Genomic DNA, 144,179 nt, shown 5'->3' with positions numbered 1-144,179 from the left:
CAGTGATTGTCCGGGAGGTGATTTTACCATCTCCACCTCGTGTTGAGATTCAAAGTTCAAACCATTTTAAACGTGTAGCTGCCGCTTTACGGTTTTTCTGATTCAACCCATCATTTATACCTTTCGCACGAATGTAGTGGTTCCGGCAGGCTGGCACGCTCCATGACCTCACTCCGGGGCGATGATTACTCACTGTGCAAAGTTATGGGGAAAAAATGATCTCTTATAACTTCTCAAATCACATCCCTCTCTTAACAAAAAGACTCATAATTTTCTATATTACATGCACAACCCATAATATGGAAATTTCATCCATGAAGTGGGTATACTTTCCAAGTTACAGTATATCCTTTATAACATTTTGAATGACATCCCAAAATAACAAACAAAATGACAGTGTTCTATAAATCGCCTCTGACCATTCCCCACGTTCTACGTTAGAAATATTGTTCCAGTATTCGCTTTTGAATGTGTTAGAGTTTCAGCGGTAAAAAGGTCTGTTGAGACAATTTGGAGAGCACAGGCCTGGATTTTCTCCCTTGATTTACTACAGGAAGTGAGTGTCAATTCCCACTAGTTCTTTACTCCCTCCTCTATGGGTGAAAGAGGGTCTGATTGAAGTTATTCATTGCAAACCTGATCTGACCTATTTGGATTCTCATGAACAGTCATGACAACCTCATGTTCCGGTATGATAATGCAAGGCCCCATGTCGCAAGGATCTGTACACAATTCCTGGAAGCTGAAAATGTCCCTGTTCTTTCATGGCCTGCATCCTCATCAGACATATGTCACCCATTGAGCATGTTTGGGATGCTCTGGATCAACGTGTACGACAGCGTGTTCCAGTTCCCACCAATATCCAGCAACTTCCCACAGCCATTGAAGAGAAGTGGGACAACATTGCACAGGCCACAATCAACAGCCTGATCAACTCTATGCGAAGGAGATGTATCGCACTGCATGTTTTTTCCCACCTTTCTTTAACCAAATTCTAGATTTCATTTTGGATTGGAGATGCTTAATATGAGTCTGGGAGGAGAGTTTACAGTCTAGACAGACACCTAGGTATTTGTAGTTGTCCACATATTCTAAGTCAGAACTATCCAGAGTAGTGATGCTAGGCGGGCGGGTGGGTGCGGGCAGCGATCGGTTGAAGAGCATTCATTTAGTTTTACTAGCATTTAAGAGCAGTTGGAGGCCACGTAAGGAGTGTTGTATGGCATTGAAGCTTGTTTGGAAGTTTGTTAACACAGTGTCCAAAGAAGGGCCAGATGGATACAGAATGAATGGTGTCGTCTGCGTAGAGGTGGATCAAAGAATCACCAGCAGCAAGAGCGACATCATTGATATATACAGAGAAAAGAGTTGGCCCGAGAATTGAACCCTGTGGCACCCCCATAGAGACTGCCAGAGGTCCGTACAACAGGCCCTCCGATTTGACACACTGAACTCTATCTGAGAAGTAGTTAGTGAACCAGACGAGGCAGTCATTAGAGAAACCAAGGCTGTTGAGTCTGCCGATAAGAATACGGTGATTGACAGAGTCGAAAGCCTTGGCCAGGTCGATGGAGACGGCTGCACAGTACTGTTTTCTATCGATGGGGGTTATGATATTGTTTAGGACCTTGAGCGTGGCTGAGGTGCACCCATAACCAGCTCAGAAACCGGATTGCATAGCGGAGAAGATTCGAGATGGTCGGTGATCTGTTTGTTCACTTGGCTTTCGAAGACTAGAAAGGCAGGGCAGAATGGATATAGGTCTGTCACAGTTTGGGTCTAGAGTGTCTCCCCCTTTGAAGAGGGGGATGACCAAGGCTGCTTTCCAATCTTTAGGAATTTCAGACGATACGAAAGAGAGGTTGAACAGACTAGTAATAGGGGTTGCGACAATGGTGGCAGATAATTTTAGGAATAGAGAGTCCAGATTGTCTAGCCCAGCTGATTTGTAGTGATCCAGATTCTGCAGCTCTTTCAGGACGTCAGCTGTCTGGATTTGGGTGAAGGAGAAGCGGGGGGGGGGGGGGGGCTTGGGCCAGTTGCTGCGGGGGGTGCAGAGCTGTTGGCCGGGGTTGGGGTAAGGCCAAGGGAGCTAACCGAGGCATGTATAGCGGGATTAGGGGCACCGCAGTAAAACAAAACAATGACAGCTACCCTAAATAACAGTATACAAGGCATATTGACATTAGAAGGAGGCATAAAGCAATCACAGGTGTTGATTGGGAGGAATAAAACAACAATGGGTAAATGGCGATGAATGGGCAGAGAGGGTCAGTTAGCTACACACAAGGCCTGAGTTCGAGGCTGGGGCCGACAGATAAACAAAATGAAGTACCGTGTTAATGAACAGTCCAGTAGGCATCAGCTGTGTAGCCGAGTGGTCATAGGATCCAATAAGCAGCAATGGATGAAACAGGCTGGGCAAGCGGGAGACACGGTGCTTAGATAGTTAACGGGCCGGGGCTAGTAGCTGGGTCCTCACCGACATCAACGATGCAGAGGCCGGTTGAGAGCACATCGGCCGAAATACGTCAGCAGACCAGTCGTGATGGATCGGCGGGGCTCCGAGTCGACAAAGGGTCCAGGCCAATTGGCAAGAGAGGTATTGTAGTTGGTGTACTTTGTTTGCTAGCTGGGGGAATGGGCCTAGCTTGAGGCTAACTGGTGCTTGCTTCTGGACAATGGCATTAGCCATGATAGCCACTCAGTAGCAGCTAGCTAGCTGTGATGATCCTGTGTAATGGTCCAGAGTTTGCGGCAGGAATCCAGTGATGTAGTGGGGGGAAAAAAGCAGTCTAATATGCTCAGGGCTGATATCGCGCTGTGCAGACTGCCAGATATTTTCAAGGCTATCCGGGCTAAAGTGGCTGGTGTCTGTGCTAAAGGTAAAGACTACTAGCAGTGGCTAACAATGACTAAATAACTAGAAGCTAATTAGCTGGCTAGCTGCTGAAGGCTAGCTTCTGATGGAGGTTCCAGTTATAAGGTAAAAAAAAATTGCAGATCTGTACCACGTTGGGTAAGGTGGGTTGCAGGAAGGTATATTTAAATCGAAAATGGAAAAAGAGGTTGAAATGTATACAGAAATGAAAAAAGCTGAATATTTACACGGGACAAAAACAAACACGTCTTGCTGCTACACCATCTTGGAAATATGCATGAGGCAAATGGTGATCACACCAGATATTGACAGATTTTCTGATCCATGCCCCTACTTTTTTTTATGGCATCTGTGACCAACATATGCATATTTGTATTCCCAGTCATGTGAAAACCATAGATTAGCGCCTAGTGCATTTATTTCAATTGACTGATTTCCTTACATGAACTGTAACTCGGTAAAATCTTTGAAATTGTTCCATGTTGCTTTTATATTTTTGTTCAGTATAGCTATGTTTCAATTAGCTTGTCCAGTGATTCTTTTGACCACACTTACAAAATGTGCCTAGAAAAGAGATGTGACAATTGCCTGCTAGGGTACGTTTCCATTTAACTATCTTCTATCGATGACGTCACACCAATATATTTTTTTTCTCACAAAAAACTACAGTGTTGAATAAAAATATAGCTGGTGAAGTGTTTCCATTACCCATTTAGGCAAATTGCGCATTAATAAATTGGCAACAGCCTGTATACCCTCCCACCTATCTGTTTCATGTCTCAGGTAGTCCCCGAAAGCCAGCATGGGTAGAATGCAATAACTGACATATATTTGCCATATCCTAATAATTCTCATCAGTATTGGTACGTGGGTAAAATCACTGCAGAAGCCAAGCCAGAAAAAATGTCATATTACAAACTACAGTATGTGTTAATTGCATTGTTTGCTCTATAACCTGTTAGTTCATATACCTTGCCACCATGATATAGAGACACACTGGCAGAATAAAGTAAACCACACCTTGTTTCATCACAAAACCACAGAGCAACCTCTGTCCGGTGAAGTCCACAAAGCATATTGCCTGTAGCAAACAGTTACTTGGCCTACAGCATGGTCAAGCAAGTTAATGTTTCTGACATTTTTGGACTACTAAACAACTATTAATTTAGAACGACAGAGAGTTACTGCGAGTCGCAAAGAAAACAGGAACTGCCTCCATTATTCCAGCACCATTTCAACATAATCAAATCACCTATGCTTAGACTGTCATACAGTACATGCTTTTAGTTGTTGTTGTCCTAGGCTACCTGGCTAAAATGCTTGCTCGCTAGCCTAACTTACTTTCTTGGGCAACAATGTGCCAGGCCAGGTAATTAACATTAGCCTACTACAGCTAGCTACATATTGAACTTCCATCCTCTTATGGTTGGATCATAATTGCCTATATAATCATTGGATAGTACAGAGAATTAAGTAAATCCACAAATCCAAATCCCTATCTCCAACAAATGCTAATTTAGGAAAGGGACAATTTTAACTAGCTAGCTAGCCACCGGAGGACAACAACACAACAAGATGCAACAATTCAAGATTTTTCTGTGAATTGCGTTTTGCTCTCGATATGATTGGTGTGAAGCCAAATCCAAACTGGCTTCCCTTGACACTTTTTTTTGGTGCACCAGGACCATTCACAGTTGAGCTCACTCAGTTTAGCTCAATGCTGAATGGCTATTATTGTATACTATTTTATCAAGGGAGGCCAAATTGGCATCCCTTGCATTCAATGCCACGGGTGGCAACAATGTATTTTTGACCAGACAGCATCAGATAGATGGGCTACACATGCAGAGACAGAGGGGCGCTTTTTCACTCGCTTGGTTGCTTTCTCTAAATAGATACATTCAGCCTCTTGCGAATTGAAGGAAAATGATGAAACACAGAGAGACAAAAGCTACATTATTTTATGTTTTTTTCTTGGTACATTTTTTGAATACATGCCACTGATTCTCATGTGCCAACGTATCACCACGGTCCATGCCATGGGAAAACATGCACTCCTGTAGATAATTGGATGGGGAAACTTGCCAGCCAACCATAAAAGCAAGGCGAAGCAATTCAGGAATTCTTGAAAGTCAGAGCCATCATTGTCCTGCAAAGAAACATAATTTTTATTTTTAAAAAGGATTTTGCAACCAGTAGGCAATTAGAATTACATTTGGAGTGGATCTTATAGTTACGCGATGACATCTGTAACCTTCAAAAAATATTTGGCAATCATCATTCATTTGAAAAACACCGTTTCCATCATCACTTGTTGCAATAAAGAAAGTTTGACAAAAGAAAAATCCACCCCTGTGGAACTGATAAAATGTTTTTGATCTTTAGAAAATGTGTCCTTTATCTGCCATTTCCTTTACACATGTCGCAATGATTTTCTTTGTTTTGCGACATTGCTTTTGGTGAATAAACCTGGGTCAATGGAAACCTGCCTACTGATGGCCCGGAGTAGGCTAGTTTGATTCAATAGCAGGGAATTGTCGCATCTATTTTCTATGCAAAAATTACTGGACAAGTTAATGGAAACATACCTAATGTTGCAAGTTCGCTAGCGACAGCTACGGCTGTGCCCAGTTGATTGATTTGATACAATGTTGTACTTCACTAGCTATAGTTCAAGTCAAGACAGACTGAAAGAGAGGCAGACAGGCAGAGTAGAGCGATGAATTAGATTGAAAGAGCCTGAATGTTCTACTGTTTTTATTTGTCGGCTTTATGTATTTTTACTTAGTTGGCAAGGTAAAGTGGCCTACTGCTGCATTGGCCTATAGGCTATCTCTGAGTTCCATGCACGCATTCATTTATTTAATTTCTTTAACTGCTAATGGATCACAGTGTATCAATGTGTCCATATGGCAGAGGCTGGTGGTCTCACATTAGTTTAATTTTAACTTTTAGATTTTTATCATAATAATTTTGATTTTTATGATTAACAAAGTTGTGCAACATGTAAAGGTAATTGGGGCTGTCCCCGACAAAAACAAATCTTGTTCGACCGGTTCTTTCAACCAATCTATTAGTCAAAATGTTTAAACTTCTATTTTTCTATTTATAGACACACCCTATGTGTCTTAATAAAATCAACTAAACTCAGCAAAAAAAGAAACATCCTCTCACTGTCAACTGCGTTTATTTTTAGCAAACTTAACATTTGTAAATATTTGTATACAACATAACAAGATTTAACAACTGAGACATAAACTGAACAAGTTCCACAGATATGTGACTAACATAAATGGAATAATGTGTCCCTGAAGACAGGGGGGGTCAAAATCAAAAGTAACAGTCAGTATCTGGTGTGACCACCAGCTGCATTATGTACTGCAGCGCATCTCCTCCTCATGGACTGCACCAGATTTGCCAGTTCTTTCTGTGAGATGATTCCCTACTCTTCCACCAAGGCATCTGCAAGTTCACAGACATTTCTGGAGGGAATGGCCAAAGCCCTCACCCACCGATCCAACAGGTCTCAGATGTGCTCAATTGGATTGAGATCCGGGCTCTTCGCTGGTCATGGCAGAACACTGACATTCCTGTCTTGCAGGAAATCATGCACAGAACGAGCAGTATGGCTGGTGGCATTGTCATGCTGGAGGGTCATGTCAGGACGAGCCTGCAGGAAGGGTACAACATGAGGGAAGAGGATGTCTTCCCTGTAACGCACAGCGTTGAGATTGCCTGCAATGACAACAAGCTCAGTCCGATGATTCTGTGACACACCACCCCAGAACATGACGGACCCTCCACCTCTAAATCGATCCCACTCCAGAGAACAAGCCTCAGTGTAACGCTCATTCCTTGGACGATAAACTCGAAACCGACCATCACCCATGGTGACACAAAACCACGACTCGTCAGTGAAGAGCACTTTTTGCCAGTCATGTCTGGTCCAGTGACGGTGGGTTTGTGCCCATAGGCGGCGTTGTTGCCGGTGATATCTGGTGAGGACCTGCCTTAGAACAGGCCTACAAGCCCTCAGTCTAGCCTCTCTCAGCCTATTGCGGACAGTCTGAGCACTGATGGAGGGATTGTGCATTCCTGGTGTAACTCGTGCTGTTGTTGTTTCCATCCTGTACCTGTCCCGCAGGTGTGGTGTTCGGATGTACCGATCCTGTGCAGGTGTTGTTACATGTGGTCTGCCACTGCTAGGACAATCAGCTGTCCATCCTGTCTCCCTGTAGCACTGTCTTAGGCGTCTCACAGTACGTACATTACAATTTCTTGCCCTGGCCACATCTGCAGTCCTCATGCCTCCTTGCAGCATGCCTAAGGCACATCCACACGGATGAGCAGGGACCCTGGGCATCTTTCTTTTGGTGTTTTTCAGAGTCGGTAGAAAGGCCTCTTTAGTGTCCTAAGTTTTCATAACTGTGACCTTAATTGCCTACCGTGTGTAAGCTGTTAGTGTCTTAACGACCGTTCCACAGGTGCATGTTCATTAATTGTTTATGGTTAATTGAACAAGCATGGGAAACAGTGTTTAAATCCTTTACAATGAAGATCTGTGAAGTTATTTGGATTTTTACGAATTATCTTTGAAAGACAGGGTCCTGAAAAAGGGCCGTTTCTTTTTTTGTTGAGTTTATATGCATTAAGCTTGTCTTACTGTTTGATGAAATAAGACACAAGAGGGAGCCAGAGATCTAGATAACTAGAAGAAAAAAACTTAACCTGACCCAACCATTCTCCTCCCTCTCCTGCTGGCTTTCACAGATTCTGCCAATACTCTCCTGAAGTTTCCGATAATAGGCTACATGTGGAATGCAAATGTTACTTACCATTTATACTGATCTGCGTGCAGTTATGGTTTTCATATGCACATTTTCATGGAGCAGTTTCATGTAATTTATAATAACGTCTTCATATCTCAAAATCATTGTCATGTGGTTAATCAAAATTTTAGCCAAATCTAAATGAAAATGATACAAACCTAAAACGTAACTTCTATTGCCATTGCCAACTATGTAAAAATAGCCTACATGAAGCCAACAAATAAAACTACAGCCTGGAGGTCGAAAATGTCCTGATAAAAAATAAATATCCTATAAATCACATTGGCTACGTGTGGCCTGTCTGCAAACAACTTCAAACATTGTATCAACTATTAATCTGGGTCTCGCCAGAATCTTGCACTAGAGAACTTGCAAAATTGTATAAAATATTCTGGGCCCTCAGTTTCCCGTGCCAGTGAGCTCAGGACAGACACAGCTGTAGGCTATTTGCCCAAGGGATAAGAAGTAATGCTTGAGTACCGACATCTCACATTTTCTACTGCTTGAGCTCCTGTTGCTCTTATAGAATATTATCTAATATCACTAAAATGGCGGCAAAGAGAAGGGCTGACATTTTACATGCCCGTAATCAATTGTGCTATTTTGTTAGTTTTTTTGCGTTGTTTGTAACTTATTTTTTTACTTATTTGGTATATAATGTTGCTGTTACTGTCTCTTATGACCGAAAATAACTTCTGGACATCAGAACTGGGATTACTCACCACGGACTGGAAGAAGCTTTTTCCTTTAACGAGTCCGACGAGAAAGATATACTGCTCTCCCGGGAACAGGCCCAGATCCACTTCGTGAAGAAAAGATGGAGGAAAAGGGGATGCTGATCAGGCTGCCTTTTTAGAATCCGTAGGCGAGCGTGTAAACTCCCATTGCCATCAATTCTACTTGCTGACATTCAATCATTGGAAAATAAAATGGATGACCTACGATTACGATTATCCTACCAATGGGACATTAAGAACTGTAATATCCGATGTTTCACCGAGTCGTGGCTAAATGACGACATGGACAATATAGAGCTGGAGGGATTTTCAATGCACCGGCAGAACAGAGAAGCTATGTCTGGTAAGACGAGGGGTGGGGGTGAGTGTCTTTTTGTCAATAACAGCTGGTGCGCTGTGTCTAATATTAAAGAAGTCTCGAGGTATTGCTCGACGGAGGTAGAGTACCTTATGATAAGCTGTAGACCACACTATCTACCAAGAGAGATCTCATCTATATCATTCGTAGCCGTCTATTTACCACCACAGACCGATGCTGGCACTAAGAGCGCACTCAACCAACTCTATAAAGCCATAAGCAAAGAAGAAAATGCTTACCCAGAAGCGACGCTCCTTGTGGCCGGGGACTTTAATGCAGGCAAACTTAAATCAGTTTTACCAAATTTTTACCAGCATGTCACGTGTAACCAGAGGGAAAAACAGCTCTAGACCACCTTTACTCCACACACAGAGATGCATACAAAGCTCTCCTCGCCCTCCATTTGGCAAATCTGACGATAATTATATCCTGATTCCTACTTACAAGCAAAAACTAAAGCAGGAAGTACCAGTGACTTGCTCAATACGGAAGTGGTCAGATGACATGGATTACAGGCAACATCCGCATCGAGCTAAAGGCTAGAGCTGCCACTTTCAAGGAGCGGGACAATAATCCGGACGCTTATAAGAATCCCGCTATGCCCTCAGAAGAACCATCAAACAAGCAAAGCGTCAATACAGGATTAAGATTGAATACTACTACACCGGCTCTGACACTCGTCGGGTGTGGCAGGGCTGGAAAACCATTACAGACTACAAAGGGAATCCCAGACACGAGCTGCCCAGTAACGCGAGCCTACCAGGCAACCTAAATGCCTTTTATGCTCGCTTCGAGGCAAGCAGCACTGAAGCATGCACGAGAGCACCAGCTGTTCTAGATGTCTGTGTGGTAATGCTGTTGGTAGCCAATGTGAGCAAGACCTTTAAACAGGTCAACATTCACAAAGCCACAGGGCCAGATGGATTACCAGGATGTGTACTCAAAGCAGGCACGGACCAACTGGCAAGTTTCTTCACTGACATTTTCAACCTCTTCCTGACCGAGTCTGTAATACCTACATGTTTCAAGCAGACCACCATAGTCCTTGTGCCCAAGGAAGCGAAGGTAACCAGCCAAAATGAATACCGCCCCGTAGCACTCACGTCAGTAGCTATGAAGTGCTTTGAAAGGCTGGGAATGGCACACATCAACAGCATCCTCCCGGATAACCTAGACCCACTCCAATTCGCATACCGCCCCAAAAGATCCACAGATGACACAATCTCAATCGCACTCCACACTGCCCTTTCCCACCTGGACAAAAGGAACACCTATGTGAGAATGCTGTTCATTGACTACAGCTGAGCGTTCAACACCACAGTGCCCAACTGTTGTGCTTTTGGATATTTTCACTTAGGGGTGTACTCACTTTTGTTGCCAGCGGTTTAGACATTAATGGCTGTGTGTTGTGTTATTTTGAGGGGACAGCAAATTTACACTGTTATACACTCACTACTTTACATTGTAGCAAAGTGTCATTTCTTCAGTGTCACATGAAAAGATATACTCAAATATTTACAAAAATGTGAGGGGTGTACTCACTTTTGTGAGATACTGTATATATTTTTTAATTGTTTCCAATAAAAGTCAGTCTCACCATATTTATCTGTCTGTTCGGGAACACCATAACCACCCACCTGGCTCCCTCCTTCAGATCTTAGGCAGGTCCCTGGCTTCTTCAGTGGAGAGCGGGTTTCCCTCAAACCACTAAGTGTGGCACCGTGCACGGTTAAACCCAGGTCCTCAGGAGCCGTCAGCAGATGGAGTTTGGTGTCCCATCTGGGTCACCAAATATTGTGGTGGAATATTCTAATCAAGTGAGAGAGACTTTGTCATTTCTTCAAACAATCATCTTTATTCAATATTGATTAATTATTGCAATAATGAGACCAGTCAGCCCAACAGTAGCTTTCCCTTTTTCTTATATAGCTGATACCAAGAATGCTTAGTCATGGCTGGTTCAACCCTCCCATATAGATTGGGGGCACCATAAGCCACTTTGGGTTCATCCTCTGATCATCTGCCTCTGGTGTTGTCTCCCAGATGCCAGGATAATTAGGAATACTGAGGCATTTGTTCTGTTCCTCCAGGCTATCTCTATCTACACACCACATCTATGGAATGCCAGCTGTAGGTTTTTAGGCTCCTCTCAGTTCACACATTTAACAGAAGAGAAATGTCTTACTGTTTAGTTAAGTATATAATTGTCAAACATCCAACAAATCAGATAAATATGTACTTTTTTTTATAAAACATGCTGTTTAATCAGCTTTTTGATATGCCACATCTGTCAGGTGGATGGATTATCTTGGCAAATGAGATTTGTGCATAACTTTTGAGAGAAATAAGCTTTTTGTGCGTATTCACCTCATGAAACATGGGACCAACACCTTACATGTTGTGTCTATATTATTGTTTCGTATACACAAGGATGTTGGATCTTAATTTGATCACTCTTTCGTCGCAGAGAATCTTCCTGATGCATCAGGAAATTCAAATGAGCCTTGTGAGTTGCTAAAAAATAGCAGTTTTCTTTCTCTCCATGCGGGTGAAGTCGAGTCATTGGGATCAGGGCTTGCTATCTAAAATAATGTTATTTCACGATCGCTCAAATGCTGTAGGCCTAGGTCCTATTACTGCAACATTCAAATGTACAAAAATGTATCTGAAATGCAGCTATACACATCAACAACCGTTTTATATAGCTTAATAACACAAGATAGATATTGGTCTCCACTAGGCTACAGCATACACGTGTGTAGTGTATCCTAAGTTTATGAATGAACTTTCATATAAAGGCTGAGACCCAACTCTTGTTTGATGGGCTCTTGACTGTTGCACCTGTTGTGTGATAGTTAAACTGCTCCATTTTTGCAAATCTTATAATGAAGATTGATTGTTTGAAGAAATTACAAAGTCTCTCACAGTTGGTTAGAATTTGCACGACAGGTGAAGAAAACATTACTTTGAGAACCTCCACAGTTCTTTAGTGGTGGTGAATTAAGCCAAATCAGAAATACTGTCAGATCCCCAAATGGGCACATTTACAGTGGGGGGGAAAAGTATTTGATCCCCTGCTGATTTTGTACGTTTGCCCACTGATAAAGAAAGGATCAGTCTATAATTTAATGGAAGGTTTATTTGAACAGTGAGAGACAGAATAACAACAAAAATATTGAGAAAAACGCATGTCAAAAATGTTATAAATTGATTTGCATTTTAATGAGGGAAATGAGTATTTGACCCCCTCTCAATCAGAAAGATTTCTGGCTCCCAGGTGTCTTTTATACATGTAACGAGCTGAGATTAGGAGCACACTCTTAAAGGGAGTGCTCCTAACCGCAGCTTGTTACCTGTAAAAAAGACACCTGTCCACAGAAGCAATCAATCAGATTCCATTCTCTCCACCATGGCCAAGACCAAAGAGCTCTCCAAGGATGTCAGGGACAAGACTGTAGACCTACACAAGGCTGGAATGGGCTACAAGACCATCGCCAAGCAGCTTGGTGAGAAGGTGACAACAGTTGGTGTGATTATTTGCAAATGGAAGAAACACGAACTGTCAATATCCCTTGGCCTGGGGCTCCATGCAAGATCTCACCTCGTGGGGTTACAATGATCATGAGAACGGTGAGGAATCAGCCCAGAACTACACGGGAGGATCTTGTCAATGATCTCAAGGCAGCTGGGACCATAGTCACCAAGAAAACAATTGGTAACACACTACGCCGTGAAGGACTGAAATCCTGCAGCGCCCGCAAGGTCCCCCTGCTCAAGAAAGCACATATACATGCCCGTCTGAAGTTTGCCAATGAACATCTGAATGATGTGAACTGGTGAAAGTGTTGTGGTCAGATGAGACCAAAATGGAGCTCTTTGGCATCAACTCAACTCGCCGTGTTTGGAGGAGGAGGAATGCTGCCTATGACCCCAAGAATACCATCTCCACCGTCAAACATGGAGGTGGAAACATTATGCTTTGGGGGTGTTTTTCTGCTAAGGGGACAGGACAACTTCACCGCATCATTTGATGGAGCCATGTACTGTCAAATCTTGGGTGAGAACCTCCTTCCCTCAGCCAGGGCATTGAAAATGGGTCGTGGATGGGTATTCCAGCATGACAATGACCCAAAACACACGGCCAAGGCAACAAAGGAGTGGCTCAAGAAGAAGCACATTAAGGTCCTGGAGTGGCCTAGCCAGTCTCCAGACCTTAATCCCATAGAAAATCTGTTGAGGGAGCTCAAGGTTCGAGTTGCCAAACGTCAGCCTCGAAACCTTTATGACTTGGAGAAGATCTGCAAAGAGGAGTGGGACAAAATCCCTCCTGAGATGTGTGCAAACCTGGTGGCCAACTACAAGAAACGTCTGACCTCTGTGATTGCCAACAAGGGTTTTGCCACCAAGTACTAAGTCATGTTTTGCAGAGGGGTCAAATACTTATTTCCCTCATCAAAATGCAAATCATTTTATAACATTTTTGACATGCGTTTTTCTGGATTTTGTTGTTGTTATTCTGTCTCTCACTGTTCAAATAAACCTACCATTAAAATTATAGACTGATCATTTCTTTGTAAGTGGGCAAACGTACAAAATCAGCAGGGGATCAAATACTTTTTTCCCCTACTGTATATGCCTACATTTGCGCGAATGCCAGGTAGCCTACAGGTCTACCTCTAAGCGTAATCAGGTGCTCTCCAAACAAAAGACAATGGGTGGGTTGCACCAATATGGTTTAAATTAATCTAGAATTAGAGCTAATCTAGGTTTTGTAAATCTAGGTTTATAACTATTCAGAGATGTGTTGCACCACTTAATTTTAAATCTGGATCAGTAAATCTATGATTAATGGTTTTAAACTACGACTAGTGACATGTTACACCAATACATGAGGTATTTCGTGAGTTGAAACGAAGTAGCTAGCCTACTTGACAAATGAGGCCACAAAGTTGCTCTTCCTTAATAACTAATAACAATATTAGGTTAGAACTACTGCAACTCCACCGTGAAAGGTTCTCATGTGTTGGCTGATTTGAAATTAAAATCCGTTATTTGCCAGTACTAATTTGTTAGCTAACGTTAGCTACTGTAGCTAGCTAGTTTATAAACCAAGCTAGCTAGCATACAATGTTATTTATTATTGTCATTACTTAATGTTATTTAGCCATTTTATTATTTGTCCGCTAGCCACCTGATCATGCCACGTCAAATAAGTTAAAATGTCTCCGCTTTTGAAAAAAAAACTATTGTCGGAGCTGATGGAGGAATTTAGTAACATACTGGAGGATAAAAAGACAGACAACACAACTGCTTGGGCCATTTTATGCGACAAATGTAATCGATCGACACAGATTAAAGAGAAGAGGGACCCAAATCGGAGGGGGGCCTCCGTCCAAGGGAATTGATCCTATCACCCAAAAGATATGCAAGATGATTCCCCAATAGTTTGCCCCTCTCCATAACCCCTATGATGACGACGGACAACTTGACCCACAAATATTTAGTAAGCATAAATAACTGGTAAATATCAATGCCTATAATGCACGTTAAAATGTACATAACATCATAATTCGTACCAAGGTTGGGCATATCATAAGCCCCAATTCAATTGTTGTACAAAATGGGCACGTAAATAGCCCACTAATAATAAGTTAGTTATCATAAAACTCAACAGGATTCAACCTGTCTCTAATTATTCTCTGAGGATGTCACAGATCCCTCCAGAACTTTCATTACGCATACCTGGCCCCTATTCCCAGTTATTAGTAATTGTATAAGTGGGTCCTTGGTTTACCAGTATCCGGTCGGTTATTGTTACAACGTCCGTTGGTGCGTGTGAGTACCTGTGCTGTGTGTTTTGGCTTTCGTGCCATTGTGGATTGCGCAGATGATTACGGGTCTCGTCCCGTGTGTTAATTATTGTGCGCTTGTGTTATTTATTCGAGGTACTCCTCGCTCTTTTGTTTGGGTTTCTACCCTGTGTTTTGTATAGTGTTTGTTTAGTCTTCGTCCCCTTGCCTTTACACAGCATTCTGTAATTTAGGTCTAATTAAAAAAACTATTACGCATTCCTGCGCCTGTCTCCCGATCCTTTATACCGACGTGACAGAGGAACTCGTTTTGGTCTCTCCACAGTAGATATCCTGCCATTTTACCAGTTAAACCATCTCAAGTGGCAGTTTAGAATTAACCTCCAAGCTTAGTTTATATATATTTTTTAATTCATTGAGCAACAGGCTTAAAATTAATCTAAGTTTAAAGTGAAAACTAAAATTCGATTAGAGGAAGGATTTAATTTAACTAGGATTAATTTTAAACTAGGTTTAACATTTGGTGCAACAAGATTAATAGATAAACCTTGATTTAGCCCAGTTTAAGAGTTAATCCATGTTGGTGCAACCCACCCTTAGTGTCCATTATCTGCTACCTCTACTTTAAAGGTCTACTATTGGCACAAAAAAACTGTCCAACACCTCTTTCTACATTTTCTAACAGAAATGGGGTGTGCCTTTGGTGGTTCATCGACGTGTCATTCTGGTCATGCACTCCGCAACAAACATAACTAGTTTGTTAGTTAAGCTAGCCACTTGTTAGCTTAGCCAGTAACTCCAGTATGTGTTGAAGTAATTTAACAAGATTTGTTTTTGGACCAAAGCTGTAGATATCGGTAAGAAATGGCACATCTGTAGCCAAAAATCTTATTCATCCTTTTTTTGTTTTTAAGCATTAAATTACCTGGTATGATGGTGCATTGATCAATTATACCGTCCATTAAAGAAAAAACCTAAAGACAGGAAAAAAAGGCTAAGTTCCTGGGGGTGACATTCCAGCAAGATATGAAATGGATAATGCACATTCAAAACCTCGAAACAGAAAGAAAAATAAGAATAAACCATCTAAAAGCCCTGTGTGGGAGGAGTCCCGGAGCAGCTCCAACTACATTACTGAAAGTGTACCGGAGCTACATCAGGCCTGTTTTCGAGTACTCCTCCCCAGCCTGGATAATGTCATCAGCCATACTCAAAAACAAACTACAAGTCATGCAGAACACCGCAATAAGAGCAGTCTACCTCCTCCCAAGCAACTTAACTGTTACCTACCTCCATGATATCTCTGGCATGAAAACCATCACTGAATGCCTGGACCTGTTAGGAAAACAATAGATTTCCAAAGTAAAATATAACCTATCACTAAAGAAAACAATGGAAGAAGCATTCATTACAAGGACACTCCTCTCTCCACCCTACTGAACACCTGTCCTAAAAGAAAACTACACAACTTACCCCTTAGTTACCCTAAATTGAGTCCGTACCCAACCCCCCGTACCCCTTACCCAAAACAAGGTTCCTATCCAAGCCCCCACCTGAACCTTTCCCGGACCCAGACTCAGATCTAAACGTTCAGCCTTAAACTCAACACATGGAAAGCCAAATGATACCCATCAAGAAGAAAAGAAGCAAAACAATTCACAAAACAAGAAGCAAGACAAATAACACCCAAAGGGGTAATAGCCCAAAACCTTTAAATACATGAAGAAAATAAAGAACAAGTAAAAAACATCTTATATTTCTATCTTTCATCTTATTCTATACTCATCTATCTACAATAATGTTGTATGTCTTTTAGTTACTTATTTCCCACACCTATTTCCCTTGCCAACCACGCTCCTCCTCCCCGAAGCCGACCAATCAAAGACAGAAGCAATGGATAGAAAAGAGCCGATGTGCTGAGCTATCCCACCCTGACCAAGCTACATACTCCTGTTTGGGAGACAGAGACAGGGTAAGGTCGGCATGCTGCCGGTTTAACTGAATCACATGGGCAGCCTATTTCTGATCTTTTTTCTACAGATGTTTTACTAATTGGTCTACTACTTTTTTATTCACAGAATAATCACAGAAAAATGTTATATTATTACGTTATCAAGAAAAAGGTATTATGTATCTGTTCAACAATTACGTTATCTGCCGATTTATAACATAATCCAGAACAGGTAGTACATTATTAAGATATTACATGACATGGTGTTATTTCAATTATCTGTTGTTACAAGCATGGCTTCTAAAGTGGGTGTAAAGTAGTACAATATTAAAAGTTATTACATGACCTGGTGTTATTACAATTATGTTGTTACAAACATGACTTCTAAAGTGGGTGTAAAATAGAGATGATGTCATTTCTAGATATACGTTTGAAAAGTAAAGCAAAATGCACATCAAGACATCATTTTTTAACTATTAACTTTGCGAACAACCTTGATAAATCAAATCAACAGTCATCTTTTTAATTTTGTCTTTATTTCAAAAATACTCTCTTAAGATTGGCAGGGCTGAGGGTATAAAGGGCATTCAGTATACTATACCTATAAACTCATACGTTTTAAAGAGGGATGCTTATGCTTATCTTCAGATTCTGACGCAAACGTTGCGGTTCTCAAACACCTATCAGGTACATTACATACTGCAAACATGTACTGTATTTAAGGCAAACAAGTCAATAGTGCTGACACAGAGGAAGAGTTCATCATGCCATGATTGAGGAGGCTATGCAAAACCAAACCCCTTATGATCTTCTGCAGGCATTCAGGTCTTGGAGGCTATGCAATCCAATAGGGGCTCTCACACAAGCAGGCACGCACCCACAGCCGCTTTCTCTTGGCCCCTCTCGCTCATGTCTCTCTATTCACTCTCTAGTCACCAGTTGATCACATCTCTCACATGACCCCACAGTTTAGTGATCCAAAGGTTGACCCCCAGCTCTGTCAGGTACTGCAGCTCTGGGGTGAGCATCTTAAGGCATAGCTTGCGGTGGGCCTTGTCCACATTATTTTTCAGGTTGTAGCCCATGATTGACTTCTCCCCGATGGGCTGCCAGGGCTGCATGGCTGTCTCCTGGATGCTCCCTGCGTCCACAGCATGGCCTCCCTCGATGCAGATGTCCGCCATCACTGCGTTCCTCCTCTGGAGCTCCGCCACATCGTCGGCCATTCGCTGGCGTCCATATGCCTCCACCTTCCTCCAGAAGGTGACATTAAAGTGTTGGTAAAGCCTCCAGTCCACGGCGTTCCACTCCAGGGCCTTGGCCCTCAGTTCCGGGGTCAGTTTAGACACGGTGGAGCCCTTCCGGGCGTTGAGCTTGAAGAAGAGCAGGTCGTCCATCTCCCAGCAGAGGGCGTCCTTGAGCAGCATGAGGGACTCATCAAAGTGCTCCACCAGCATGACCAGCTGGAAGCGGCCTGCGATGGCCCGGATGCCCTCCTCTACCTGCGGGTCGCCCAGCTCCAGAGTGTTGTCCTGCCCAAAGTCGAAGAACAGCAGATTCTTGAGGTAGAAAGAGTTGAAGCCATTGGGGTCAAAGTAGTGGCGGGGGTCACGCAGGAACTCCCCCACCTTGTCCTCGCCTGGTATTTTCCAGGTCACGGGCACCAGGCGGCCAAAGTAGTGGAAGGAGGATTCAAAGAGCTCAGCCGGGTCTCTGAGGATGGTGATATAGGAGGTGTCTGTAGGGAGCACCTTGGCCACCTCAGGTGCGTTGAAGCGCATGTGGTTGCAGATGATATTGAAGCACATGCCAGGCCTGTAGTCCTTGACCTGGGAGCGCTGGAATGGGTAGGGGTAGAAGAAGTCGTTACGGCTATTTGGGAAGGCAAACTTGAGCCGGTGCTTCTCTCCGAATCGGAAGAGGATGTTGAGGAGTGTGCTGCTGGCTGTCTTGTGGGTTTTCATGAACATGATGTCCACTTTGGGAGTGCAGATGCCTGTCTGCCCCGGTGCATGGTGGGAGCTGTTTTTGATAAGTCTGGTGTGGGCTTGAGCAGGCCGATGGGAACAGGAGTAAGGCACTGGACCCCTATGGAGAGCACGCGTACAAATACAACACATTATCAAATTACCAACGTTATAGACTGATTTACCATCATGCAATGTTGTAGAAGACTGCAACACTCATTTTGCCTCTCATAGTACAGTAGCGTACTACCATCATTCCTATGGCAAATAAAAGTTTCTGTATCATCTGTGGGCTATATCATATACATGTATATTGCTACTGAATGTTGTTGATGCAATATATACTTCAAAGGATGCCCAACCATTGCACCAACACCCCCCAGTAAGAAGAGTATGGATGAGGCTTACTCAGGCAGGTTGAAGTGGGACTGTGGAGCAGAAAGGAAGTAGAGCAGGACCATACAGCTGGTAAGTAGGGTACCCAGGACAAGGCCTTTGCACATCGACCTCCATTGCCTCCCCTGCTTGCCAACCATGGTCCCAAATAGACGTTATCTGAAGCAAAAATGTAAGTTCAGTTTAAGTTATCCAGTGTACCAAAACAATGGACTGGCGGTCCTGAAATCTTCTAAGGTTATGGTTCATCGATGACCTCAACTTTTTCATTGACATGGATTCTGCAAGTCCCTTGGATCCACTGTCTCCTGTGGCCAATTATTTGAGTACACACACAGCAGCTCAGTCAGATGGCTGTTTCCAATTAGGACATTGTGTGCCTCTGGTAATGGAACAACTCTTAGAAATCCACTTTGTTCAATCTGTTGAGGTTATCTCTAGGCATAATTGAAATTTCGGTAACACTTTACTTGACACCCAGTGTCCTAACACATTATGACACAGTCATAACCATGTCATAAAGTCACAACAGTTAACATAACTTGTCATAATCTGTCATAATATGGTCATAACACTGTCATGACCCATATATTTACACCTATTGTGCTTTTTTTATGGCTGGTTATGACACCTACATAAGAGTGTCAAACCCACATTTATTCAAATGGGGTTTTTCTCTGCAAATAAGTTTCCTTTCATTTGAAAGTTTGTTTCTTAACTCCTTTGTTGTTGTTGTAATGAATTCATCACAGTCATGTTTTTTTCATCAAAAACATGTAGAAAATACACTTTAAGACACTGTCAAGAAGAATTAGGACCATCCTGTGTCACTTTACTTGGACTAAGAAAATACACTTTATGACACTGTCAAGAAGCATTATGACCATTTGTCATGTTGGCTGTATACTAATGTCTCTGTCATGAGATTTGTGTCTTCCCTGTGGCTCAGTTGGTAGAGCATGGTGTTTGCACCACCAGGGTTGTGGGTTTGATTCCCACGGGGGGCCAGTATGGGGGGGAAGAAAATGATGTATGAAATGTATGCATTCACTACTGTAAGTCGCTCTGGTTAAGAGCGTCTGCTAAATGACTGAAATGTAAATGTAATAATCATATAAGCCAGATAGGCCTCTAACGTACATGCCCTTATGTCAGTCATCAGTCAAAAAGAGGGTGTCTAGTCCTGCTCCTGAAATCTGCTCCTGTGTTCATCCCAGTCATCAGCAACAGAGCACTGAGGTAGGTGCATGTATGACATCAATATGCTCGTAATTACATTTACAATTTAATATGGTCAATTATGGAAAATGTTGTATAACAAACATACTGTTGACAAGAAGGCTATGGTGTAATGGAATGTTCTCCTTGTGTGGTAGGTTTCATGGGTTTTGACACTCTTATGTAGGGGTCATTACCGGCCATAAAATACTGCTACATATGTCACAACAGGTCTAAATATATGTGTAATGACAGTGTTATGACCATATTATGTCAGGTTTTGACAAATGTTACAGAAATGTCTCATGTTATGTGCTATTGTTAGATCACTGTTTTTCAATGACATATACATTTTTTATGCAATATTGTTGTTTTTCCAAGGCATTCACTTAAAGCATAACTTCACATCAACTACTAGGTTAATGTTGAGCAAATGTAAAAAAGAAAAGAAAAAGTGCATTCCTTGATCGTTTCAACCCACATACTGTTCACTGGATGTGCTACCTTGTCCCGGACCTGCTGTTTTGGACTCACCCTTTACCGCACCTGCTGTCTCTAACTCTGAATGATCGGCTATAAAAAGCCAACTGACATTTACTCCTGAGGTGCTGACCTGTTGCACCCTCTACAACCACTGTGATTATTATTATCTGACCCTGCTGGTCATCTATGAACGTTTGAACATCTTGTCCATGTTCTGTTATAATCTCCACCCGGCACAGCCAGAAGAGGACTGGGCACCTCTCATAGCCTGGTTCCTCTCTAGGTTTCTTCCTAGGTTCTGGCCTTTCTAGGGAGTTTTTCCTAGCCACCGTGCTTCTACATCTGCATTGCTTGCTGTTTGGCTTTTTAGGCTGGGATTCTGTACAGCACTTTGTGACATCGGCTGATGTAAGAAGGGCTTTATAAATAAATTTGATTGATTGATACTGCATCCTTTATACAATTCCTAGAAAACTGCCCAATGGCAAATTGTCCAAAGAAGCTGTATGTCCCAGCACCTAATCATGAAAGTTACATACTCAAGATTTTATGATCATTTAAGTTGAAATGTTATATATAGAGACTTAATTGTAAGACCATATAAAGGCTTAAACATACTTATAACAAGTTATAAGCATTACATCTGCATGCTTTAAGTAAAGTGTTACCGCTGTGCCTTTAATCTGAACAGTGAAGCTACACTACAGCAAGGCCGGATATACCCTGTGTTTCTGTGTCATCTATCCTTTAGATGAATAATGCATTGGTCTGGAAAGTGATCCAGTCTGAGTCTGCAGCTATTCACCCTGCAGCCTGTAATCCGATCGGACTGCACACAGGCTGTGTTTACACAGGCAGCCCAATTCTGATCTTTTTTTTCCCCACTAATTGGTATTTTGACCAATCACAACAGATCTTTTCACATCAGATCTTATTGGTCAAAAGACAAAATAGTGAAAAAATAAAAAAATTGGGCTACCTGTGTAAACGCAGCCACAGTGACCCAGAGACTACGTCAGCATTCAGTAGGTAACATGGGTCACCCAGTTTCCACCTGTAGCAGTGTGGAGAAACTATACTAAAGACAAACCAAATCTAGAAAGCTCTATCACAATACTCTTGACTTCACAGAAAGCTCCCAAATCTTTGTTTAAGTTTGAGGTTTCTCCTCAAAACGGCTCCTTGAAAAGAACAAAAACAAGTTTCCACAATTTTGAAATCTCATGGAAACATCTGGGTCTAATATCAGCTAGAATCACCGTTCCAATTTTGCAGACATTTGTGTGATAAATATTTTGTCTGATGGAAAAGAAAATGTTTTGTTACTGATAATAGCTGTGATGAAGTAGATTAAGTAGAAAGTGTCTTTTGGGATATATGGGAGACATTTGAGCGCTAGTCCTCCTGAATAGGGAACTTTGCATGGAGCTGTTTAACCTGAAAATGGACCTTGGTATAGATAGATGTGTGCTTCGTTAGGCTGAGCACTTCCTCTGCCTCTGGGAGGGATGCACCTGGAATTAAACCTGAGTAGCCACCAGGGGCCTGCGTTTAACACCTGCTGGCAATTTCTGAACTGGAATGGTGTCATCACTTCAGATAATGATGGCTGTGATATAGAAATTATTGACAACCTTGACAAAGATGAGCAAAAATTACTGTGTAAAATAAATTATTCAAATATGGGAGACATTTGAGCGCTAGTCCTCCTGAATAGGGAACTTTGCATGGAGCTGTTTAACCTGAAAATGGACCTTGGTATAGATAGATGTGTGCTTCGTTAGGCTGAGCACTTCCTCTGCCTCTGGGAGGGATGCACCTGGAATTAAACCTGAGTAGCCACCAGGGGCCTGCGTTTAACACCTGCTGGCAATTTCTGAACTGGAATGGTGTCATCACTTCAGATAATGATGGCTGTGATATAGAAATTATTGACAACCTTGACAAAGATGAGCAAAAATTACTGTGTAAAATAAATTATTCATCCTATTTTGTATCCCCAAAATTGTTTAGAAATGATATTATATTATACTGAACAAAAATATAAACGCAACATGTAAAGTGTTGGTCCCATGTTTCATGAGCTGAAATAAAAGATCCCAGGAATTTTCCAAAAGCACAAAAATATTATTTCTTACAAATGTTGTGCACAAATTTGTTTACATCCCTTTTAGCGAGCATTTCTACATTGCCAAGACAATCCACCTACCTGACAGGTGTATCCCTCATTTACTCAAGCGTTTCCATTATTTTGGAAGTTACCTGTAGCCCAGTATTTGAATTGTTTATTTTAGAGTCATTTTTGCTCTTTATCAAGTCTCAATAATTTCAGACCCCACTTCATACTGTGATGGCATTGTATTGTTTGTTGGGCAGGTGTCTGTTAATGTGTACTGTTTTATTGTATCTACTGTCTGAGTATGGTCTGATATAAGTAGGTGCTAAGAAGTTCAAATCGAATCGTAAGGTGAAGGTCAAAGGTAAAAGTCACGCTCTCCACAAATTGCATAAGCAGCAACGTATCCATTATCTAATGATGTCATAACCTTCAGTCACATAAGCACATAATGACATATGATGCATGACGGCATACGGGACAATGAACCCCAAAGAGACATTCAGGTAAGCATTCAATGAGGGCAAAGTTACTATGCACTCCATCACATTGGCAATGCCCAAAGAACTCGTCTGAATGAAACTAAATTGGCTGCTTTATTGCATGGCAGAAACATAATTTTCTTCAGCTCACAATTCAGAGCTGATAAACTTGAGATAAAAATGTATTATAGTTGCACAGTCTGATCATTCTATTAAACCTTTTGTCAAAGAATAAGAACAAAAAACAATATACATTTAATTTTCAAATGATCCTCATATCATTCTCTTTGTGAAACATAACACTTACCCTGTTGTGCATAAATCCCGCAACTGCAGTTAGATGAAAAACGCAACTGAAGTTAAAACCTAAGACAGTTGTTTCTCCTCAGAGTGCATAGCAGTGCGTCTCAGAGGAGCTGTCCGGTCCACTGGTGGCTTGTGCCTGCTCTTGTTGGGTCACACACGGTGTCACAATCCCGCCACATGGTCAAGTGCTTTCCTTGTCATTACATATGTTATGCCCAACGCTCCGAAAGCCAATTCATCTGGCAGGTGCTCCCTCTGTATATTATGCACACCTGATTCTTCAGCTCCACTTTCGACTCTGAACGAGATCCAGTTGAATACAGCCAACTGACTTCAGGCTCCCTGTCAGGACTTGCACTTGTTTGAGTTTAAAAGAGAACGAGAGAGGAGAGGGAGAGACACAAAGGGAAAAAGAAAGAGGGAACGAGATGTAGAGGAAGAGATGGAGAAAGAGATAAAGAGAAAGAGAGGGGGCCAGGGCATGGGCTCTATTCTCTGGCTGCATACAGAAGGCTATTGAGAGCAGACACTAGTCTGAGCTGAAAGCTGATAGGAGGGGTAGCAAATAGTATAAAAAGAACAATTGCAGAGAGCCAAGGCACAAAGAGTTTGATTGTGCCATCTTCTCCAAGCTTGCTGTCTCACTACAGTATTGCTCAAAAGTGGTTTTAGCAAGCTTTGCATATACTGTAGATACTTTTTACAAAAATTGGATGAATAGACAGATTATTTTCCAAATAAACTGAAAAGAAATGGGTATTGCATTTCATGTAGTCTTTGTTTTGTGGCGAACCCAGTTACAGTACAGAATACATTCTAGCCACAATCCTAAATTAAATTAACTCGGAGGGACAACAGAGAACTGTTACCGTTCTCAAATTAAAGGACCAACAGCCTATTTATATTTTGAAGCTATACATCGATTATGCTTCTAAAAGCTTTTTTTAATTCATTCTGCATTTTGTTTCAAATTGATTCCCGATTACCTGACTCAGACTCAACGTACTCCTGGACTAAAAAAACACTTTGAATGGAGATTTCCCTAGCTAGTCCTTTGGACTCGTGAGAATATGGAACACTGTATTTTGTACCACCACCGTCCATTCAACAGCAGTTAGATGTCAATAGAGAACGACGAGCCAGGGATTGAGGAGTCCATTTGGCTCTGGGAGACTGGATGTGACAATATGTGGTCATACGGCACTGACCATTACAGTAAGGGAGGTGGGCACTGTCCTACCCTTTCTGCACACTATAGCCCTTCAAACCAGAGGGACCATACTGATAGTCCCACCCTGCCTTTGCTCCCCCCCAGTCTGAACACTCAACCTTTTGTTGAACGTGGGGCACCCTGGCGGGCACACGCTCCAAGTGCCAGGCTGAGACTCGGACTGGCATGTGTGGAATGTAGTTGAAGCATGCTGGAGAGTGGGGAGGTCAGTCAGTGAATAAGGAGATTGAGTAGCCGGGAGGGACTGGCCCCTAGCCCACTGAGATCACAGCATCATCAGAAGGCAGTCCCTTGTTAACACCACCCACAGGCCAGGATAGTGGACCACACTCAGCCCCCACCACATGCCTGATTTACCCAAAGCAGGCCAACCCAAATGTACTGTTTTCGCATCATGGTTTCAGGAATTTTTTATTTAACCTTAATTTAAGAACAAATCATTTTTTACAATGACGGCCTACCCCGGCCAAACCAGGATGACGCTGGGCCAATTGTGAGCCACCCTATGGACAGTGGCCTACAGCAATGAAGGGGATGCATAATCAGGCCAGCTCAGCACTGTGGAAAAGGCTACTTTCATAACATGGCATCCTCAGCCTCTGTCCACACCACAGTCCTCATGATGTGGCATCAGATTCCACCTCTATGGTATCAGAGTTGGTCTGACGGTGCCACCACCAGCATATATGGAACCCAGAAGGCTGCCATCTGCCATGCACAGACCGACACAACCGGCACCAATAAATGATTTGGCTCCCAGTGAGTGGTACAGTGAATAGAAGGAAGAGTCAGTAATGCATTACAATGACATCTTAATACAAAGGATCAGCACAACTTAAACCTTCATAATGGAAAGTCTTGAGTAAAGGTTGTTATGTGACAAAAAAGAGGAAGACATTAAGTTGACATGGGTACAGTAGAAGTCGGAAGTTTACAAACACTTAGGTTGGCGTCATTAAAACTTGTTTTTCAACCACTCAACAAATGTCTTCTTAACAAACTATAGTTGAGTCAATTAGAGGTGTACTTGTGGATGTATTTCAAGGCCTACCTTCAAACTCAGTGCCTCTTTGCTTGACATGGGAAAATCAAAAGAAATCAGCCCAAAAGAATTGTAGACCTCCACAAGTCTGGTTCATCCTTGGGAGCAATTTCCAAACGCCTGAAAGTACCACGTTCATCTGCACAAACAATAGTACGCAAGTATAAACACCATGGGACGACGCAGCCGTCATACCGCTCAGGAAGGAGACGCGTTCTGTCCCCTAGAGATGAACGTACTTTGGTGCAAAAAGTGCAAATCAATCCCAGAACAGCAGCAAAGGACCATGTGAAGATGCTGGAGGAAACAAGTAAAAAAGTATCTATATCCACAGTAATACAAGTCCTATATCGACATAACCTGAAAGGCCGCTCAGCAAGAAGCCACTGCTCCAAAACCGGCATGAAAAAGCCAGACTACGGTTTGCAACTGCACATGGGGACAAAGACCATACTTTTTGGAGAAATGTCCTCTGGTCTAATGAAACAAAAATAGAACCTTTTGGCCGTAATGACCATTATGTTGGAGGAAAAAGGGGGAGGCTTGCAAGCTGAAGAACACCATCCCAACCATGAAGCACAGGGGTGGCAGCATCATTTTGTGGGGGTACTTTGCTGCAGGAAAGACTGGTGCACTTCACAAAATAGATGGCATCATGAGAGGAAAATGATTGTGGAAGGCTACCTGAAATGTTTGACCCAAGTTAAACAATTTAAAAGGCAATGCTACCAAATACCAATTGAGTGTATGTAAACTTCTGACCCACTGGGAATGTGATGAAAGAAATAAAAGCTGAAATCACTCTATTCTGACATTTCACATTCTTAAAATGAAGTGGTGATCCTAACTGACCTAAGACAGGGAATTTTTACTAGGATTAAACGTCAGGAATTGTGAAAAACTGAGTTTAAATGTATTTGGCTAAGGTGTATGTAAACTTCTGAGCGTTACCCTATGCATCGCTCCCTGCCCTCAAGTTCAAAGAAGTGGGCCACTTTAAACAAAAACTATTTATTGTAATTACACATCAAGCAAAAAAAAGTGGCCTACTTTTTAAAAAGTATACAAAAAGTGTTGTTTTTTTTGTTAGGGGAGGTTTCATACAAAGTTAATTTCTCTGATGACAGCAGGGCTTGTTGTTTATGTTATTAGAGTCATTAACAGTAAATGGAGTAGACAGAACCCCATGTAATAGATTAAAATAGGGTGAATCAGTGGAAAAATGTTTATTTTACAGAGTACTGACCAGAATAATCAGAGTTCACACAAATAACAACAAAGCAGACATTCACCTCAACGGTTGACGAGGCAGGGTGGATAATATTTTGCAACAATGTGCCTCCTCCAGTATTTCTGCCTGCCAACATGCTTGACAAATGATACTAACATTGACCTCAATCTCCACGGGACCAACTCATACTTTTTCCCCCATAAAAAACCCATGAGTTTCATGAGATTTCAACCTTGTATGATTGACAACCATACAAATCAAAACCAGTCCTTGATGAATATCCACTGTTAGGTGGCTACTGTTTCTTGGCCTTTTTCTGCTTCTTCTCTGCCTTGCTGGTGTCTTCGTGAGCCTTTCTCTTGGCAGCCAGTTTGTTTGCCTGTGAGGGGAAATCAGATTGAGTTAATGAACAGTGGAGTGACTTAAGAATTCATGGGTGTTCACATGCTCTTTAAGGGATTTGATAGATTGTAAATTACTGTTTTATATTACTTTTAGAGTTTTATAGCATTATATATTTTTAGTATGAATAGATTGTTTCTATATTTTAAGAGATTAAAAGTACTGTTGGGAAATGTTCCATCAATTATTTTTGGGGCACTAAGCAAATTTCAGGTCTGCTGAGCGCAAACTTGAACATTGTGAAATCTTCCGGCGCACGTTTACTCTGAACAGAGGCAGTGTCCGCTTTAAGTTACAGTTAAGCGGTCAAGTAGGCTACTGTGGCTATTTGATCATAAAGTTGAAACAATGGACAAAATAGCTGTTCTATCATGCAGCCTACAGTGGCAGCCAATGTGTGGTGTTCAATGTAGGCCTACATTCCATGAGACTTTTGGAAAAAAACATGCAGGGCTTGACATTAACCTGTTAATCCAGTTGTTCTTCAGACAAGGTGACTGAAAATGCTGTTGTGTTGTTTGATGCAACAAACCACTTTACAAAATAAAACCCATAATTATTCCCATACCATTATTACTGAGAATCAGACAAATTAAGCCAACCTCTGCCTAAGAGTATTCAAGCCGGTCTCAAAATACAACACTGCCCCCCTGTGAGAAAAAAAAAGCAATTCATTTGACTTACCTTTCAAAGACGGCTAGAAATGCACACGTTTTGTGCTCTTCTCTCTCTCTGAACAATCGTGCACACGTGGCTACATGCAGCTCTTGCTTTGATCTCAAAACAAGTGCATCTACTCACGACAGCTCATGCTATAAACACAGTCCAGTTTAAAGTAAATGGCACAGATCCATATATGACAATGACTATTTGCATATGGTCCTACTGCAGTTCTGATTGATTATGGCGCACCGGTTTGTGTAGAGTTTCGGGTCGGAGTCATGCCTGTCAATGCAATAGAATCCTACTCCAATACGCTCTGCCTACAAGAAAATCTCTAGCAGTTAGTTTTGCATACTAAGTCTTGCATAGTTCATTTTGTTTCGGTAGGTTACATTGAAAGTGGCTAATATTGCATTGATTCTAGCACAATTCCCACAGTAGAGCGAAACTTTGATAGTGTTAGCTATCCTTTCTAGAAAATTCTAGAAAGTTGAGTTAAGTTCAATCTTGTGCTTCTCTGCACGGGCTGATATTTCTTCTGCATGGCCGTCTGAGAGGTTAAACTGTGTGTATGAGAAGACTTATGGACTGTAGGGACATGTACTCCCAATAACACAAGGCCTCTCCTTGCTGATAAGGCCTGTGATATGAACAGAGGAGCGCAGAGAAATCCTGGGTGATAGAAAAGTACATCTTTGTGGAATGGTGAGAGCTAAGGGTATAAGTGGACACTGCACTGTATTGAATGTGTGTATTCAGCTGTTACATCTTCGTTGAGTAAACATCTCAATCGTCACTTGGAGTTTGGGCTCTTTTGCTTGATAAATATGCAACTCGATCGGTTAGCTGTGCAGGCTACACAGAAGCAGCACAGCTGGTAGGAGAAACCGCTTGAGTTGCACAAATGGAATATAATGTTGCGGATAAAGTTTGTAATTACACAATTTCCTGTGTCCAATATCAAAAGACCTGCATCACTGTACTGAGAGTGTTGCCATTTCTAAAAAGGACAGTTTTTTCCCCTGTAGCCCCCAAACTGCAGAACAAGCAACTAGGAAGTCTATTGTGGGTGGGGTAAGTTTCTCAAAACAAGGTGAAATCGCTAAACTAGCATGACTACCACAGCATTCTGCAGCGATACGCCATACCATCTGGTTTGGGCTTAGTGGGACTATCATTTGTTTTTCAACAGGACAATGACCCAACACACCTCCAGGCTGTATAAGGGCAATTTGACCAAGATGGAGAGTGATGGAGTGCTGGATCAGATGACCTGGCCTCCACAATTACCCGACCTTAACCAAATCGAGATGATTTGGGATGAGTTGGACTGCAGAGTGAAGGAAAAGCAGCTAACAAGTGCTCAGCACATGTCGGAACTCCTTCAAGACCATTGGAAAAGCATTCCAGGTGAAGCTGGTTGAAAGAATGCCAAGAGTGTGCAAAGCTGTCATCAAGGCAAAGGGTAGCCACTTTGAAGAATTTCAAATAAAATATATTTTGATTTGTGTAACATTGTCTACTACATGATTCCAAGTGTTATTTCATAGTTTTGATGTATTCACTATTATTCTACAATGTAGGAAATAGTCCAAATAAAGAAAAATCCTTGAATGAGTAGGTGTCCAAACTTTTGACTGGTACTCTACATAAAAGAAAAGAAAAAGAAGGATTTGGTAATTTTTTTTTTTTTTTTTTGATAAATTCTATTAGAAGGAGCTATCGTAGTGTGCAAGCTTTCCAGGGCACGGCTATTCAAACCCTGTTATACATTCCTACAGCTCAATGGGTAAATACTAGAGGTCGGCCGATTATGCTTTTTCAATGCCGATTATTGGAGGACCAAAAAAAGCTGATATATTTTCTATATAAATAAAATGACAATTACAACAATACTGAATGAACAATGAAGACTTATTTTAACTTAATATAATACATAAATAAAATCTATTTAGTCTCAAATAATGAAACATGCTCAATTTCGTTTAAATAATGCAAAAACACAGTGTTGGAGAAGTAAAAGCACAATATGTGCCATGTAAAAAAGCTAACGTTTAAGTTCCCTGCTCAGAACATGAGAACATATGAAAGCTGGTGGTTCAATATTCCCAGTTAAGAAGTTTTAGGTTGTAGTTATTATAGGAATTATGACGCGTCGACTATTTCTCTCTATACCATTTGTATTTCATATACCTTTGACTATTGGATGTTCTAATAGGCACTTTAGTATTGCCAGCCTAATCTCAGGACTTGATAGGCTTGAAGTCATAAACAGCATTGTGAAGCAAGCATTGCCAAGAGCTGCTGGCAAACGCAGTAAAGTTTGAATGAACGCTTACCAGCCTGCTGCCGCCTACCACCGTTCAGTTAGACTGCACTATCAAATCATAGACTTATTTATAATAAGCACAGAAATATGAATTACCAACAGTTCGTATGGTCAAATATGGAAACTATCATTTCAAAAACAAAACGTTTATTCTTTCAGTGAAATACGGAACCTTTCCGTATTTTATCTAAACGGGTGGCATCCCTAAGTCTAAATATTGCTGTTACATTCCACAACCTTCAATGTTATGTCATAATTATGTACAATTCTGGAAAATTTGTTTGCAACGAGCCAGGCAGCCCAAACTGTTGCATGTACCCTGATTCTGCATGCAATGAACACAAGAGAAGTGACACAATTTCCCTAGTTAATATTGCCTGCTAACATTAATTTATTTGAACTAAATATGCATGTTTAAAAAAAATATACTTCTGTGTATTGATTTTAAGAAAGGCATTGATGTTTATGGTTAGGTATACTCGTGCAACGATTGTGCTTTTTTCACAAATGCGCTTTTGTTAAATCATCCCACGTTTGGCGAAGTAGGCTGTGATTCGATGATAAATTAATAGGCACCGCATTGATTATATGCAACACAGGACAAGCTAGTTAACCTAGTAATATCATCAACCATGTGTAGTTAACTAGTGATTATGTGAAGATTGATTGTTTTTTATAAGATAAGTTTAATGCTAGCTAGCAATTTATCTTGGCTCCTTGCTGCACTCATGTAACAGGTGGTCAGCCTGCCATGCAGTTTCCTCGTGGAATGCAATGTAATAGGCATCCAAAAATGCACAGTACCGATTGTTATGAAAACTTGAAAATCGGCCGTGCCGATTAATCAGTTGACCTCTAGTGGGTACTAGGCACAGAGAGCAGCCTGCTGGAAAGTACACTGCCAGTTTTCCCAAAATGCCCAATGGGGTCTGATTCTCTACCTCCCAGTTGAGGCTGGCTCATAATGGTTGGAATGTAGTCCATGGAATGGCATCAACCATATGGAAACCACGTTTGATGTGTTCGATACCGTTCCATTGACTCCATTCCAGACATTATTATGAACCGTCCTCCCCTCAGCAGCCTCCACTGATACCTCCATGTATATTAACATGGCTGTGAGACTGGCTGTTCCCAAGGCGACAGTACTGATGGGTCCGACACAGTTACATGTCGTGTCTATCTATTCATCTACACCCACGTACAGACTGGAGATGGAACGCAGCGAGTGAGGCTTGTGAGTTGCAATGTCAGTTAGGCAGGTGTGGAGTGGAGGGGACTCACCTCTCGGGTCGTTCTCTTCTTGCCAAACATGATTTTGTCGTACAAGTACTTCTCCTTTTTCTTCATCATCATGATTGCCAGACGCTTCTCCTCTGCCTTCTCTTCCTGCTCCAGTCGAACCTTGTTCCCCACGGAACCAGTTTCCCAGGGTTTCACTTTGCCGGGGGTCACCTTCACCGCCAAAGTCTGCTGGGACAGGAAAGGAGAGATACATCTTAAAGTGTCCCCAAAATGGCACCCTATTCCCTATAGTGCACTATGCCTAATGATAACGATGTTCTTTTATGTTGGATGAAACAGGCCATTCAGATGGTCAATCGTGTAGATACTGCTAGGATTCTCTCACCTTGCCCTGGGATCGCTGATCCTCCAGCTTTTTCAGATTCTTCTCCTCAGTCAAATCTTCATCGTCCACCTCATCGTTGTCCTCTTCATCATCTTCTTCTTCTTCTTCATCTTCCTCCTCCTCTTGTACTGAGTAACAAAAAAATAGATGGTTGAATATTTGAGTTATACACAACATTCATCATGCAGGCCCAACAGAAACATGTGAACATTCATCATGCAGGCCCAACAGAAACGTGAACATTCATCATGCAGGCCCAACAGAAACATGTGAACATTCATCATGCAGGCCCAACAGAAACATGTGAAGCCATGGAGAAGCTCAGCTCTTACCGTGCTTCTCGCCACGCTGCAGGGCCATGAGCTTCAGCTTCTCCGGGGGCACATAGTCACCGTCCTTCTCCTCCACAAAGGGTGACAAGTGGGGCGGCAGCATCACCCCCAGGAAGTAGTCCTCCACGGGCAGGCGCATCTTGGCATTGACCGAGTCAAACACCCACTGGGGCTGGATGTAGTACCTGGAACAGAACACGACCACCAGACACTGTTAGATACACACCAGCCGGTCTCCTTTACGGACAAGGTTTCTACAGAGACACATATCAAACTTGGTTCAAATAATAGTCGTCTTCTTTCAGATACTTTTCTGGAGTACCAAATGGGTGGGGTTTGCACCTTTGGGACTATACCAGGTTGCATCCATTAGGATATTTATGCCCAGTCAGTCGAGTCAACCCACTTTTGAATGTAACATTTCAAAGTTCCATAAAGATTTGAGACCATTTACACATTAGCAAGTTGTGGATGTGTTGTATGTACATCACTACAGTCGAATGTAATCACAATAGCCAAATGAATGAATGTGGGCAGGAATTAGCAGGTCCATAATAGAGGCATTATGTACCCTGTGTACAGCTAAGCTCTATGAAGCGACATAAAGGAAGAGGACATGGTCTGTCACGCGTGACTCTGACCCCCCCCCTCCGCCCACACCCTCGATAACAGGGGTCTTTGAGTGACCAGAGCAGGAAGAGCCCTCTCAAAAGGGGGCATTGTGGGGATGAGCTGAACCCATCTCTGTGGGGGGGCTGAAGGAGAATGAGAATGCAAACAGAAAGCCTCTGGTCCCTTGAGTCTGTAAGTAGCCTTGGAAAATAGCTTGGCTGAAAATACATTTGGTGATTTGAAAGAGAGGGGTTGGGTTGTATTAGAGCTGGCGTTATGTGCAGGCCTTAGGGGGCCGTCCTACCGCACCTCCTTGCCCGTCCAAATAAAATATTGGCCGAGATACGAGCCGACAAAGACGCATCAATCTCAGTTAAAGCATCCGAGCGAGCGAAATCAAGATATTCTACCGTTTAAATTTGTCGGCTTTAGGCCTATGTATTTTACCTAGTTGACGATGGAAGATAGGCCTACTGCTGCATCCGAGTTCTACACTCTCATTTCTGGATCACAGTGTATCAATGTCCATACGGCAGAGTTTAGTGCTCTCGCCATAGTTGAATCTTAACTTTTAGATGTTTATCATTTTACTTCAGATTTTTATGATTAACCACGTGGCAGATTATTTTCAGAAATGAAACTGTTCCACGAAATACGCATAAGAAAATGTATCAACTGGTACGCAGATCGGTAGAAATAGTAGCATAAATTGTAAACTCCCCCAAACTTGAAACTCACAAGCTGCCTATGGTCTTCACTATTACATCCATGAAAGAAAAAAAAAAATAAACGCACAAGCGCGTGCACACATAACAAAATGCCCGTCCAACTGATTAGTTCTGGTGCTGGATCTGGGTTGTATCCAGTTTTATTTCTCCTAAAGATCATTCCAAGATTTTTTAGGAATTGCAAGACATTTGCAACGGCTGTAACGACTGCAAATAGTGGTAGATCCATCAGGCCTGTTCACCTGTTGATGTACTGCTTGTCTATGTCGGGCCTGTCCACAATCTGATGGGTAATGGTCTCATCAGTCACGTCGTAAGTACCACCGATGCAGAGGGACTTGTCCCATGACACCTCGGCACCGAAACACCTGTCAGACAGAGAGAGATGGAGATCAATAAAAGTAAACAATGGATCACTTCACTCTGCATTAAAGCTCTTCTTTGAGGTGCGGTGTAGCATGGAACCAGTTCCTAAAACCTTCAGCTTGCGTTTGGCCTGCTTTTACTTGACAAGGTGCCATAACATTATTGAGCAGCCCAGACTGGCTGAGGTGTGTGCAATGATTTATAGATACACACTAGATGACTGATAGGGCGCACTGTGTTGAAGCCACTGTGCGTTCATCTTGGCACTCCCCCATCATTGTAAAAAAAAATTTTTTCCCCCCATCATTGTAAACTATTTATTTTAAGCTATAGAAATGCATTTATTAATGTCTACATTCGTTTTTGCAACATTTATTCTATTAGACATCTTAATGCATACTTATACATTATAGTGTGTGAGCTAAACATTAAAATATATAACTTTTTCCTTAAAGTATACTTTTTTGATATTAACAATGTTACTGTCCCTCTACAACAACAACAAAAAATAATGTAAGTACTGTAGAATTCCACTCATTTCTTTGGAGGACTGCTCCTACTGGGGTGTGCCAATATGGCCTACCGGTGGCTTCAAAGCCTCTCGATGGTCAATACATAGCACACCAATCCAGGATTTATAGACATCATTGGGTGTGTGTGGTGGTGGGCTAGTTCTCACCTCAGGATAAAAGCCAGTGACTCTCTGGGAACTTCCCTGTTCAGGAAGAACTTGAGCCCCTCGAAAAGCCTATTCTGGGCCTCCTGCTCTTTCTCCTCCTTCTCTCTGGCCTGCATGTTCTCTAGGTCCTCCTGAAGAGACAATTGGGGGGTGAAAGGAGATGGGGAAAGCTTTTAGAGGGCACACAGGCAGTTGGTGGGATGGGATTGGTTTCTTCATGTTGCTTACAAAAACCTCATCCCTTGAAAACATAGGTGTGCTCCCCAGTCTTAAGCCTTCTGTGTGCTTCAGTTTGCCTCGAGGAAAACTGTGTGCACAAACACCCGAAAAAACCCTTGTGGAAGAATATATACAAACTGCTCCGAACTGTTTTGGATGGTGACCGAAATCAGCTTGAGGGCACCCGGCCCGCCAAAAGGAGTCGTTAGAGCTTAAAAATGGGACAAGAAAATGTCAGCCGGCCAAACCCTCCCTTAACCTGGACGACGCTTGGCCAATTGTGCTCCACCTCATGGATCTCCCGGTCACGGCCCGCTGTGACACAGCCTGGGATCGAACCTGGGGCTGTAGTGACACCTCAAGCACTGTGATGCAGTGCCTTAGACCGCTGTGCCACTCAGGAGGCCCAGGCAGCTCTTTTCATTGTGTGGTCTACAACATATTTTATTTTGATTTGAAATCAGCTAAAGGCAAAGCAGGTTGATGATCCAAATGGTGCAAGCACCATATCATACAAAATATACACGAACAATAGCCCAAAATAAATAGCCTCTATCAGGTTTAACCTGTCCTATCTGAACGGACACCGATAGCAGGCAAGGCTGTACACTAGGGCTGGGCGAAATGGCAAATATTGTGATAATTATCACTATCGAATTAAAAAATAATTATCACAATTTTAATCAAATAATGTTTAACAGGTGCATATCTGCTTTAGACTCAAATGCCTGAACAAGCCAAAGGCTTTAATGTTTTTTATTTATTGTCAGAAGAACTCAAATAACATTTTAACTCTTTTTTTGAAAGCTGTAAACCCTTACAAGTCCTGAACAAGCAGTAAAAATAAATAAATAGTGTAAGTCAATATGCATTAGAACTGTTAGCCTAATGGCACATCACAGTTTATGTTGGGCCCTATGGCAGGTCACTATGATGCCACCTGTGCTAAAAAGGTAGCGCAGGTAGCGCTTGCCAGATGGCTGACTGTCGGGAAGGTTTTTGGGGGTTGGATCTTCCGCCAGTCCAGTGGATTGGTTTCACTGTCAGCATCAGGAGACTGAAGGTAGCAACTGAGTTCCTTTTCGATGAGATGGATTTCATTAAGACCTGGTGATAGAGCATGGCTTTTTGAAAAAAAACTGCCCAGTAACTTTCTCTTTTCAGCTGTGGTGAAGCAGTAGCAATGTCTCCCTGTGCTGGGCTTGGGTTTCATGTACCTCATTGACCATCTCTGAGACAGCTCTTGCTTTTATGTGGCCCACCTTCTCTTTGATGTAATGTGTTTTAAACGGAGGGTCGACCAACGAGGTTATGTCCAGGAAGTCATCTGTGGCTAGGTCATCATATTTCTCATTCAGATAGTCCATGACTATCTTTTTGATGGTTTGGGTGAGCTGTTTCACCATCATTAGGTTTCATGACCTCTATTGAACAGGTGTAGTACTGACTTCAGGTAAGACACGCTGACATAAGACTCACCAGAGCATCTGAATTCTAGGAGTTGGGTCAATGCCTGGTTGATGGACTCAAGAACATTTATATAGGTGGGAGCTAAGTGCCGGGTCTTCTTGTCTCTGGACAAGACCTGTGAAATGTCTTTCTCCTGCTCCAGTAGTCTGTGCACCATGTTTTGACGTGATCCCACCTGGTAGGCGACTCTGTCACCAACTTGTGCTGGGGTAGGTTGTGTTCTTTTTGAGCAACTGCCAGGTTTCTCCTTTTTCCGCAAATAGGAAAAGGCACCTACCACTTTCTTGCACACTCAAATTGCTCAATCCACCTGTTTGTCTCTACCCACTCTCTAAGAGAAATCAAGAGATTTTAATAAAATGTTAAAATCACAATAATCCCTTTAGTTATGCACAAATGTAATATTTAACTGAATCAGTTGATGAATTTTTTTTTTTTAAATAAAATAAAAATCACATTTAGTTTCCTCTAACCAATCACTTCAATATACACAACTGACAAGGTTACTTACTATTGGCCAAGTGCAGACGATGTCCAAAACATTGCAGTCGGGTCCATTTGTTGATTTGAGTGGCCTTCACCACGTTCGCACCACTATCCATTGCAATGCAAACTTGTCGGTCTTGACTGAGTCCCCAGGAGGTGAGAGCGTCAATGAGCCCCTTTGCTATAGCTTCACCCGTGTGATTGTCGGGAAAGTATTATGTTTGAAGGCATTTATTTACAAGATTCCACTCTATCAATATAGTGAATAGTGAGGCTAATATAAAGCTCTGACGTGCGACTAGACCACAGATCGGTAGTAGTAGCAAAATACGTCAAATCTGTCTTGAGCGGTTCCTCAACTTTTTCCCTACACTCAGCGTAATGTTAAGGCAGTGCGGTGTGAGAGAAATGTTTGCGGCCAGGGAGCACGTACCTGGGGTTAATAGTTGATAAGCCTCTTGAAACCTTCCTTTTCGACTGTACTAATTGGTAGCATGTCCTTAGCAATGCATAATAGCATTTGTGATTGTCTTTGTGTCTTTTCGATGTTTGCTCGTAGGGCATAAACGCTGTCAGTGTTAACTGCTTCGGGCGAACATGCCTAGATCGGCGTTTAGCAATACTGTGGCGCAAACTCAAACTTCCTGCATGTTCCAAAGAGTGATTTCGCTTCAGATGGAGAAAACGTTGTTGTATTACCAGATTTGATAGCCACCTGTCTACGGCACAATTTGCACCGAACATTGCTCTGCTCTTTGTCCGACTTCAAAAAGCCAAACCAATTATTTCATTTATTTTGTAGTGAACACTTTTTATCAATAATTTCTTAGTTGGAAGCGGCTCCTTCTCCATGGCTATCACTGCCACTGTTTCGGCCTACATCACTCATTTTGAGGTTAATAGTGGCTCCTCCATCACTCAAGGTGCCAAGTGTTTTTTAGTGGGCTTATACCTCTCCACGTGCATATTGTCACTTCTCCGCATGTCCTGCTGCGTCAGAGGTGAAATGGACTGCTGTACCTAATTATTCTACATCGACATTATCGGAAATGAATCTAAATATTTTTACATCGTTATTGAGGGAAGTAATTACCTCGATAATTATTGATATATCGCCAGCCCTACTGTACACCCTCATCTTGAGAAACCAAATCTGTCTAACAGGAGCTCAAACAGGTAGACCTACATAATACAAGCACTTGGCCCCCAGGACCATACAATTATCCAATTGGCAATTACAAAACTGGTTCTACAATGCAATTTCCACATTGGAGAATGTAGGTGATGAGCAGCGGTTATGGTGGGTCTTCGCCACAGTAATAATTAATTTTAACAACAAATTCCAAATGCAAGCTTCATTAGTAAGTTATCAATGTCAAGCAATTGTTACATACCAAAAGACCAGTAGGCCTATGCTAGTAATTGTTGCCCCAATGCTTGTGAGCTAGCAAAGTAACAGTTAAGGTTGGTGATCAACATTATTTGGAGCCCCACACACACACACACCATGGTAAGCCTCTCTCCCTACAATTTGACGTTTGCGGTGCACCCGATCCTATAGCTATACAGCAAATCAATCTGTTCGCTAGCACACCCGACCTGTGTTGATTGACAGTTTGCTGGTCCAGAGTACCAAGTGTGTGTTTCACTAGCCAATCTGTTATTTTGCAAAGGCGATGCTGCAGCTGTCTCTTGCTGAGGGTAGCGTAATCCATGAAGACCCACAAAACGAGTGACAAAAGATTAAACCCTGGCCAGATCATTTCAAGTCATCAGACATATCAAGTCGATTCTCAAGTCAAAGTTGTGACTCAAATCAGACTTGAGTCCAAGTCATGTGACTCGAGTCCACAACTCGATCTTCATCTTGTTGGCTAAGGAAAATTAAATGTGGACAGTTATTTTAACGTTTTCACAGTGCACATCAGAAGTTGGTAAGAAGGACCACACACACACACACATCGTTACATCCTCAACTTGTATGCTCTGTTAATATGAATTACCATAATGTAAATGAGACTGTCATTCTGAGCACCGTGGGTGGACACCCTAATCAGGTTACTCACCCAATGCACATGGGTCTGGCAGACTTCTCAAATGTCCGGTAAATTAAAAATGTTGCCGGTCAAATGTCTGGCGACACATTTCGAACGGAAACCCTGGTTCACAGGTAGCCATTGTTATGTAAATGAAACTGAAAAGCACCCAGGGCCTTGTTTGGCTCCAAAGAAATTGCTTCAAAGAAAATGCACCATAATAAGGTGAATCCTTGGTGGAGATATTCCTTTCTTTTTCATTTAGCTCTTCAGCAATCATTTAAATGCCTAGTACACAATATATTGGGAGGAATGAGCCCTTCTCTGTAGACCGAACATTAATTTATAAGGACATCAACATCAAATAGAGGATGACTTTTGTATCATAACTATCCATTTAAGATGAGTGGAGGCTACAAATAGTTCCTCCACCCACATCCTGAAGATTTGGGAAAGAAAGTGATTTCTAAATGGAAACAATGAAATGTGACTGTGGGAGACATTGGTTCCAACACACCCCTGGACCACCTGGTAGCCAGTTTACTCAGTGTGTCACCTTACCCCGTCAGCAGGGAACTGGTCCAGCTGGTTCTCCTCCTCCTCCGCGGTGGCAACCACCCGCGCCAGGCTGGCACTCAGGGCAGACAGTTTCTGTAGAGAGCATGAAACCCACCGGTTCAGTTTTCTACACACACACCACTTCAAAACTACACATCTCTACTGACAGAGTACCATCAAGGTAGGGCAGGTAGCCCACAACAATGAAGAGAGGGCTGGCTGTCCCTCATCAAGCAAATATAACTTCTACCCATTTATTTGTATCAATACACAAGTGATGAAAGGCCCACCTCCAAGTAGCTCTCAGAGTCCATGGCGTAGTCCTCCTCGTGTTCTGCCTTCAGCTCCAACTCAGCTTTGCTGTCCAGCTGAAGGGAGGGTTGTAGTTAGCAACAGCTCAGACATACAGAGATCATTGGCCTGCTAATTGTGTATTACTAGACTATATACAGTTGAAGTCAGACGTTTACATACACCTTAGCCAAATACATTTAAACTCAGGTTGTCACAATTCCTGATATTTAATCCTAGTAAAAATGCCTGTCTTAGGTCAGTTAGGATCAACACTTTATTTTAAGAATGTGAAATGTCAGAATAATAGTAGAGAATAATAATTTATTTAAGCTTTTGTCTTTCATCACATTCCCTGTGGGTCAGAAGTCTACATACACTCCATTAGTATTTGCTAGCATTGCCTTTAAATTGTTTAACTTGGGTCAAACGTTTCGGGCATCCTTCTACAAGCTTCCCACAATAAGTTGAGTGAATTTTGTCCCATTCCTCCTGACAGAGCTGGTGTAACTGAGTCAAGTTTGTAGGCCTCCTTGCTCGCACACGCTTTTTCTGTTCTGCCCACAAATGTTCTATAGGATTGAGGTCAGCGCTTTGTGATGGCCACTCCAATACCTTGCCTTCGTTGTCCTTAAGCCATTTTGCCACAACTTTGGAAGTATGCTTGGGGTCATTGTCCATTTGGAAGACCCATTTGCGACCAAGCTTTAACTTCCTGACTGATGTCTTGAGATTTTGCGTCTATATATACACACATTTAATTTCCCTTACTCATCATGCCATCTATTTTGTGAAGTGCACCAGTCCCTCCTGCAGCAAAGCAACCCCACAACATGATGCTGCCACCCCCGTGCTTTACGGTTGGGATGGTGTTCTTCGGCTTGCAAGCATCCCCCTTTTTCCTCCAAACATAACGATAGTCATTATGGCCAAAGAGTTCTATTTTTGTTTCATCAGACCAGAGGACATTTCTCCAAAAAGTATGATCATTGTCCCTATGTGCAGTTGCAAACTGTAGTCTGGCTTTTTAATGCCGATTTTGGAGCAGTAGCTTCTTCCTTGCTGAGCGGCCTTTCAGGTTATGTCGATATAGGACTCGTTTTACTGTGGATATAGATACTTTTGTACCCGTTTCCTCCAGCATCTTCACAAGGTCCTTTGCTGTTATTCTGGGATTGATTTGCACTTTTCGCACCAAAGTACGTTCAACTCTAGGAGACAGAACGCGTCTCCTTCCTGAGCGTTATGACAGCTGCGTGGTCCCATGGTGTTTACACTTGCGTACTATTGTTTGTACAGATGAACGTGGTACCTTCAGGCGGTTGGAAATTGCTCCCAAGGATGATCCAGACTTGTGGTGGTCTACAATTATTTATCCTAAGGTCTTGGCTGATTTCTTTTGATTTTCACATGATGTCAAGCAAAGTGGCACTGAGTTTGAAGCTAGGCCTTGAAATACATCCACAGGTATACCTCCAATTGACTCAAATGATGTCAATTAGGCTATCAGAAGCTTCTAAAGCCATGACATCATTATCTGGAATTTTCCAAGCTGTTTAAAGGCACAGTCAACTTAGTGCATGTAAACTTCTGACCCACTGGAATTGTGACAGTGAATTCTAGGTCTGTAAACAATTGTTGGAAAATGTACTTGCGTCATGCAAAGTAGATGTCCTAACCAACTTGCCAAAACTATAGTTTGTTAACAAGAAATTTGTGAAGTGGTTGAAAAACTAGTTTTAATGACTCCAACCTAAGTGTTTGTAAACTTCCGACTTCAACTGTACGTTCATCAACAGAAGGAACATGGTGATAAAAAAAGCACTGCTTATGATGTGCGATGGCTGAAGTGGTTCTCCGGGATTGTATTTATTAGTGCACACTGTAGCAAAACGTTTTGCAACAGGATAACAAAAACAAGCATTTGTCATTGGACAGGTTAAGGTAGCCACTCCTTGTTTCAGTCTGTTTTCTTCCCTTGGTGCCTAATGAACACAACCCAGGTTTAGGCCAGGTGTTGGGTTACCTTGGGTGGGTAGACCAGGTTAAGTGTCTGGTAGAGGCGGAAGTTGATGAAGCCAAAGAGGGTGGTGTACATCTCTGTGAAGGTAGCCATTACTCTATAGTCCACATCTGTTGGGTGCTGGGGGACAAAGGACAGACAGATTATTATTAGTCTGAAAGCTTGTATTGTAGAGTCAATGCCCCATCAACCGCATGTCAAGCTACTCTAATTTAAACACAATTAACAGCATCAACGTAAAGTATTTAACCCCCTAAGGTCGATGTCTGCGCCCCGTGGAAATATAATTAGCATAATAATAACAAAAACCCCCATAAAAATCTCAGTTTAAGCTGGAAATATTTTTTATCACAAAATCGCATGTAACGTTCAAACTGTTTGGCCTATTAACTATTTTGACTCCTCTATGGAAGAGGACTCTCACGAACACAATGGTGTTCTCCGTTTTGTGGTGTTCTCCCAGAAGCGACTTGGGACTCGTCTGAAGTTGGTACAGCTGATCTGCAAACGTCGGTGTATTGCACAATACTTCCCCAACTCAGGAGCTCATGCTTTCTGAGGATGTAACAGTGATGTCTATTCTATCAAGCACTTTGAGAGCCTATTGTACACACACACACCGAATGGGTTTTACTGTTGTACAGTAAGCTTGGGCCCAGCTAGTCAAGCAGGATGTTAAGAGAGGAAGTATCATAGCATTACTGTACAGTTCTGCTACCTTTGTAGTCAACCTATTTCGTATGGATCAGAAATGATCTAGGTTGAATTTGAGTTACTTTCTTCACCAGCTTTTTGAAAGAGAGGTTGGAATCAAAGTATAATGCCAATGGTACTTAAAATCAGATACAACCGTTCTAGCATATTTATGTTAGGGAACGCCAACTCTATGAAGTGCGCATGTGCAACAACAAAATTTGCCCTTGCACTCAAACAAAATGTCTTGAAACTTTGGCAAAAGGTAGTCTAGAAAACTAAGTCCACGCTGTAACAGATTCTAGTTTTTGGAACAGAAAACTGTATTGAAATCAAATGTTTCATCGATGAGAAAATTCCCAGAATGTTGGCCAACATCCACCTGGCTCCGTCTTCTCCCACTGGGCTTCCTCTCATCACCATATTTGGTGGTGAGTGGAAATGCCAACCGGATGCTTCAGATTTATACATCCAGTGAAACATCTGGCTTAATGTTTCATCTGTGGTTTTGGCTTTCATGGTGACATCACAATGCTGTAAATTGGTTAATGAACCAATAACAAAAAGCGTTCTATACCGCTCTGCCAATAACAGCTAGTTTTGCCCTCACAGTCCTAACAAAATTCTTGCTTGTGAAATAGTATTTTGCTAAAAACATATTTTGCCCAATTAAAAAGAAATCTATAACAGTAAAGTACTTAAATTGTTACCCAGAAATTATTTGATATAAAAACAGCTGCATTGGGTCGATTCTGGATCCTGTACTTTTTACCTTAACAATATCGACTTCTGTAAAAAACGAACCAGCACTTGTATGCCGAAGATACTGTTGTGTATGCTATTGCCACCACAGTTGACCAGGCTCTCTGATCTGCAGTCTGCCTTCATTGTATTACAGAAAAACTTTGACCTGAAATAAGTATTGAATGCAGGTAAAACTAAGTACATGTTGTTCTCTAGAGCACATCAAAATAAACCGGTGATTTAAAAAATATGCACTTTGGATGGTGTCCATATTGATCGTGTCCCTGCTTACAGATATCTGGGCATCTGGATAGATGAAAAGCTGTCTTTCAAAAAGCATTTGATGAGTTTGATAAGCGGAGAATAAAAATGGGCTTCTATAGAAATAGATCTTGCCTCTAAACAGTAGAAAACAGATTCAGTCACGTTCCTATCGGTCCTAGACTATGGCAACATCTATATGAATGCAACTGCCACTTCATTAAAGCCGTTAGATGCAGTTTATCATAGCACACTGAGCTTAATTATGGTGATAATTTTAGTACTCATCACTGCATTCTCTACCAGAAAGTTGGTTGGCCATCTGATGTCATGCAAGTTGATTCATTGCCATGTTTTCATTTATAAAGCCCCTTTACAAAAATATCCCACTGTACCTAACATCATTACTAAACTGTAGACGTATGAGTTACCACACCCGTTCTCAGGGATGGTTAACTCTGGAAATTCTTTTGGTCTCTACGGAGTTCGGTAAATCAGCTTTTAGTTCTTGCAACTTATTTGTGGAACAATCTTCAAAATGTGATGTTCTGATGCCTCTAGGGCAATTCAGAAAGCTGATTGAGGGCCTTATGAATGTGTGTTGTAGGACCATGTTTCTGCTTGCATTTTGTATTTATATTGACGTGTGTATTTTCTGTAAGTCAGGCCTCATCTACGAAAGAGACATTGGTCTCCGTATGACTCCCTGATAAAAAAAAAAGTGAAATAAAAAAAATTAGGCCTTTAACAGTGACTGATTTCATTTGAAATGGCTCTTTGAACTGCTGTGATGTCACTCAGCACTTACATCATGGGCAAACTGGTAGGGCACGAGCCAGGTTATAAGCTGTCCAAGAACCTCTGCCTGATAGTAAATCCCCTTGATGGAGATGAAAACCTGCCAGGGAAAGCAAAACAAGGTCAAGGGTGCTGCGGACTACCAGTTATTCTCTTGCCAAATAGCATGCATCTCATTCAGACATATCCAATGTGGACTAGTAACCACAACAAAAATCTGCTGCTAAGTATACAGTACCGGGCAAAAGTTTAGACACACCAACTCATTGAAAGGTTTCTCTTTATGCTTACCATTTTCTACATTGTAAAATAATAGGGAAGACATCAAAACTATGAAATAACACATGGAATCACCAAAAAAAGTGTTAAAGCTGTCATCAAGGGAAATTGTGGCAACATTGAAAAATCTCAAATACTGTTTTGGTTACTACATGATTCCATATGGGTTATTTCATAGTTTTGATGTCTTCACTATTATTCTACAATGTAGAAAATAGTAAAAATAAATAAAAACCCTGGAATGAGTAGGTGTGTCCAAACTTTTGACTGGTACTGTATGTGTATATAAAGTTAAATTGACAATTCAATTTCAGATGCTATTGTACCTGTAACAGTCTGTATCATTACTTAATAAATCATGCCTGCACTTTGTCTATCCACAACATGGAGAATTTCATTGAGGACCAACTCTTTATGTTAGTGAGGACATGTCTGTACTCTCGTCCTTCCTACCTTCCGGAGAGAGCGGGATGTGACTACGTAGTTCATCCACTCCACGGTGAGACGTCGGCATAGCGTGATGGTCTGGACGTGGCACTTTCCCGTGCGGGCAAAGGTAGAGAACAGGAAGCACATGGAGAGGGCGTCGTCGATGTCACGGAGGGCATCGATGAATGTGGGGTACCTGGCACACAAATAGAGCCAACACAACGCTCAGGTAGAAACACATGAAGGACATCCTTTACAAATGTTATACTGACATGAACCATAAACAGGGAACAACCCACAGAGATCCTATTAGATTATTATTTTCTACAGGTAATTTATATGCTCAATACTGCCATCTGCTGTTTGCAGTTGGCGCTGGAGTGGATTGAGACCTCACCTCTCTTTGATGATGTGGTCCAGTTTGTAGCCAGGCTTGTTATCTCGCAGTCTCTCCACCCCTGTCCATTCTGCCTTTCCATAGGCCTTCCTCAGTTTACGCACAAACACCTACCAGAGGGGGAACAAGTGGTTGACTGAAAATGTAAACTGTAAAAAGTAACAACATCTGTTTCTCGGTGAAAACAACAGTCTAAAACATTACCTTGTACTCTCTAAATTTCCTAACGATGGGCTCGTGCAGGAGGAAGCGGATGTCTTTTAGCAGATAGAATGTGCGGGGAGCTGTGGAACCTTTGTTCACCTTCTTCTTGTGCTTCGGTTCATGAGGGTAGATGCCCTTCAGAATGCACAGGCGTCTGTGTGGAACAGTGGATGAACATGCAGACTGAATTTTGCATTGCAGAAACTGACACCAGAGGCAACCATGCTATTATATCCACAGCCAGAACACAGGGCCTTATTCAATAGGCACCAGAGGGAAGAAAACAGACTGAAACAGGGAGCAACAACAACACTAATAAATACGACCCAGGTTGTGGTGGGTCAGTAGTACTTAGTACCTGAAATCTGCCAAGCTCAGCTGCAGCTTCTTGCGGGCTTTGTTCCTTGTGATATAGTTGGTGGCAGAACCCCTCTCATACTGAAACAAGACACATAGGTTTACAGTTACTCACAAAACATTTAGACAGTCACAGACATGTGTGTGATGTATTGGAAGAAGGTATTATTAGAAAACGTGTAACTAGACTTAAGAGTAAAAAGCTTGATGCTGACAATGTTCTGCAAAACAATTTAGTACTCTCTTTACTGCTTTTTTTTAATGCACTAGACAGGTGAATATGTAACAGCTTGGCTAACGTTAACTAGCTAGCTGGGTTGAAAACAACATGCATCAAAGGCAAAAGACTCCAAGACTAGACGGACATTGAAATACAATAGGTGAGTAAGTTAGCTAGCTAACGTTACATAAAAGTGTCTAACACTAGCTAGCGATATGCTATAGCTGACTAGCTAGTAATAGCTAGCTAGCTAAACCATTTCGGCCTAAACTCATAATTCCGTGCTCAGAGAAACAGCCTGAGCGAGCTTGCTAACTTCAGTACGTAGCTAACCAAATGGTTGGATAATTAATCTAATAAACAGTGACATCCTTACCTTCTTTTTCTGTAGACCCCCCATTTACAAAATATCTGTTCGTGTTATTCTGTAAATGACTTAGATTTGTAGGTATCCTTATGTAGACAATCATGTAAACACAAGCGTCAACAAAAAACACCGTGGCTGTTGCACGTGTTGTGTGACAAGTATATCTTCTGACATGCGCGGAATGAGCTCCCAGGACCCCGACACGTCAAGCGGTCATTTTTAGGCCTGAATATAATTATTATTATTTCATGTAAACCAGTCAATATTTAAACACCGTATATCTATTAATGAGCAGCTAGTTTAATTTCTGAAGGATTCATTCATAATTCATTCAAACACACACGCACGCACAGATGCACTCAAGCACACACACATTATTTTGCAATGTTTTGCATTGTTTGTATAAAGGGAAATTATTGTGTTCTTTTGTATCAATTTTATTTGCCTTGTATTTTTTTGTGATTGATGTGCTCTTTTTATTTGTGTTTATTTTTGTTAATTGATTAGCTTTGCTATTCTACATTATTATATGCCCCATTGAGTTTTAGATTTGCAATAAAAATGTGTATATGACAAATAAACTTGGATTTGATTTTACACACAGACAGAGAGAGACAGACAGACAAACAGAGATAATTGTTGATTTGAGAGACATTTCCTGTCTGCTACCAGCATAAATAAAATGTGTGTTTTCTGTGTTGGTCTGAATAAAGAAAACAAACACTATATTTTCTCCTTACCATGAACAATCCACCAAATTAGTGAATCACATTTATGTTGAATTTATCGATGCAATTCGTTTTTGAGAACAGCATAACGGGGGATGAGGCAGGGGTGTTAAAGAGAGAGAGAGAGATACAAAGAGAGAGAGAGAGAGAAAGAGATACAGAGATACAGAGAGAGAGAGAGAGAGAGAGAGAGAGACTGACTGGCTGACTCATGGCACAAGCTTGGAAGTATCTGCGAACAAGTCACTCTGGACCTCACATCTGAACAGACAGCTGATAAACTCAGAAATCACAATGGGACTGCTTGAGTTTATAAAGGATTATTTTATTGGTTTCTTGGACTATGAGACCCCCAAGGTAATGGTGGTTAAAAACAAAAAACTTGGAGTCATATATAGAGGGGTTCAGTTTTTTGTGATCACCTATTTCATCTGGTAAGTACTGGCCTCCTGTTTATGCATGCATTAAAAAATAGATAGACAAGGATGTGATTTGAATTAGTATTGTCTTTGTGTGTAACTATCCTGACTTTTTCTGTGATTGAGTGCTTCTGTTGCATTATCTGTGACCTGCCTTAAATAATGCAGATATTTTGCCAATCAAGGCAACGTTAAGTCTGCTATTGCAAAGCATAGGAAGAAAAGAATGGTACCTTTAAAACAAAAATGGTTGGCTTGTAAGCTCAGATGGAATGTTCTGTCAGTGTACCCATATTATTGCTTTCAAAAGCTATACAAGCCACTGTGATGTGAAATTAGTCATTTGCTGAGAATAGCCACTTTGTGGTGAGGAAATGCCTTTCACTCGCAATTAAGTACATTGATGGTAACCACATACAGGTTGCTGTCGTCAAGCGGGACGGCTGTATTCTGATTGGCCATTACTGACCACCGTCATTGTGTAATGTGATCCAAATAGGCCAATTTTCATACATTTCATTTTTTTTAATGGTCCTTCAGACCAAGATGTCTCTCTGTCTACTGTACTGATAAACATGATTTTTCAGCGTTCGATTTTCAAACATTTCAAATAAAGTTAATCATATTTAAGTATCTCTCAAAATCAATATATCATAACCCCTAAGAGATCTGAATTGATATTGAATTTGTCCTCAGAACAGAAGTTAATCTGCATATGTCATGTCGCCCTACTACAGGTATGTCTTTATCAGTCAGAAAGCCTATCAGGACAGTGAGACGAGGCCAGAGAACTCAGTCTACACTAAGATGAAAGGCACAGCACTGCAGGGGGACCACGTTCTGGACATGGTGGAATACGTCCGACCCTCAGAGGTGAGCCAACTTGAGAACATCAATTTCGCTCAGTCCCATGATCACTGACAGAGCAACCTGACTGATCTATAAATAATAGTAGATATTTAGGATACAAGGTGATTTGTAGATCAGTCAGTCTGCAGTCAATCCTGAACATGCACTTTGGCTCTGAGTTCATAAAGCAAGGATTATGGGTCAAATATATCAAATCAAATCCAAGCAAATTGAATACAACAGGTGCCGACCTTACAGTGAAATACTTACTTAAAAGCCCTTAAGACAATGCAGTTTTAAGAAATGTAAGTGTTAAGAAAGTATTTAATTAAATAAACTTAAGTACAAAATAAAATACAAATAATTAAGAAAATAGAAAAAAACGAATCATTAAGGAACAACATGAAAATAAGTAGTGAGGCTATATACAGGGGGTACTGGTACAGAGTCAATGTAGCGGGCACAGGTTAGTCGAAGTAATTTAGGTAATATGTACATGTAGGTAGAGGTAAAGTGACTATGCATAGATAATAAGAGAGTAGCAGCAGTGTAAAAATGGGGGTGGGGGGGGGGGGGACGACGACGACAAAGCAAATAGTCCAGGTAGCCATTTGATTAGCTGTTGGGGAGTTTTAATGCTTGGGCGTAGAAACTGTTAAGAAGCCTTTTGGACCTAGACTTGGCGCTCCGGTATACCTTGCCATGCGGTAGCAGAGAGAACAGTCTATGACTAGGGTGGCTGGAGTCTTTGCCAATTTTTAGGGCCTTCCTCTGACACCGCCTGGTATAGAGGTCCTGGATGACAGGAAGCTTGGCCCCAGTGATATACTAGGCCGTACGCACTACCCTCTGTAGTGCCTTGCAGTCGGAGGCTGAGCAGTTACCATACCAGGCGGTGATGTAACCAGTCAGGATGCTCTCGGTGGTGCAGCTGTAGAACTTTTTGAGGATCTGAGGAACCATGCCAAATATTTTCAGTCTCCTGAGGGGGAAAAGGCCTTGTCGTGCCCTCTTCACGACTGTCTTGGTGTGTTTGGACATGATAGTTTGTTGGTGATGTGGACACCAAGGAACTTGAAGCTCTCAACCTGCTCCACTTCAGCCCCGTGGATGAGAATGGGGGCGTACTCGGTCCTCTTTTTCCTGTAGTCCACAATCAGCTCCTTTGTCTTGATCACGTTGAGTGAGAGGTTGTTGTCCTCCCAATGGGCGGTCTCATCATTGTAGGTGATCAGGTCTACCACTGTTGTATCATCGGAAAACTTAATGGTGATGTTGGAGTCGTGCTTGGCCATGCAGTCATGGGTGAACAGGGAGTACAGGAGGGGACTAAGCACGCACCCCTGAGTGGCTCCCGTGTTGAGGATCAGCGTGGCAGATGTGTTGTTGCCTACCCTTACCACCTGGGGGCGGCCCGTCAGGAAGTCCAGGATCCAGTTGCAGAGGGAGGTCTTTAGTCCCTTAGCTTAGTGATGAGCTTTGAGGGCACTGTGGTGTTGAACGCTGAGCTGTAGTCGATGAATTGTATTCTCACGTTGGTGTTCCTTTTGTCCAGGTGGGAAAGGACAGTGTGGATTGCAAGAGATTGCATCATCTGTGGATCTGTTGGGTGGATTGGAGTGGGTCTAGGATTTCTGGGATAATGGTGTTGATGTGAGCTATGACCAGCCTTTAGAAGCCCTTGATGGCTACAGACGTGAGGGCTACGGGTCGGTAGTCATTTAGGCAGGTTACCTTGGTGTTCTTGGGCACAGGGACTATGGTGGTCTGCTTGAAACATGTTGGTATTACAGACTCGGTCAGGGACAGGTTGAAAATGTAGTAAAGACACTTGCCAGTTGGTCAGCGCGTGCTTGGAGCACACGTCCTGGTAATCAGTCTGGCCCTGCGGACTTGTGAATGTTGACCTGTTTAAAGGTCTTACATCGGCTGCGGAGAGCGTGATCACACAGTCGTCCAGAACAGCTGATGCTCTCATGCATGCTTCCGTGTTGCTTGGTCTCGAAGCGAGCATAGAAGTTATTTAGCTCGTCTGGTAGGCTCCTGTCACTGGGCAGCTCACGGCTGTGCTTCCCATAGAAGATGCAATGTGTAGTTAGCTACTGTATGTTTTTAACAAATCCTATGTGATTACCAACATATACTGTACATTCTTCTGTGTGGCATTGCACCTGCAGGGCGGTGACGTGATCAGCACAATACTGAGACGAGTAGTCACACACAACCAGAGGCAAGGCACGTGTGCTGAGGTGAGAGGTCACAACCATTCTCCACACTCATGTGTTCTCCTGAAACCAATATGAGCTAAATAAAAACTGCAGTCATTTTTCCATAATCAATACTAGGGCTTTATGTTGAGTTGCGTGCTTTGCTCCATACTCTAATATTGCACTGTCTCCTGGAAAAGCTCTGTAAGATAATGTGATAAAGATCTATCAGTATCATTACTAGTCTACCACCACAGAGAAGGAAAGCCAGTTAATGCTGCCATCTAAACTATGTTTTCTTTTTTTCTTAGCATTTTACCGTTCCCAATGCCAACTGCTCAAAGGACTCGGACTGCATCTCAGGAAAAGTGGACTTTGATGGCAATGGTACGCACTATAAAGGAGGCGATGAAGTGAAAAGTGTCACTAAGCCAGACATTCTATGAGTCTGTCTGTCTGTCTGTCAGTCAGTAGATGGTTTGTCCTAATGCATTTAGACTGATGTGTTTCCTGTAGGACAGAGAACTGGGCGCTGTGTTCCTTACTATAACCAGACCTTCAAGACCTGTGAGATTCAGACCTGGTGTCCTATTGAGGACTATGCGGCAATACGGTAAGGGTCAATATCAACATGACATTTTAAATAGGAGGTAGTCAAACACAGAACTACTGTCTCCCTAGTCTGGAATAAATCACTTGTAAAATAATTGTGGCACAAGGGTCTAAACTGTTATTGTCTCCTCCAGGGAGCCGGCATTAGCAGAGGCCATCAATTTCACTGTTTACATCAAGAATGCCATCCATTTCCCCAAATTTAAAGTGTTGAGGTATAGTATGAACCTCAACAACACACACACATGTATGCACACACAGTCACACACACACATCAACAACACACAGAATGCGCACGCAGAATGCAAAACCCATGCACACACTCACACACGCACACGTACGTCAGGCTGCAACACAAGGTCAATACACTGACAAGGAGCCATACGTAGGTGATATAAAGAACTGTATGATATAGGAAACCGTATCCCCGTCAAATATGCAGTCTCAACTGTTTCTCAAGCAATCTTCTCTTATCTCTTTGGCAGAGGAAACATCAAACCAAACAAACGAAATGGGCAGAAATATCTGAATAAGTGTCATTACAATGAGGAGAAACACCCCTACTGCCCCATCTTCCGGCTGGGTTACATCGCAGAACAGGCCAGGGAGAAGTTCAGCGAGCTCTGCAGGACTGTACGTTTACACCCGCAATATACATACATACAGTCAAAATGTATATCTCATTTGACCAATCATTAACTATAGAGAACCCTTATTATTCAGTGCTCACAGGACACACAAAGACACAATCTTCCATCTAGGTCTAATGTCTCTAACAATATGTGTGTTTCTAATATTTCTGAGTCTGACAGTGATTACTGATAACGTAATTAATAGATAATGGAAATAAAAAATAAGAGACAATCAACAATAGTGAGGAATGTGAAGATGAGCTGGATAGAGCGCTGCAATGGTTAAGTTAGAGAGCTCATGGATTGTATCCTGTCAGGGGGGAGTGATTGGAGTCTTCATTAACTGGAAGTGTGATCTTGACCTGGACCCCTCGGAGTGTAAACCCACATACTCATTCCGTCGCCTGGACCTTCGGAAGAACCTGCCCAGCTCTGGTTACAACTTCAGGTGAGCCTCTTCATAGCATCTTGTGAATGCTTGAGTCATATTCAATAGTGCACACTGTAGCAAGTGTTTTGCAACAGAAATCGGAAACAAGTGTTTCTTATTGGACAAGTTTAGGTGGTTCCTCATCGTTTTAGTCCGCTTTCCTCCGTTTGGTGCTTTGTGAATACGACCATGTATTTACTCTTGCCATCTCATTGACATGACCTATTGTAACACTTTAGACTATCTCTGCTGTATCAGGGTAAGGCATGGAGGACTCTTTCCCCCTTTTTCTACATTGTTTGACCTAGAAAATTATGTTTAGATTTGCCAAGTATTACAGCAAAGATGGAGAAGAGTTCCGGACACTTATCAAGGCCTTTGGGATTCGTCTTGATGTCATAGTTCATGGACATGTAAGAATTTCCTCCTTTAACCGCCTTCATCAGTACTCAATTCATCAATAACCAGTTGATGAGAACAATTAGTTAGTGACATATGGTTATGGACTTAGTCAAAGTCATACTCTGTAATAATTCCTCTCCAGGCTGGACGATTCAGCATCATCCCAACTATCATCAACACAGTGACAGCCATGACATCAGTTGGAATAGTGAGTTTGATTCAGCACTCTTGTGGTATGAGTTGATGTCTGTTCGTACCAGCTTCCAGTAATGGTTGTACCAACTCCTATCCATTCATTGACATGTTACTTTTATTCATTCCAGTGTTCCATTATCTGTGACTGGATCATGCTCACTTTCATTGACAAGAACGCTATCTACAGTGGGAGAAAGTTTGATGATGTAAGAAAAAAACTATTTGATTCCACACATATATTCATGATCATATTTTTTTCTTCTGTTAACCATTTTTTGCTATATCATAGCCCTTATCATTGATCAAACACCCAGTTAGGTAATGTAACTCCCAAAGAATATAGGGGTTTAATGTGTAAAAGTATTAAAATAATGTAATACTTCAGTCTTAGTCCCTATCTGTGAGTTAGCATGGTTCCAAAAACATTTTTTTCTGACCGTATATTTCTACAGGACAGTAAAGTTCCCAACCCCAGCCAGACCTTCACACTTCCCACAGAATTCACCATCATCAGCTATGGCTCCACCCACTCAGACCTGTCAGAGGGAGTGGCCCTGTGACATCCCACCGACACAGTGCCCTCTGGCCACATCAGTCTTTGGCCACATGCATGGATGATGTTCTTCCTCAGACACTTGACTGCTGATCAGACGGATGGGACAGACAGACGGCCTTTCCCCCCAAGCAGTCTCAGATGTCCTCAGAGAGACCTCCTTGATGGGTCAAACTCTGTCCCTGCGGGATTTAACTGAAAGACAGCTAAGACCACTAAAACATCCTACTTAGTTACAGTGCCACCAGTTCTTTCACTAAAAGCAATTTCCTATGATGGGTTAGTGTAAATCTTTTATGAAAATTCCTGTTGATTCAGGAATTGAATTAGACTCCAATGGAGAAATTCTATGTCCAGTTCAACTGACAGGGACTGAAATGGTACTGACCCCAACTGAATCTCAAATAATTGCAAATGATCTGAATTTAATCCAACCAATGAAAATTCAACTAATAAGTTATCGCAATCAGCTAAACATGTTGGAGTACATTATGCTGAGAACCCTCTTTTCCTGTCTACCCTGAACCAGGTCAATAACTGTATAAGCTATACATGCAAACACAACAATAAATGTCTAGCATCATCAACTTATAACTTGTGATCTCTGCCAGTCAATCATATACTGTACATAGATCAGATTGGAAGAAATAAAGAAAACATATTTTGGCAGATAATTTTTCTGGTTCAAAAACACACATTTCAAACAATGGGTGAATCAAAAAGATGATGGTAGGCAATTTCAGTATATTATGTTCAGGGATAACAGTCTGGGACTATATTCCCTCCAATGTTCATGTAGAATACTGATGCTGAGCGAGATGCCTAAGAGGAGAGCTACTCTCAAAGAGAGTAATCAAATAATGATGACATTTCCCACAAAATGGTTTCTATAACAAGATTGTGGGGAAGTGTGAATCCATCTGGACTTGTAGTGAATAATAGAAATATCGATATCGAAAAGGACTCATCTCTGAGGTCTACTGGATCAGTGACTGCCTTGTGCAGAGGAGGCTGGTGGGAGGAGCTAAGGAAGGATAAGCTCATTGTAATGGCTGGAATAGAGTAAATGGAATGGAGTCAAACATGTCCCACTGGGCAAAGACGTCAATTCAATGTCGGTTCAACGTCATTTCCTTGAAATGACGTGGAAACAATGTTGATTCAACCAGTCTGTGCTCAGTGGGTTGGTTTCCATATGTTTGATACCATTCAATTTATTCCATTCCAGCCATTAAAATGTGCATGTCCTCCTATAGTTCCTCCCACCAGCCTCCTCTTGTATTATGCAATAGATGGACCGCTGTTGTCTGTTGACAGCCACAATGACACTTTGGAACTAAGTGACATGAACAGACCAAGTCAGATATCATGCCTGTAACTAGAAAAACCTAGGCAATGCTATAAATGCTGTTTTAATGCAGAGTTCTATATTTATTTAATTTTGGAAGACATGATAAAATTGCAATACATTTTCCCCTCTGTAACATGATGTCATAATAAAACTTAGCATAAAAAGGGATATGGTAAGTATATTGGGCTCTGTACAGTAAGTACTTCACTCAATCATTATCAGGGAACCCAATGCAACCAATCTAATTGTAAGACTCAGCTCCAGCGTAGATGTGAAATCAGATTATTGGTCTGAGAGAGAAATGCCCATTAGTACACAAAGTGAGTTCTCTGGGACAATGAGGTTATCGTGATGGAGGTTGGAGGGTTAAGATCATTTTGATCTAGACTGGGAGATGCCATAACCAGTGGCTATTTAAAAAAACTTTTTTTTTTTTTTTTACAGATGACCACAACAAAGGGAGCTAGGGATGAATGTGCACTCTTCCTCATCATTATCACTCCAGATAGACTAAATCAACACATTTTAAAGCCAAGCACTTCTGCACTAAACTGTAATTTAAATTCCAGGAAACTCATGCTCAACATCAGCAGTATAGTAATGATAAAAAGCTGGTCTTGGAGCAGCAGGCTCTGATAGCTTTCTACAGTATGTTCTGATTCCACAGAAACTCAAATGCATCCTTAAAGCCAGGTGTACAGTCGTGGCCAAAAGTTTTGAGAAAGACACAAATGTTAATTTTCACAAAGTCTGCTGCCTCAGTTTGTATGATGGAATTTGCATATACTCCAGAATGTTATGAAGAGTGATCAGATGAATTGCAATTAATTGCAAAGTCCCTCTTTGCCATGCAAATTAACTGAATCCCAAAAAAACTTTTCCACTGCATTTCAGCCCTGCCACAAAAGGACCAGCTGACATCATGTCAGTGATTCTTTCGTTAACACAGGTGTGAGTGTTGACGAGGACAAGGCTGGATATCACTCTGTCATGCTGATTGAGTTCAAATAACAGACTAGAAGCTTCAAAAGGAGGGTAGTGCTTGGAATCATTGTTCTTCCTCTGTCAACCATGGTTACCTGCAAGGAAACATGTGCCTTCATTATTGCTTTGCACAAAAAGGGCTTCACAGGCAAGGATATTGCTGTCAGTAAGATTGCACCTAAATCAACCATTTATCGGATCATCAAGAACTTCAAGGAGAGCGGTTCAAGGATGGCCTGGTGTCAAGAAGGGCAGCAAAGAAGCCACTTCTCTCCAGGAAAAACATCAGGGACAGACTGATATTCTGCAAAAGGTACAGGGATTGAACTGCTGAGGACTGGGGTAAAGTCATTTTCTCTGATGAATCCCCTTTCCGATTGATTGGGACATCCGGAAAAAAGCTTGTCCGGAGAAGACAAGGTGAGCGCTACCATCAGTCCTGTGTCATGCCAACAGTAAAGCATCCTGAGACCATTCATGTGTGGGGTTGCTTCTCAGCCAAGGGAGTGGGCTCACTCACAATTTTGCCTAAGAACACAGCCATGAATAAAGAATGGTACCAATACATACTCCGAGAGCAACTTCTCCCAACCATCCAGGAACAGTTTGGTGACGAACAATGCCTTTTCCAGCATGATGGAGCACCTTGCCATAAGGCAAAAGTGATAACTAAGTGGCTCGGGGAACAAATTGATATTTTGGGTACATGGCCAGGAAACTCCCCAGACCTTAATCCCATTGAGAACTTGTGGTCAATCCTCAAGAAGCGGGTTGACAAACAAAAACACACAAATTCTGACAAACTCCAAGCATTGATTATGCAAGAATGGGCTGCCATCGGTCAGGATGTGGCCCAGAAGTTAATTGACAGCATGCCAGGACGGATTGCAGAGGTCTTGGAAAAAAAGGGTCAACACTGCCAATATTGACTCTTTGCATCAACTTCATGTAATTGCCAATAAAAGCCTTTGACACTTATGAAATGCTTGTAATTATACTTCAGTATTCCATAGTAACATCTGACAAAAATATCTTAAGACACTGAAGCAGCAAACTTTGTGGAAATGAATATTTGTGTCATTCTCAAAACCTTTGGCGTACGACTGTACACTACATGACTTTCAAAATCCTAACATGGCTGAGCCTCTCATATTAAACGAGGGTCTTTTCTGTCATTTTTTTGTCTTGCCAATGAAGTGGTGCACACACTCAACGAAATGTCACAGACGGGTGTCACACACTACAATATTCTTCACTTGGTTGTGAGGATTGTCGATACCACGGTGTCTTGCGAAAAACAATGACGCCATTAGATTTAACATAGATACAATAAGCTGTGGCTCAAAGCAGCAGTCGTGAAAAAATTACCCAATATTCATACTTGAGTAAAAGTAAAGATATCTTAAAGAAAATGACTCAAGTTAAAGCAAAAGTCAACAGTTGAAATACAACTTGAGTAAAAGTCTAAAAGTATTTGGTTTTAAATGTACTTAAGTATAAACATTTAAAGTAAAAATAATTTAAAATGTCTTATATTTAGCAAACCAAACAACACGATTTTCTTGTTATTTATTTTTATTTACGAATAGCCAGGGTCGCAGTTGAACACTCAGACAGTACAAACGAAGCATTTGTGTTAAGTGAGTCTGCCAAATCAGAGGGATGAACAGGGATGTTCTCTTGATAAGTGCCTGAAATTAGACCATTTTCCTGTCCTGCTAAGCATTCAAAATTTACTTTCGGCTGTCAGGGCAAATATAAGGAGTAAAAAGTACATTATTTTATTTAGGAATGTAGTGGAGTAAAAGTAAAAGTAATCAAAAATATAAATAGTATAAGTATAAGTAGTACTTAAAAGTATTTTTACTTTAGTACTTTACACCACTGCAAAGCTGTCTCATAAACGTTTTCAGTCAGACATTCACACTTGCCATACAGAGTTTAAATGTCTAGCTAACATTTAGAATTCAGTTGAATACAATTGAATAGAAAACCGCTGTGAAATATATAACAAAAATATGGTAATTTCTGCTGTTTGAAACTGATGTACAAACCCAAAACTAAAAGACGTAAAAACGAAACGTAATAGTAAGAATAGAAATAGCGCACATAGAAACGTTTAAGAAGCGGTAGATCTGTTCTATGTGAATTTGGTCTGTTCGCCCAAAAACGTACATATTGCCACTTTAAAGATAAGTACAGGTACATAATAGTACTATTCATCGATCCTGCTCTAGAGTTTACACAGTCTGGATGACGCGAAACAATGTCATCATCTCACTGGCTTCTTCTCTGGCGCGCTCTCCTTTGCTATGCGTGATCATTGTTGTCAAAACTAGTCATTGCACATCTTACACTACAAGAACATTGCAGATTTTGTGCCGATAAAATAAAATATGTTTGAAAATATCGGGACGTCTGGGACTGCTCAAAGACGAGATCCGTAGCCCTCAGATTGCATCTCTGACCAGCTAACCTTAATTAAACGAGCGCCAGTGACAGCCGCGCGCACCGAGAAGGCAACAAAATTGGGATTTTGGCTGCTCTCAAAAACTTATCCGAGACAGCTAAATTGCGGCCAAAATCGTGTAGTGTACACCTGGTTTAAGAGTCTATTGACGCACCTATGCGTCATTATTGTAGCATCATAAAATTATCCCCATAAACATCTGTCAATTGAAATTAGAGATATCTGCGGTGGAGGGTGGTTGAGCTACAGCGGTGTTCGTCAGACCACGAGACATCCCGAAAATTGGTATTCTCAAGAAAACTTCTATAGCAACCGAACAAACTATGACCACCATATGGAAAGATAAGAGTCACGAAAGTGTTTTCCGTTTTGCTCTATGTCTGAGGTCTGTACCGCCAATGTGCCGACTTGTTTGTAGCGTCCGAACCGTTTGGGCTACAAACTAATGCGCCACAGGACTCTTCTGTTTGAAGGTCACCTGGTACAGGTTTAGAAACTTTTGTGAAATTGTGGAGGTAGTTTTGTGCCCCCCAAAAAAAGGGGTTAAATATATGTCCGAAAAAATACAATATTTTCTTGGCTTTCTATCTAGGAGATATAGGAAATACACTTCAAAACCTGTCTGTTTTACCATTTATGAATATGCTATTGAATGCGTTGCTATGGGCTATAGTAGTAAAGGGCAAATTCAATAATGTATAAAACATTTTCTTTCTTCATACCTACAGGGGTCCTAAAACGCAAAATCAAATAGCTAAACTATCCATGTTCCATATGTTAGCTTGTATTGTTTTTTTACTGTACCTGTCTGTTTGGCCATATGAATGTATTATTGAATGCGATTCTTTGGGCTATAGTAGTAAAGGGCAAATTCAATATTTTATTTAAAAAAAATGTTTTTCGTTATACCTACAGGGGTCCTACAATTCAAAATCAAATAGCTTAATGTTTTTTTTACTGTAAAGTGTGTTGTGATTTAAAATGCGCTTGAAATATAGCTAGATTTGATTTGATACAATGCAGCAGCATCTTGTTCTAATGGCAGACAGGCAGAGAGACGTGACTTGCAGGACTCATCATTAGCTCATCTCCAGGGAGATCATGGCCCTGAAAGCCATCAGACCGAGAGGATAAAAGGGTGAGAAGAATGTAGTCTGGGCCCAAATCAGTGCGTAAAAACCATGAAATAAAAGCTCATTCTATTCCTGTGAGCCACATTAGCATCCGATTCCAGAGGGAAGAGGCACCACAGGATGTTTAGGACTGATGGGGGTTCCAGATCTCAGCACTCAGCACTCAATCAATGACTTACTTACCATGGCTGGGGCAACGATAAACAGGACAGATATATACGATTGAGAGGGTTTCAGAGAAGAAAAACACGATGATTTCGTTTCGGAAAATGTCCAACGAAAATAGAAACTGTCAGTTGTGTCATTTACAAAAAAGATTTGACAAAAATATTAAGACAAGAAAAAACCTTGACAATAGTATTATTTTTTTTTTGTCATCAATGAGATTTCCTATATAAAGGCAAAACACACCATATCTACAATTTTGGCTGGAGACTAGTAAAGACTGGAAACCTGATTGACGCAATTGGCAACTCATTTACGTTTACAGTACATGGGTGGTCAAGAAATGTCGTTATATGTTGTTTTTACAGCTACTGTATAGAAAATCATAGAGGAATAAAGATGCATGATCATAATTTCTTGTCACATCAAAGATAGATTGTCTCAAAGTTAGCAATATGCACATCCTGTCCATTCAGACCATGCTGCATTTGAATACCGCCAGCAGTTAACATCCCACCATGAGTGACATGTGGGTCATGTTTGTTAGGTACCAAATGGAAGAAAACATACTGAAACAGGGAGTACCTGAATTTGTCCCCCCCCCCCACCCAAAAAATGCTTGTTTCCAGTTTTCTGTTGCAAAACCTTTTGCTATGGTGTGCCCTATTGAATACAACCCTGGTAACTGACTGATCTGAAATGGCGCCGGAGGGGAAGGCTGCCGTTTTATGGGCACCTGACCAACTGTGCTATTTTGTGTGTTTTTTTGCATTGTTTGTAACTTATTTTGTATATAATGTTGCTTTTACCATCTTATGACAGAAAATAGCTTCTGGATATCAGAAGAGCAATTACTCACCTCGAACTGGACCAAGATTTTGTCTTTAATGAGTCCAACGCAAAGGATATACTGCTTCTCTGAGACCAAGCCCAAATCCCCATCATTCGCATGAAGAAAAGACGGAAATACAGGGGGCGGAGATCGGGGTGCCTTGTTAGAATTTGTCGGCGAGTGGGTAACCTCCGCCTCTACAATCCGTTCTAATGACCAACGTACAATCACTGGAAAATAAACTGGATGATCTCTGTTCGAGACTATCCTACCAACGGGATATTAAAAACTGTAATATCTTATGTTTCACGAGTCGTGGCTTAACGACGACATGGATAATATACATTTGGCAGTTTTTTCTGTGCATCGACAGAACAGCTACGTCTGGTAAGACGAGGGGTGGGGGTGTGTGTCTATTTGTCAATAACAGCTGATGCTCGATGTCTAATATTAAGGAAGTCTCGCGGTATTGCTCACCTGAGGTAGAGTACCTCATGATAAACTGTAGATCACACTATCTATCTGCTCTGCATCCGACTGGAAGATGCTAAAGAGGGTAGTGCGTACTAGAGGTCGACCGATTATGATTTTTCAACGCCGATACCGATTGTTGGAGGACCAAAAAAGCCGATATCGATTAATCGGCCAATTTTTTTAATTTATTTGTAATAATGACAATTACAACAACACTGAATGAACACTTATTTTAACTTAATATAATACATCAATAAAATCAATTTAGCCTCAAATAAATAATGAAACATGTTCAATTTGGTTTAAATAATGCAAAAACAAAGTGTTGGAGAAGAAAGTAAAAGTGCTATATGTGCCATGTAAGAAAGCTAACGTTTAAGTTCCTTGCTCAGAACATGAGAACATATGAAAGCTGGTGGTTCCTTTTAACATGAGTCTTCAATATTCCCAGGTAAGAAGTTATAGGTTGTAGTTATTATAGGAATTATAGGACTATTTCTCTCTTTACGATTTGTATTTCATATACCTTTGACTATTGGATGTTCTTATAGGCACTTTAGTATTGCCAGTGTAACAGTATAGCTTCCGTCCCTCTCCTCGCTCCTACCTGGGCTCGAACCAGGAACACATCGACAACAGCCACCCTCGAAGCAGCGTTACCCATGCAGAGCAAGGTGAACAACTACTCCAAGTCTCAGAGCGAGTGACGTTTAAACGCTATTAGCGTGCACTCCGCTAACTAGCTAGCCATTTCACATCGGTTACACCAGCCTAATCTTGGGAGTTGATAGGCTTGCAGTCATAAACAGCCCAATGCTTGAAGCATTGCGAAGAGCTGCTGGCAAAATGCACGAAAGTGCTGTTTGAATGAATGCTTACGAGCCTGCTGGTGCCTACCACCGCTCAGTCAGACTGCTCTATCAAATATCAAATCATAGACTTAATTATAATATAATAAACACACAGAAATACGAGCCTTAGGTCAGTAATATGGTCGAATCCGGAAACTATCATCTCAAAAACAAAACGTTTATTCTTTCAGTGACAAACGGAACCGTTCTGTATTTTATCTAACGGGTGGCATCCCTAAGTCTAAATATTCCTGTTACATGGCACAACCTTCAATGTTATGTCATAATTACGTAAAATTCAGGCAAATTAGTTCGCAACGAGCAAGGCGACCCAAACTGTTGCATATACCCTGACTCTGCGTGCAATGAACGCAAGAGAAGTGACACAATTTCACCTGGTTAATATTGCCTGCTAACCTGGATTTCTTTTAGCTAAATATGCAGGTTTAAAAATATATACTTATGTGTATTTATTTTAAGAAAGGCATTGATGTTTATGGTTAGGTACAGTCGTGCAACGATTGTGCTTTTTTCGCAAATGCGCTTTTGTTAAATCATCCCCCGTTTGGCGAAGTTGGCTGTCTTTGTTAGGAAGAAACAGTCTTCACAGTTCGCAACGAGCCAGGCGGCCGAAACTGCTGCATATACCCTGACTCTGTTGCAAGAGGTGACACATTTTCCCTAGTTAAAAGAAATTCATGTTAGCAGGCAATATTAACTAAATATGCCGGTTTAAAAATATATACTTGTGTTTTGATTTTAAGAAAGACATTGATGTTTATGGTTAGGTACACGTTGGAGCAACGACAGTCCTTTTTCGCGAATGCGCACTGCATCGATTATATGCAACGCAGGACAGGCTAGATAAACTAGTAATATCATCAACCATGTGTAGATAACTAGTGATTATGATTGATTGATTGTTTTTTATAAGATAAGTTTAATGCTAGCTAGCAACTTACCTTGGCTTCTTACTGCATTCGCATAACAGGCATGCTCCTTGTGGAGTGCAATGTAAAGCAGGTGGTTAGAGCATTGGACTAGTTAACCGTAAGGTTGCAAGATTGAATCCCCGAGCTGACAAGGTAAAAATGTGTCGTTCTGCCCCTGAACAAGGCAGTTAACCCACCGTTCCTAGGCCGTCATTGAAAATAAGAATGTGTTCTTAACTGACTTGCCTAGTTAAATAAAAGGTGTACATTCTTTTTTTTTTATTAAAAAAATATTTGTCAAATCGGTGTCCGAAAATACAGATTACCGATTGTTGTAAAAACTTGAAATCGGCCCTAATTAATTGGCCATTCCGATTAATCGGTCAACCTCTAGTGCGTACTGCCCAGTACATCACTGGGGCCAAGCTTCCTGCCATCCAGGACCTATATACTAGGCGGTGTCAGAGGAAAGCAAAAAAAATGGACAAAGACTCCAGTCACCCAAGTCACAGACTCTTCTCTCTGCTACCGCACGGCAAGCAGTACCGGAGTGCCAAGTCTAGGTCCAATAGGCTCCTTAACAGCTTCTACCCCCAAGCCATAAGACTGCTGAACAATTAATCAAATGGCCACCTGGACTATTTACATTGACAACCCCCCCATTATTTTTTACACTGCTGCTATTTGCTGTTTGTCTATGCATAGTTACTTTACCCCTACCTACATGTACAAATTACCTCGACTAACCTGTACCCCCGCACATTGACTCAGTACCGGTACCCCCTGAATATAGCTTCGTTGTAGTGTGCAGCAATGTTCCAGCACACTTTGATCTGCTCTGAGAAGCTCTGTGGATGGAGAAGAGTAGACTTTACAAAACCTAGTAACACAATGTTTCATAACCTTTCAATTTAACATATTATGGTGGGTGGTACATTGTTTAAACACAGCTAGGGACATAATATGGGTTGGTAGTGAGCACACCTTGTTGGAGAAGGTAAGTTTGAAGTCTCCTGCACAGGTGCAGTAGAGAGGCATGTCGGCCTCCTTCACCCCTTTACACACGTCTACAATGACACACAAGGCATGTTTTAGACTTCACACCAAGACATAGGGTTCTATTTTCGGCTGCCGTTAAGGCGGCACTAGTGTCAAACGCACGTTAGTTTGCAATTTCGTTATGTAAAAACTGGCACTTTCCAGCCCTAATGCCAGATTCGGCAATTTACCTGTCTTATATCAGCTCGCTTGCGAACTCCGGGTAGTCGCCCCTAGCCGAGTCTGGGCCATCCCAGACTGCGTTGGCCCATTCCAGGGCTCTACCTGTGAGACACGAGACGAGGACGCTCACCCTCTCTTCGTCGGAGGGAGAGGGTCGGACGGTCGCCAGGTACAGTTCCAACTGGAGTAAAAACCCCTTGCACCCCGCGGCCGTCCCATCGAACTCCCTGGGAGGTGTCATCCGGATCCCACTCGAGCTTGCTTCCGTGGGTGTTGGTAGGGGCGCAGGATGGGGAACCGGGGCTGATGTGGCTGGGGACGCACCTCTCTCCCAGCTCTCCAACCGGGCTAGCACCTGGTCCATCGCCGAACCTAGGCAGTTGAGGAGGCTGGCGTGTTGAGACACCTGCTCCGCCATAGACGGTGCTTCTGCTCCTGCTGACTCTATTGTAAGTGGTGCGGGATTCTGTCACGGCTATCAGTGTAGCAGGAAGGGTCAGAGTCAAAGGCAGGAGACGGAGGTCCAAAAACACAGATGTTTATTAACACTGTTTGGAAAAAATAGGCCGCCGCAATACTGGGTGCGCCTAAACACCCGACAGGAGCACAGCTCCAAAACAGTAAAGAGAACGGGGCGCAGCCCGGCAATAATAATTGACAGCTCCACAGAACACTGAACTAACAGGCAGCGTCAAAATACGAACAGCCATTCGACATGACACAAAACAATCCCGCACGAATACCTGAACAAAAAGGACAAACTAAATACCCCCCCACACTAATTACAAACAAGGAACAGGTGCAGACCTAGACAGACAAAACAACACAGAAACATAGATCGGTGGCAGCTAGTAGGCCGGCGACGACGACCGCCGAGTGCCGCCCGACCGGGAAGGGGCGCCACCCTCTGTGGAAACTGTGACAGTAAAAATATCTATATATCATTGAGTTAATAAAGCCGCATACAAACATGGTCTCTTTTTTGTTTTCTTCAGTAAGGCAGCTCCAAAATGCAGGTGTTTCAGCCTAGCGCAGTGCTTTCTGTGGTGGTGGGGCGAACCAGCAGAAAATACAGAGCGTTACGCCGTGATTGGCTCAGTGTTCTGTCATTCATGGGGACACTACGTCACGCCAAATCTAAGTGTAGACAGAAAATTCTAGCCCCTTGGGTGCTGCCATAGAGCTACATTAGAAGTGCCCATCCAAGAAGGCTCAAGGTCTTTGGCCACAGATAAAATGACGTCAAATCACGTTATATCTACAGTAGCTTTGATTGAACTGATGTCAACATTATACTTTCAAAATCTTAGCTAGCAGTCATCATCATCATGAATCAAGTCAACAATCCACTGGCAAATCCTTTTTAATCCTTGTCATACGAAGATAAATTATAGATCAAACGTATCAGTGCTCATAGGCCATTGGACATAAACATTACACAACAACTTGGAAATCACAAATTCAACAATGAGTGGTTTGGAAGGAATCAGTGGCTAACTGCAAGCATTGCAAAGCAATCATTAGCCTGTTATTCAGTGGAGTGGCTGTGTGGTCCCAAGTCTAAGATTAAGGGACTCTTTTCCTAGTGGTCCAAAGTCTAAGATTAAGGGTCTCTTTTCCTGGTTTAAAATTATAAACATTGGCCATGCTGTCAATGAAGCATGATTTGTGCCGCGCTCAAAACAACTGTTAACTCGGAACTGCAAAATCTGACTTTAGTGCGTTCAAGACAACTGGGAACTACGTATGGGAAAATACGTTTTGAACTTTCATGCAACTCGGAATTGTAAATCGGGAACTCTGGCCTCTTTCTAGAGCTACGACATGAAGATCACTGACGTCATCATGATTCAACTTTTTTTCTTTTCTCGAGTTCTCAGTTGTCTTGAAAGCCCCGTAAATCCAGAGAATGCCAGACTGATGAAAAAGTTTGATGACTAAATCTGCCCACAAAGGACCGCTGCGGCACACTCCTGTTTCAAGTGAGCACAGTACAGAGTCCAAAAATGTCTTGTATGCTGCTGCATAAATGATGTAATATGCGTGGGAGATATGTATACTGTAGCTAAGAAAGTAATACTGAGTTTATGTTGTGTAATAAGCTGTTAGTAGCCCATGTGCCTCATCCTAACAATTTTGTCTATTTTCACCTCTTAATTTTGCTTACTATTCTGAATTGGTGGTGCAGATGTAGCCTATAACCTATTTTTGAGAAATGTCATCATGGAATATTGTAAGAGCTTTCACTGTTTGTTTATATGCCCCTTTATTTATCCTACGGTTCTGACTTGGTGTACAGGGAGAACACTAAGAATGGCTCCTGTTCTGAATTCTGTCACTGTACATTTCAAAAGTGCTGAACAAATAGTTATTAACTACGTCCGTCCTAGCTCGGTCATTAATGTCTTAATCGAAATTACGGATTGCCTCTTATAGTTTGTACATCTCAATTGTCAGTAGAAACCACATTTGTTTAAGCAAGTCAGCCATATCAGCTATGTTTTTTTAAAAGGCTTTAAATGAGGCTGAACGAACTGTTTCGCTGCCAGACAAGGCTCCGCTGATTGCCAGGTTTAGCAGTGGTATAGTGCAGTGTTGTATTGTGGCTTTGCAGGCATGCATCCCAAGTTTTTCTTTTTTGGTCCCACCAAGATGTACATGGTAAATTAGCCACTGATTCACCTTCTTGTTACTATGGTGACAACATCCGTGGCGTGCTTGCAATGCAACTTCTGGAGATGTGTGAACGCTATCTGATCTGTAAGATGGTTCCGATTATGTTCATAAAACATAAGCCTATTTGGAAGCAGTATAACAGTAAGTGGACATTCTCCCTTTCTATTTATATTGGATCTTTGTCCAGCTACTGTGAAAAGTTTGGATGTGCTTAAAACCATCCATAGTCTGTGTTTTAATATTATATGCCCACGGGGAGAAATGATGGTGCCTGTAAGTGTGACATAGCCTATTTAAAACAAGTTGTATCTTTTTGTTCAGAATTTGATTAGAATAATTAGTTCAATTTCTATGCATTATCAATAATTAATTTAATCTTGCTTATTGACAATGTTTGGCATGTCCATGCTCAGCCATAAATACATTTACAGTAGACCTAGCCCCTATATCAGTGTGAATGCTATTGAAGCCATGCAATTACTGAGAACAATGGGTACTGCAAATGGGTTCATGTTAACGTATTTAGCAAAGATAGTTCTACATTTTGTTATTTCATTTCAGTAAGCCATTTAACAAACTATAATGGATTAACATTGGAATTGGAGTTGATTCCAAGGCAATACATAAAAGAGCTTAAATACACAACCTGAAGCAACCACATATTTCGCTATGGAGCACATTCTGATTGGTCAGTGAGGGGCCAAGCCTCGACACATCCACAAATTGTTTATTCATCAAAACCCAGCCCTTTCTCGCCAACGCCAGAATGTGTGCCAGTAATTGCGATAGTGAAAATATTTCTGACACACCCCTGAACCTATAACTCTAGCGCCTGCGCTTAGATTTACCATTGCGTTAGATTTGTTCAAATAGAGCCCATGGTCAGAGACCACAATATCCTGAGAACTGGTGTCACTAAGTAGCTATCAATTCAAAAGAGCCTGCTGCAAGATGGCATTGGTTCAAGTGAACCTGGGTCGTGACTCGTGTTCAATTGGCGCCAAACAGAAAAAACTACCGTAATTTCCGGACTATAAGCCGCAACTTTTTCCCCACGCTTTGAAACTCGCGGCTTAAACAATGACGTGGCAAATATATGGATTTTTTTTCAAAAAAAAAACACATTCTGTGACGTGCTCAGTTTTTTGGCGGCATGAAGCTTTAATTAGACCAATGAAATTACAGAACGGGTTAAGGTCAAACAACTTTTTTGTTTAATGTTTAGATTAAATCGAGCGCTCTCAAACTTCCCATCATTCTGATTACGGTAGTCATTTTGTCACCCTCATCATGGCAAAGACACGGAGAAATGCATATGATGCAGCTTTCAAGTTGAAGGCGATTGATCTGGCTGTTGGAAAAGGAAATAGAGCTGCTGCACGGGAGCTTGGTCTTAATGACTCGATGATAAGACGTTGGAAACAGCAGCGTGAGGAATTGACTCAGTGCAAAAAGACAACTAAAGCTTACTGCTAATTTTTTGTTTTTTGTTACAAGCCGTGTTTCGTTAAAGCCTATTTATTTTTGTTACAAGCCGTGTTTCGTTAAAGCCTTTTTATTTTTGTTACAAGCCGTGTTTCGTTAAAGCCTGTGTAAAGTTAATTTGTTTCAATGTACCGGTAGGCACCTGCGGCTTATAGACATGTGTGGCTTATTTATGTTCAAAATAATATATATTTTTTTAATTCAGTGGGTGCGGCTTATATTCAGGTGCGCTCAATAGTCCGGAAATTACGGTAACTGAAAAAGGGAGGAAACACAGAACAGATTTTTTAAACATTGTATATGCAGGAGCACACCCTCGCACATGAGCCCACACCCGCACTCAGACACACCACAGGAGGTTGGTGGCACTGGGTAGATCGGGCTCGTGGTAATGACTGGAATGGTATCAAATACATCAAACAAAACACATGGTCTCCAGGTCCATTTGCGCAGTTCCAACCATTATTATGAGCTGTTCTCCCCTCAGCAGCCTCCTGTGACACACACACACACACACACACACACACACACACACACACACACACACACACACACACAGCTGCTCGAGACGTAATGATGGGTGGATGCAAAATGAGCAGAGCTTGAAGGAAACTATACTTGAAAGTATATAAGTAGAAATGTAAGCTGTAGCACTTCACTCACCTGTGCCACTGAGGGATCCTTGCAAAGGTCAACATCGCAGCAGGTTGTAGTGGTGGCAGATGACCTCGGGCAGGATGTAGGAGTTTCAGGGGTCCAGAGCTGGCATCCTCCGAAAACTCACCCACGCTCAGCAGGTCCCTCTTTAGCTTATTCACCATGTTGGCGTCCAGGGAGAACACCTATAAGGGAGGGTTGTGCTCATTAGGTATGAAACAGAAGAAAACAGAACTGAAATGCTAATTTTCATTTTGCGTTACGGAACACTTTGAAACAGTGTGCACTAATGTATATGACCCTGGGGTGTATTCACTAGGCACATAACGGAAGCAAATGGGCCGGGACTACCTGAACTTGTCCAATAACAAACACTAATTTTCATTGCAAAACTTTTGACATTACGGTGCGACCCGTGTTCCCAGTCACTGACCTGGCAGACGTATTTGATGAACTCCAGGGCTGGGTTTCTGAGTGGCAGGTGGGAGCCGGGCAGTAGAGCTCTGCTACCCGACACCGACTGGCCCCGACATTATACATCAAGTTAGGGCTGGCTAGGACCTGTTTTTTTCATAAATAACTAGGCTACGGGCAGGGCTCAGGTATCACCAAATTTATCACCAACATTTTGAAGCTGAGCCATTTGCTCTTAGTCTTGTTAACACCAGCCTCAGTGAGTCACAGCTGTGTAGTCATGTGGGTCACGCGTCAGCCATGCTAATTTGCTCATGCTCTGCTGTGCAGTACAGTCATATCTGACTAACATCATAACATGGTGTCAGAAGTGCTTCAACCCCATCAAAAGAAAGAGACAGCGAGCTGCCTGGGTGAAGGGAGTCAGACTGACAGAGAATAGCAGCTAATGGATTTACTAACAGAGGAAGTTATTTTTGATTTCGGGCAGACCCGGGCTTTAAATTTGGCAGAAGCAATCAGGCCTGGGTAGGGTAGGGCCTGAATGTCGCAGGCATGGGTTGGGCTTAAAATGCATGCCCGTGCAGGGCTCTACCGGGCAGGACGGAGAACATCTCTGAGGGCTGGGTCACACTCCGGGTGCCTGTCACCAGTAGCGTAAAGTACTTCTTAAGTAGTTTTTTGGGGTATCTGTAATTTACTTTACTATTATATTTTTGACAACTTTTAATCTTACTTCACTGCATTCCTAATGAAAATAATGTACTTTTTACTCCATACATTTTCCCTGACACCCAAAAGTACTCGTTATATGTTGAATGCTTAGCAGGACAGAAAATGGTCCAATTCACACACTTATCAAGAGAACAACCCTGGTCATCCCTACTGCCTCTGATTTAACAGACTCACTAAACACAAATGCTTCATTTGTAAATGATGTCCAAGTGGTGATGTGCCCCTGGCTATCCGTAAATGGAAAAGAAGAAAAAAAACATGAAAATTGTGCCGTCTGGTTTGTGTAATATAAGGAATTTGAAATTATTCATGCTTTTAGGAAGTCCTTTTAGTCTTTTACTCAAGTAGAATTTTACTGGGTGACTTTCTCTTTTACTTGAGTCATTTTAAATGAAAGGTATCTTTACTTTTACTCAAGTATGACAATTAGGTACTTTTTCCACCAGTACCAGTCACCTTCTTCTGGATCTTCTGGGTGATGCTGAAGAAGTTCTGGGTCAGGATACTGGACACATACTCCTGGGAGAAGGAGATCATACCTGTGGGGGTCGGAGGAGTGTCATGGAATTATTGTAATCAAAAGGAGAGACTTTTACATTTCTTCAAAACAAGTAAACTTTATTATTTAATTACTGCAGTAATGGAGTTTGTCAACGAGCCCCCCGTAGCGGATTCACAGAGTTCAAGTAACAGACACATCTCAACATCAACTGTTCAGAGGAGACTGTGTGAATCAGGCTTTCATGGTCGAATTGCTGCAAAGAAACCACTACTAAAGGACACCGATAAGAAGAAGAGACTTGCTTGGGCCAAGAAACATGAGCAATGGACATTTGACCAGTGGAAATCTATGTCCTTTGTTCTGATGAGACCAAAGTTGAGATTTCTGGTTCCAACCGCAGTGTCTTTGTGAGGTGCAAAGCTGTCATCAAGGCAAAGAAAGGGTGGCTACTTTGAAGAATCTAAAATTGTAAATATATTTAGATTTGTTTAACACTATTTTGGTTACTACATGATTCCATATGTGTTATTTCATAGTTTTAATGTCAATACAATGTAGAAAATAGTAAAAATAAAGAAAAACCCTTGAATGAGTAGGTGTGTCCAAACTTTTGACTGGTACTGTACCTTGTGGCTTTGTGGTACCGCTCTCTCATTACTTACCGGGAAGAGCGCTGGAGTCTCCTGCTGCTTGCTGGGAAGCCTGCCCTGCCCCCCCACCTCTTAATGGGTGTGGTTCCTGGGGCGTTATGTCTTTTCTTCTCTGTAGGCTGAGAGGAAACATGATAAAAGGATGGATGGATTTGTGCAGGAAATCAGGGAGCTGTGCCCACGCACCCCCTCCAAATTCATTATGGAACAAACAATGTACACATTATATGATAACAGACGGTCATGAGGAAGTATTTCTGACAGGAGGCAGTCTGGGCCAGACACTGCATGATGTTCCAGCTGCTCTCCATCAGCTCCTCCACCTCATCCATGTCTCCAACGCCATCCTCCTCCTCACCGTCAGCTTCCTCCTCTCCTCCTCCTTTCCACCCCCATTTCCCTTCTTCTGTGCTGTCCCGTTCTGAATGTCAATGAAGGTGGTGTCATTTTTACACCAGCCTTTTTCATTGGTTATGAGACATGGGAAACACACACACACAATGTTTAAAAGCAGGTCCAGTAGAACTAGAATGTACCTCTCCATACAGGACCATAATTTGCCAGATGCATCCACATAAGGATCTCCCAGCAGTGGGAGGAGGTGGAATGGAAGATTTCCCAGGAGTGAATACTGCAAGGAAGATGATTGAGGATTGTTTTGGTCAGATAAAGTAAAAAATAAATAATTAAAACAAAACCTTGTCTACTAATTTATGGTCAGTGCTTGTTCCCTTTACCCTGTGTTTTAGCTCTAACCCTTATTTATTCATTCAAGCATCCATGAACTTGACAGGGCTTGCCATCATTCAGCCACCATGCATCACTGATTTATAAGCAATATTTGTTTATTAGTGAAAAATATTGTTTTCTTATGTTCAGTAATTGGCTTTGATATTTCCATTGCCAGCATATGGATATGTTATAAAACAGCAACGTTCTAGAGGGATAGTAGTACATGGGGCGGGTAGCAACGTAATCGATGGCGTCCTCTATCCTTCTCTTCTTGGTGCACAGCAGGATGCGGTTAAAGTTCCCCTACACCGCAGTGGAGGTAGGTAGGTCGTCCAACTGAACTGACCAAACCAGACAGAGACAACAGAGAGAGAGAGAAGAAAGAGAGGAGAGAGAGAGAGAGAGAGAGACTGACAGACAGAGACTGCGAGAGATATTTGATTTTATTAGGATCTCTTTTAGTCCTCATTTGGACTAATCTTCCAAGAGTCCTTAAACATTAAAATACGATAATATTTTCAGATATAACACTGTTACAAACAGACATAATACACTGACATATTGACCAGATAAATACACTACAGCCTGAAAATATAGATTGGTTCCTTCATCTACCATAGTCCTGCACAACCTTACAATGTATTATATTTAAAAGGTTATAAAGTACTGTCTGAATGCATATATTGAAAGGTTTCTGGTTTGCTTAGATAAATTACTCAATGTCTTTATTGCTCTGAAGCTAAATGTTATTTTGCCTATTTTCTATTCTGTCTGGATAACAATCCATTCCTAGTATTGGCTGAATATCTGGTCTCTTACCAACTGAATATTGTTGTGAATGGAGTTTGACTGTTTTAAATGGTGTACACTGTGAAATAAAATAAGCATGTTTTTTTCAATTATCTTTTTGATTGATGACCAACCAAGAGCACTGTGCATGACTACAACATAATAACCATATATCCACCTTAAAACAATCCTTGCTACTTTGTTCTGTGCAATCTGCTGCCTCCTAATTTCACTTGCTGAGACAGCGAGAGCGACAATGACGGAGGGAGATAGAGACAGCAAGAGAGAAACAGAGGTAGCGAGAACGACAAAGACAGAGAGCGAGAGAGACAGAAGAGAGTAGACAGCCTGGTCAACAGAGTAGCAGAGACGGCCTCTGAGTGGTTCCCCAACTCCCACATCACCACCGTCGTCAGAGGACAGGAGAACCCTGTAGGATTGATTTAGATTAAACAGCTCCTCCAATACATCTGCACTAAACACACACACACACACACACACTGTACTAAAAGTTTACTTGTTCAATGAAACAGAAAAAATGTTGGCTGTTATCCTGTTTATCTCAATCTTAACAACTTAGTAGTTACTGTATTTCTGACTGTTATTGTTTATTTTTGCAATGTGAAATCACTATTAGTTAGCATGTGGAACATTCAGGGCCTAAACTCATCAACCTTAGGACTGAAGAGTTCAGCACTGGAGTTCAACAAAAATCTTAAAGATGTTGACGTCATCATTCTGCAGGAGACATGGTGTAAGGCTGACATCGTCACTCATTGTCCCACAGGTTACAGAGAGGTAATTGTGCCATCACAGAAACACAGCTCTGTCAATAGAGGCAGAGACTCTGGAGGATTGATCATTTGGTACAAATCCGAACTACAAAATCGGTAAATATCACATTTGGTTAAAATTGAAAAAATAACTTGCACTGACAGAAAAAGATGTGTCCTTCGAACAATATACAACGAGAGAGAGAGAGACCGTTCAAATTGACAAACGCAGAACAATGCCAAATTCATGAGAAGTTGAATGGATTAGAAAAATCTATAAAGGCCAATCAAAATCCATTGGACTCCCCAATTACTGACCAGGAGCTCTATAAGAAACTTCAGGCCCTCAAATAAAAAAAAAAAAGCATGTGGACCTGATGGCATCCTAAATGAGATGCTCAAACTCACTAGTGCAAAATTTCAATTGGCTATATTAAAACTGTTTAATTTGATCCTGAGTGTAGGTTATTTCCCTGACATCTGGAATCAAGGACTCATAACCCCAATCTTTAAGAACGGAGACAATTTGACCCTAACAATTACAGAGGCATTTGTGTGAACAGTAACCTGGGGAAGGTTTTCTGTAAATGTAAGAGTTTTAAACTTCCTTAATAAGCACAATGTCTTGAGTAAAAGCCAAATTGGATTTATACCGAAACGTCGCACGACTGATCATATTTACACCCTACACACCCTGATAAACATGTCCACCAAAATAATACCAAAATATACGTTTGATTTATCAACTTCCAAAAAGCATTTCAAATCAAAGTTTATTTGTCACGTGCGCTGAATACAACAGGTATTCCGGTACCTTACAGTGAAATGCTTAATTACAGGCTCTAACCAATAGTGCAAAAAAGGTATTAGGTGAACAATAGGTAAGTAAAGAAATAAAACAACAGTTAAAAGACAGTGAAAAACAGTAGCGAGGCTGTATACAGTAGCAAGGCTATAAAAGTAGCGAAGCTACATACAGACACCGGTTAGTCAGGCTGATTGAGGTAGTATGTACATGTAGATATGGTTAAAGTGACTATGCATATATGATGAACAGAGAGTAGCAGTAGCGTGAAAGAGGGGTTGGCGGGTGGCGGGACACAATTCAGATAGCCCGGTTAGCCAATGTGCGGGAGCACTGGTTGGTTGGGCCAATTGAGGTAGTATGTACATGAATGTATAGTTAAAGTGACTGTGCATATATGATAAACAGAGAGTAGCAGCAGCGTAAAAGAGGGGTTGGGGGGGTGGGGGTGGCACACAGTGCAAATAGTCCGGGTAGCCATTTGATTACCTGTTCAGGAGTCTTATGGCTTGGGGGTAAAAACTGTTGAGAAGCCTTTTTGTCCTAGACTTGGCACTCCGGTACCGGTATTTGATTCTATTTGGCACACAGGACTGTTCTACAAAGTTATTGAAAGTGGTGTAGGGGGTAAAACATATGACATAATTAAATCAATGTATACTGGCAATATGTGCAGCATTAAAATTGGCACGAAAAGCACAGAATTCTTTAACCAGGGGCGGGGCCCTTCGCCAGGGTTGCAATCAGAGCCCTGTACTCTTCAATATTTACATCAACGAATTGGCCACTATTCTAGAAAAATCCTCAGCCCCTGGTGTTAGTCTCTAAATGCCTCCTCTTCGCAGATGAGCTATGCCTGCTGTCACCCACAGCACACGGCCTACAGCAGAGCCTAGACCTGCTAGAGCAGTACTGCCAAACCTGGGCCCTGGCAGTAAACCCCAAAAATACTAAAATAATGATTTTCAATAGAATATCCAGATCGCAGGGAATTAGACCAAAGTTCTAAATTGGTACAAAATATATAGAGTACTGCACACACTACAATTACTTAGGTTTAAAAATAAGCTCAACTGGACACCTTAATGAGGCAGTGAATGAGCTGAGACAGAAAGCACGCAGTGCATTCTACACCATTAAAAAACGAATTCAAATTGAAATATCTATTAAAATTTGGGTCATTGAACCAATTGCACTTTATGGCAGCGAGGTGTGAGGTCCACTTGCAAAACAAGAATTCACCAAATGGGACAAACACCCTATTGAATCCCAGCATGCAGAGTTCTGTAAGATTCTCCTACATGTCCAGAGGAAAACTACAAACAATGCATGCAGGGCAGAATTAGGCCAAGATCCACTAATAATAATAATTCAAAAAAGAGCAATTAAGTTTTGGAAACATCGAAAATACAGTGACCCCCTCTCATATCATTACCAAGCACTGCAATGCCAAGAGCTGAGCAAAGAAGAGTCCCCTCATCCAGCTGGTCCTGGGGCTAAGTTCACAAACCTGTTCTACTAACACACTGAAGCCTCAGGACCAAAACATCCAAACAAATCAGAATAAAACAAATTACAACACAGTCAAAACAAAACTACATTGCTTATTGGGAAACACAAGCACAAAGCAAAATGCAGTGCTATCTGGTTTAAATCGATAATACACCGTGGCTAACTACTTGACCATGGTTACTGATCAAAAACTTAGAAAAACCTTGACAAAGTACAGGCTCAGTGAGCCTAGCCTTGCCATTGAGAAGGGTAGACACAGGAAAACCTGGCTCCGTGTAGAGGAAAGGCTGTGCAACCACTGCACCACAGCAGAACCTGAGACAGAGCTGCATTTCCTGACAAAACGTAAAAAATATAAAACAATTAGAGAGTGTCATTTCCCCAAATGTGAAACCCTTAATCAAGGTTTCAAAGACCTCTCTGATGAGAATAGGATACCCGTCCTGTTGGGGGAAGACGCAGAGAGCTGGGGGTTGGCATCGCACTACATTGATGCCTGCCATAAGATGAGGGACAGTGTCTGACAGACCAATCAACCTGCACATGTCCTCTACTGTATGATTATTGTTCAATGTATGGTTATTTTGACCTTTGGTTATTGTTGTTACTGTTGTCCTGTTATTGTTGACAATGTTGATTTTTATTATTTTAATATTGTAAATATCCAAAGTAAGCTTTGGCAATATGTACATTGTTACGTCATGCCAATACAGCAAATTGAATATTGACAGAGAGAGCGACGTAGGATAATCTTACAGAACTCTGCATGCAGAGAGAGAGAGACAGTGAGAGAAAAACAAACAAAGAGAGAGACAGACAAGGACAGAGAGAGACAGAAAGACATTCATCAAGGCATTCTACTTTCTTTCAATAAACAACCGGCAGAGCAGAGAGAAAGAGATACAGAGAGAAACTGACAGAGAGACTGACAGAGAGACAGAAAGACATTCATCAAGGCATCCTCCATTCTTTCAATAAACCACCATTTCCAATACATGACCACAGACCTTTTAGAATTAGATGTAGAGGGGAGGAAGAGGATTTAAAAATAAATACTTGTTTTGTGTCAAATCACATATAACGTTACGAACAATAAGAATTACCATACAATTTGAAAAAAGAAACGGCTACTGATCACTCCAATGTGCACAACAGAGGGCAGAGTAGGGTTGTGTGAGTATTGGGCCTGTCTCTCACTGGAGGAAGACCTTCTTCATCATGTTGTGTAGGGTATGGTGCATCGCTGGGTCGCAGAGCAGCGAGCTGGGCGAGTGCAGGCAGTGGGAGAAGGGAATCACCTGGTTGTCGGCGTAGAAGTTGTGGTACTGCGTGATCTCCTGTACACAGCCCCCCGCCATGCTCTTCAGGATCCTGCTCAGGGGACGTACATCCCTCCTCGCCCCCCAGGTCTGGCCGTGGGCCACAGCACAGCAGGTGGTTATGCTTCCTCAGGTCCCTGGTCAGGAACAGGTCTGAGACAAAGATGAACACGTCCTGGGGCAGGTTCCCCAATGTCAAGTGGTAGAATCTGAGGGGGGAGGAGAAGAGAGGAGAGTGAGCAGTAAGTGATCATAGCCAAAATCAGAAAATGAGCATTAAAGTCACAGTGATATATACATGGAACCCCAGACTAATATGTAAATGTAAAAAAATAAAAACACGTTAGTACTCTTATTCCAGTTCTGTGGTTTAGACTGTTCTAGGTGTAGAGAACCAGCAGACAGACGGTCCACCTGAGCATGTTAAAAGCCTGGGACAGGCAGCTGTCTAGTTTGAGGTAGTGGTGGACCATGTGACGGGCATTGTGGCACTGCCAGTCCAGCATGTTGTAGCTGATCTCGTCCACCACGTGCACCGGCACCACCGGGAACTCTTGCAGCACCAGCATTCCCGCCGCTGCCGCCGCAGCTCCCAGTTGGACAGCACGATAATCAGGATGAGCCTGCGACGCTCTTCCTGGTGACAGTGAGAAGAGAAAGAAGGACAACGGTCAATACTGTTACAAGGTGTGATGGAACATTTTATGTTGGTGCTTTCCTATTTATCAATTTCTATGTTCTATGTTTGTGCTTTTCTATAAACCGATTTCTGAGTTCATGCATGTGACTGATTGAACGAATCCTCCCTATTAGTGTCTGCAATTTGGCAGTACGCCCAGAACCTTGTTTAGAGAAAAGGATATCTCAGTTTCAAGGTCTCAGCTTAGAGAGAAGAAGCCTTGGGAGGTGTTGGTCGGTCACATGAATGACCCAGTATTGGTCTGTCACGTGAATGAAGCAAACGTTAATGATTAAATCATTATGAATAAGCTAAATCATACAAATATGACTTGTCAATATATAAGGGAACTAACGGGACCGCCCTGTTAGAGCTCTTGACAGATGTTCAAGTTTGTTGGAACCTCTCCAGCGTGCTGACAAACAATGATTCATTTAAGATTGACTTTGAGTGCCCCTGTGTAAGAATTTCCACGACAATTGGTTACGTTCATTAAGCACCAAACCTGTGCTGTTGTAGAACACAACCCTGCACTATCCTAACTAACATTCTGTGTTAGGCAGATATAACTACAGATATAACAATAAATTAGAACGTTTGAGAACCTTTGAGGCAGAAAGCCTAAAGCAACACATCAGAGAACAAGCTACAGAGAGCGACACAGTGCCAGAACCATGCAGTGAGAGAGGGCTGCAGTGGATGGAGGAACCTTGTAGTTGAGCAGGGCGCGGTGGATGGCCTTGACGTCGTTCTCGGCCTGCACCTCAAAGTAGGGGTGGGATCTCACAATATGATATTATCACAATACTTGGGTGCCGATACAAGAAAAAGAGGACCGAGCACGCCCCCATTCTCATCGACGGGGCTGCAGTGGAGCAGGTTGAGAGCTTCAAGTTCATTGGTGTCCACATCACCAACAAACTAACATGGTCCAAGCACACCAAGACAGTCGTGAAGCGGGTACAACAAAACCTATTCCCCCTCAGGAGACTGAAAAGATTTGCCATGGGTCCTCAGATCCTCAAAAGGTTCTACAGCTGCACCATCAGAGCATCCTTACTGGTTGCATCACTGCCTGGTATGGCAACTGCTCGGCCTCCGACCGCAAGGCACTACAGAGGGTAGCACGTACGGCTCAGAACATCACTGGGGCCAAACTTCCTGCCATCCAGGACCTCTATACCAGGCGGTGTCAGAGGAAGGCCCTAAAAATTGTCAAAGACTCCAGCCACCATAGTCATAGACTGTTATCTCTGCTACTGCACGGCAAGCGGCACCGGAGCGCCAAGTCTAGGTCCAAGAGGCTTCTAAACAGCTTCTACCCCCAAGCCATAAGACTCCTGAACATCTAGTCAAATGGCTACCCAGACTATTTGCAGTCGGGGTAGAATAATGTAATGATGTTATTATCAATGTTATTAAATCAGGAGAATGTTATTATGTTATTATCAGGAGAATGCTATTATCAATGTTATTATCAGGTGAATGTTGTGATCATGTTATTATCAATGTGTTTTATCAAGTGAATGTTATGTTATTATCAATGTTTTAATCAATGCTATTATCAGCAAAATGTTATCATCAGCTAAACAAAAATAGCAATGCTGCCAACTGGCCTATATGGTAAATACAGAATTTTATATTTACCCCACATGGTCCACTAAGGAGAACCGACATTTGCCAAATTCTCTCATCGCCTGAATACAGTAACGCCTGTATGTACCTTTTCTTCAGCTTCTTCCCCTCCTCCTTGGAGGCGGGAGAATCATGGCCAAGTAGGGCCCGTCCACCTAGAAGATGCTGTTCTCCGCCCGCGTCTCGTAGGTCAGTGACGCGGGGTCCACCAGATCGTGATACTGGTCGTTCGTGAAGGCCTCCTTCACCATCATGTTAAGCATGGCTCCCGGGTAGAAGATGGTCACCTTGGGCTTATTCTCGTTTCTCTTCTTCGCCACAAAGTTCTCAGAAGGTGTTGGGCAGGACGCACCATATATCTGTGTCCATCTCCAGAGGCCTCCTGAAGAGCGCAGACAAATATGGTAACATAACATTGGTAAAATTGGCATCAAAAGCCATGGAGAATAGATAGGTGGGTGTTCTCTGTAAAGTTAGAATCACTATATAAAGATACCATACGAGACCGTGCCATGTACTGCCATGGTGGTGTTCATTAAGAATGTGCATCTTTCCCTTTCAAGAAGATTTTATACTATCTATGGGCTCTGATAGGATGCGTTTTAGTTTGAAACAATTCGGTGCGATTCGGTTAAAATAGAGGAACGAACCGACGCACTAACATTTGTTGTATAAACACATTCATTTTCCATTCTAAATGAAAATCCGCTGTTGATGGAGGTCAGGACCTGGGCATCTCTGAGCCGTCTGTGTCTGAGCCGTCTGTGCATAAATGATGTACAGTGAGCTCCAACAGTATTGGGACAGTGACACATTGTTTTGTTTGGGCTCTGTACTCCAGCACTTTGGATTTTAAATGATATAATAATGACTATGAGGTTCAAGTGCCGACTGTCATCTATAAAATCGGGTGATCCGGTTAGAAATGAAGGCACTTCTTGTACATAGTCCCACCCCCTCCAGTTTAGGGGACCAAAAGTATTGGGACAAATTTACTTACACTATACATATACACAAAAAAGTATATGTGGACACCCCTTCAAATTATGGATTCGGCTATTTCAGCCCCACCTGTTGCTGACAGGTGTATAAAATTGAGCACACAGTCATGCAATCTCCATAGACAAACATTGGCAGTAGAATGGCCAGTACTGAAGAGCACAGTGACGTTCAACGTGGCACCGTTATAGGATGCCACCTTTCCAACAAGTCAGTTCGTCAAATTTCTGCCCTGCTAGAGCTGCCCCGGTCAACTGTAAGGGATGTTATTGTGAAGTGGAAACGACTAGGAGCAACAACGGTTCAACCGTGAAGTGGTAGGCCACACAAGCTCACAGAACGGGACCGGCAAGTGTTGAAGCACATAAAAATTGTCTGTCCTCGGTTGCAACACTCTCTACAGAGTTCCAAACTACCTCTGGAAGCAACGTCAGCACAATAACTGTTCGTCGGGAGCTTCATGAAATGGGTTTCCATGGCCGAGCAGCTGCACACAAGCCTAAGATCACAACTCACAATGCCAAGCGTCGGCTGGAGTGGTGTAAAGCTCGCAGCCATTGGACTCTGGATCAGTGGAAAAGTTCTCAGGAGTGATGAATCACACTTCACCATCTGGGAGTCCGACGGATTAATCTGGGTTTCGCAGATGCCAGAACGCTACCTGCTCCAATGCATAGTGCCAACTGTAAACTTTGGTGGAGGAGGAGTAATGGTCTGGGGCTGTTTTTCATGGTTCAGGCTACGCCCCTTAGTTCCAGTGAAGGGAAATCTTAAAGCTACAGCATACAATGACATTCTAGATGACTCTGTGCTTCCAACTTTGTGGCAACAGTTTGGGGAAGGCCCTTTCCTGTTTCAGCATGACAATGCCCCCTGCACAAAGCGAGGTCCATAAAGACTGGCCTGCACACAGTCCTGATCTCAACCCCATCGAACACCTTTGGGATGAATTGAAACGCAGACTGCAAGCCAGGCCTAATCGCCCAACCTCACTAATGCTCTTGTGGCTGAATGGAAGCAAGTCCCCACAGTAATGTTCCAACATCTAGAGGTAAGCCTTCCCAGAAGAGTGGGGGATATTATAGCAGCAAAGGGGGGACCAACTCCATATTAATACCCATGATTTTGGAATGAGATGTTTGAGGAGCAGTCGTCCACATACTTTTGGCCATGTAATGTATATAACTGCAAGAGATCTACAACAAAAAACAGTGCTACTCACCAGATGATGATCATTAGTAAACGAAGTTTGAAAATTAATCTTGAAAAGGTTGACGCTAACAAATTAGCAACTACATACACCTTGAAGTTGAGAACAGCTGCTGCAGCCGCCTTGCCATTGAGTACATTTCCATGCAAACGAATAATTCGGTATTAAAACAGATTATGGCAGTAGGCAGATTAAGGTGTTTACGTTACTATTGCATACTCTGTTTATCTTCATCGGCATAAGGTCAAAATCAAAGTAAGCATATGCTGATTAAAACACCTGGTTTTCTGAACAATCTTTTGAATTATTAGGACATGTAAATGCCTTAAATCGGCGTTCCACTGGTGTATTTGTTCTGCGCATGTGCTAGCAACAGCCGAGCGAGCCTCCCTCTTCAGTGCGAGTGAAGTGAGTCTGCAACAGAATGTATGTGTAGTAGTAGTTTTCACATACCAACTTTCTACAGAACTAGTCAAAAGTTGGGACACACCTACTCATTATAGAATAACAGTGAAGACATCAAAACTATGAAATAACACATATGGAATCATGTAGTAACCCAAAAAAGTGTTAAACAAATCAAACTATATTTTATATTTGAGATTCTTCAAAGTAGCCACCCTTTGCCTTGACAGCTTTGCACACTCTTGGCATTCCCTCAACCAGCTTCATGAGGCATGCCCCCCCCCCTTGGGTTGTGCCGTGGCGGACATCTTTGTGGGCTATACTCGGCCTTGTCTTCGGACGGTAAGTTGGTGGTTGTAGATATCCCTCTAGTGGTGTGGGGGCTGTGCTTTGGCAAAGTGGGTGGGGTTATATCCTGCCTGTTTGGCCCTGTCCGGGGGTATCATCGGATGGGGCCACAGTGTCTTCTGATCCCTCCTGTCTCAGCCTCCAGTATTTATGCTGCAGTAGTTTATGTGTCGGGGGGCTAGGGTCAGTCTGTTACATCTGGAGTATTCTCTTGTCTTATCCAGTGTCCTGTGTGAATGTAAATATGCTCTCTCTAATTCTCTCTTTCTTTCTTTCTTTCTTTCTTTCTTTCTCTCGGAGGACCTGAGCCCTAGGACTACCTGGCATGATGACTCCTTGCTGTCCCCAGTCCACCTGGCCATGCTGCTGCTCCAGTTTCAACTGTTCTGCCTGCGGCTACGGAACCCTGACCTGTTCACCGGACGTGCTTGTTGCACCCTCGACAATTACTATGATTATTATTATTTGACCATGCTGGTCATCTACGAACATTTTAACATCTTGACCATGTTCTGTTATAATATCCACCCGGCACAGCCAGAAGAGGACTGGCCACCCCTCATAGCCTGGTTCCTCTCTAGGTTTCTTCCTAGGTTTTTGGCCTTTCTCAGGAGTTTTTCCTAGGGAGTTTTTCCCAGCCACCGTGCTTCTTTCACATGCATTGCTTGCTGTTTGGGGTTTTAGGCTGGGTTTCTGTACAGCACTTTGAGATTTCAGCTGATGTACGAAGGGCTATATAAATAAATTTGATTTGATATGCTGAGCACTTGTTGGCTGCTTTTCCTTCACTCCGCGGTCCGACTCATCCCAAACCATCTCAATTGGGTTGAGGTCGGGTGACTGTGGAGGCCAGGTCATCTGATGCAGTACTCCATCACTCTCCTTCTTGGTCAAATAGCCCTTACACAGCCTGGAAGTGTGTTTTGGGTCACTGTCCTGTTGAAAAACAAATGATTGTGGGACTAAGCGCAAACCAGATGGGATGGTGTATTGCTGCAGAATGCTGTGGTAGCCATGCTGATTAAGTGTGCCTTGAATTCTAAGTAAATCATTGACAGTGTCACCAGCAAAGCACCATCACACCTCCTCCTCCATGCTTCACGGTGGGAACAACACATGCAGAGATCATCCGTTCACCTACTCTGTGTCTCACAAAGACACGGCGGTTGGAACCAAAAATCTCAAATTTGAACTTATCAGACCAAAGGACAGTTTTCCAACAGTTTAATGTCTATTGCTCGTGTTTCTTGACCCAAGTAAGTCTCTTCTTCTTATTGGTGTCCTTTAGTAGAGTTTTTTTTTGCAGCAAGTCGACCATGAAAGCCTGATTCACGCCGTCTCCTCTGAACAATTGAGGTTGAGATGTGTCTGTCACTTGAACTCTGAATCATTTATTTGGACTGCAATTTCTGAGGCTGGTAACTAATTAACTTAACCTCTGCAGCAGAGGTAACTTTGGGTCTTCCTTTCCTGTGGCGGTCCTCATGAGAGCCAGTTGATGGTTTTTGCGACTGCACTTGAAGAAACTTTCAAAGTTCTTGAAATTTTCTGGATTGAATTACCTTCATGTCTTAAAGTAATGAGGTACTGTCGTTTCTCTATGCTTATTTGAGTTGTTCTTGCCATAATATGGACTTGGTATTTTTACCAAATAGGGCTTTCTTCTGTATACCACCCCTACCTTGTCACAACACAACTGATTGGCTCAAATGCATGAAGGAAAGAAATTCCACAAACGTGATTGTGAAATTTAAATTGAAATGCATTCCAAGTGACTACCTCATGAAGCTGGTTGAGGGAATGCCAAGAGTGTGCAAAGCTGTCAAGGCAAAGGGTGGCTACTTTGAAGAATCTTAAATATAAAATATATTTTGATTTGTTTAACACTTTTTTTGGTTACTACATGATTGTGTGTTATTTCATAGTTTTGATGTCATCACTATTATTCAACAATGTAGAAAATAGTCAAAATAAAGAAAAACCCTTGAATGAGTAAGTGTCCAAACTTTTGACTGGTACTGTATGTCCGAATGCAGAATAAAATATGCTTCTAAAAAATAACATGTTCGCTGTGGTACAATGTTTATTTTTTATTGCCGATTTTCTGCATTTATCAGTGCCATCAGGTAGCCCAATTTCAGATGTGTCCAGGAATATTAGGGGTATCGTTCTTCTTGCAAAGCATGTCAATGTTTTAATCAAACTATTATATTAATCTGACTATCCACAATAAATCTCATTATTGTGTGCATGTAACCGTATTCATTGTTACACTACTACAACACAAGCTAGCAAACGTTACTTGCGTTAGAGTGGGGAAACGACTGCTTGCAACACATTGGATGCAGTCCAAACACTTAAAAAGACACACCCTCGTCCACTTACCCTCGCCTTATGCCCTTGGGGGAAAACCGTCGTTATCTTGGAGGCTGTTCCAAATGATTAGCCAAGCAAGGAAGTTTGCAACAGAAGCCCCTCAGCCCTCGTTTTTAGTCGGCTTTGCGAGTGTACAATTGTGTTCACTCTGGGGCCTGAAACTCCCCATAATTCAATTCGCCACGATTGGCGATTACAACAGTAAGAAAAATCTGCGAAAATTTAAAAACAACATCAACGGAGAAGTCAACATACAGGTGTAAGTAAAAACAAATGCACATAAGTTAGAAATGTTACTACTACGTACAAAGTCAATGTTCTTGTTTGGCTATCTTTTGGAAATTGAAGAAATAAAACATTTCCCTTCTTTAGAAATTCTAGCTAGGCAGGCTAACGGTAGTTAACTAATTAATTTGCTAGCTATCATACATTAGGCGTATATTAATAATTATATTGTTCATATAAGTAGACATGCCCTCATAATTGAATGTAGCACATATAAAGCACCCACAAGTTACCACTGGCTTAATACACTATAAATGCGGGATGAACGAGTTTAGAATTTCCGGCCAAGGGTGGTCCATTTAAAAACCATTCCTTCCTCCCTCGCCTTGCAAGTGTATACTCGTCAGACGTCATTTGAGGGCTGATAGGATAGGGTGTCTTGTGTTTGGACGGTAACCATTGTCTCTTGCACGCTCTTCTTCTTCTTCAAGGTTTTATGGAAGATTACAACGTATATTGCCGCCACCTACTGAATTCGCTGTTTATCAGCCTACTATTCTGTATTATGAATTAATTACCTCAGTTGTGAAGGCCTAGACACATCACAGAATACACTCCTGATTGGATGTCCCTACCCAAACCTTATCTAACCATAGACATTTAAAATTACAACTTGAATGGGGTAGGAATGCCTAAAGGATCCCATATAGCAAGAACCCTTTTAAATATAGCAACTGATGCTCTGGCCGAGGAGTAGGGTTGCAACCTAGGGTGTATCCTTTCGTTCTGACCTCATAACGGCAGTCAAGCACCCAAACCAACGATTAAAGTTAGCTAGCTACTTGCATACACAAATGAGAGAACACCTCAGACTATTTTACTCGCCCTAGAATAGCTGGTTAGGCTATTTCCATGTTATCTAGAGCGTTAGTGACCAACTTCGCTGCTGGCAACAATTTAATTACGTTTCTTTTGCAGACGTTTACTGACACCGGCCATATTCATCGGGTGTTGAGCGTTTGTAAATCCATCAGTGATCTGCGCTCTGGCACATTCAGACGAGAGTGCTCTGAAAGCGGAGTAGATCGCCTGAGTGAATTTACATACGCACCCGTGGACAACTTTAGACATAATGCCCCTGGCTCGCTCATAATTGATAGCTTTTTGGACATGTTTTGCAAAACAAGGGTTTTAATTTAGTAACTAATGACAACTTCACATCAAACCGCCACTGCTGTAGTTACTTACAAGGATGATATATTAAACGCTTTCATAGGTGGTGAGTAGCGCTTCTCAAAAGATTATTTTAACGTCAACCCAAAACTATTTTGAGCAGCACGACACCTCATACATGTTGCTTCATCAATAACACTCCCAACCCAAAATTGAGATTTGATAGGCCACTCACTGGAAGAAGGATATTCTTGTCAAATACATGAATCACAGCAACATGATGTATACTCTTTTCGCTCAGAAGTCCGTGTGCAAAGATTTCAAGCAATACGATGTTTGAACTTTGTAACCCATCTATGTTACTTGCTAGAATTCAACAAGGGCGAATTCTTTACGCCGATTCGGTTGCAAAACGTTTCTTAAACGGAACGAAACGGGGCGGGACCTACCTGAATTTGTCCAATAGAAACTCTCCTTTTAGTTGCAAAACTGTTTGGATAAATGAGTACACCCCTGCTGTTTATTTGGTGCACACGTGTGGCCACCATAGACATTGTAACCATCACCACGCGCAAGACGGTAGAGGTAAGCCTACGACTAATTAGTTAATTTAGGAGTTAACTACAGTTACGGAACTAACCTCGGTCATCGAACAAGATTTAGCTCTCAAAAACGCTGTAAGAATCTAGCTACCAGGCTATTCTTGCTTCCATACAGTTTCACCACTATTAGGACTAGTCCAAGCCCATTTTCACTGGCAAGTTTTCATAGTAATGTTTACTACATATTATTGCATTTGGGAGTTTAAACTTGTTCAGGTCCACGAATATCCATACACATTGTAGAATTGCCCCTGAAATGTTTTAGGCTAAATCCAGAGAGATTGATAGATTACTTTTATCATTGTCCGAGATAGCTAGTACTTTTGTAGACTACCCTATCAGTAATATTGATGAGCGGGTTATCTCTTTTGACCTAGTCTGTTTGATGTTTGACAAACGTATTAGTAAACTATTTAATGGTCATACATGTTTGTGCTCACTGCTCAGCCATCTACTCAAGCATGTTAGAGGAAAGGGTTGTAGAAATGGCCCTCCACCATTCTGAGCCTGGTTCACTTTGAAGGTCAAACTTGGCAGAGAAGATTATGCCTTTTTGTGGGGACGTGAGGGTAGCAAGGATGTCTTGCTTTACGGATTTTGTATGCAGATATGGTATCATTTTGCTTCATCCTATACCAATGTTATTTAGGCCTGCGGATCTCAAAGTGGGGTCTGCGGTCGAGGTACTGTAGGGGGTCTGCGGACAGCTCTCTCTCTTTATTTCTTTATATTACAGAGAAAGAAATGTATTTATATATAAACCAAATTATATAAAAAAAAATTGGCCAGGCCTCCCGAGTGGCGTAGCATTCTAAGGCACTGCATCGCAGTACTTGAGGCGTCATTACAGCCCCTGGTTCGATTCCAGACTGTGTCACAGTCGGCCGTGACCGGGAGACCCATGAGGCGGCGTCGTCCGGGTTAGGGGAGGGTTTGGCTGGCCACGATTTTCTTGTCCCATCGCGCTCTAGCGACTCCTTGTGGCGGGCCGGACGCCCTGCAAGCTGACCCGGGCGCCAGCTGTACAGTGTTTCCTTGGTGCAGCTGTCTTCCGGGTTAAGCGAGCAGGGTGTCAAGAAGCAGTGCGGCTTGGCAGGGTCGTGTTTCGGAGGATGCATGGCTTTCGACCTTCGCCTCTCCCGAGTCCGTATGGGAGTTGCAGTGATGGGACAAGTCTGTAACTACCAATTGGATATCACAAAATTGGGGATAAAAGGGGTTATAACATTTTATTAAACAAAAAATTAAACTAATTTTGGCCAAAGTGGAAGAATTTTAGAGGGTGTAATACAATACAACATATTATTATCAATCTACTATGTATGTTCTTAACCCTGGGCAACATGGGCCTGGCAGACTCAAAGGGATACTGGTTATCCACAGTTTACCCCCCCCAATTTTTTACTTTTTTTTTTAAACTTAGATGCGCTGTAATTTAAGCTTTAAAACTGCAATTCATCTCCTCATGACAAAATGTGTAGAATATTGCAGGATATTAGCTTTAATGCTGCAACAACAACAAATCTCTCTGCCCCATGATAATGTATAGAATTGCAGGAAAATTGCTTGAAAACTGTAACATTTTCTCTTCTTTAAAATGTTTATTCCCAGAGCCCGAAGTCATAGTAAATCTCCTTGTATGCTATTTGTTATCTAACTCAAGTTGTTCTGATTATGAGGGGTCTCTGATGAATTTGCTATCACAAAAGGGGTCCTCGGCCCCTAAAAGTTTGAGAACCCCTGGTTTAGGCTATATGACTTGCCTGCCTGCCTGTCCCAGATACTAACTACCTTTAGCGCCTATTGATGAAGGTCCGGGGTACTTTTGTTAAGAGCTCCGACGCTCGATCTGTCCGTGAACACGCATCGCTTGCAGTACGGTTTTGGAAACATTAGTAACCTATCTTCCATATCAGCGAGAAATCATTAAAAAAGGTGAAATTAGAACACCTTTCATAGGGTTAGTGTTCCCACACAGCCATATCTCCATGTTACAGAACATGCTTACGGAAGACTGAGCCGGCCACCTGTGATAATTAGCTATCTAGCATTCTACGAACACCTGTGTAATGGAAGAAGGTTGCCAGAAACGTGTTTTAACTGAAAAATACTGTCAGCTGCAACTGATAAAGCCAGTTAAAACAGTGTCCAGCAAGTTTTTATATTTTGTATTTGTGAAATTATTTTGATGTGATATGAAGGCAGGGGTGAAAGTAGATTTAATTATTTACCGGTATGGGACACCCAAGCATGCACACTTTTATTTTTATATAGCCTAGGTGTAATCAGAATTCCATATAGAATCCCTATTAATATCATATGATCTCTGTGGGCCTGGTAGCCTAGGCCTAGTAAAGATTTATATTACTTTCAACATGCATTAACTTTTTAATGTGGCATAAACACAACCAGTCATAATATTTTCATCTGATTGTTTGGCAATCCCTTCAGAAAGGCACTCCTGCAGACTAACAGCAAAATAATTCCAGCATACAAACAGTGAACTGGGCACCTGCAATTTGTTGAATGTTGAGACATCTGTTACAAAACAACTACATGTATTGTAATAACATTCTGCAATTGTCATTAGGCCTACACTTGAAGCCTGAATTGATGCTTCCACAGTTGTCCACACGTCCCTAAGTCACAGCCACTCATCTTTTCTTGGCACTTTGTGTTAATTGTGATAGGCTCATGTTTTACCGGTATGGCGTACCCCCACTATTTATTTTGCCGGGATGCCATATTGGCTTACTTCCACCCCTGTATGAAAGTAAAGGGCTTTATGTTTATAGAACCGTATCTCAACTCACGTTTAGATAGAGTTTTTGGCTGCCAGAGCCAGTCTACCTCTGAGAATAACATAAAAGGTCCTTGGATCTTAAGGAGTAATTCTTGGGCTTGTCCCTCCCCCTTCACATTTTATTCCCTTACTGCTGACCTTTCCTCCATGTGTCACAATGACAGATGTTAGCTGTGTTTGTATGAATGAAACCCACTCGGCTCTCTCTCTCGTCAGCTGCCAGAGTAAGTAAGGTTGTCACAAAGTAGTAGTGAAGGAATAGCCTACTCACTAGCCTAGTCCCTAAAAACACTGCAAAAGTTTACGCAACTGAGAAAAACAACCCATTTGGGTTGTTCATTTACAGGCTACCTTGTGCACTGCCATAACAGGCATTTTTCTTTGCCTGCTTGTAGTTTACATTCCTGTTTGTGTCTGGGCTTTCAGAGACTGTCCTTTTGAGGTAGAAGTTGCCTCTAACCACAGATCTGGGATCAGATTACCTTACTGCCTGACCATAAATATTAGCGGGGGATAAAGAAGACATCTAACCCTTGAACAGTGATTGGGGTCAACCTCCACGTAGTCTGTTCTCTCAGTGTAGTGTTGGGAAAGCATTTCACCTTCTCAGATTGTGCTGAAATCGTTTCTGTTAGGATTAGATTAGCATTCCTGAAACATAAAAAAAACATTAAAAAAAAAAAAATGTAATTAAGCTAATTGATTGCACCCAAATTGGCCATTTTAATTTAAGGGATTCATATAATCTACTATTAATATTGAGTAAGACAAGGAGTCCAATAAAATTATCAAAAGCCACCCACGGACCCCCCACGCCAATCCCACCCCAACAAAAAGTATACAGTATAAGTTCTCTGTCTGACAAATAGTATGGAGCTGTGGCTTGGAGTAGGCCTATTGTGTTTTCATCCTTTGTAATGTATTACCTGTGCTTCTGGTGATTTTTGTTTTTTCCCCTCTGTTCAGAGAAATTAGCCATTGAAGTCACTTGCATTATTTACCATAAATGAGTGTGAAAGTACCAGATTTTTCCCACTAGACGCCACTGTTCCTGCTACTGCCACAAACCTGTATCAATTTGGCTGGACTCTTGTGTTTATTAAATGGATCAAAACATTTTCTTTGCAACTTTGGGTACAAAAGCAATAGCATTTGCTCATGATAAAATAAATTGTGTGGTCATCCTCACAATTCAAGCCAGTCCTCCATGAAAGCAATTCAGAACAGGGAAAAAAATTACATCACCAGATTCAGGAGGAATACATTACATAGAATGAAAAAGCAATACTCCAAGCCGCAGCTCCATACTACTTGTTAGACATAGGGAACTGATACTGGTATACTGGTTGTTGAGGTGGGTTTGGTGTGGGGGGGTCTGTTGTTGGCTTTCGTTGGATTCCTCATTACCATTTTATTGGATTCCTCATGTCTTACTCAATGGTAGGAAGAAGTTTGGTCCAAATCAGATGTTGGGTACTATATTTATTGAATATTATTTGAATCCAATAAATGAAAAGGTCCAATTTGGGTGCAATCAATTATCTTCATTTCTCAACAACAACAAAAAATGTAAACAAAATGTTACAGAAACAATTTAAGAACAATTTGTGATGGTGGGTGTCATGGCTTGCTGAAATGACATTGAACGACTCTGAATAGGTTTTATACAAGGTGTTTTGCTTCTATGGAAACGGTAGCTTGTGCACTTTACTGAATTCCTTATGAAGCAGTCGCATAATTCATTTGAATCCATATTTATTTTCTAATGATAAAAGTTGGTACAGTCAGGAAATTGGGATCAGTATCATACATCTATTTCTATTTTGCAGTTTCAAGAGGATGTCTGAATGCTCCCACTTCTACTCTTGGGATTACTACTGATATTGTGGCTACTCTGGATGATTAAGGTCAAGCAGATGCTGGAGAAAGGGGGGGAAATAGCGACTGGCTGTGGAACCCCTGCAGCTGCAGCACAGGAGGAGATTCAAGCGGCCGATAGACCCGCTGCGGCTGCACACACCCCTGCTCCACCCCCTGCTAAACACTCCACACCCATGGGTCTTGCAGCATCTACCTCAACAGATAGCGGGGACAACTGTCCCCTAACCCACATTGACCCCACTGTCGGTCCCATGATACCCAGGACAGGGGGTTCCCAGGCTCCTCAGGCCTCTTCAGAGGAAATGAAGCACACACAGCCGTCCCTTCCCTTTGTTGTCCCTCAGCCTCCCAGTAGAACGATCAGGCCCAAACTCATCTCAGGCCCAGAAGCTCGACGAGCGCGCCTCAAGTTCATCCTGGGGTCATCGGAGGACAATTCTTCAGATGAAGATCTGCCTTTGACCATGAAACCCCCTACAGGTTTTGGTTCCTCTCAGGCAGCAGCCACCTCCTGCCTACGACAAACCGTATCAGCAACCTCAACCACCTTCTCCCCCCCACAGCAAGTTACATCAGTAACATCAACCCCTACCTCCCATGGCATGAGGTAGGCCATAGCATGTTGTGCAACTTCTTTTAAGTAAACTTCATTTTCATATTACGCTGAACAAGAATATGAACGCAACATGCAAAGTGTTGGTCCTGTGTTTCATGAGCTGAAATAAAAGATCCCAGAAAAAGCTTATTTCTCCCAAATTTTATGTACAAATTTGTTTACATCGCTGTTATTGAGCATTTCTCCTTTGCCAAGATAATCCATCCACCTGACAGGTGTGGCATATCAAGAAGCTGATTAAATAGCATGATCATTACACAGGTCCACCTTGTGTTGGGGACAATAAAAGGCCACTCTAAAATGTGCAGTTTTGTGTCACAATACAATACCACAAATGTCTCAAGTCGAGGGAGCATGCAATTGGCATGCTGACTGAAGGAATGTCCACCAGAGATGTTGCCAGATAATTTAATGTTAATTTCTCTACCATAAGCCACCTCCAATGTTTTAGAAAATTTGGCAGTACGTCCAACTGGCCTCATTCCTGCAGTCAGCATGCACATTACACCTGTGTAATTATCACGCTGTTTATTCAGCTTCTTGATATGCCACACCTGTCAGGTGGATGGATTATTTTGGCAAAGGAGAAATGCTCACTAACATGAGCTCATGAAATGTGACCAACACTTTACATGTTGCGTTTATATTTTTGTTCAGTATAGAATAAACAGGTTTAGACATCATCGTTTTCACTACTCTGATGACATTGGAATTGTATTCAGTTCAGAACGTGTTGATAGTGAATGCAAGTGCTTGCTCCATCAACCCAGTGTTAAGAGTCAATTAATCATTCAGCAGATTAGCTCGTGACTAGTGAGGTGAGGCTGCCTGTCAGTGCAGTAGTCTCTGGGTATCAGCAGAGTGCGCTGTTGTCCAAAAGGCGAGACCAATTGTTGGCCAGGCCGGAGGCAAACTTGCCAGCCACATTGTGGTATTATTGCTGCCCCATGCTGTATCCACACAACCAGCTGCCTATGATCACCTGACCACAGCATGCATGCTGACAGTAACTTGTGTTATTGTCGCATGCCTCACCTCTCTGCACTTTTAATGGAACAAGTGTCGTTGACTTTGAGAACCAGGGTCTGAGTCCCAGGAGGGCACACAACAACATTGTATGTGTGCTTGACAAATGTTTCTACATCCCTTGGAATTTCTCTGTAGATACATTTGGCTTGCTGTATGAAGCCTTTAGGCATAGAGCACGAGGCACTATTGTTGATCTTTTTTTGGTGACATCACAATGGATATCTCAGGTAGTTGGTCAGCTGAGCATACCTAAGTCTACTTGACACAGGTTCAGTTGGCTTTGAATGCCACACTCCACTCTCAGCCGAGTTTTGAAAAGCTTGTTTGTTTGTACTCTTGAGCCACATGTGCAGGAATCACCATGGAGGTGAAACTGAAAGGGGAGAGGTAAGATGGCTTTCCATGTGTTTTAAGGAATTATAGTTTTTCCACATTGAGAAGTAGCATAGGCCTATGAGTAGCATTGACTGACATGATGCCACTGTGTAGGCCTACACATAACACCTACCAATTATGTTTTGACAATTTCAGTCAGTTTGCCACATGGAAGAATTAGCCTCCCACGTTTTTGTTTACCATATGCTAGAAGGTTACCATAAGCTATAGTTTGGTGGTTCGTGAAGGGACAAGTTAGTTGTGTTTAACTTTAATGAGAACTTGATACATCCACTGTGTGTGTGTGTGTGTGTGTGTGTGTGTGTGTGAACGTGTTTTTGTATGCGTGTGTGTAAGAGATCAGATAAGATTGTCAAACACGTCTACACACCAGATCTGTGTTCAAATACTGTTAGGCTATTTCAATTACTTTCAAAGACATTTGAAAGTAAACATTTCAATTCGTTTTATTTTTAGTAGTAAATTGGAATGTGTTTTGAAATACGCAAATACACTGACTCAAATACATTACTATGTATTTGAAATAAGTATTAGAAAATACTTTCAAATAGTAGGCTAATTTTCAGAAACTATTAGAAAATGCTTTCAAATACTTCCAATGGAGGTAGTTTAATTGAGGGCATGCTTAACTGAATGAACAGCAGAGACATAATGCAAGCATTAATATTTATTAAAATAGTTTAGAGAATGGAACCAACAGACTGCCAAATAGTTAGTCCGGATATCTATTTGGCTAACTATTTAACTATCTGCATGGACAGTTTTTGCACCAACTTTTTTGTCTCATCTCATATGCTGCTGCTACTGTTTACTATCTGGCACTTAATTCCTAGTTGTATATACATATCTACCTCGTACTCCTGCACATCCACTCGGTATTGGTACCCCTTGGATATACACTACCAGTCAAAAGTTTTAGAACACCTACTCATTCAAGGGTTTTTCTTTATTTTGACTTTTCTACATTGTATAATAATAGGGAAGACATCAAAACTATGAAATACCACATATGGAATCATGTAGTAACCACAAAAGTGTTAAACAAATCAAAATATATTTGAGATTCTTCAAATAGCCACCCTATGCCTTGATGACAGCTTTGCACACTCTTGGCATTCTCTCAACCAGCTTTACCTGAAATGCTTTTCCAACAGTCTTGAAGGTGTACCCACATAAGATGAGTACTTGTTGGCTGTGGTCCGACTCATCCCAAACCATCTCAATTTGGTTGAGGTCTGGATTGTGGAGGCCAGGTCATCTGATGCAGCACTCCATCGCTCTCCTTCTTGGTAAAATAGCCCTTACACAGCGTGGAGGTGTGTTGGGTCATTGTTCTGTTGAAAAACAAATGACAGTCCCACCAAGCCCAAACCAGATGGGATGGCGTATCGCTGTAGAATGCTGTGGTAACCATGCTGGTTAAGTGTGCCTTGAATTCTAAATAAATCAGACAGTGTCACCAGCAAAGCACCGCCACACCATAACACCACCTTCTCCACGCTTCACGGTGGGAAATACACATGCAGAGATCATCCGTTCACCCACACCACATCTCACAAAGACACGGAGGTTGGAACCAAAAATCTCCAATTTGGACTCCATACCAAAGCATAGATTTCCACCGGTCTAATGTCCATTGCTCGTGTTTCTTGGCCCAAGCCTGTCTCTTTTTATTGGTGTCATTTCGTAGTGGTTTCTTTGTAGCAATTCGACCATGAAAGCCTGATTCACGCAGTGTCTAATGAACAGTTGATGTTGAGATGTCTGTTACTTGACCTCTGTGAAGCATTTATTTAGGCTGCAATTTCTGAGGCTGGTAACTCTATTGAACTTATCCACTGCAGCAGAAGTAACTCTGGGTCTTCCAGTCCTGTGGCGGTCCTCATGAGAGCCAGTTTCATCATAGCACTTGATGGTTTTTGCGACTGCACTTGAAGAAACTTTCAATGTTCTTGAAATGTTCCATATTGACTGACATTCATGTCTTAAAGCAATGATGGACTGTCGTTTCTCTTTGCTTATTTGAGTTGTTCTTGCCGTAATATGGACTTGGTATTTTACCAAATAGGGCTATCTTCTGTATACCACCCTACCTTGTCACAAAACAACTGATTGGCTCAAACGCATTGAGGAAAGAAATTCCACAAATTAACTTTTAACAAGGCGCACCTGTTAATTGAAATGCTTTCCAGCTGGTTGAGAGTGTGCAAAGCTGTCATCAAGGCAAAGGGTGGCTACTTTGAAGAATCTCAAATATATTTTGATTTGTTTAACACTTTTTTTGGTTACTACATAATTGTATATATGTAATTTCATAGTTTTGATGTCTACACTATTATTCTACAAAGCAGAAAATAGTACAAATAAAAACCCTTGAATGAGTAGGTGTTCTAAAACTTTTGACTGGTAGTGTACCCAGTATATAATGTAAAAAAAATGTTTAAAAAAAATATATACATAGATTGTTACTCATTGTGTATCTATTATTACTTTTATCATTGTGTTTTACTTTTCAATTATTTCTGTATTTTCTTTCTCTGCATTGTTGGGAAAACCTGTAAGTTTGCATTTCACTGTTAGTCCACATGTTGTTTACGAAGAACGTGGCGAATAAAAGTTTTTTGTTGTTGACATAATAGAGCAACTATATGTGATTATACAGATATATTAATCATGATCATTCACATTGTCTGCATAATTAGAATCTAACATTAATTTGCATGAGACAAAGTCCGCTTGATCGAAGGTTATTGCTCTAGTATCCTATGGTGCCACTGATGCCAATGACATCTATATTGCCACCAACTGGTCTGGTCTACCATCCTAAAGTGTCAGTGATTTTATATTCACACAGCTTCTAAGGACATACATAAGCTTTACATACCAAATGTCATTGCCCCATGTCCATCTGTTCAGTTCTAGTAACCAGTTGTTGCCCATGGTGGAATCATCTAACCTGCTGGCTCCTGAAGGCCCCATGAGCACCCGAGTCTAGAAACAGTTTAGCTAACGTCAGAAATGTGCATTTTGCTAGCTGAACTGTAAACAAGAAAACATCTGAGATGACTCAAACACTAGCTAGCAAGCCCTCCTCTGCAGCAATGTTATTGGGATGCGGGAATGTTACATTCACCTTTTAATTGTAAGTTAACTGTCATTGAAGTTGGTGGTCACTACTGGTTTCCGATTCAAGGCGAGAGAATCTGTCTCATGTTTCTCACGGACTCGGAGTGACATCACGCACCCAAGAAGCCTCAACCAATCACTAAATGGATATTAATGACTTTGCCTCAGGGAATCCTACTAGGACTAAAATATGTATTCAACCCAGTGTTGTAGTACTTGAGACCAGGTATTGAGTGACTTGGTCTTGTCTCTGTGTCTGGTACATTTGTACTCGGTCTCGGACAGTGAGGACTTGTAATTTCTTCAGGAGACCAGAGGAGTAAAAAACGAATCATCAGCTTCCATTCAGTCGATGCATAAAACAGCTTCGCGAGGCCATATATATATATATATATATGAATCATTATATTAACAGCCTTTTATGTATATTATGGACATGTTTGCGCAGTGGCGACCCTATAGGCCTTCAGTGTGTGACAGGTTTGTGATTCTGAAAGGACATAACCGTAATACTAGGGCACTCAGGAGTGCACTTTTTGTAAAACACAAAGTGGTGTAGTGGAGGGTATACAAAGGTAGAAATCATATTTTTTTCCCCCAGTGGGAACTGCGTATATTCACTTCTTAATCCCTACTGATGCGTATCAAAGTGGTGTAGTGGAGGTATACGATGAATCAATTATGCAGTACAATAGTTAAATCATGCAAAGTAGCCTACACAATCGCAAAGCACGTGAAATAAATTCACATGTGCGTTGCGCACACAGCCTAGTTTCAGCAGAATATCACCTACAGGCAGAAAGAGGAAACGGTTTTGGCATGGAGCAGCTCACAGAAGAATGACATCGGTAGTCTGTAGAGTAGGAAAGACGTTTCAAGTTATATCTACCAGTAAATGTATAACTAAGGCAACAATAGGTATGCAAACCAGGTAGGAAAAAGTTTAGTCTGAAGTGTTGGTTAGTAGGCTATTTGTGATGCGTAATTGTCATCATGTGCTGTTTGCATCAGGGTGTAGACATGGTTGGGGTGGACAGATGCCAACCCACTGGGGAGCCAGGCCCTGACAGGCCCACCCAATCAGATAGTCATTTAAGCATTGTTGTGGACTTACACCATCAAGTTTTCTTGTTATTGAAAAACAATCTAAAAAAACGAAGGAAAATATACGCTTTTTCACTCTGGGTGCCTTTCTGTCGCAGGGTGGGCCATTTGGCAACTTTTTGGCACAATTAGAGTAGGCACCACTACACCAGTGTAGATTTGGCCTTATCCTAAAAAAATTCCCTAGTCCTTGCCAATGACAAGCATACCGATAACATGATGCAGCCACCACCATGCTTGAAAATATGAAGAGTGGTACTCAGTGTTGTGTTGGATTTGCCCCAAACAACATACTTTTTGTCCTGAATACAAAGTATTATGTTTTTTTGCCACATTTTTTACATTATTACTTAAGTGCCTTGTTGCAACAGGATTCATGTTTTGGAATATTTTTTTATTCTGTACAGGCTTCCTTTCCCCGTGTAGCTCAGTTGGTAGAGCATGGTGTTTGCAACACCAGGGTTGTGGGTTCGATTCCCACGGGGGACCAGTACGGAGAAAAAATTTATGAAATGTATGCATTCACTACTGTAAGTCGCTCTGGATAAGAGCGTCTGCTAAATGACTTAAATGTAAATGTTTTCATTCTGTAATTTAGGCTAGGATTGTGGAGTACCTACAATGTTGTTGATCCATCCTCAGTTGTCTCATATAACAACCATTTAAACTAAATCTGTAACTGTTTTAAATTCACCGTTGGCCTCATGGTGAAATCCCTGAGCGCTTTCCTTCCTCTCCGGCAATTGAGTTAGGAAGGACGCCTGCATCTTTGTATTGATACACCATCCAAAGCCTAATTAATAACTTCACCATGCTCAAAGGTATTTTCAGTGTCTGCTTGTTTTATTTTTACACATCTACCAATAGGTGCCCTTCTTTGCTAAGCATTGAAAAACCTCCCTGGTCTTAGTGGTTGAAATTCACAACTCAATTTGAGGGAACATACAGATAATTGTTTGTGTGGGGTACAGAGATGGGGTAGTCATTAAAAAATCATGTTAACCACTATTATTGAGCACGGAATGAGTCCATGCAACTTATAATGCACATTTTTACTGCTGAACTTATTTAGGCTTGCCATGACAAAGGGTTTGAATACGTATTGACTCAAGACATTTCAGCTTAATTACAAAACAATAATACAAACAAAATTCCACTTTGACATTATGGGGTATTGGGTATAGATCAATGACAGTCTCAATTGACTCAATTTTAAATTCAGGCTGTAACGCAACAGAATGTGGAAAAAGTTAAGGGTTGTGAATACTTTCTGAAGGCACTGTAAATAGACACGTCAAATCTGATTTTCTGATTGATCAATAACTCAGCCATCTCTTAACCAATCCCTAAGCTTCCAAGATGGAGGAAAGTTAAATTTGTTGATGAGGAAAAACATCTACATACAAAGTTAAGTCTCTAGGTCAAACGGGGCAGCAGATATGAAGGTTTAAATGAGACTGCCTAAAACAGCGCCACCTATTGGCCAGTCGGTGCTGTTCTTTTTGACCAAGTTTCTCATGGTCTCTAGTTTCTGTGTGCCATGTTAGAACTAAAGTCACCAAACCTATGCTTGAGTTATTTGACCATGTCAAATGAAAAAAAAAAGATTTATCCTAAAAATAACAATAGGTTTCACAGCTTTGTTGTGGACCCTAATTATATTGTGCTTACTGAAGTGAGCTATCCATTCAGACCAGCCTTACTGATTGTACCTCTGTATCAATTACATTTGATTTCGGGTCATATTATTAGAAAATACTAAAATACATATTTATTTCAACTCAGGTCTGTCACACACACACACACACACACACACAGAGAGAGACTGTAGTGTTCTGTTCCCCATTCCATATGGTTCTGTGGTTGAAGGATGTTTTGATATGCTTGTGGGAGGGGTGAAGGGAGGGTGTGGCTCGTAGAGGAAGGGACTGGTGGAGGTTGTATTGTTTTGGTCTTAGATTTCAACTCCGCCATTCACACACCAGAGACTCTGCCATGGAGGGTGATGGAAGTTTCAACTGCTGGTTTCAGTATCTCAGGTTAGTTTCTTCCTTTTGCTTTTTTAAGTAGCCTTCTGTTTTTCTCTGATTCTTGGACTGCAGGTTTCAGACAACAGCTTATTTCAGGGTACGCGATTTCAGAACTCTATAATACTGTCCAGAGAACTGCTTTACCATGTTTTATAGTTGTTTTGTCTGAGTTGGTAGACAGAATATGTAGTAAACAATGATGGCTGTTCTGTTGACATTGTGGCTATGGTTGAGTGTGTTATGTAACTGAGCAGTGCTGGTCTTGGCATGTGTAGCCCCTATAAAGAGGAAGTCAGGGAAATGACAATTCCCTCTCACAATTTGGCCCCACTCACCAGAGGGCAAATTGAACAAAGTAGTGGTGGAGCTTGACTAATGCACTTTCAGCACAGGAATATGAAACGCAACATGCAACAATTTGTACGATTTTACTGAGTTAAAGTTGATATAAGGAAATCAGTCAATTTAAATAAATAAATTAGGCCCTAATCTATGGATTTCACATGACTGGGCCGGGTCACAGCCATGGGTGGGCCTGGGAGCGCATAGGCCAACCCACTTGGGAGCCAGGCCCACCTATGGCTGTTGAAGCACCCCCTGAACAACGAGCCCAATGCCTCCTTTAATACCTCCCAAACAATTCGACCATATCGTAAAAAAAATCACAGGCACATCTTGATCACTGACCCACAACTGAAGAAGAAAAAAGTTTAAACAACACCCTCTGCTAGTCATCCGTCACTGCCAAATGGTGGGTAGGTCTGCTCTTCCAACTGCGCCATGTGGCACCTTCCTAGATAATTTACAGTTGCGGCCGATGTACCCAGTGTAACTTCACTAATAAATGCATTAGGCCTTCACTCTAACAAAAAAAGTGTTCCAAAAGGGTTTATTGGCTGTCCCCATAGGATAACACTTTCTGGTTCCAGGTTGAACTCTTTAGGGTTCCTTGTAGAACCCTCTGTGGAATGGGTTCTAAATGGAACTCGAATGGGTTCTACTTGGAACCAAAATGTGTTCTCCTATGGGGACAGCCGAAAAACCCTTAAGTTCTTGATAGCACCTTTTTTTGAAAATGTGTATATGTTCAATCACAACATCACGTGCAAGGCCATTAAGAGTATCATTAGGCCTACAGGTAAAAAAAATAAGTGGTTTACCTTATAAAGTGTATTTGTGCTCTATGCTATGTAGGAAAAACGAAACGATCCCTAAAAACAAGGATAGCAGAGTAATATGAGCACTCTTGATCAGAGGAACCCTGTGGCTGCACATTAATGGAGGCTCATCACAACATTAGCTCTCTGAGATAAATTGGTCTTGAACATGTGAAGGTTCCTAGGAGGTGGGGAGACATTGATAAGAGTGTTGTATTGGATACACCGTTTGACCACTAGGTCACCAAAAGGTCTTAACTAAGAGTTTCACATCAGATCTTTTCTAAGGTAAATAGCCTATGGTACATTTATATGTCAAAGCATGGATACCAGCTTACCAAAGGTACACAAGTTGTTTTGAAGTAGGTCATGTGTTATTATATCTACGACCACCGCCTGCACGTGATGGTCTTGTGGGCAGGTATTCTAACAGTTTTCAACATAATCATTTTTACTGCAGCTTGGGTTGTAACTGCCCGATTTGGTATTTATGCATGTAATTATTTTGTAACACTGATTAGTGATGGCTCATTATCCAGTAAAAGTTATTTTTGTATAGCCATGTTTGAATTGATTCCACACCTACTATGCGCCATGGGCCCTATTTCGAGTTAGGAAATTATGCCTTTCTTATGCACTTCACAGTAGTTAGTATTCAGACTTCTCTTATGTCGGTGCATAACGGGCTTTGCAGGCTTGGTTCCCTTGCTCGTGCTGAATAAATGTAATTGAAACAGTGAAACCCTCCTATTTGCTGGCCAACAGATTTTATTGTGGAGTTTTCATTCAATTGGGTTTTCAGTACATTTATCATCAGCCATCCCTTTCAATAGAATTTTGACAGCAGACTAGAATACATCAAAGAACAGGTTCAGAAATAGGGATCAATGAAATAAAGCCATCTAAATATAGCCTATGCATATTGGTCTGTTTCAATACCAACTGATAAATAGTTGGATCCTAAAGATTTACAGTGGTTTGATTCATTCATAAAATTGCCACATTCAGTTCTTTAACCCATGGTATTGTTGAAGATTAGTGTACATATAATTAAAATAGGGAGAATAGTGTACAATAGTAGGCTATATCCTCCTCTATAGCCTGCATTAACCATGGAACTGGGCCAACTGACACAGCTAAGTATTGTGCCATGTGTCGGGTTCAAACTGTTATGGCTTGGTCTGCGCGCCGCACCATAACTATTTAATTAGCTTACCGGTCTTTTTTACATACATTTTTGATATTATGAACTGTTACTATTGATCCACAGCAACAACCACATGGCCATGACAATGTTTTAGAGGAATTAAATGAAACAATGTAATTAAATTGAATGATAATGTAGGCAATACCAACTGAAGGGAACAAAAAGTAAGTATGGCAGTTGAATATGTGTTGTTATTAGGCCTACTGAGGGTTGATACTGATAGTGGCTAATATTTAACATGATAGAAATAGGAAACAGAGATAGTTGGGGTAGCCTCAAATTAAGACATTCAAGAGCTCCCATCCCTGTAAATGAAAAGGCTGTAAGATTTTTCATTCTGCATAATGGCACAACATTTTATAAACTTCACTGCGGAAAAGGTGATATGTTGATATTCTTCAGTTTGCCACCATGTGACTGGTTTCACATTAATTTCCAGTGATCATATGGTCAAATAGATCTAAAACAATTGTCATCTAAATTTTCAATCCCCTTACCCAAACAGATTACTCATTTACCTAGCTCTTATTAATAGCTCTTATCAAGTTGTAAAATACAGTGCATGGAGAATGTTGTTATCGGAAAAAAAAGAGATGCTTTTTGCACTTGGAACCGGCAGGTTCGCTCAACCTTAAACATGGTTTCCTCTTGCATAAAGGTGGTGGAGTTATGAGGGAATTAGGTCAAGGTCAGAATATTTCCACTACATCTTCATTTTTTCAATCTCCACCCCTGAATGAATAGTAGGTGAATAGCATGCTATTCTCATGCTTAAGTTCAGAATATGCATAGAGAAAAGTGCATGAAAAGGGAATGAAGTTCCATTTACATGTGCTTAAATGGGGTTGGAATCGGGTGTGCGTAATGGTCATGTTGGGTGGAATATGTCCTTTTTGACGTGACGATGAAGATGTGGATCGAAACATTATCAATAAAGGTGGTAATGTGGGGGCATATTCTGTGCCTTTCATGGGCCTTTTTGTTATTTTCTACAATTGATGCGATGTGGGAATCATATATACACACACACACACACACACACACACACACACACACACACACACACACACACACACACACAGGCCCCATGGTCTCCTGATCCCAAGTTAACTATTTTCAACTGGGTGTACTCACGTACAGTACCAGTCCAAAAATTTGGACACACATACTCATTGAAGGGTTTCTTTATTTTTACTATTTTCAACATTGTAGAATATTAGTGAAGACATCAAAACTATGAAATAACACAAAAAGTGTTAAACAAATCAAAATACATTTTATTATTGAGGTTCTTCAAAGTAGCCACCCTTTGCATTGATGACAGCTTTACACACTTTTGGCATTCTCTCAACCAGCTTCATGAGGTAGTCACCTGGAATGCATTTCAATTAACAGGTGTGCCTTGTTAAATTAACTTTTCATGTGTTTTATGCATTTGAGCCAATCAGTTGTGTTGTGACAAGGTAGGGGTGGTATACAGAAGATAGCCCTAGACCAAGTCCATATTATGGCAAGAACAGCTCAAATAAGCAAAGAGAAACAACAGTCCATCATTACTTTAAGAAATGAAGGTCAGTCAATACAGAACTTTGAAAGTTTCTCCAAGTGCAGTCTCAAAAACCATAAAGTGCTATGATGAAACTGGCTCTCATGAGGACCACCACAGGAATGGAAGACCCAGAGTTACTTCTGCTGCAGAGGATAAGTTCATTAGAGTTACCAGCCTAAATAAATGCTTCAGAGTTCAAGTAACAGACACATCTCAACATCAACTGTTCAGAGGAGACTGCATGAATCAGGCCTTCATGGTCAAATTGCTGCAAAGAAACCACTACTAAAGGACACCAATAAGAAGATACTTGCTTGGGCCAAGAAACATGAGCAATGGACATTAGACCAGTGAAAATATGTCCTTTTGGTCTGATGAGTACAAATTTGAGATTTTTGGTTCCAACCGCTGTGTCTTTGTGAGAAGCAGAGTAGGTGAGCGGATGATCTCCGCATGTGTGGTTCCCACAGTGAAGCATGGAGGAGGAAGTGTGGGGGTGCTTTGCTGGTGACACTGTCAGTGATTTATTTAGAATTCAAGGCACACTTAACCAGCATGGCTACCACAGCATTCTGCAGCAATACGCCATCCCATCTGGTTTGCACATAGTCCCACAATATTTTTTTTTTCAACAAGACAATGACCCAACAAACACCTCAAAGCTGTGTAAGGGCTATTTGGCCAAGAAGGAGAGTGATGGAGTGCTGCATCAGATGACCTGGCCTCTACAATCACCCGACATCAACCCAATTGAGATGGTTTGGGATATGTTGGACCGCGGAGTGAAGGAAAAGTAGCCAACAAGTGCTCAGCATATGTGGGAACTCCTTCAAGACTGTTGGAAAAGCATTCCAGGTGAAGCTGGTTGAGAGAATGCCAAGAGTGCGCAAAGGTGTCAAGGCAAGCTGGCTACTTTGAAGAATCTCAAATATAAAATATATTTTGGTTACTACATGATTCCATGTGTGTTATTTCATAGTTTTGTTGTCTTCACTATTATTCTACAATGTAGAAAATAGTAAAAAAAAAATAAAGAAAAACCCTTGAATGAGTCGGTGTCCAAACTTTTGACTGGTACTGTACAACAGTTATTAGAAGGATAGTTGCCTTTATAAATACTGTTAGTAAAGCACATCCGATAAGGTCATCATATGGTAGGCTAAGCCTTAGGCACAGCTCCTCCCGATTCTGAACGTTCCTTTCCTCATAATAGCCTAGGCATAGCTGTTAGACTCGCTAGGCTATGAAAGCGTTCTCCTATGCAGCAGAACAAATTTTGAGAGCAGACTTAACCCCAGGTCTCTTTGTAGTCAGTGACAGTGCCAAGAGTTTTTCTTAATTTGGCTGTGTTGCTCGTAACGTACCATGGCCGTTAGTGTAGCATAACGTTGCCAGGGGCGAACTTGGTGCGTGTATGGTACCGTCCACTTGAACCACTTATACTATACAGTGCATTCAGGAAATATTCAGACCTTTTGACTTTTTCCACATTTTGTTCCGTAACAGCCTTATTCTAAAATGGATTTTAAAAACTCAATCTACACGCACTACCCCATAATGACAAAGCAAAAACAGGTTTTTAGACATTTTTGGAAATGAATTACAAATAAAAAACGATACCTTATTTACATAAGTATTCAGACCCTTTTGCTATGAGACAAAAAATTGATCTCCGGTGCATCCGGTTTCCATTGATCATCCTTGAGATGTTTCTACAACCTTGATTACCGTCATGTGGAACTGGAATAGTACGAACTACTTATTTTCCTTCTTTGGGAAACGTGTGGTTGAGACAGAAATACACTGCTCAAAAAAATAAAGGGAACACTTAAACAACACAATGTAACTCCAAGTCAATCACACTTCTGTGAAATCAAACTGTCCACTTAGGAAGCAACACTGATTGACAATACATTTCACATGCTGTTGTGCAAATGGAATAGACAACAGGTGGAAATTATAGGCAATTAGCAAGACACCCCCAATAAAGGAGTGGTTCTGCAGGTGGGGACCACAGACCACTTCTCAGTTCCTATGCTTCCTGGCTGATGTTTTGGTCACTTTTGAATGCTGGTGGTGCTTTCACTCTAGTGGTAGCATGAGACGGAGTCTACAACCCACACAAGTGGCTCAGGTAGTGCAGCTCATCCAGGATGGCACATCAATGCGAGCTGTGGCAAGAAGGTTTGCTGTGTCTGTCAGCGTAGTGTCCAGAGCATGGAGGCGCTACCAGGAGACAGGCCAGTACATCAGGAGACGTGGAGGAGGCCGTAGGAGGGCAACAACCCAGCAGCAGGACCGCTACCTCCGCCTTTGTGCAAGGAGGAGCAGGAGAAGCACTGCCAGAGCCCTGCAAAATGACCTCCAGCAGGCCACAAATGTGCATGTGTCTGCCCAAACGGTCAGAAACAGACTCCATGAGGGTGGTATGAGGGCCCGACGTCCACAGGTGGGGGTTGTGCTTACAGCCCAACACCGTGCAGGACGTTTGGCATTTGCCAGAGAACACCAAGATTGGCAAATTCGCCACTGGCGCCCTGTGCTCTTCACAGATGAAAGCAGGTTCACACTGAGCACGTGACAGACGTGACAGAGTCTGGAGACGCCGTGGAGAACGTTCTGCTGCCTGCAACATCCTCCAGAATGACCGGTTTGGCGGTGGGTCAGTCATGGTGTGGGGTGGCATTTCTTTGGGGGGCCGCACAGCCCTCCATGTGCTCGCCAGAGGTAGCCTGACTGCCATTAGGTACCGAGATGAGATCCTCAGACCCCTTGTGAGACCATATGCTGGTGCGGTTGGCCCTGGGTTCCTCCTAATGCAAGACAATGCTAGACCTCATGTGGCTGGAGTGTGTCAGCAGTTCCTGCAAGAGGAAGGCATTGATGCTATGGACTGGCCCGCCCGTTCCCCAGACCTGAATCCAATTGAGCACATCTGGGACATCATGTCTTGCTCCATCCACCAACGCCACGTTGCACCACAGACTGTCCAGGAGTTGGCGGATGCTTTAGTCCAGGTCTGGGAGGAGATCCCTCAGGAGACCATCCGCCACCTCATCAGGAGCATGCCCAGGCGTTGTAGGGAGGTCATACAGGCACGTGGAGGCCACACACACTACTGAGCCTCATTTTGACTTGTTTTAAGGACATTACATTAAAGTTGGATCAGCCTGTAGTGTGGTTTTCCACTTTAATTTTGAGTGTGACTCCAAATCCAGACCTCCATGGGTTGATAAATTGGATTTCCATTGATTTATTTTTGTGATTTTGTTGTCAGCACATTCAACTATGTAAAGAAAAAAGTATTTAATAAGATTATTTCATTCATTCAGATCTACGATGTGTTATTTTAGTGTTCCCTTTATTTTTTTGAGCAGTATATAATGATAAAAAACAACTTCTCATTTGGAAAACAGCCTACGTGGCATCGATATGAGTCAAAAACATTTATTCTGTCAAAATTGACTACAAAGTGTAAATAATTATGGTCATAAAGTCAGTCTGGTCCAAAGCAGAGTTTTGTAAATGAGTATGTCACAATGTAAATTAAGGTTGGGTTCATTTCAATCCTGTTTACAGCTGTCAGCACACAAGTAATCATAAATTCGGAGCGCAGCTGCACGCAAGCCAATTGTAATGCCTGTGGTAATTAGGGACCATGAGACAATACTGTATGTTAAAATTATATTGGCTCCAAATTTCAATGACTTAACCTCAAACCAACTAAATTGTAGATATTCATATACAAATATTGAAAGCATTTAATACTAAAAGCTGTCCAACATGAAAATATTGTCTAATTTACATTGTGTAATTCATTTACTGATGGTCCCTAACTAGCCCCAGAGATATGCTATCAAAAGTCAAACCAAGTTTGCTACGGTCGCACAACAGCCAGCTGAAGCTAATTGGCTAAAGAATTTGGCTAACTCTTCCCACATGCAAACACCCTCACACACATGAGACATCTGCATTGAACCACACCCCGAAATCAACTCAAGCTGTAAAATAGTGGTCTGGTCCAGAAACGAACCCTAGAGTGTAATACAGCCATCTGCCCATAGATCTTTGCTTAGCACGATAGCCTCTTTTCAACAAACCTTTCTTATCCACATTGCTGGTGACTTTAGGTGTCATGACTCATGGCCACTGCAAAAGTAGTGCCATCAACAAGAACTTCTCACCGTCTCTTTTCAGTGTGACACAGGATCGATAATATGTTTGTTAAATGACACATTATGATACAGGTTTATAGGTTGTGAACTTAGTCGCTGTAACATTTTTGATATCACTGACAACTTCAACAGGGAAGCTGTATTTACACTGAAAAGAGTGGTGGGGGGGCATGTAATCAATAACGGCACACTAGCTGTAGTGTTTTGTTTTCTCTGTAATAGTAGTCAATAGAACAATGATCGGTTCAATGCCCTCTTGTCCAGCTATTTTAGATCTCAGGAAGCAATTTGTGAGTTTGTTAACTTGACTGCAGTGCTGCTAAAGGCACTGGAAGGCTGAGTGTGGCATTCCAGTTGGTCTTGGTTAGCTAGCTACAGGGCCTTCACAAAGTATTTACACCCCTTGACTTTTTCCACATTTTGTTGTTTTACAGCCTGAATTTAAGGTGGATTAAATAGAGATGTTGTGTTACTGGCCTACACACAATACCCCATAATGTCAAAGTGGAATTATGTTTTTAAAAATGTATAAAAAAATGAAAAGCTGAAATGTCTTGAGTCATTCAAACCCTTTTGTTATTACAATCCTAAATAAGTCCTGAATACAAAGTGTTATTTTGGGGGCAAATCGAACAACGCATCCCTGTGTACCACTCTTCATATTTTCAAGTATGGTGGTGGCTGCATCATGTTATGGGTATGCTTGTAATCGGCAAGGACTAGGGAGTTTTTTGGGATAAAAAGAAATGGAATAGAATTAAGCACAGACGAAAACCTGGTTCAGTCTGCATTCCAACAGACACTGGGAGACAAATTCACATTTCAGCAGGATAATAAACTAAAACAAGGCCAATCATACACTGGAGTTGCTTACCAAGACAACATTGAATGTTCTTGAGTGGCCTAGTTACAGTTGTGTCTTATATCTGCTTGAGAATCTATGGCAAGACTTGAAAATGGTTGTCTAGCTATGATCAACACCCAACTTGACACAGCTTGAATCATTTTTAAAAGAATAATTTGCAAATATTGTACAATCTAGGTGTGCAAAGCTCTTAGAGACATTCCCGCAGAGACTCACAACTGTAATTGCTGCCGAAGGTGATTCTAACATTTATTGACTCGGGATTGAATACTTATCTAATCAAGATATGTTAGTGTTATATAAGTTCCCTGTGGCTCAGTTGGTAGAGCATGGTGTTTGCAACGCCAGCATGGTATGTGCAACGCCAGGGTTGTGGATTCGATTCCCATGGGGGGCCAGTACAAAAAAAATGCATGAAATGAAATGTATGCATTCACTACTGTAAGTCGCTCTGGATAAGAGTGTCTGCTAAATGACTAAAATGTAAATATGTTTCATATAACAGTACCAGTCAAAAGTTCGGACACACCTACTCATTCAAGGGTTTTTCTTTATTTGTACTATTTTCTACTTTGTAGAATAATAGTGAAGACATCAAAAGTATGAAATAACACATGGCATCATGTAGTAACCAAAAAAGTGTTAAACAAATCAAAATATATTTGAGATTCTTCAAAGTAGCCACCCTTTTTGTATTGATGTCAGCTTTGCACACTCTTGGTATTCTCTCAACCAGCTTCATGAGGTAGTCACCTGGAACGCATTTCAATTAACAGGTGTGCCTTGATAAAAGTTAATTTGTGGAATTCCTTTCCTTCTTAATTCGTTTGAGCCAATCAGTTGTGTTGTGACAAGGTAGGGGTGATGTTCAGAAGATATCCCTATTTGGTAAAAGACCAAGTCCATATTATGGCAAGAACAGCTCAAATAAGCAAAGAGAAGCGACGGTCCATCGTTACTTTAAGACATGAAGGTCAGTCAATCCGGAAAATTTCTAGAACTTTGAAAGTTTCTTCAAGTGCAGTCGCAAAAACCATCAAGCGCTATGATGAAACTGGCTCTCATGAGGACCTCCACAGGAAAGGAAGACCCAGAGTTGCAAGCAAACCTACATTGAGCAGGAAACGGACAGCTGAATTTCAAAAGTTTTTAGTCAGATAATGTTACAATTTCCTACTTCCACACCTTTCAGGAAAGATTGCATTGTCCTGCAAACAATTCACAGATTTAAAAAGATGATTTCTCATCAGTTGGCTAGCAGATCACCAATTAAATTTGTACATTAAATAGTACCTGCAAAACACCAGTCTCAACGTCAACAGTGAAGAGGCAACTCTGGGATGCTGGCCTTCTAGGCGGAGTTGCAAAGAAAAAGCCATATCTCAGACTGGCCAATAAAAAGAAAAGCTTAAGATGGGCAAAAGAACACACACACTGGACAGAGGAACTCTGCCTAGAAGGCCAGCATCCCGGATTCGCCTCTTCACTGTTGACGTTGAGACTGACATTTTGCGGGTACTATTTAATGAAGCTGCCAGTTGAGGACTTGTGAGGCGTCTGTTTCTCAAACTAGACACTCTAATGTACTTGTCCTCTTGCTCAGTTGTGCACCGGGGCCTCCCACTTCTTTCTATTCTGCTTAGAGCCAGTTTGCGTTGTTCTGTGAAGGGAGAAGTACACAGCGTTGTACGAGATCTTCAGTTTCTTGGCAATTTCTTGCATGGAATAGCCTTCATTTCTCAGAACAAGAATAGACTGGCGAGTTTCAGAAGAAACTTTGTTTCTGGCCATTTTGAGCCTGTAATCGAACCCACAAATGCTGATGCTGATGCTCCAGATACTCAACTAGTCTAAAGAAGGCCAGTTTTATTGCTTATTTAATCAGCACAACAGTTTCAGCTGTGCTAACAAAATTGCAAAAAGGGTTTTCTAATGATCAATTAGCCTTTTTTTAAATGATCAACTTGGATTAGCTAACACAACGTGCCATTGGAACACAGGAGTGATGGTTGCTGATTATGGGCCTCTGTACACTTGTGTAGATATTCCATAAAAAATCTGCCGTTTCCAGCTACAATAGTAATTTACAACATTAACAATGTCTACACTGTATTTCTGATCAATTTGATGTTATTTTAATGGACAATTTTTTTTGTGTGCTTTTCTTTCAAAAACAAGGACATTTCTAAGTGACCCCAAACTTTTGAACGGTAGTGTATGTCATAGCTGACACCCCATTCTTTTTGCAGACTTTTTATAATCTTAATCCGGAGGAGATACAGTATTTAAGAGTTTTTGGTCCACATGTTAGCATAAAAACCTGAGGAAGATTTAATCGTAACTCCATTACCAAAGTTTGCATTGGCACAGTTCTTCCACTAAATTAGTTTTAGCACGTTTTTCTTTTCAAATTGTTAAAAGTAGTCATTTTGCATAGAATTGTATGGTTTGTTCAACTTTGAAATCATTGTTTTTTTTGTTTGGTATGAGTCAAAGCATAATTCCATTACCTTGGAATTACCCTTGTATTGTTTAGTGTTTGATCATTCTCGGTAGTGAACTTTTATATTGTTTTATTTTGCCCTCTCATGTCACTTTTCAATAATATAGGCAGATATTCTGAGAGTCTGGCTTCTAATTTATTCATCATGTGATCAGTTTGAACTGAAAATGATAACCCATATCCAGGTTACTTTTAACTGACTGCAGTTCAAAATTAAAAAAGTCACTGGCACATCTGAGCTATCCTGTTGCAGGTACATGGTAACAAAGAGAACTTTAAAGAAAAGCGAAACCTGCACACTGCTGTTGTTAGTATCACTGTTATTTTATTGAAGCTTACGTGTCAGCCTAACTGAGTGCAGTTAGCATTGTTTCCATTATCATATATTTTTCATATGAACTTGGTCCATGTAAACATTTTGGTGGTTGGGCACAATGGAGAGATGGTAAAATGCTCTGCCACCGCTGATAGGATTAAGGGCTTGAGTAACTAGGCTATGTATTTTTGCTGATAACACATTAACCTTTGATTGTCTCTGGTCTGGGAGCATTGTTTATACGTGCATTACCAGGCATGTCTGAGGCACCTCTGTAGGTAACTGAGAGGATTAGCATGTATGTTGTATTGCAGCCTGTTAGATTGTCACCAAGTTAAAACATTTGTCTGTCACAGTAGACTGAACACCTTGCGTAGGATATGGCTGACAAAATGTTTGGCTTACAGAGAAGGTAAGACATGCACTTGTGACCTGAGCAGTGACAGCACAACCATTACCCTCTGTAGAGACTGAACTTTGGCTGATTGCTGTGAAGGTCCAATGCTGCTGTTTCCTCCTTGTTCTGGGTTTGGCCTGAGAGTCCGATGTTGGTGAACTTGCTTGCTGGACGGGAATGTTCTTCTAGAAGTCCTACGTCCTAATTTATCGGGACCTACTTTACATGATGCAGAGATTTGTCCCAACACAGAAATGACTGATTGCCAGTTGCTTGACGTTTTACTTTAGTTGTACGTATGAAATATTTATAAAAAGTGTGAGGCATTGATGCGTTTGTGATTTTGGACAACCACTTGTATGTTTTCTCTTTCCAGGCCTAGCATGTCTCACCCACATCTGGTGAAGAAGGGTCGCGAGCACCGAAAAATTGAGCTGCAAAGAGACTTCACCGTGGCCTCACCGGCTGAGTTTGTCACCCGCTTCGGTGGAAACCGTGTGATAGATAAGGTAAGATATCCCTCCCTGTCTGTCTGTGGCTTTTTTGGATGCATGTCACTAAATGTGTGTCTCTCTTGACTAAACTCCTCCTCCTACGAGCAACAGACAACAAAATAGTGTCAAAAGTTGAGTTGAGTACTGTTTACTTTCTTCTCTTTTTTTTCTTTCCCTCTCTTTCTCTCTCGCTTTTTCTCTTTCTCTCCTTTTTCTTTCTCTCTCTCTCTTTTTCTCTCTCGCTCTTCTCGCTTTCTTTCTCTCTCTCTCACACGTTTTATCTTTCACAAGGTGCTGATAGCTAATAATGGCATAGCGGCGGTCAAATGTATGCGTTCCATCCGCCGTTGGTCCTATGAGATGTTCCGGAATGAGAGGACCATCCGTTTTGTGGTGATGGTCACCCCCGAGGACCTGAAAGCGAACGCAGGTCAGTGAGACATGTTTTAGCAGGTCATCATCATCAGCTCCAGATGGTTATTCCTCATTGTGTCTCTTGGCACATCTGTAGATAAAGTCGACAGCGAGTCACTCAATTACTCCAAAGAGATGCTTTCCGTGTGAACTTCTCACGAATAACTAATGTGACTGTATGCGTGTGACTCTTCTATAGAGTATATCAAAATGGCGGACCACTATGTACCCGTACCCGGCGGCGCCAACAACAACAACTATGCCAACGTAGAGTTGATAGTGGACATCGCCAAGAGGATCCCTGTACAGGTCAGACGGTGCTCCTCCATCTCCACTCTCACCCACAGGAGAATTCGTTTTTGCTTAGAAGGGACATTACCAATCCCAAATCAAGTCACAATGTTCTATGATGGGTGGACCGGCGGCCATATTGAGTGCACCGATGAATGTTGCTGTCAAATTGGTCTGAGAGGCTTTGTCCCTTCTAGTAATTATATTTTCATGGCTCCGACTCTGATCTCGGTTTTCTTATTGTTCACAGGCGGTCTGGGTTGGATGGGGTCACGCCTCTGAGAACCCCAAACTGCCTGAGCTCTTGGACAAGAACGGAATCTCCTTCTTAGGTACAGCCCGGCATGAAGCTGTTTGTGGATTATTGGATGGTTAACTCGCGTTACAACACAAGCACCATTCATTGTGGTGTGTTGATGTAGATATATATATATTTTTTTGCCTGTGTCTCAGGGCCATCCAGTAAGGCCATGTGGGCCCTGGGTGATAAGGTGGCCTCCTCCATCGTGGCCCAGAGCGCAGACATCCCCACCCTGCCCTGGAGTGGATCAGGTGATATACCCCCTGCCTGCACACTTACCCCCAGATCCCCCCCATCCATCCATCCTTGCATCTTAACCCATTCTCCACACCCCCCATCTGGTATTACAAAAGACTTACAGACAGTATTAGGACTCTGACTGGGTGACTGACTGTTGTGTTTTAACACTAGTGGTTTTGAAGAGGATTCTGTTCTATTCTATACTCTGTCATAACAGTGTATTTGTCCTGAGTTAGGTCTCATGTTATTTTCTGTTGCCTGTGTGGTAGGTCTGAGAGTAGACTGGACAGAGGAGGACCAGAGGCTCGGCCACGTGATCAGCGTGCCTCCAGAGGTCTACGTGCACGGCTGCGTGCGTGATGTTGACGATGGACTGGCGGTAAGCATCTCCACGCCATCGCCAATGCTGAAACCATAGAGACATCCTTTGCAGCATATGACAAATAGTCACTGGAGAGGTATTTAATTCACTCTGTTTGAAATTATGTCCTTTAAGATATCTGAAACGGCGGATTTCAATGTATTTTCTCCCGAGCAATGGAAATGCTGTCCCTAACTCGCTTTTAAACCAAGGTTAATGAACAGTGGAGCAAACTGAAGATGAAACGCGTTGGTTTTAACAATAAAATATTTGATTTCAAGTTTAGGGTTGCTGAATATCCTTTCGTCTTCAATGTGCTTTCTCCTGAAAGGGAGCAGACAGAATTGGCTACCCGGTGGTGATAAAAGCGTCAGAAGGAGGAGGGGGCAAGGGCATCCGGAAGGTGGACAACGCTGAGGACTTTGCCAGCTTCTTTAGACAGGTTTGTGTCGTCGCATTTCACATGCACGCACGCACACACACACACACACACACACACACACACACACACACATTTTACATACTTTATTTGAATCCACATCCACACAGCTAGGCTGCCCATAACAGCTGAAAAACACACACACACACACACACACACACACACACACACACACACACACACACACACACACACACACACACACACACACACACTGCATTGGGATGTCATGTCCATAATTAGCACAACTTTGTGTTACCCTCTTCTAATACAAATCGATGGATCCATCCATCTTCAGGTGCAGGCGGAGGTGCCCGGCTCGCCCATCTTCGTCATGCAGTTGGCCCAGCATGCCCGTCACCTGGAGGTCCAGATCCTTGCCGACCAGTACGGCAACGCCATCTCCCTGTTTGGCCGAGACTGCTCCATCCAGCGGAGACACCAGAAGATCATTGAGGAGGCCCCGGCCACCATGGCATCTTCCACCACCTTTGAGCACATGGAGCAGGTGAGACATAGAGGGCCTTTCTTTGTCATTGTGTTCTCCATTGTAATGACGATTCTCCACTTTGACATTTAGATACCCTTTTTTCGGCCATTTCACTGTTCCATAGTTGTGTTCATTAGGGCACAAAAGGGAAAATGTAATCCCTCCCTGTTTTAGTCAGTTATCTTCCGCTTGGTGCCTAATGAACACAAGCCCCCTCCCCCATGTCAGTATGCAGTGCGGATGGCTAAGATGGTGGGTTACGTGAGCGCAGGCACCGTGGAGTACCTCTTCTCTGAAGACGGGAGCTTCCATTTCTTAGAGCTCAACCCCCGTCTGCAGGTGGAACACCCCTGCACAGAGATGATTGGGGATGTCAACCTGCCCGCCGCCCAGCTACAGGTACGCAGCAGCCAGAGATCAGGGTTTAATCTCGTCCTTTGACTTAGTTAATGGTCGCATTCCATTTTTTTTCTCGCAATCTCAGTAAAATGTCATATTAATGTGGTTGTTGAGATGTTCTGAAAGCTTTAGGAACTGTGAATAGTTCCTTGGGAATAGACAATGTTAACTTGGTCTTTCTCCTTTGTTGTAGATAGCCATGGGGATCCCCCTCCACAGGATCAAAGACATCCGCATGCTTTATGGAGAGACCCCTTGGGGGGACACCACCATCAACTTTGAGGCCCCCGACTGTGTACCCAGACCCCGGGGACACGTCATCGCGGCCCGCATCACCAGCGAGAACCCAGACGAGGTGTGCATTCTACAGGGCTGACTGGCCATATTCTTAACAAGAGATGGCATGGGTTCTGCAGGCTCTGACCTCCTGTCCTCCTTCCTTGTCACTCGCAGGGCTTCAAGCCCAGCTCGGGCACAGTGCAGGAGCTCAACTTCTGCAGCAGTAAGAACGTGTGGGGCTACTTCAGTGTCGGGGCTACCGGGGGGTTGCACGAGTTTGCCGACTCCCAGTTCGGCCACTGCTTCTCCTGGGGGGAGAACCGAGAGGAGGCCATTTCGTGAGTCCTTCCTTGCCTTGTTGTGTTGTAGACTAGACTATCAGTTATTCTGATGAAGTCCCTATCGACCGCTAGCCCCTACTCCCTAACCACTCCTGTAGACCTGAGAGAATACGATAGGTGGAAGCAATATGGTGACATTTTCACCTGGCCAATCAGAAGGCAAGATGAAGCTATTATCAAAGTGCTCTCAGATGTACAGGAGTGATTTGGGTGTATGGGCTCGGCTCAGATCCATTTGGAATTCTGCATGAGTTGGTGGTTTGTGTGTTGGTGTCTTACCGTACCTGAGGGGTGATAGTAGTGGTGGTTACTGTGTGGTGGTGCAGGAACATGGTGGTGGCCATGAAGGAACTGTGTATCCGTGGGGACTTCAGGACCACGGTGGAGTACCTCATCAAGCTGCTGGAGACAGAGAGCTTCAGGAACAACGACATCGACACCGGCTGGTTGGATAATCTCATCGCAGATAAAGTTCAGGTAGAGGACCCTTGTGGAATATGAACATAAATCTTTAAAAAGTCAATCCTGTAAGACTACAGTTGATTAAAAGCAAATCTCCAACGTCTCTGTGTGTGAAAGCATCTCCAACGTGTGTGTTTTCTCCCTGAAGGCGGAGAGGCCAGACACCATGCTGGGCATTGTCTGCGGGTCGTTACACGTGGCGGACGCCAGTTTCAGGAAGAGCATGTCTGACTTCCTGCACTCACTGGAAAGGTGGCCTTCTATAGCCCAATTCACATTCTCACCCCCCCTTCTCCCTGAAGTGTGCAATTGTTACTTCACCCTCAAGGCTGAAAAAGTTTAGGATTGGCATAGAGTTAGATGGAGTGTTTTTCTGCCATATTTGTTACAACCAATCCAATGCTTATAAATCCTTTAGGGGGAGTGAACAAGTAGATACCTGGGGAGAAGGAAGAGAATCCGAATATCACCTTTGTCGGTCCAATGTGTTATTGCTGTGATGTTGTACACCTGTCTAAATCCAGTATGTGAAATGTCCTTCTGTAGGGGCCAGGTGCTGCCTGCAGCCAGTTTGCTCAATACTGTCGAGGTGGACCTGGTCTATGAGGGGATCAAATACTGCCTCAAGGTACGAAGACCTCTCATTACACCTTTCTCATTCTCTGTCATGACTTGATCTTATCATCTCAGGGATAAGTGCTTCTACGTCTGCATTGCTTGCTGTTTGGAGTTTTAGGCTGGGTTTCTGTACAGCACTTTGTGACATCTGCTGATGTTAAAAGGGCTTTATAAATACATTTGATTAGGGGCGAATTGTAATTTCAGTCAAATTTTCACTTAGTCTCTTATTGACATCAATGCATGACTAAGTAAAATTCATTTCAAGTGGAAGTTAGGATTTGCCCCTCAGAGTTATCAACCAATAAGACTTCAACATTGTTTGTGACTGACAGGTGGCTCGCCAGTCCCCCACCACGTGCGTTGTCATCATGAATGGCTCGGACATTGAGATCGATGTCCACCGGCTGAGCGACGGTGGCCTCTTGCTCTCCTACAACGGCAGCAGCTACACCACCTACATGAAAGAGGAAGTGGACAGGTGGGACTTTCTGTCGGGTGGATGGATGGGCCATTAAGACAATTCTTTTGCCATCATGAACATATGTATTTGTAACCCTCTAGCTACCGGATCACTGTTGGCAACAAGACGTGTGTGTTTGAGAAGGAGAAAGACCCTACAGTGCTGAGGTCGTCCTCTGCTGGTAAGCTCCTGCTGTACCTGGTGGAGGACGGAGGCCATATCTGTGCAGGGAACTCGTATGCAGAGATCGAGGTGAGCGAGGATTCCATAAGAACTTACTGTATGTCTACAGGTTTGGTTTTCATAATTAGATAATCGTTACATGGGTAGTCAGTCCTGTTTGTGCGTGCGCGTACGTGCGCCGACTGACTTCTGCGCTGCGTCTGCAGGTCATGAAGATGGTGATGACACTGACAGTGGTGGAGTCTGGCTGTGTCCGCTATGTGAAGAGGCATGGGGCGGTGCTGGAGCCTGGCTGTGTGGTGGCACGCATGGACCTGGACAACCCCAGCAGCATCCATCCAGCAAGTCACCCCCTCACCTACTGTAATACAACTATATGGCTGCATCTGAACTGGCCCACTATCCCATATATATACTGTACTATATAGGGAATAGGGTGCCATTTCGGACACAGCCTGTAACACAGCTATTATAGTAGGCATTCTTATCACATAATACAGTACAAATCACATAGCAGTGCAATAGGTTTAAAACATACACCACCGTTCAAGAAAGCTTGGGGTCACTTAGAAATGTCCTTGTTTTCCATAAAAACATACATGAAATGAGTTACAAAATGAATAGGAAATGTAGTCAAGATGTTGACAAGGTTATAAATAATGATTTTTAATTGAAATAATAATTGTGTCCTTCGAACTTTGCTTTTGTCAAAGAATCCTCCATTTGCAGCCTTGCAGACCTTCGGCATTCTAGTTTTCAATTTGTTGAGATAATCTGAAGAGATTTCACCCATGCTTCCTGAAGCATCTCCCACAGTCAAGCTGCTCCAACAACAGCTCAATAGGGTTGAGTTCTGGTGACTGTGCTGGCCACTCCATTATAGACAGAATACCAGCTGACTGCTTCTTCCCTAAATAGTTCTTGCATAGTTTGGAGCTGTGCTTTGGGTCATTGTCCTGTTGTAGGAGGAAATTGGCTCCAATTAAGCGCTGTCCACAGGGTATGGCATGGCGTTGCAAAATGGAGTGATTGCCTTCCTTCTTCAAGATCCCTTTTACCTTGTACAAATCTCCCACTTTACCACCACAAAGCACCCCCAGACCGTCACATTGCCTCCACCATGCTTGACAGATAGCGTCAAGCACTCCTCCAGCATCTGTTCTTTTTTTCTGCGTCTCACGAATGTTCTTCTTTGTGAGCCGAACTTAGATTCGTCTGTCCATAGGACTTTTTTCCAATCTTCCTCTGTCCAGTGTCTGTGTTCTTTTGCCCATCTTAATCTTTTCTTTTTATTGGCCAGTCTGAGATATGGCTTTTTCTTTGCAACTCTGCCTAGAAGGCCAGCATCCCGGAGTCGCCTCTTCACTGTTGACTGGTGTTTTGCGAGTACTATTTAATGAAGCTGCCAGTTGAGGACTTGTGAGGCGTCTGTTTCTCAAACTAGACACTCTAATGTACTTGTCCTCTTGCTCAGTTGTGCACTGGGGCCTCCCACTTCTCTTTCTATTGTGGTTAGAGCCAGTTTGCGCTGTACTGTGAAGGGAGAAGTACACAGCGTTGTACGAAATCTTCGGTTTCTTGCCAATTTCTCGCATGGAATAGCCTTCATTTCTCAGAACGAGAATTGACTGGCGAGTTTCAGAAGAAAGTTATTTGTTTCTGGCCATTTTGAGCCTGTAATCGAACCCACAAATGCTGATGCTCCAGATACTCAACTAGTCTAAAGAAGACCAGTTTTATTGCTTCTTTAATTAGCCCAACAGTTTTCAGCTATGCTAACATAATTGCAAATGATCAATTAGCCTTTTAAAATTATCAACTTGGACTAGCTAACACAAAGTGCCATTGGGACCCAGGATTGATGGTTGCTGGTAATGGGCCTCTGTTCGCCTATGTAGATATTCCATGAAGAATCTGCAGTTTCCAGCAACAATAGTAATTTACAACATTAACAATGTCTACACTGTATTACTGATAAATATTTTGTTATTTTAATGGACAAAAAATTTGCTTTACTTTCAAAAACAAGGACATTTCTAAGTGACCCCAAACATTTGAACGGTAGTGTACATCATGTAAATCACACGCCTTCACATAGGCATGGACAACAACCCACCTACCCAACAGTCCCATCAGTCAGCATGTCAATAGCAGGGATGACGCAGTGGTCAGTTACACATTTTGAAGGCTGGTTTATATCTTAATCTCTGTCTTCCTGTGGATCTCTTAGGTGGAGCTGAACACGGCCCCTCTCCCAGCCCAGCAGCCGCTGCCCATTGTGGGGGAGAAGATCCACCAGGTCTTCCACATGGTCCTGGAAAACCTGGTCAAGGTCATGGACGGCTACTGCCTCACCGAGCCCTACTTCAGCAACAAGGTGGGGGCCTCCACCTACTGCAGCGCTGCACATGCCAATAGAGTGGCCGCAAGGTTCCAGGTCGACATTATTATTGTAGTCGAGCAGATTATCAGATCGCATAATGCCCCAAAGAAGTGTTTTATCTTCTCCGGAACCACGTAAATCTTATGATTGCTATAAAGACAAGTTGGAATGCGGGCAATTGCATCCCTTGTGCACACTGTAGAATGGGAATGTTGATTGAGCTGTGGGACAAGGGTGTGATATGAGGGTGTGATGACAGTATGTTCCCCCCACCCCTTCAGGTGAAGCTCTGGGTGGGCATCCTGATGAAGACCCTGCGGGACCCCTCGCTGCCCCTGCTGGAGCTGCAGGAGATCATGACCAGCGTGTCCAGCCGTATCCCGCCCGGTGTGGAGAAGGCAATCCGCAAGGTCATGGCCCAGTATGCCAGTAACATCACCTCGGTGCTCTGCCAGTTCCCCAGCCAAAGGGTGAGTGACTTAGCCTGGAATCCTAACTGGTATGCTCCATTTGACCATTCTCACTTCGCCAAAGTGAGTGGCCTCGGAGTACCTTAGTAGCAGGTTGGTCCCCACATCTGTTTGTGCTGTCTTGCCAACTCTTACAGTCATTGTCAGGCACCATACAATCGCCACCACATGATCAGACTTGGGACTGGAAATTGAATAAATGCATAGTGAACTGCATCCACCTCTCAGCTAATGAAGTGAATCATTCTACAGTATGCCTGCTGAATTTGTTCCCCCTCCATTTTAGATTGCCTGTATCCTGGACAGCCATGCGGCCACCCTACAGAGGAAGGCTGACCGGGAAGTGTTCTTCATGAACACTCAGAGTATCGTCCAGCTGGTGCAGAGGTCCCACTTCTCTTATTTCACATCTGAATCATCACTCCATAACAGACATGACTTCAGATATATGTTTTAGTGGATTGTGATATGAATTTGTCACAGGTACCGCAGTGGAATCCGGGGTTACATGAAGTCTGTGGTGCTTGATCTGCTCAACCGTTACCTTCAGGTTGAGATGCAGTTCCAGCAAGGTGATTGGTGTTTCACTGTGGATATAATCAAGACATAGACTGTATCCTGCTGTTGTATGAGTTATTTTGTATTGTGGTGATACATGGTATGCCAATATTTTTCCTTTTGTGAACAGCTCACTACGACAAGTGTGTGATCAACCTGAGGGAGCAGTACAAGCCTGACATGACCCCTGTGCTGGAGAGCATCTTTTCTCACGCCCAAGTCTCCAAAAAGAACATCCTGGTCACTATGCTTATTGTAAGGCTACTTTCTCAACTTAACACCCACAGCTCTGCCTCCACTTGATGAAAAACAAGTGAAGCTTAAACATCAATTCAGCCTCAATCTTTATAAAGGAAAATGCATTGCGCAAATGTTTATGCGGAGGGGTCAACCAACACAACCTGCAAGCTGTTCCTCTGCTTGACTTTGTCATTGGTAATTGAAACCCAGCCTGGTCTCATAGACTAGACGTAGCATAGTAAATGTAAATCCGGGACACTGAAATTATACTGAACAAAAATATAAATGCAACATGCAACAATTGCAAAGATTTTACTGAGTTACAGTTCATTTAAGGAAATCAGTCAATTGAAATGAATTCATTAGGCCCTAATCTATTGATTTCACATGACTGGGAATACAGATATGCATCTGTTGGTCACAGATGCCTTAAAAAAAAAGTAGGGGTGTGGATAAGAACCAGTCAGTATCTGGTGTGACCACCATTTGCCTCATGCAGAGCGACACATCTCCTTAGCATAAATTTGATCAGGCTGTTGATTGTGGCCTGTGGAATGTTGTCCCACTCCTGTTCAATGACTGTGCGACGTTGCTGGAAATTGGTAGGAACTGGAACACGCTGTCATACACGTTGATCCAGAGCATTCCAAACATGCTCAATGGGTGACCTGTCTGGTGAGTATGCAGGCCATGGATGCAGGCCATGGAAGAACTGGGACATTTTCAGCTTCCAGGAATTGTGTACAGATTCATGCGTCATGTGGCCGTGCATTATCATGCTGAAACATGAAGTAATAGCGGCGGATGAATGGCACGACAATGGGCCTCGGGTATCTCTGTGCATTCAAATTGCCGTCGATAAAAGGCAATCGTGTTTGTTGTCTGTAGTTTATGCCGTCCAAAACCATAACCCCACCGCCACCATGGGGCGCACTGTTCACAATGTTGACATCAGCAAACCGCTCACCCACACAACGCCATAAACGGGGTCTGCGGTTGTGAGGCCAGTTGGATGTACTGCCACATTTTTTAAAACAATGTTGGAGGCAGCTAATTGTAGATAAATTAATATTACATTTTCTGGCAACAGCTCTGGTGTACATTCCTGCAGTCAGCATGCCAATTGCAGGCTCCCTCAAAACTTGAGACATCTGTGGCATTGTGACAAAACTGCTCATTTTTAGTGGCCTTTTATTGTCCCCAGCACAAACCTGTGTAATGATCATGCTTTTTAGTCATCTTCTTGATATGCCACACCTGTCAGGTGGATGGATGGATTATCTTGGCAAAGGAGAAATTCTCACTGACAGCGATGCAAACAAATTTGTGCACAGAATTTGAGCGAAATAAGCTTTTTTGTCCGTATGGAAGATTTCTGGGATATTTTATTTCAGCTCATGAAACATGGGACCAACACTTTACATGTTGCGTTTATATTTTTGTTCAGTGTACTATGACATGTTACGTTTGGCAAAAACGTTACGTTTGGCAAAAACGAAAGTCGGGTGGTTGGTCGGGGTGAGCTTATAACTGGGGGGGTGGGCATATAGCGCAAATGTCTAGCAACTTTTCGAATCTCATCACGGAAAACTTTAGTCTTTTAGCTAATTAGCAACTTTTTAACTACTTTGCAACTACTTAGCATGTTAGTTAACCCTTTCCCTAAACTTAACCCTTTAACCTAACTCCTAAACCCTAGCCTAGCTAACAGTAGCCAGCTAGCTAATATTAGCCACCTAGCTAGAATTTTGCAAATTCGTAAAATATTATACATTTTACAAATTCAAACCTATAGGTTTTGCAAATTTGTAACTTATTGTACATTTGCAAATTCTTACCATATAATACGAATTGTAATTCGTAACATATCAAATGAAATGGGTGATGGACATCCACAAATGAATACATACCATACAGAATAATACGAAATGCTCTGAGACCAGTTTCTGAAACCACACCTGTCTTTATAATACATTGTAATAATTTTCAGTGAACCCGCAATGCAGTTTTCCTACATATGTAGTTTATTGTATTGGGGCCATGTTTTACATCTCTCTAATGCTAATAGGGAGTGGGTTGTGTATCCCTGCTGATGTTTAGGATCAGCTGTGTGGCCGGGACCCCACCGTAACAGACGAGCTGATGGCCATCCTGAACGAGCTCACACAGCTCAACAAGATGGAGAACTCAAAGGTGGCTCTGCGTGCCAGACAGGTACGTTTCACAACTGTTTGTACTGAATGACGTTTTCCCACAATGGAGTGTACCGTTCTTCAACATTCTAAGACTTCAGTCAGACTGGTAAGACCTTAGTCAGATAAGATGATAGATAGGCAGTTTAGTAGCTACAAAGCAACAGATATTGATGGACAAGTGTGTATTTTGCAGGTTTTGATAGCTTCCCATCTGCCCTCTTACGAACTGAGGCACAACCAGGTGGAGTCCATCTTTCTGTCTGCCATTGACATATATGGGCACCAGTTCTGCCCAGAGAACCTGAAGGTGAGCATCATATTTTCTGCGCTGTATGCAAAACAGCATTTTTTTGTTTGTTGACTTACACAACATCTAAAGGAAAATATTGCTTTTCCCCTCGGCAGAAACTCATCCTGTCTGAGACCACCATCTTCGATGTTTTGCCCAATTTCTTCTACCACTCTAACCGGGTGGTGTGCATGGCTGCCTTGGAGGTGAGCATAGTGAACAGCATATAAACCGGATTTGGCTTCCTCCTGATGGAGATCATTTCGCAAAAATTCTCCCTTATGTTCTCTTCCCGCTGTCCCCTCCCTATAGGTGTACGTACGCAGGGGCTACATTGCTTACGAGCTGAACAGCCTCCAGCATCGCCAGTTGCAGGACGGGACGTGTGCTGTAGACTTCCAGTTCATGTTGCCGTCGTCCCACCCCAACAGGTACCCAGCCAATGGCAGACACCAGTTCTCTGCCAGCGTCATAAATCAGCTCTACACCAAACTCACTATCCTATCTCCCTGCTATGGAATTCAGATCATTGTGACCGTTGCAACATACAATACAAGGCTTCCATAGCTGCCAGGTACAAGTGTTCCATAGCTGCCAGGTACAAGTGTTCCATAGCTGCCAGGTACAAGTGTTCCATAGCTATCAGATCTCCCCTGGTGCCAAAAAGTGACCAGTAAGAAGTCTGTGAGTTGAGATAAACTGGGGGATTCGAAAACAGACATAGAAATGACAGTTACTTTACAACACAAAGTTACAACTCTGCCATTATGATAACTGTGTCAAAAGAAAAGTTGTTTGTAGTTAATTCACTATTCACCACGTAAGGCTTTAATTATGTTAAGCAATGTGAATGGAAATCTATTGTATCTGGTTTCTTTTTTTTTGGGGGGGGGGGTGGTGTGTGTGTGTATCTTTGTTAGCGAATGAGCCAATTGATGTTCAGTCCCTATACTGAGAGCACTAATAAAGCCTGTAACCCCTGGTCATGGTACAGTCTGTCTGCTGCTTCCATTTGGGCAGAGCAGTACACCCTCTCCACCCTTCCTCTTCCTTTTTTTTACCCTTATTTTACTAGGTATGTTGGCTGGGAACACATTCTCATTTACAGCAACGACCTGGGGAATAGTTTCAGGGGAGAGGAGGGGGATGAATGAGCCAATTGTAAGCTGGGGATGATTACCGTAAATTCCGGACTATAAGCCGCAACTTTTTTCCCAGGCTTTGAACCTCGCGGCTTAAACAATGACGCGGCTAATATATGGATTTTTCCCGCTTTCAATTTTTTTTTTCTCCAAAAAAACACATTCTGTGACGTGCTCAGTTTTTTGCCGGCATGAAGCTTTCATTAGACCAATGAAATTGCCGAACGGGTTAAGGTCAAACAACTTTTTTGTTTACTGTTTAGATTAATTCGAGCGCTCTCAAACTTCCCATCATTCTGATTACGGTAGTCATTTTGTCACCCTCATCATGGCAAAGACACAGAGAAATGCATATGAGGCAGCTTAAAGTTGAAGGCGATTGATCTGGCTGTTGGAAAAGGAAATAGAGCTGCTGCACGGGAGCTTGGTCTTAATGAGTCGATGATAAGACGTTGGAAACAGCAGCGTGAGGAAGGTGACTGTGATGGTATGATGGCCAGATTGGGAATTTAGCCAGGACACCGGGGTTAACACCCCTACTCTTACAATAAGTGCCATGGACTCTTTAGTGACCACAGAGAGTCAGGACACCCATTTTACATCCCATCTGAAAGACGGCACCTTACACAGGGCAATGTCCCCAATCACTGCCCTTTTTAGACCAGATGAAAGGGTGCTTCCTACTGGCCCTCCAACACCACTTCCAGCAGCATCTGGTCTCCCATCCAGGGATCGACTAGGACCAACCCTGCTTAGCTTCAGAAGCAAGCCAGCAGTGGGATGCAGGGTGGTATGCCCTTTGGAACAAACCTTCAATATTGTTGTTTTCCCACCGCCACTTTGGGGCAAATAGTCAGACCGAGGTAAACTATTGGGATGAACTGCTGTTATATCAGATTGCTTTCAAGGTGGCAACACTCCGATTCCACAAACCAGGAAAAGGACTTCAGTCATTGTTATTGTTTAAAAAAAAAAAAAAATTCTTACGGATTGTTTTTGAAAAAAATATTTTCAAAGTGCCGCAAATTCTATTTCACTGAAAGTTGGGCCTGATTGCAGAGGCTTAACTTTTCCCTCTGCTCTTATTTGGTTTTTAGTCAGGTTTCATGAATGCAACCTGAAAGATCACAATGGATCTCAATCACACACAGTACAGAAATACAATTACCCATAAGCTGCTTTTAACTTGTTTTTTTTCATGGTGATTATTAATGTGTGCAAAGCTAGAGTATGTCATAAAGTGCTTTGAAACTAATAATAATGCAAGAGGTAAAGGAAGAGCTTTCAGGTGGGATCATCCACTGCTAACATTCACCTGCCAATTGTCTGATTTCAGAGGGAGCAGCCCTACTCTGAACAGGTAGATTACAGCTCCTCCTTCCAGGCATCCTGCCACACGGTGTCTGGCTCTGTCTGTGTATGTCTCCTAGCAATGCATGGCTTTCCCCCCTCTCTTTTTGAAACTGTAAACCTCTGCCGAAGGACTTTCTAATGTTGTGTATTGTTTGTCTTAACTTTCATAGAGATAATTCGCTTTTGGGAGGCACATTTAATTTGTCTGACCTACAGTATGCATTGTGCCTTTTTAAAACCTTGTGTGATTCCTTTGTGACAAAAAGGGGATTCTGTATTCTAACAGAGGCTGATTTGACCCTCGTAGGCCACTGGAGTAATCTGCCCCACCACTTTCAATCAAACACAATCAGTCAATCAGTTCATATTATGAAACGTATTATCAAAGAAAAAAAGTGTCTAGTGAACAAAGATATTGCTGTCTTATGCTTTGTGGAAAGACAACAGGTACAGTATGCTGTTGGCGTCATGCTGTAAACTTGCTGTCAGTTGATCACCAGTGCCTACACTAATTTGTGTCGATGGTTGTTCACCATGCCTAGTGCTGAAGAAAAGCAACCCCCAACCTTAACTGAACATTGCTCTCTGTGCCCACCCCAAACCTACCCAGGAGTCACCAGTGTATCCTCCCTCCCCTCAGGGTGGCGATGCCGGTGAACAGCACAGGGCAGTTTGAGATGAGGCGGCAGGGTAGCGAGCTCTTCCTAGAAGGGGCACTCTCTCCCCCCTGTCAGCGCATGGGGGCCATGGTGGCCTTCCAATGTTTTGAAGACTTTAAAAGGTGAAATAACACAGAGAACAACTCTTGGGTGTCAGGTTTGCATGGTAGAACTATGTATGCTGGGTAATATAGGGTAATAATACGCCTTGTCCTGACCTGACCAGTGTGTCCATCCGCTGGCTGTGTGTGCAGGAACTTTGACGAGGTCATCTCCAGCTTTGCTGACCCGCTCCTGGAGAGCCCGCTGTTCTCTGAGGCCTGCCCCAGCCTCTACGAGGAGGACAACTGCAAGGTGACCATGTGATGGGATCGTGTTACACAGGCTTTACAGACCTTTTGACTGGTGGTGTTTGTGAGCCGCCCCCAAGGGATCCCCTAAATGGACCAAAATATATATTTGCCAAATACTAAAGATTTGTATGTTTATAATATAAGACATTTATATTATTTTGTTATCATCTATGTTAATTAACTGTATATCTCATAGAGTATCTTTAAGAGGATAATTTGGTATATGAGGGGGAAGGCTGAGATTTCTCACTAAGCTGTGATTGATTATTTCCCCTGCGCACCTGCAGAACATGAGGGAGAACCCTATCCATATCATCAATGTGTCCATCAAGTCGGCGGACACAGAGATTGACGATGCCTTGGTCACAGCCTTCGCTGCCTTCGCCCAGTCTAAGGTCAGCAGCACTGTTCACCCCCCCAAACTCTCACAGTAACATGATGGATTTCTCTCATAGGGGGGAATCTTAAAGGGGCTCACCCCTTTATTATTATCCCAGTGTCCTGTGATTTCTGCACTAGGATTATACTTGATTTGATCATTTCTTATTCCAGAAAGTTTTACTCTTTGAGCACGGCATCCGAAGGATCACGTTTTTAGTCGCACAGAGGGTAAGATGTTTCTACAAGACCATTTGAAATAGCCTCGTATGATCATCCTGATCTCCCAAGCTTCCATTCTGTTGCACGGAATCCATGTAGCGAAACAGAATGTAAGCTTGCGAGATCAGAATGGTCATACGAGGCTACATTTGAAATTCCCTTTGTTGTTGTTGAATAAAATGGTGAGTAGTACTCCCGTCATCTCTTACTATTAATAAGTGTGGCTTGCAGCCACACTTTAAATATTGTATCACTCATTTCTGACTTCTAGTTATTCTTTACAATGCTGCTCCTCTTACACCGTTTAAGCTAGAAACGCAATTCAAACTTCAAAACAAGCAGACTGGTCTTGAATAGTGTGATTTTCTACAATTTCCTATACTAATCATACTTATAAGACTTATTGAACTTCATCCACTTTCACTCTATTCAACATTCTGAAGCTTCCATTGTGACATCATGACTTCCAACATTCCATTCACTGTGAATGCAACTTTTGACACAAATCAGCTCCTTTGACCACTTCCCCAACAAGTTAGACAAAAGGTTAGAGGGTATGACATCTTGGTCAACTTCCCTGCTATTCAAGTCTGAAATCGTAACAAACATATCTGCTACCAATCAAAAGCTGATTGTCGGAGTTTAGAGTGACAAAAAGTAGCTATGTAATGTCAGCTAATAGCTCTCTCGTGTCCCCTCATTGAGCAGCTCAAACAGAGCCGTTGTTATGAATACCAATGCATTGTAATGGAAAAAAAGAGCCATAGGCTAGAATGGTAAAAATAATTCTAGACCTATGTCCTCTTTCACCGTCTAAACTATCAACTCCAAACCAACGTTGAGATGTTCACACTGACTGTACTTGTATTGCTTGTCAAAAGATTTTTGATAATATACAAGTATGTACCTTGGATGGTGCCTCCATTGATCGTGTTCCTGCATACAAATATCTGGGCATCTGGATAGACAATAAGCTGTCTCTTAAAAAGCATGTCGATGAGTTAGTTAAGAAGCTGGGAATACAAATGGGTTTCTTCTATAGAAATAGGTCTTGCTTCTCGCTAAACAGTAGAAAGCAGATCATTTAACCAACGTTCCTACCAGTCATAGGCTATGGTGACATTATCTATATCAGTGATGGGCAACTCATGGACCCCCTTTCTAGGTCCGCGGACCAATTTCAATTGTTTGTTTTTTTAAGATAATTTTTTTTAGGAACTCAGTCGGGGGTCTCAACTGTTGAGAGTTAGAATAATAGAATACACAAGTTGCAATTTCAGAAATGTGGTTGTGCATCAGCCGTCACTCATTTAGCCCATGTCAGATATGAGTTTTTTTATTGTTAAGTTAGTCTAGCGGCCAGCTATCTAAACTTGTTGTAAGCCTGGTCGAATTACCGACCTGGTTGGGGCCCATTGATCATCAGTTATCATATTAAAGACTGCAAACATTTGACTCCACCCTATGGCAAATGTGTAGAATTGCAGGAAATGTGCTGTATAACTGCTCATTTTGTCTCCACCCCATGGCAAAATGTGTAGAATTGCATGAAGTTAGTTATAAAATTGCAAAAAAGTGTAATATTGGGATGCAAACTCAAAATGTAATGCATTTCAACTGTATATCTGACATGGAACAGGTGTCTTCTTTTTTTAAGCCCATAACCATGTGTGAGAAGTGTATACTTTTGTTTAAAAGTAGATTTTTTTAAGACTACCAAGAGACACTCTGTGTGATTTAGCCCACTGCCGTAAAAGGTTTTAAAGCCATTAGATGCAGTTAGACATAGCGCTCTTCGTTTTATTACAAGGCGACATGTTCACTGCATTCTTTACTGTTGGAAAGTCAAATAGGTTGAGTCATTGCTCTCTTTTTATTTATAAAGCTATTTTACAAAAACTCCCACCGTACCTAACATCAATAATAACCTTCAGATGTACGAGTTACCATGCCCAGTCTCAGGTATGGCTAACTCTGGTAGTCTCCTCAGAATAAATCAGCTTTTAGTTCCTTACAATCTACAGATTACCCCAACTGTATTTTGTAAATTGTGTGCATGTTGGTATTAATGGGACTGCCTGATTTAAAATAAAGGTTACAAAAATTGTTCAATAACTTATGATTAATGTACAATTAACTTAACATTAACTTACATTAAACTATGGCTAATAAAAGCAGTGTCATATTTAAAGATTTTTGTAAAAAATTAAAACAATCCTTTGTTATTCGACAATAATAGTCTCTACCTGTTTCTGACCCTTTTCTTCTGTTTGGTGCCCTAATGAATACGACCAAAATTGATCACATTTTCCTCTCTGATTTTTGCCAGAGGGAATTTCCCAAGTTCTTCACTTTCAGAGCCAGAGACGGGGTAAAAAACAACATATTTACACAAAATAGTTCTCACAATAACTGGACATTTGTTATACATGAACAACCTTAAAACACTAGTAAACTAGTAAACTATCTCTCCCTCAACCCCCCCTTCCTCACTCTCTCCCAGTTCCAGGAGGACCGTATCTACAGGAACCTGGAGCCTGCTCTGGCCTTCCAGCTGGAGCTGAACCGCATGCGTAACTTTGACCTGACAGCCGTGCCCTGTGCCAACCACAAGATGCACCTGTACCTGGGCGCCGCCCGTGTGCAGGAGGGTGCCGAGGTCACCGACTACCGCTTCTTCATCCGAGCCATCATCCGCCACTCTGACCTCATCACAAAGGTACAGGGGGGTGGAGTCAACGCCACACAAAGTTAAAGGGATACTTTGGGATTCTGGGAATGAGGCCCTTTATCTACTTCCTCAGAGTCAGATCAACTCCTGGATACCATTTTTATCTCTGTGGCCAGTATGATTGTAAATAAGAATTTGTTCTTAACTGACTTGCCTAGTTAAATGAAGGTTAAATAAAATACAAATCCCTTTAAAAATACATGTATTGTTTTTGCTCCCTTATATTTGAGATAAATTGTTTCTGTCTTGCTAAGAATAATAATTTTATTTCATAACTCTTGCACCCCTCTCTCTCTCCTCCAGGAAGCATCCTTTGAGTACCTGCAGAATGAGGGTGAGCGTCTTCTCCTGGAGGCAATGGATGAGCTGGAGGTAGCCTTCAGCAACAATAATGTGCGCACTGACTGCAACCACATCTTCCTCAACTTTGTCCCCACCGTCATCATGGACCCCTCCAAGGTCAGTGTGCCTCGTATCTGCGCTGCCAGCTCCTCCATAACGTGCTTAGCTAAGTGATTGACGACAATACTTTTCATAATATTCCATCTTTAAAGGGGCTATGCGAAACCTTTACCTCTCGGGGTGCTCCAGGGCCAAAACAGGTCCCTTAAATGAATACAAATATTGCCTAGAAATGACCTCACTCGGGACCACCGAGTGCTGTAAAAATTGTCTGCCCTCGTTGCAACACTCACTACCGAGTTCCAAACTACCTCTGGCAATTTCAGCACAATAACTATTTGTTGGGAGCTTCATGAAATGGGTTTCCATGGCTGAGCAGCCGCACACAAGCCACAGATCACAATGCCACTCATCGCCTGGAGTAGTGTAAAGCTCGCCGCCATTGGACTCTGGAGCAGTGGAAATGCGTTCTCTGGAGTGATGAGTCACGCTTCACCATCTGGCAGTTCGACGGACGAATCTGGGTTTGGCCGATGCCAGGAGAACTCTACCTACCCCAATGCATAGTGCCAACTGTAAAGTTTGGTGAAGGAGGAATAATGAATGATCTGGGGCTGTTTTTCATGGTTCAAGCTAGGCCCCTTAGTTACAGTGAAGGGAAATCTTAACGCTACAGCATATAATGACATTCTAGACGATTCTGTGCTTCCAACTTTGTGGCAACAGTTTGGGGAAGGCCCTTTCCTGTTTCAGCATGAAAATGCCCCCGTGCGCAAAGCGAGGTCCATACAGAAATGGTTTGTTGAGATTGGTGTGGATGAACTTGACTGGCCTGCACAGAGCCCTGACCTCAACCTCATTGTAGACCTTTGGGATGAATTGGAACGCCGACTGCGAGCCAGGCCTAATCGTCCAACATCAGTGCCTGACCTCACTAATGCTCATGTGGCTAAATAGAAGCAATTCCCTGTAGCAATGTTCCAACATCCCAGAAGAGTGGAGGCTGTTATAGCAGCAAAGGGGGGGACCAACTCCATATTAATGCCCATGATTTTGGATTAAGATGTTTGACGAGCAGCTGTCCACATACTTCTGATCATGTAGTGTATTTAGGTCAAGAGTTTTTTTTCTCACCCTTTTGGAGTTCCGCAAGGTCGATTTTTGCATACTGTTCAGTTTATATATGTTACCCCTTGGCATCGTAATCAGAAAGCACGGGATTGATTTTAACTGCTACGCAGACGATACACAACTTTACATTTCTGTGCCACCAGAGGATTTTAGCTCCACAGTTAAATTATTAGACTGTATTAATGATTTAAATACTTGGATAGCTCACAACTTCCTCCAGCTAAAGCAAGACAAGACTGATGTACTTATTATTGGAGCCAAAGCACAGAGAGCGAATCTGGCCTCATGTTTTAATTCACAGGCAATAAAGATCAAACATAAGGTCCAAAACCTAGGTGTCATTTTAGATTATGAACTGAATTTCGAATCACACATTAGGAATGTGACAAATTGCTTTTTACCACCTGAGGAACATTGCTAAGGTGCAGCCGTTTCTCTCTCAGGCTGATACAGAGAGACTCATCCATGCTCTCACTACTGTAATGCTCTCCTGTCTGGTCTTCTCAAGAAGCCGTTGTTCAACTGCAAAACATACAGACTGCTGCAGCAGACTGAGAGCACACATTACACTGGTTTTAAAGTCTCTGCACTGGCTGCCTGTGAGTTTTAGAATACATTTTAAGATTCTTCTATTGGTTTTTAAAGCGATCCACGATCGTGCACCCCAATACATATTAGACATGCTTTTTAGTTATGTACCCAGTAGGTCCCTCAGGTCCTCTGGCATTGGCCTTTTAACTATCCCAACGCCTAGGACCAAGAGGCATGGAGAGGCAGCCTTTTAGTTATTATGCCCCCAGTCTCTGGAATAGCCTGCCAGAGAACCTGATGGGAGCCAAAACTGTGGAAATATTTAAAAGAGATCTTGAAACACTTTTTTAGCTTTGTTTTTCCTCAGGGTGCTTTTTAGTGTTTCAGTTTTTATTGTTATTCTTTTGTTTTTATCCTCTTATGTTTGTTGTGTAGTAAATATTTCAGTTTTTCTGTATTGTTTTTTCCTGTGAAGCGCATTGCGTTGCATTCATGTCTGAAATGTGCTATATAAATAAAGCTTGATTTGATTTGACATGTGTATATGAACTATACTGTATGTGCTGCCTCTCTGTGTCCTCTCTTGCCCCCTTCCCCTTTTAGATTGAGGAGTCAGTGCACTCCATGGTGATGCGTTACGGTAGTAGGCTGTGGAAGCTCCGGGTGCTCCAGGCCGAGTTGAAGATCAACATTCGGCTGACGCCCACTGGGACCGCCATCCCCATCCACCTGTTCCTCACCAACGAGTCGGGCTACAACCTGGACATCAGCCTATATAAGGAAGTTACAGACCCCTCAACAGGACAGGTAGGTAGATCAGGAAGAGCACTATCAACAGGATCAGCTCACTTGCTTACCGATGCCACAGGAAATTGCCACTCACATTCAGTGTGCACAGATTGGTACACACTGCACAGCCAGAGAAATGGTGTTGAATAAGCAGTGCAGGAGTACAGATTCTACAATTAATAAAGGTTTCATAGGGCATTCATGAAGACTAGATGCTTCACAAATCGTTGATAAGAACTTTGTATTTAAGTTTCTCTATCAATTCAGTGCTATAAGCTGCTGCTGACCTCCGTCTCCGTTCTCTAGATCATGTTCCAGTCATACGAGGACAAGCAGGGCCCTCTGCACGGCATGCTCATCAACCATCCCTATGTCACCAAGGACCTGCTGCAGTACAAGCGCTTCCAGGCTCAGACCCTGGGCACCACCTACGTCTACGACTTCCCTGAGATGTTCCGACAGGTGGGTCCCTCTCACTCTCTCTTACTCTTTCTCTCTCTACCTCTCACTGTAAAAGTGTTTTTACCCTTGATCCTTCCTCTGTTTAAACTGTGCGGACTGTATTTCTTTTAAACCCATGTGTCTCATAGGCCCTCTTTAAGCTGTGGGGTCCGGGTGACAGTTACCCTAAAGATGTGCTGATGTGCACTGAGCTGGTGCTGGACCCGCAGGACCGACTGGTGCAAATGAACCGCCTGCCTGGAGACAACCAGGTAGAACACATGGCATTCTCACGTGGATTGGTAGGAACTGAAACAGAGATAAGCAGGACCCTATTTCTTTTAAATACCCTATGTTGTCCCAAAACCACATGGCAATCGCCTATACCCTTCTTCACTCCCTCTTCCTCCCAGGTGGGAATGGTAGCCTTCCGGATGCGGATGAAGACGCCTGAGTATCCCGAGGGCCGCGACATCATCGTCATCTGCAACGACATCACCTATATGATTGGCTCGTTCGGGCCCCAGGAGGACCAGCTGTTCCTGCGGGCGTCGGAGCTGGCCCGGGACGAGGGCATTCCACGTATCTACATCTCAGCCAACAGCGGGGCGCGCATCGGCCTGGCCGAGGAGATACGACACATGTTCCAGGTGGCCTGGATCGACCCCCAGGATCCTTACAAGGTGGCTTATCACCGGGCACTACTTACCAATACACTCTGTGCCAGACCATTTAACTATTGACGCGCTCAACTCAATAGTCATTCTAAAAAGGTCTTTGGGTGCAGGGTTGAAACTTGTAAGGGCATACCATGCTGGAAAAGGGGGGGAAACACACTCGCTGGAAATACTTATTCAACGTGTAAATAATTTGCTGCAGCAGAGGTCATGGCAATCAAACATGTTCCTTTTCTGACTTACCAGAATTCCTTCCCTCCGCATGTGCTGGTGGCATGGTCTACTAGGTTGGACAAACAGAATTGTGATCAGAACAGTGGTGGGTGGGGCATAATGGCAAGGTGTAATCATTATCAGCCTTTTCACAGTCATGCCCTGTCACTGTGTGAGCCCTCTTCCTTGGGACTGATGACTGTTTGTTTTATTGTGCCCACCTGCAGGGTTTCAAGTATCTGTACCTGACGCCCCAGGACTACACCCGCATCAGCTCCACCAACGCTGTCCACTGCCACCATGTGGAGGAGGGCGGGGAGTCCAGGTAGGACACACCCCCTTCACCTGGGGCTAGTCACCCCTTTATCAAATAGCACAGCTTACAAACACAGTTTGTTATCCCAGAGATTCGCTGACTCAATCTCTCTCACTCTCCCATCCAATTGGCTGGGCTCCAGGTACGTTATCACTGATATCATAGGGACCGAGGAGGGACTGGGGGTGGAGAACCTGAGGGGATCAGGCACCATCGCCGGGGAGACATCCCAGGCCTACGATGAGATCATCACCATCAGCATGGTCAGGAGGAGACGTCACATCACCACAATAGACACACACGCACGCAGACCGCACACACACACACACACACACACGTCTCTTCGTCTGGGGTTAGATACCCCAGGTGGTTAGGCCTACCATGCCTCATAGCTTATGTTAAAGCCATGTTATGTCCTGGTTACTGCAGGTGACGTGCCGTGCCATTGGGATCGGTGCCTATCTGGTGCGTCTGGGGCAGAGGGTCATCCAGGTGGAGAACTCCCACATCATCTTGACTGGGGCTGGAGCCCTCAACAAGGTATGCCTCTGTCCTGTCTGTTTGGATTCATCATGCTTTTGACACCTTGTAAGACTTTTCCAAGAAGTGAACACAGGTCCACTATTAGGATAACATAATGGTAATTTGAGACCATATCAGCAGTGGACTGACGAGGAATATATCAAAATATGTTTTTTAGCTAAAATACCCCTTAAAGGCATCTCGTATTTCATAAATAGTGAAACTATTTTTTTGTTGTTGACTATTTTAAATAACCATTAATGTCTTCTGCTTTTCAACCACTTGGACGGCAGGTAGTCTAGTGGTTAGAGTGTTGGGCCAGTAGCCCCACTGTTCCCCGGGCTGCAAAGAAGTGGATGTTGATTATGGCAGCCCCCCGCACCTCTCTGATTCAGAGGGGTTGGGTTAAATGCGGAAGACACATTTCAGTTGAATGCATTCAGTTGTACAACTGACTAGGTATCCCCCTTTCCCTGTTGCGCAGCATCCGAATTGGATGAATGTAATCCACTGGATATGTGGTGTATTTTCAGTGTCGTTGACAGTGGAGCTGTTTTCATTGCAGGTCCTGGGCCGAGAGGTGTACACCTCCAACAACCAGCTGGGAGGCGTCCAGATCATGCACAACAATGGCGTGACACACAGCACAGTGCCTGACGACTTCGAGGGCGTTTTCACCATCCTGCAGTGGCTCTCCTTTATGCCAAAGGTACATTTGAAGAAGAGAAAGAACATCCTAGCCTGGTCCCAGATCTGAACCCATATTCATAAAGCTTCTCAGAGTAGTAGTGCTGATCTAGGATCAGGTCCCCCCCTGTTCATATAATCATATTCATTATGATCTAACAGACAAAACTAATCCTAGATCAGCAGTTCTACTCTGAGACGCCAAGTTGGCAAGACCGCACAAACAGATCTGGGACCAGGCTAAAGATGTCCCGTAAGAGGTCGAACTCGGCCGACCAACCCCCAGATAGAAGATCTCAGAACATTGTTCTACTCTGGTTTCAGAACAAGCACTCTCCGGTGCCGGTGATTCCGCCCAAGGACCCAGTGGAGAGGGAGATTGAGTTCACCCCCACCAAGGCTCCCTATGACCCCCGCTGGCTACTGGCCGGGAGGCCCCACCCCAGTGAGAGACACTCTGCAGCATACATAAACCTCTTAACTCTGCCCAGATTCTGTTTCCCCATGGATATATCACTATCGTTTTGATTCCACGGTGTAGTGTACTGTATTTTGAATCGAACCAAAACCACAACTATTTAAAGTGCATAAAAAAAATGCAATACACTTTACATATTAATGTGGACGACTAAATCAACTCTGTTTGTGTGTTGTGTTTAGCTGTGAAAGGAGCCTGGCAGAGTGGATTCTGTGACCATGGCTCCTTCATGGAGGTACTGGGATCTTGGGCCCAGACAGTAGTGGTAGGCAGAGCCAGGTACGCACATACGCACAATAGCAACTTGTAATCCTAGAATTCTGTGATAGAAATGCTTACAGAAGATATACGGGTAAAACTTAAAGTCTGCAGGTACAATGCATTATGATGAAATTCAAATGCATTTTAATCCTTACTAAATACCAGCCATTTTCAGTCAGTAGAAAACGTTTGATACATAGAGAGAGACATTTGAAGTGTTATTATATGGCATTATAAAGGTCCATACATGTTGACAATATGTAAAGCATCATACCTACAGGATATGGAACCCCTGAGATGTTAGTGCTCGGAACGTAAATTAACAACTAACTTGTAACAAAAAACACCACAGGTTAGGAGGGATTCCTATTGGTGTCATCGCAGTGGAAACGCGCACCGTTGAGGTGGCTATCCCGGCCGATCCAGCCAACTTGGACTCTGAGGCCAGAGTGAGTGGCTTAGTGTCCACATTGTACACTGAGTGTACAGAACATTAGGAACACCTGCTCTTTCCATGACAGACTGACCAGGTGACTCCAGGTGAAAGCTATCATTCCTTATTGATGTCACTTGTTAAATCCACTTCAATCAGTGTGTAGATGAAGGGGAGAAGACAGGTTAAAGAAGGATTTTTAAGCCTTGAGATAATTGAGACATGGATTGTGTAGGTGTGCCATTCAGAGGGTGAATGGGCAAGACAAAAGATTTAAGTGTCTTTGAACGGGGTATGGTAGTAGGTGCCAGGTACACCGGTTTGAGTGTGTCAAGAACTGCAACGCTGCTGGGTTTTTAATGCTCAACAGTTTCCCATGTGTATCAAGAAGGGTCCACCACTCAAAGGACACCCTGCCAACGCGACACAACTGTGGGAAGCATTGGAGTCAACATGGGTCAGCATCCCTGTGTAACGCTTTCGACACATTGTAGTCCATACCCAGAAGAATTGAGGCTGTTCTGAGGGCAAAAGGGGGTGCAACTCAATATTAGGAAGGTTTTCGAGTTTTAATGTCACATGCACAAGTACAGTGAAATGCCTTTCTTGCAAACTCAAAACCCAACAATGGAATAATCAATAACAATGTATTACTAGGAAAAACACATGAGAAATAAGAATAGGAAATATGAAATACACAAAGTAAGTAAGCATACTATATACAGGAAATATTTAAAAAGGCAGTTCCAATACCATATTTACATGTGCAGGGATACTGGAGTGATGGAGGTAGATATGTATAGAGGTAAGGGGACTAGGCAAGAGGATATAAGATAAACAGAGTAGCAGCAGCTTGGGGGGGGGGGACGACAGTGCAAAGATTTAATTAAAAGGTCAATAAAGATAAATTTTTATCAGTCGTATTGCTTGGTGATAGAAGCTGTTCAAGAGACTGTTGGTGTCAGACTTGATAGACCGGTACCGCTTGTCGTGTGGCAGCAGAGAAAATAGTCTATGACTTGGGTGGTTGGGGTCTTTGATGCTTTTCCGGGCCTTCTTTTCACACCGCCTGATATAGAGGTCCTGGATGGCAGGGAGCTCGGCCCCAGTGATGTACTGTCCGCACAACCCTCTGTTTTGTACACTCAGTGTATGTTGTGTCCTTTAATGATTACGTAATGGACCCGCTTGTGTCATACGCCAAGGTGACCTGTTAGTAAGCCGTCATTAATAAAGTTTCGATGCCTTTGATCATTTAGAAAAGAAAAACATGATCTGACAAGGTAACACAAACTGAAATGACAGCTACACCAGAGTGTAATATCCCTGTGTGTGTTTCTCTCAGCTGGTGCAACAGGCCGGCCAGGTGTGGTTCCCGGACTCAGCCTTTAAGACGGCCCAGGCCATCCGTGACTTCAACCGCGAGCGGCTGCCTCTGATGGTGTTCGCCAACTGGAGAGGCTTCTCCGGGGGAATGAAGGGTACAGACTGGCCGACCTGGGTTCAAATACAACATAAAATCATTTCAAATACTGTATCTGTGCTTGATTGAGCTTGCCTGTTTTTAAGGGAACCAATAGAAAAGTCTAGAAAAGTGCAAAGAATTCCCATCTGGCAGATTAAAGTAAAGCTCAAAATATTTCAAACATTTCAAATAGTATTTAAACCCAGGTCTGGTACTGACTGGAACAATAACTGCCACTAAAACACCCCAGCATTTATAGAATAAAATAAAACCAGAAGTGCAAGTCCGTTTCTCTCTCTCAGACATGTACGACCAGGTGCTGAAGTTTGGTGCCTACATCGTGGATGGCCTGCGTGAGTTTCGCCAGCCTGTGTTGATCTACATCCCGCCGCACGCCGAGCTGAGAGGGGGATCCTGGGTGGTGATTGACCCCACCATCAACCCTCTGTGCATGGAGCTCTACGCAGACAAGGAGAGCAGGTGGGCCTTTTTACATTTACACAGGAGAGAAGCTTCCCTGCAATGTGAATGAGTTGCTCTCTTACTCTCCCTCTTTCTCTCACTTCCTCTCTTCATCTTTACCCTCCCCTTATCTTCCCTCTCCCCTCTCTCTCTGTGTGTCTCTCTCACTCTCTCTCTCTGTGTGTCTCTCTCTCTCTCTCTCTCTCTCTCTCTCTCTCTCTGTGTCTCTCTCTCTCTCTCTGTGTGTCTCTCACTCTCTCTCTGTGTGTGTCTCTCACTCTCTCTCTCTGTGTGTCTCTCTCACTCTCTCTCTGTCTCTCACTCTCTCCCTGTCCAGGGGTGGCGTGCTCGAGGCAGAGGGCACTGTTGAGATCAAGTATCGCAGGAAAGACCTGTTGAAGACCATGCGCCGAATCGACTCAATCTACGCCGTTCTGGCTGAACAACTTGGTAAACTCTTACAACAGTACCTGTACTTCCACCTATATGTACAATAGGCATCATGTTTTCTTTTCATTAGCATTATAACAATTGTTGAAGTTTTGGCATGTTTCGAGTAAAAGGGGTTTGTCAACTATTAAAAAAACATCTGGGTCATTAGGCACCAAACAAAATAATCAGACTGAAACAGGATAAGACTGCCTGGACTTGTCCAATAAGAAACACACATTTTCTGCTTTCCATTGGAGACACTGGCTGATAAATCCTCTTGACTGGCCAGGTACACCCGAGCTGACGGACAAACAGCGGCGGGACCTGGAGGTCAAGCTGAGGGCCAGAGAGGAGTTCCTACTGCCCATTTACCACCAGGTGGCAGTGCAGTTTGTGGACCTCCACGACACTCCTGGTAGGATGCAGGAGAAGGGCGCCATCACGGTAAGAATCAACTTTCCTCTCTGTATTTTGCAACACTCTCTGTGTTATGATAGTCAATCAAACAAGAGAAGGTGCCAGAGCCAACACTGCAAAGCAAAATACAGTTGAAGGAAAATACAAAGGGAGCACATGGGCTGGCAGGAGATGCATGTGTCGTGCCCAGTCCTATTCTCTGTACCTGCAATGGGACAGGGGCATTAGTGTCCCTCCCTCTCACTCTATTGTCTGTGTAACCCGGGGGTGGTCTGTGTAACCCGGGGGGTGGTCTGTGTAACCCGGGGGGTGGTCTGTGTAACCCGGGGGTGGTCTGTGTAACCCGGGGCCGGTCTGTGTAACCCGGGGCCGGTCTGTGTAACCCGGGGCCGGTCTGTGTAACCCGGGGGTCACATGCAGGACATCCTGGACTGGAAGAACGTGCGGAGCTTCTTCTACTGGCGTCTGCGGCGCCTCTTGCTGGAGGGCGTGGTGAAGTGTGAGGTCCTGCAGGCCAACCCAGAGCTGAGTGACGGACACATCCAGTCCATGCTGCGCCGCTGGTTTGTGGAGACTGAGGGCTCAGTCCAGGTATCGACGTCACAACTTAATGTCTCCGTTCATGTCATACAAGTGGTGTTATGCTATTATAGTGTAGCAGCCCTGTCTGAAACATGTAATCCTAATTGTCACCCTCTGAACATAAGGAGTTATTTTTGGTCCAATGTTTAAGATGTTGGGTTACTGCGTGGGAGACACAATCTATTTCACTCCAATCCATTGTGTGTAGAAGTGTTTTAGAGTGAGATTCTGTGCCTCATTTCCAGGCGTACCTTTGGGACGACAACAAAGCGGTGGTGGAGTGGCTGGAGAAACATTTGACCAAAGAGGACGGCACACGATCAGCCATCAGAGAGAACATCAAGTACCTGAAGAGGGACCACGCCTTAAAACACATCCGCAGGTACACACACACACACGTGTGTGTATATGTATATAATACACACACACACATGCATGCACTTGAATGTACTGTGTGTATATGCTGGCCACTACCAGTAATCCTATTGTGTATACTGTGTCTGTTATTCTAGCCTGGTGCAGGCCAATCCTGAGTTGACCATGGACTGCATCATCCACATGAGCCAGACCATCACTCCGTCCCAGAGGGCCAAGATCTCCCACCTGCTGGCCACGATGGACGGCACGGCCCCCAGTTAAACTCCAGGTCTGAGCTGAGCTGCCTGACGCCTTACACAAGAAATCCGTGTAGTTGTACATACGAGAGAGACTAGAGAAGTAGACATGTGGAGTGTGGACCCTAGGGCCAACATTTTCTCCAGTGCATCCTACTTTCTGTTGTAATCAGGTGAGCCAATAAAGCTAAGAAGACTGAAGCTTGTCTTATTCTCAGGGTTAGGGCTAGTTAGTGCTACTCACACAGTAACCAGGCACAGCAGAGATTCACCCTGCCACTATATACTGCACATGTACTACATGCTGTGATTGGACATGTTTAGGATGTTCCAAGCAGGCCTGGGTTCAAATACTATCTCAGATCATTTCAAATACTGTATTTGAGCTTGTTTGAGCTTGCCTGTTCCAATGGAACCAATAGAAAATGATCAAAGGTACAAACCCCACCCACCTGACACTACAAGCAGGCAAAAACAACGGTCTGGTTCCATGTAGCGGTTGACATTGCTGTGATCAGAGGGAACCACCACTACTCGCTGGCATTTCAAATTCACATTATCAATAGGATGGGATAACCCATATGTTTCCAAAATGTAACATTTAAAAACATTCATTGAATGGCTTGAACCATGGGCCTTTTTGTCAGTATTCTAATAAAGATTCTCATTGCTATCCTCTGAATGTACGGCATACTGTACAAAGGGGAATTTTCTGTTTTCTTTCCCTAATTAAACCAAAGGTTAGTTTTTATGTCAGTGTAGTCTTTAAAAGCCTAACAGTGTGCAATTTGAAAGTCAGGTAAAAGCTTTTTTTGTACTTAACATTACCACCAGTGTTTATTCTTGTTTCCTTGAATTTCTTTCTTTGTATTATTGATGTTTGACTGAATTAGAAATACACCTGTGTTTTTCCTGAGTCATTTCATTTGTATTTTTGTTGTTGTCAATTGCTAGGTTTCCATCCAATTGGCCACATATTTTCATGCCAATATTCTAAAATCAGCATAAAAACAATATGTGCATTTTCCCACCAGAGATGTGTTTCCATCAAATTGACTTGTTGCGGAAAATAGGCTGTGCGTGATGAGGTATGCACAAAAAAATGACTTTTGCTGTTAAATTCCCATTTACCAAATAAAAAAAATACAAGTTAAATGGGTTTCCGTCAGATTTTCAACTTTACTGATGGTTTTCGCACTTTAAAAAAAAAATATATATATAGCCAATGTGCTCATTCAGGTCGAATAATCTGCGTGCTAGCCAACAACTCAATACAGTGCGAGTAGGCTACCTACATGATGAGATTATTATAGACAAAATGAGTGAGATCATTTTGATTTGTCAAACAGCAGCCAAGCATTGATCATCATGTCACCAGAATAAGACCCTCAATATTTATTGGAAAGCAGTATCAAGCTCATCACCATGCACTTTCACCACCCTGTGATGTTCATCATTTATTTCATCTGTAGCCTAATAAACTGCATGTTTTCCCAACGAGTCTAGTGGGAGGACCACACAACATGTCATCGCGTGACTCCAACTTTACTTTGATATGATGGTTATTATAGCAATATTTACGCATAAAGGCATCTTCACCGCCATTTCTCGCATAATACATTTACAGACCCAAAAATATCCCACCTTATAATAACCCCGTATTTTGTTTTGTCGACATTTGTGAAGTTTACCTACAAATTTGCATCAGGCCTGTTGTCACCTTTTTTATCCAACATGTACTTTACTGGCATAAAAAGGTTGGATGGAAACCTGGTTATTGATGGTGTATACATGGTGTATACATGGTGTGTACATGGTGTGTAGTCTGGCTGAACAATCTAATGCCAGTAGATAAATTCACACCCATAGTATTTGTATGGTGCTCATTTGGAACAAATGGACACCTAAAGAAGATCATGATTTATGCTATCTTTTTGTATGTGATATGAATACGTGTACATGTTTTCATTGTGTTTAATATAATTCTGATTGTTGCTTATACTCGGGTGAACAGGGGCAGACAACGGTACAATTGATAAATTACAAAATTTTAACCGAGAGACCCCAAGCTGTTCTCCTGCTGTTGCCTTCAACAAAATATCAGATATCCATTTGAGATTGTATCAATAATATATATAAAATATCTGCTATTTTGTGTACGTTACCCTAATAAGAGGTAAAGTAAATAAATGTAATGAATCTATTTTCAGCACAAAACTGAAACTGATTTACCCATTGTGATTTTATTGTTTTTGCGTAATTTTAAAGTACATGTAGCCTGACAGCCTTCAGTCATAAAAAAATCATGTGAATACTTCAATGATGAATTCAGAATTTGACTAATTTTAGCATATTTTCCCATGCTGACCTGTTTTGGAATGTATGGGTAAATACTGTTTAAGAAACTAAAGCTTTTCCGTGGAGATAGAAGGGATTTGAAACACAAATATATACAGTAAACCGTGTTTGATAAATTCCTCCCTTTTCTCCAATATAAATAAAACATCACAGTAATACTTCCTAAGATGATACAGACAACAGATAAAGAACAGGGAACTTAACAGTATCATGGTAAGGCTTACAAACACAGGAATGCCAATGGTACAGTAACTAGCAGATGGTAAGTTAGTAGTTGGTGTACTACAGGGTAGCACAACTCTTGAGACTTTGCT

General features: G+C 42.4%; 5 protein-coding genes and 1 pseudogene across 10 annotated transcripts; 2 read left to right on the top strand and 4 right to left on the bottom strand.

Annotated features, from left to right (window-relative positions):
* Nucleotides 1-16,658: 16,658 nt before the first annotated feature.
* Nucleotides 16,659-23,997, bottom strand: LOC115164866 (galactosylceramide sulfotransferase). Its single transcript, XM_029717743.1, has 3 exons — nt 23,536-23,997; nt 18,942-19,088; nt 16,659-18,654 (listed from the first exon to the last, which is right to left on the bottom strand). The coding sequence occupies exons 2-3, from the start codon at nt 19,067-19,069 to the stop codon at nt 17,499-17,501; spliced, it is 1,284 nt and encodes a 427-aa protein (XP_029573603.1). The 5' UTR covers nt 19,070-19,088; nt 23,536-23,997; the 3' UTR covers nt 16,659-17,498.
* Nucleotides 23,998-27,018: 3,021 nt separating this feature from the next.
* Nucleotides 27,019-46,794, bottom strand: LOC115164865 (pescadillo homolog). 2 transcript variants are annotated; one of them, XM_029717741.1, is made up of 15 exons: nt 46,621-46,794; nt 46,026-46,105; nt 45,668-45,821; nt 45,464-45,573; nt 45,091-45,262; nt 44,369-44,458; nt 41,866-41,982; nt 39,839-39,916; nt 39,552-39,641; nt 34,780-34,910; nt 33,977-34,102; nt 32,395-32,579; nt 32,063-32,190; nt 31,717-31,905; nt 27,019-27,417 (listed from the first exon to the last, which is right to left on the bottom strand). In XM_029717741.1, the coding sequence occupies exons 1-15, from the start codon at nt 46,642-46,644 to the stop codon at nt 27,334-27,336; spliced, it is 1,758 nt and encodes a 585-aa protein (XP_029573601.1). In that variant the 5' UTR covers nt 46,645-46,794; the 3' UTR covers nt 27,019-27,333. The 2 variants fall into 2 exon arrangements, with proteins under 2 accessions (XP_029573601.1, XP_029573602.1); XM_029717742.1 differs by having other exon boundaries at nt 31,717-31,902; nt 46,621-46,793.
* A 781-nt stretch (nt 46,795-47,575) lies between these two features.
* On the top strand, nt 47,576-54,229 carry LOC115164867 (P2X purinoceptor 2-like). Its single transcript, XM_029717744.1, has 12 exons — nt 47,576-47,773; nt 48,496-48,631; nt 50,785-50,856; nt 51,126-51,201; nt 51,331-51,427; nt 51,561-51,641; nt 51,912-52,059; nt 52,376-52,506; nt 52,811-52,901; nt 53,033-53,098; nt 53,214-53,291; nt 53,538-54,229. Exons 1-12 carry the CDS (start codon nt 47,634-47,636, stop codon nt 53,643-53,645), a joined length of 1,224 nt encoding a protein of 407 aa, XP_029573604.1. The 5' UTR covers nt 47,576-47,633; the 3' UTR covers nt 53,646-54,229.
* Nucleotides 54,230-68,458: 14,229 nt separating this feature from the next.
* Nucleotides 68,459-71,520, bottom strand: LOC115165085 (DNA polymerase epsilon catalytic subunit A-like; annotated as a pseudogene).
* A 5-nt stretch (nt 71,521-71,525) lies between these two features.
* Nucleotides 71,526-86,570, bottom strand: LOC115165084 (DNA polymerase epsilon catalytic subunit A-like; the record flags this gene model as incomplete). Its single annotated transcript, XM_029718121.1, has 6 exons — nt 86,386-86,570; nt 79,503-79,796; nt 77,515-77,737; nt 77,080-77,309; nt 71,707-71,801; nt 71,526-71,591 (listed from the first exon to the last, which is right to left on the bottom strand). Coding segments are annotated over exons 3-6 (546 nt in total), but the record flags the coding sequence as incomplete, so codon positions are not given.
* Nucleotides 84,748-143,748, top strand: LOC115164864 (acetyl-CoA carboxylase 2). 5 transcript variants are annotated; one of them, XM_029717735.1, is made up of 54 exons: nt 84,748-85,011; nt 91,385-92,043; nt 112,283-112,415; nt 112,692-112,830; nt 113,014-113,123; nt 113,356-113,437; nt 113,559-113,657; nt 113,916-114,025; nt 114,339-114,449; nt 114,745-114,954; nt 115,165-115,335; nt 115,529-115,690; nt 115,789-115,952; nt 116,282-116,432; nt 116,566-116,669; nt 116,964-117,045; nt 117,371-117,516; nt 117,600-117,750; nt 117,888-118,022; nt 119,912-120,058; nt 120,346-120,534; nt 120,821-120,921; nt 121,018-121,106; nt 121,223-121,347; nt 123,433-123,546; nt 123,721-123,834; nt 123,933-124,022; nt 124,129-124,247; nt 126,295-126,318; nt 126,922-127,092; nt 127,225-127,324; nt 127,611-127,718; nt 127,876-127,932; nt 130,253-130,294; nt 130,427-130,642; nt 130,958-131,113; nt 133,322-133,525; nt 133,814-133,969; nt 134,098-134,220; nt 134,362-134,631; nt 135,066-135,163; nt 135,297-135,417; nt 135,584-135,694; nt 136,242-136,385; nt 136,688-136,808; nt 137,024-137,120; nt 137,455-137,551; nt 138,881-139,016; nt 139,303-139,480; nt 139,800-139,912; nt 140,184-140,338; nt 140,732-140,902; nt 141,139-141,275; nt 141,406-143,748. In XM_029717735.1, exons 2-54 carry the CDS (start codon nt 91,403-91,405, stop codon nt 141,530-141,532), a joined length of 7,422 nt encoding a protein of 2,473 aa, XP_029573595.1. In that variant the 5' UTR covers nt 84,748-85,011; nt 91,385-91,402; the 3' UTR covers nt 141,533-143,748. The 5 variants fall into 5 exon arrangements, with proteins under 5 accessions (XP_029573595.1, XP_029573596.1, XP_029573597.1 ...); XM_029717736.1 differs by lacking the exon at nt 84,748-85,011 and adding an exon at nt 86,656-86,735 and having other exon boundaries at nt 126,952-127,092; XM_029717737.1 differs by lacking the exons at nt 84,748-85,011; nt 126,295-126,318 and adding an exon at nt 86,656-86,735 and having other exon boundaries at nt 126,952-127,092.
* The last annotated feature ends 431 nt before the right edge of the window (nt 143,749-144,179 follow it).

The sequence above is a fragment of the Salmo trutta genome, chromosome 27 (genome assembly GCF_901001165.1).
Source record: "Salmo trutta chromosome 27, fSalTru1.1, whole genome shotgun sequence".
NCBI lineage: Eukaryota > Metazoa > Chordata > Actinopteri > Salmoniformes > Salmonidae > Salmo > Salmo trutta.
This window is presented reverse-complemented; position numbering and strand designations above follow the sequence as displayed.

What these genes read in the sequence shown, in the direction of transcription:
- LOC115164866 (XM_029717743.1), bottom strand. Translation starts at nt 19,069, where the DNA reads ATGGTTGGCAAGCAGGGGAGGCAATGGAGGTCGATGTGCAAAGGCCTT. An exon ending in TCCCACTTCAACCTGCCTGA is followed by an intron (nt 18,655 to 18,941) that starts GTAAGCCTCATC and finishes TGCTCTCCATAG; the next exon opens with GGGTCCAGTGCCTTACTCCT.
- LOC115164865 (XM_029717741.1), bottom strand. Translation starts at nt 46,644, where the DNA reads ATGGGGGGTCTACAGAAAAAGAAG. An exon ending in ACCAGTTCCCTGCTGACGGG is followed by an intron (nt 34,911 to 39,551) that starts GTAAGGTGACAC and finishes TTGTCTCTTCAG; the next exon opens with GAGGACCTAGAGAACATGCA. An exon ending in TCACTGGCTTTTATCCTGAG is followed by an intron (nt 34,103 to 34,779) that starts GTGAGAACTAGC and finishes TCTGTCTGACAG; the next exon opens with GTGTTTCGGTGCCGAGGTGT.
- LOC115164864 (XM_029717735.1), top strand. Translation starts at nt 91,403, where the DNA reads ATGCTCCCACTTCTACTCTTGGGATTACTACTGATATTGTGGCTACTC. An exon ending in CCTACCTCCCATGGCATGAG is followed by an intron (nt 92,044 to 112,282) that starts GTAGGCCATAGC and finishes TTCTCTTTCCAG; the next exon opens with GCCTAGCATGTCTCACCCAC. An exon ending in AGACTGAGGGCTCAGTCCAG is followed by an intron (nt 140,903 to 141,138) that starts GTATCGACGTCA and finishes CCTCATTTCCAG; the next exon opens with GCGTACCTTTGGGACGACAA.
- LOC115164867 (XM_029717744.1), top strand. Translation starts at nt 47,634, where the DNA reads ATGGGACTGCTTGAGTTTATAAAGGATTATTTTATTGGTTTCTTGGAC. An exon ending in GGCAAGGCACGTGTGCTGAG is followed by an intron (nt 50,857 to 51,125) that starts GTGAGAGGTCAC and finishes TTTTTTTCTTAG; the next exon opens with CATTTTACCGTTCCCAATGC. An exon ending in CCCAAATTTAAAGTGTTGAG is followed by an intron (nt 51,642 to 51,911) that starts GTATAGTATGAA and finishes TCTCTTTGGCAG; the next exon opens with AGGAAACATCAAACCAAACA.